Genomic DNA, 130,369 nt, shown 5'->3' with positions numbered 1-130,369 from the left:
AACCAAAAGCTGGTGTGCAGAATACAAAAGCAGAGCGATGTGAGTTGACCCATGGGGCGTTTTGTCTGCTGCTGAGAAAAACAGCAGTTTTTTCACCCTAAGAGGACTCCCCGATAGCCACAACTAGAGTGTAAATCCACAAGGATTTGAGCAGTGAAGAGCAGAGAAGGACCCACATGTGCTGCAGAGGGCAAAGGAGGTGAGCCGTCCTGCTGCCTGGGAGCAGGTGACCATGCTGGCAGCACCCAGGGCACACAAACCTTTGTGTGTTTTAAGCTCTGTGATCTCCTTCACCCAGCTGACAGCCTTTCCCCGCCAGCAGCGATGTGACACCCACCTCTCACCCTGTCCAGGTTCTGTCTTCCCTGTGGCTTGTGCACATTTTTGCTGCTGCAAAGCTGTCTCATCTCCATCGGTCCCCATCCCACACTGGCTGTCCCAGGGCACAAGGAGTTGACCAGGTGGGCTGTGCCATATATGCTTGGCATTGCTCTTTGCAGTGCCCTGGGGAAGCCAGTGATTTCTCAGCTTTCCAGCTTCTTGCGTTGCTCCCGCTTATTGCTCTGCAGTTAGGCAGCCGAGGGGAGGGAGGGACTGAACCCATTGCACCCAGTAATGTCCCCATCAGTGTGGGAGGAGCGCTCACCCACCAACGGGTGCTGGGGCTCCATCAGTCCAAGCCATGGGGTCTGTGCCATGTGCTGCAGGAGGCTGTTACTTGGGGCTGGCCACCTCCCTGCAAGCAGACATCAACCCATCCAGGCTTTGGAGAAGGGGAATGAATGAACCACCCAACTGCATCCTCATCAGAAAACGGACCTTCCTGATTTCAGGCACCCACCAGTCCCCAAAGCACCTGCACGGCATCCCGAAGCTGAGCGCCTGAAGGATAATTTGCCCATCTACAGCCTGATTTGTAAAGGCTGAGGGCTAAAGCCCCCCCAAACCAACCCCACGCCCTGTGTAGCAATGTATTTGCCGTTCCACGTCGGTGGGACTCGTGCTCTTGTGCTCTCGTGTCGCTAGAGGGAAGCGTTGGACTGCTGGATGGGGCCGGTGCCCGCAATGTCCCCGCTGTGTCCCCCCCACACACCCCGCAGAGCCGGGGCTGCCCCACGTGCGGGGCATGACCAGCCCCAAAGGTCCCGGCCACCAGGTACTTTCCCGGCTCAGACTGCAGTTTCATTTTAGGGATCAATCCTGGATCAGACCCTGTTCAACGTCTTTATTAACGATGTGGATGATGGGGCAGAGTGTACCCCCAGCAAATCTGCCGATGACGCCAAACGGGGAGCAGCGGCTGGTGTGCCAGAGGTCCTGCTACAGTCCAGAGGGACCTCAGCAAGCTGGAGAAATGGGCTAGTGGGAGCCTCATGCAGTTCAGCAAGAAGTGCAAAGTCCTGCACCTGGGGAGGAACAACTCCAGGCACCGGGATGTGCCGGGGGTCACCCAGGCAGAAAGCAGCTCTGCAGAAAAAGACCTAGGGTCCTGGTGGACACCGAGCTGAACATGAGGCAGCAATGTGCCCTCACTGCAAAGAAAGCGAATAGTATACTGGGCTGCATTAAAGTATTGCTGACAGATCAAGGGCGGTGAGTCTTCTCTTCTACTCAGCACTGGTGAGGCCACCCCTGGAGTGCTGGGTCCAGTTCTGGGCTCCTCCATACAAGAAAGACATGGGCTTACTGGAAAGAGTTCAACAAAGGACCTCAGAGATGATGAAAGGACTGGAGCATCTTTCCTATGAGGAAAGGCTGCGAGAACTGGGGCTGTTCAGCTTAGAGAAGAGAAGGCTCAGGGAAGATCTTATTAATGTATATAAAAACCTGCAGGGAGGGTGTGAAGAGGACAGAGCCAGGCTCTTTTCAGTAGTATCCAGTGACAGAACAAGAGGCAACGGGCACAAGCTGAAGTGCAGGAGTTTTCCTCTGAACACCAGGAAATGCTTTATTGCAGTGAGAGTAACCAAGCACTGGCACAGGTCACCCAGGGAGGATGTGGAGTCTCCATCCTTGGTGATATTCAAATGCCATGTGGACATATGGTCCTGGGCAACTGGCTCTAGGTGACCTGGCTTGAGCAGGGGGGGTGGACCAGATGGGCTCTGGGGGTCCCTCCCAGCCTCAGACAGGCTAGTGGCTTCCATCACCCCAGCATGGTTCAGCAGAGGGAACATCACACACATGCCCCAGCCTGCACCTCTGCTGCTCTTGCTACAGCTTTAGACCCACTCCCAGCACACGTCCCTGACCCCAGGTGGGTTTAAATCATTAACCCAGAGGCTGCTGCATCCCTGAGACCAAGCCCAATCTGGGAGACAGAAGACAGAAAAAAATAAAGACAGAAAATTACTGATACTAGATGATACCTTAAATAAATTCAGCTTCCCCTCTTATGCATTCAGGTCTTGTTTAAGTTTTCCTGTAGATTTGGAATGCAGAAGAAGCAATTTAAACTGAGGAAATTAATTAATTAGTGTCAAGCGCGCAGAGCCCATTCACCAAATGGGAACGCTTCAGAGAATTTAAGAGTTGTCTCGGGTTTCCTTTTTTCTTTTTTTAAAAATATGAATATTTCTTAGAGGTTTGTTATCAACCAACAATCTATGACAATAAAGCAAGAAACCAGGTCTTCTGAAACACAGATAGTGTCACCACTATTTCTTACAGAATTTTATATTATTCTGTTCAAACCCTGGGAGAGGTGATTAATTGTTAATCTTTGCTTTCCTTGTAAAGAAACCTTTTTTTTTTTGTTTTGTTTTGTTTTTGTTTAAACTTATGGCTGTTGAGCTAGTTGCAGAAAGGAGATGTAAGAACCATGACTAGTGAATAAATCTTCACGATTTTTAAGAAACTGAGCCAGGGCCTTGGGGTGTTCGATGTTGTCAGTGTTGCTAGCCCTGCAGAAGAGCACATGATGGCATTTCCAAGATGGTTTGGCCAGGAATTTGCACTGAAGGTGAACATAAATCAGTTCACAGCGCTTTTTTCTTAGACTGGAACAAAACCACTGCTGTATCCCGCAAGCCACCTTTCTCCTGTTAAGTAAGATAAAAACCCCAGTGTGAGTCATGACAATAACCAGCTAAGGGGGTAGGAACCAGGTATGGACCCCAGGAGCTCACTCAGAGCCATTCCCACCAGCAAGATATTAATCCCGGAGGAAAGGTTCTGGTGACATGGAGGGACGCTGTGGTACCCGATGGGGGCAACTCCCATCTTCCAGGCTCCCACCTCACCTGAAAAATATAATAGGGCTCAGCATGGATAAACAGAAGTGGCTGCTGTTTTCTAATGGAGCTTTACATGGGTGACAAAAGCCATTTTACACGGCCTGCCCTGCATTTCTCCACCTGGCAGCAAGCAAAGTCCCTGCCTGTATGGCCACAGCAAGTGCTCCCAGAGGCAGGGTATGTCCATCACCCTGACATGCCTCTCCCATAAATGCTTCTTGACATGTTTTCACAACTGTGCTGCCATGGCACGCTGTGTATTTTTAGCTTCTCCCTTGTAAACACCTCCCTGGGGGGGGACGGACACCTGGTGCAGCGTGCGCCGTAGTGGCTCTGTGCTTACTGCTGCCTCTCACCGAGTGCCTGCAACTCAGGCCACGACTGGGCTCACAAGCTGGTTTTCTGGCAGAGCCATCTGGAAACACTTTAACTCTTTTGGGGGATATAAATAATGGTGGCAGGGGAGATGTGGCAGGAATGGATGGTACATCTCCCAAGCACTCTTGCTCCTCCACCCGTTTTCAGCTCCCCTTGAGTCCAGGGGACAGTCCAGCGTTCACCACCTACTTCCATGAGAAGCTGCACCCTGCAGGAGCCACCTCTAAGTCTGAGCTGAGTTTTGCCCTTGTCAGCTTCATTTGATTCCTCCCTGGGAATATCCACCTTGCCTGGAGGACACAGCATCTTCCCCCTTGAGAGCAGAAAGGGGAACAGACCCAAAAGCCCAGTCCTTCAAAAGTACACACCTAAATTGCCCACAGAGGAGGAGCTGGGAGCCCAGGTTTGCTACCGTGAAGATGGGAGCTCCTGAGCCGCTTCCAGCTGCCACAACAGCAAGGAAAGGCAGCACTCTCCCAGGAAAGCTGGCTCCCTGGGGACTGTCTCCCAGACTTCAGGGATTTGGCTGCACAGGGGAAAGTACATTGAATTTTATTTAAATACCCAACACAGTCTGGCATGTGATGTGGTCTGGCATGGAGTGCTTCCCATGTGGGTCACTGGAATATGAGATGGTCAGGATGTGAGATCAGGGCTGGAAAGATGGTGTCACTCCATGTCATCCTCTCTGACGTGCTGCTTGCCAAGATGTTTGTTGTAGAGGAATTATAGAGGAATGAAGCTGGGTTAATTCACGTTGATAATACACAGCTGTGGGCTGGCTTCAGGGGCGGTGGGTTGGCTGATGTGGATAACGTGCAGCTGGGGCTGGTTCCTGCTAAGTCCTTAAATAGCTCTAAGGGGTACAGAAGAGGAGCTGTGGATGAAGAGACCTGGAAGAAGCAGATGGAGGAGAGGGAGTGCCCTGAATGTAGGTGAGACAGAGGGAGGTCCTGGGAGAAGCAGGGGGCCTGGATGAGGAGAAGGAAGACTCCAGATGCAGCAGGGCGCAAGAAGCAGGGTGGACTGGCCTGAAGAGGATGAAGAAACAGTACAGACAGTAAAGGAACTTTAGAAATCTTGTGGGGTGGCTGTGCTGGGGCAAGGTGTGGGAGCTACTTATTGAAGTTAACCTGGTATGGGATGGTAAAAGCCTTGTTGGAGCTTGAGAGCTTTGATAGTGTTGTGACAGTTTGTCAGTTGCTGCATGAAGATACTGCCAGCATCCCCTCCCTACCCTGCTGCACTCTAGGTCCTGCCTGTGGGTAGCCAGCTCTGTCACTGTTTGGCTTGGTGGAGTCGTGCTGCTACAGTATGAGATGTCCCCAGCACACCACAAGATGACCTTGAAGGCAGCATCTCGGACATGAGATGTTCGAGCTCCTTGTTGCAGGCAGCAAGGGTGATGGGGAAGAAGTACTGCATGCAGCCCCCGGAGTATTGTCCCATCACAGCCTCTCGAGGCATTTTCCTCCCCAGAAAGGGGCATACTAGCCATGCAAACTGATAGATGAAAGTCTGCTCCAGGAGGTTTTTGTCAAAAGAGATAAATGTCCCAGCTTATGTAGCAAGGAGAAATGGATTGACCTCCCTCATTAGCATCACTTAGACTAGAGGAAAGAAGCTCTAAAAAGTAGTCTGGTGATTTTTTTCTCCTTTAAAAATGTCCCTGTCATCACGCTCCATTATTTATGCCAGCAGCGCTGTTGGCACTGAGCCTAGTCTGGGAAGAAAAATAATACAGAATGTCCCCTCCTCGTTCTGCTGCTTTTGCTTTCCCAGCCTTTCCTCTGAAGGAGATGTGGGTCTGCATTAGGTTATGTAGTGAAAGCCCTGCCTGGGACCCTCCCAGGGCTGTCCCATCATTTGATGTGACACCCGTTAAATGAGTCGGTGGCCTTTGGGACTCACTGCCTGGAGGTATGGGACACATTACGGGGTGCAGGAGAAGGGCAGTTTGGGATGGCAGAGGAGTTATATGGGATTCTTGGGCTGGGGAAGGGTTGTCTGGGGCATAAAGCAACGGCAGCCTCAACCAGCTCAGGATTTGGGGCACTGTGTTTTCCCCTAACAGCTCCCTCTCCCTCAGGTGCACCCATCAGCCCCACCTCATCCACCACCCCAGGCTGGTGCTCAGAAAATCATGGGTTTGGAGGTGGTTGGTTTTAAGATTTGCTTTTCTGAATTTACCTCTTGCTTCTGCTCTGCTAGTGGAAGCTCAGGTAAGAGTATCAGTCAGTGCTGTTTAACCCTAAAATCTGGAAACCTGAGAAACCTGAACTTCACATTTTACAGGTTTGACTCTAGGGCTTAGAGCTTGAAGAAAAAAAAAATAATTCCTTTCTCCCACAAAATGTCACCCATCAACTATGTTCAAAGACTGGGCAAAACTGAGGACAGGTGTTTCAAGTTTTTGTGGAAAATGCTCATTTTTATACACCTCTTAAAACGAGAGGGATACACACCACCCTTTCCCTGACTCCCTTTCTCTTCCCATCCTGCTCTGATCATCTTCACTGTTAATTCACATTGATCTCAGCCCAACATTCAGGTCATTGGCATGTTCTGTCTGCTCATCCCGCATGCTAAACTCCAGCTCTGATTTTCTGTAGAGGTCACCAGAGACACCAGGACTAGTTAGTTTTTCCTCCTAAACTTTCTCAGCCCTCTGCAGCCAGTTGTGACTCAGCTGCTGCAATCAGGAAATAACAGGAACACCTGCAGGGAAATAGCCAAAGAATCGTATTTCACTTTATAAACGATATACTGTGACCTGCTCACCAGCACGAATGACTGCTGCCCAGCCATGTCCCAAACTGCACTCCTTTTTCAAAACATAAAAAAAAAATATCACCTCGTCATCTGTTATGGCTGGGCTTTGGAGGGCTGCGGAGGTTTTCAAAAGCTTGTTTTGCTTGTGTCTTTGGAAGGTCTTGGGGCATCTGTGCCAGGGAGGGATCACACCTCTGGTGTGACCCCAAAGGGGAGTTTGGAAGAGAGAGGAGCTGCCCACAGGGACGTTACTGCAGGTAAATGTTGCAGAAGGTGGGGTTCAGCCCCACAGTGACGTAAAAGCACCATGACACAACTTTGAGCATCTCTACATGCCTCTGGGCTCTCTGCAGAAAGGCAGCAAGCAAGGGGTCAATGGCAGTGCTTGTGTCCTCAGGGCTGATGCTGGCATTGATTGCCTCCAGCTGCACGGAGTAGGCTGTTACCAGACCAGCACACACAAAGTGGCCATGCCCTGGATATTTGGGAGCAGCAGATTCTGGGGAGTCCTTGGCTCTGTCTCCCCAAAAATTGACCACCAGCCTCTAGGCAAAACTGCAGAGGGATGCGTGACCATTAGACGAGGAAATATATTTGTGAAAGGAGGTGATACCTAGCAGCCCTCCTGCTGTTCACTGCAGACCGACCCTCATGGTGTGCCCCCCCTTGCCTGGATGCTCTGCCCGCTGTCAGGCACAGTGGGCTGCTCCACATGCAGGGAGCCGGGGGTCATCGAGGACCCCTGACCCTCCTGAAACACTGCTGCCACCATCTCACCCAGGACACCCCGGTATGGGCTGAGGAGGGAGCTGGAGCCCAGGGCACACATGAGGAGGTGGAGGGCAGCCCCTGTGCCCAAGGGGCAGCAGAACGGCACAGGGGAGCGATCCCCAGGAGAGAGGCCCTCAGCCCCCTGACCCTCCTCCTCCCACATCAGGGCATCTTTCAGGCTGCAGCCTCCCCAGCTCCCAGAACAGCCATATTTGGCCAACATGCCTTGCTATCACAGTGGCCTCCTCATGTCACAGGCCACCTCAACCTTCTGTTCTGGGCCCTATAAGGGACCCTGGCAGCTGGCCCACAATTTGCTGAGCGTCGTGTCCTCGCACGCTGACAACACCTGGCAGCAAGAGGTTGCATTGCAGCAAGGTGGGCACTTGCCCACGGCTCAGCAGGAGAGAAGAGACATGGCTACAGGAACCATGGGGCAGGGAGGCCATCAGAGAAGAGGCACCATCAGCCTCACAGTAGCGATGGCCATCACTTGTGCTGCTGGTGGTGCAGAGCCCACGGAGGTGGATCTATCCAAAGCCGGCCACGCTGCTTTTGGTGCAGCCCAGGGTTCGGCTGGCTTTCTGGGCTGTGAGTGCACCTTGCCCGCCCGTGATGAGCTTCTCATTCACCAACACCCTCGAGTCCTCCTCAGGACTGCTCTCAATCCATGTATCCCAGTGTATCCCACACTGCCTTCATACAGCGCTGTGAAAATAAACCAGCAAGTGTACTAGTGGAGCACACACAAAACACCGTGCATTTGCTTTAATGCAGCTCTCTTCAGGGAGAGTCTCTAAAGAAAAAAACGGAGTAAATAAACTATGGCATGACTGAAGTGAAAAATAGGATCCTCTTACTTCCTGACGATGCTTCCCCTGCTTCATAGCACCAGTCAATCCTTCTCAAGTGCCAGCTGTCACCTACCAAAAACCAAAAACATACCTATGGGAAACTAAATAGCCAACAACGCTGTTTTGAAAAAAAGCCAAACCATTACAAAACTCTTAGTAAGTGTTCCGGGGTTCTTTTCCTTGCTTTTTGTTTGGTTGGTGTTTAAACAGAACTCCGACAAATTGAACGAAGTATCACCTTCATGTCCTTCCCCAGACCCTAGAAACTTTGCTATTTGGCAATGGTCTTCTCTTGTTCGCATAAATGTCTCTTCTCCCCTGTAGCCATTTCTAGTGTAGATGAAAGGATAGAGGGATTGCAGGGTGGCCAAATGAAGGGAAAGCACGAGGAATTCAGCAGGATGCAGGGAAAACAGCCCATGAAATCCTGGCCAGGAGGAAATGGATGTTGTTGACTTCTCTGAGGGCCAGGATTTCACCAAGTACTTTAAACTCCGCCTCCACTGGCTGCAGGGTCTGATGTTCTCCAGCTTCAAATAGCTCATAAATAACTTCTTGTGGGTAGCTGCCATTTCCTCGCTAAAACTTGCAAAATTCAGCAAAAAAATACCAAAGATGACTAATATCTGGGATGGAGTCTCTCCCACCCCATGTGCATTAGCACAGCTTTGGACCGATTGCTTTGCCTGCTGGTGATTCCCATGCAATGCCCCTTGGCAATGCCCCCTCCCTGGGTGCTCCCCTTCCCAGAGAAGCCAGTCTGTCCTGCACCCCAGGGTGCTGTCAGGAAAAGACGAGGTCCATCTGTGAAAGGCTGTGAAAGCAAATGTGGGCCCATGCCTTGGCCAAGGAGCGCCTTGTCTTCTGGCCACTGCCGGGCCAGGGCATCTGACCTGCTTGCTGGGTGGGAGGCTCAGGCCACCAGAATCTGCAAGACTTAGCCGGGAGATGGCTCCAGAAAGCCGTAGGGGATCAAAAGAGTCTTGAAAAATGACTTTCCAGGCCAACAGTGAAAAAAAACCAACTGCGTGAATCCCTCTGCTTGGGTGTGTAGTGCTCACATGCTTAGGAGAGGTAGACATCAACACCAAAGCATTTATTCAATTCCTTAAGCATGCAAGAAAAGGAGCCCAGCCCTCCTCGTGAGTGCAAATCCCAAGGCAAGCTGAACACTGAAATTGCAATTTTGTGTGTTTGCAACTTTACAATTAAGGCTGAATAAAGCAAGGTCTGCAGCCAGGCATTTTTCCTCCCATCATCAAGGAAATCAAAACAAAATGTATGTGGCTCTGGGAAAGAGGAGGTGATGATTTAGGTTTTTTTGGGGGATAGCAGGCAGTATTAAAATAGATCATCATATTAAAAAAAAAAAAAAAAGAAAAATGAGATAAGGCAAATGTTTGCAATAACTTTTTTACAGACACAGTGGTTGAAACTGCAAAGCATCTTTTGGGGTGGAGAGAGTGCAACAGGTTTTTTGATTTAAGACATCTATTAGTCCGTGATGGTAATGAAAGTCCACAAGGAAAATACATGGTATCCTTCTTGTCTTATTGTCAGAAGGCATTATTTAAATCACAGATTCCCACTCACTGTTTTACCTTGTGATTTGAGTCAGTTATTTAAAACTATCAATTTTATTCTCATTTAATATCTGCCTGGGTTTGTTGGGGTTTTTTTCCGGATGTGTGAATCATTGGTTCCATGCTACAGTTTTGTCATTCTTATTACTAGCGAGGAGGAGAAGCCTTATCTATACCAATGTAATCACACATAATTTATCACAGATTCACGCTAACCTTTACTTTTTGCTATATTCAGCAGTTGAATGTTGGGCTGGAGCCACCATATATGCATATATAGAGATGTATGTAGGACATTTACATGTGAAGGTGTTGGTATAGTTGGGTTTCCCAGGCAAGTGCTGTTTCCCATCTCTGTCTCTCCCTGCTTGTTATTTTAACTGGTTGGGCTGACGGAAAGCTAAGGGGTTTCTGAAAATCCTTCATTTGCCAGAGGTTTTTAGAAGCTGGCAGCTGGGAAGAGATGCTCTGGGACAAGCTTCCAGCATCACCTCCGCAGAGCAGCTGTAGGCAGCTTTGCAAAGGAAAAGCACAGCATGACGAAATGAGCCATATTCCTCTTGGGTACCACACTCAGAGAGCCTGTACCCAAACTTCTCCCAGAGAGGCAAGTACAGCCCGCTTACAGCCATCACATTTCTCCCATGAGGATGAGACACGACACCTCCATTTGCTGCTCTCCATGTTAATTTAAAATCTTCCAAGCTGAAGAGGTTTTCCAGCTCTGGATACACGATCTTGCCATGTTATCATGCACCACCCTGCCCCACGGGATGCGTGAATGGGCAAGGCTTGTGCCCGAAGGGTGCTGTGACCTCCAGGGTCCTGCAGAAATCAGGGGGTTAGCAAGGCAAGGGCAAGCCCTTTTGGGAAGGAGTGCTCTTAGCTCTGCCTGGGGAGGGATGGGTGCGCTGTGAACATTGCCACCACCCTCCTGCCTCTGCCCCACTGCTTCTGTGCAGTACTGAGAAGCCACTTAAAGGCTCCCAGCACAAGGCTGTTGGAGGCAAGCTTTTGTGCCAGAGCAATTTAATATCTGAACACTTGACCGTGCAGCCTTGCAATGTTCTTTTTGCTGTTGGTTTTTTTGTTGTTTTTTTTTTTTTTTCCCCAGGAGTGAGATTCTGTAAGCCTGATAGTAACTGCACCTGCTGCCAGCAATTGGGCTGTAAAATAAATGGCTATATAAAGAGGGGGGAACAGTGATTTAGCTGCCTTTTTTCTTGTTTATTATTGAAACAGTATGCAGTGTTTCACAGAGATGAAATATACCCATCAGAGAACAAGCACATTCCAGCGGCACTTGCTGTTTGCTGCAAACACGGGAGATGCATTAAAGCTGAGCATGGTGTTTGGTGGGAAAAATATTAGCTGTGACCTGCCACAGCTCACTGGCAGCCTTATGTCCTCACCCCGCACACCAGATTGAATGTGCAGCGGGAAACAGTGGTCCAGCACTCCAGATTCGCCTCTCCCACCAGCTGTGATGTCTGTGACTCCTTGGTGTCTCTCTAAGGACCCTTCCCCAGAATGAGCCCTATCTCCTCACCTTCCCCAGGTGAGCAGACCTTCATCCCAAGTGCTGATCCTCCTTCCTCTCCTCAACACCTTTCCTCCTCCTGCTCTTTGTCCTTGGCCTTTTCCAGGCACTAGCATCCCTTCCTTCCTTGCTTTTATGGCACTCCTCCTAATCATAAGATATAAACCCGGGCTTCACCGACTTGAAAACCATGTCTCAGGGTGCTACCTGCTCCTCACACATAGGGCTGCACAGGAGAGCTGTCATCAGCAAGCATGGACCCTGGTGGAGGAGCTGCATGTGGTGGAGAAGGACAGATTGCACAGGGACAGCCACACTGGGCACGTCTCCACAACTGGAGGTTGAGCCCCATGTTTTTCTCCAAAGAAACGGTGCTTTTCATTGAACGTGGCCCAGGAAAATCCTGGTTTTGCCGTTCAGAAGTAACCTTCCCAAACCAGAAAAGGTTCCTCCCTTACTGCTTTCCCAGGAGGAGCAAGAGAGCTCCTTTCCATGGCTCAGCTCAACATTGTGGTTCTCCTCGGCTGAGGGCGTTTGTCTTTCACTCTGTTTGCAGCATTCTTCTCCAGTATCATTGTATCAAAGATGTAACATCTCAATTCATCCCTTCCCTGACACTTGTACTGCTTCATCTCCCGCCAGGAGATGGTCAGTCCTCACCACGGGACTTGCTCCTTACCTTTGGTGTCCCACCAGATTACTACCACTGTAGCACTCTTACGCCAGGGCTTTTCTGTGCAGGGTGTGAAGAGGTACCTGCAGCTCCCTTGTGTTGTACAAAGCTGTACCAGAAGCTGGTGGGAAAACTGTCTGTCCACGGGCTGCAGCAGTTCGCATGGAGGGTTATTGCTGGAGATCTCTGCAAAAACCTGAGCGCGAGGATGGCTTACAGCTAACCCCACCTGTTAGGATGGATATTACTCTTGCTTGCTTTGCACCTGAAATCATAGCTGCTTTATTTTGTGATGACTAGCTTCTAGGCAGCCAGGCTTTAATGCATACTAATGAACAAAACAAGTGTTTTCCCCTAGAAGTATCACGTTTTTCCCAGACTTCCCTGCAGCTCAGTCAGAGAGATAACATCAAAGTGGTACAATTTAATGAACCTGCTCCGTTACAGTGTACAGCATGATTTACCGGTTGCTCTGCAGAGAAAAACCACTGCTATTGAGACTTTTCAGTATATTCCCCTGATTTTATTAAGTTAAAACTTACTGTACACCATTTGGGGAAAGAATGTGAGAGACGGAACGATAAAACAGTGATTCATCCCACACTAGGAGGTTTATTTAAAAAATAATAATAAAAAAAGCATAACCCCCCCCGAGTTTTTGGCTACATCTGGGAAAAGGAAGAAAAAATCCATTCTGTTTTAAAAGATTCCTTATGTGCCAGAAAGTAAGGCTGCATGGGCTCAAACACAACTTGTTATGAGGGAGCACAGATACCTGCGCAAGACTATACATCATCCCCTCCGGCTGCAGAGCACATCCTAGCCCTCTTCACCTGATGTCCCTGACGATGCACAGGTCTCTTCATCACTTTTTAAAGCCCAGTTTTGAAGGTTAGGAGGGAGAGCCAGCTGCCTCTCACCTACGGCTATTTCCCAGACAACATAGGTAATTAACTCACAGCAGCTAATCGAAACCTGTGATGGGTGACCCTGTCGAACCTGTGCTGTGCACCAAGGCATCCATGCTGTGGCTCAGCTGAGCAGCAAAAGCAGAGGCACACAGCAGGAAGGTGGCTTGTGGATCATTTAGCTGGAGCAGAACTTTGCATGTCCCTTGTTTCCCAGCTTCTCTGCCAGAGGTGAACTCTGACCATCCTTGGTCTCCCCCCTCCTCCATGCCAGCCCATGGAGCAGCTAGTGTAGAGGGGCTGGAGAAAAGGGATTTACAGATCTTTTCCCCATCTGAGGGCTGAGCTTTCTGCACCAGCATCAATTTGGGACACCTTTGGCACTACGAGTGTTTCAGCATTTGGCAGGTGAGCACAGCATTTCACCACACGATGCCTTTATGGCAAAACAAAAAATCTCTGCTGGGTTTGGGCTGTGCTGTTGGCCTCAGAGCTGTTAAGTGCCTGCAGCACACAATTTACTGGCATCAGCACGGGTGTGGTGTGGGGTTATATGACCTTGCTCTGCTGGTCATGGTTGGGCTCTTAAATATTCATTGAACTCCAAACAGGTAGGGTTTTCTCCCAGCTTGGCACTGTGCCCTGGGAGGCCGCCAGCAGTTCCCCTTGCTGCTGCTCAGGAGGAGATGGACTAAAGGAGAGCGCAGGACAGTCATGGCTGCTGATCAGCAATGAATAAATGGTCCTGTTTGAAGACAGTGAACACCGAGCAACGCCATATATTTTCTGAGATGTGGTCATGTTGCTGAAACAGCCTGATTTCCAGAGGAAACTGACAGCTCGCTTTGTAGTGGCAACAATAACTGAAAAGCCCCAAATGATGCAGCCCATCTCCTACACAACCGAAGCATCTAAGAGTGGAGAGGGAGGCTTTAATTATGCAGTGGTTTCCATGACAACCTCCTATATCAAATGGCCATGCACAAGGGCTCTCTCCTCTTCTTCTTGGTCTCATTTGCCTCTGGAACAATTAGGCCAGGATAAGAGCCCAGCTGCATTTCAGCATGGCTTGCACAGCTTTGCACAGGCAGAGCAGACAGCCTGATGCCTCCTCCCCCCATGCTGAACCCCAGAGAGGGGCCCAAGGAGCCTGTTTTTTATTTCTATTGTAATTGCTCATCACCTGCCTTGATGACAAATCCTTCCAGGTGCTGTTGGCGCAGCCAGGAGAGGCACTTTTCTCTGCAAGAGTCTCCTGGAGCTCAGTGTTAGCAGGTGACACCACTGCGGTGACATCCCAGGAGTATCCCCCTGACATAAGGTTCACTGAAGGCTGAACCTTACCCTTCAGTAGAACCATCACCATGAGGGTCTGGGACCTCTGGCCAGGAGAGGACCTTGGTCCTGCCGATCACCGGTGATGAGCTGAAGTGCAGCAGGTCTGATAAAGCCAGGCTGGGTGAGCAGCACGCTGCCAGAGGAAGTACAGGGCAATCGAAGACCTCATCTCTGCCTCTCCCTGAGGTTGTCGTCAGTTTGTTGAGTCCCCTGGCATTTTGCTCACCCTTTCTGCCAGGTTTAAGAGGAGTTGGGTGCGTGTGTTTCTTTGTGTTTCCAAGCCCTGCTCGCATCCCCGCTGATGGGTGTTCATTGCTACAGCCAAGGCGAGAGGGGTGCTCACGCGCTTCTGATTTTTGCTTCACAAGGAGAAGCGTGACTTTGGGTGGGAGGGGTGGGAATACATTTATAATTAAGTCATCCTTCACTCTGGCATGGGAAAAGCAGGTAGCCAGGCCCACTGGGCAGCAGGCAGTCCTTAGCAATTGCTTGCTTCATCCAAAGAAATCATGGGTCCTAAGATGACATTTTAGAATAAGAGGGGAGGAGGAGGAAGACGTCAAGGGGGTGTCCAGCTGAAGGCATTGTTCTCTTTTCTCCAGGGCCATGTGAATGGCAAAACATTAATATTTGCTTTTCCATTTCCCTTTGGGCCCCATTGTTTCAGGGTTCAGTCCGGAGACAACTTTCCAGCTCACCTCTGTTTACTCTGAGCGCCAGCGTTGCTCAGCCTTTGGCTGAGCCTTTCCCTTCCTTATATTGGCTCGGTGGGAAGGAAAGGCTTGCTAATTCTTCCCAACATGAGAAGACTTATTGTCCCTCTTGACTGCCGTTCAAGAACAGCTGGTTTTGTTGTATTGTGGAGCTGTGTATTTTCTTTTTAACGGCTCAGCACTACTTAAAAGGCCGGTCTGGCCCGAGCACGTCTGCCAAATCAAATGGTTGGCTTGCTGTGAAACTCGGCCTAAGACTTTAAGTGGGAAGAGGTCCAACAACAGAGCAGGTCAAAAATCCCACTTGGCTCAGATGCCTGTTCCTCAGTTCAAGACTTCTGACAGCAAACCCACCATTTTTAGTAGTGACTGTGTGAACTTGTAGCGCATTGCCTGTTTGGAGAGCACTGCGTATTCTACTTGCATTGAAGTAAACTAATCTCAACTCAAAACAGATTATTTAAAAAAAAAAAAAAGACTTGTGGGTGGGGACTTTTTTTGATGCATTAAGGATGTCAGCAAGAGGGTTTTATTCCTCCTCTTTCTTTGAAGCTCTGCCAACTGTGGTCTTTGCAGGTGATGCTTGAAGAGTTGGTGGGGTTTTCACTAGGAAGACTTGCAGTGCTGCCTCTTACCTGTAGTTTCTGCCTCTTAAATCCCAGCAAGCTGGTGGCTTTCGCAGGTTTATTACTAATTGTTTCCATTCTATCTGACTCGATTTTTATTCCAGCCTGTAAGAGCAAGCATACACCAAGATGTGCCAAAACACAGCTGGAAAACACCTGCATCTCGCTGAGCCCCCCCACACCTCTGCTGCTCTATACCCCAAAACACAAGGGTTTCCCCTCCATCAGAGGCATGGAAAGCAGGCAATGGTGCTGTTAGAGGTGCCAAGGGTTTTGCAGGAGAGCTGGAAATCCAAGCCCAGCCTGCAAGCAGTGGTGGCCTGTGCCGTTTCCAATGCTGACCTGCCCATTCGCTTGCTGGTGGAGCACTGAATCGGCTGGGCAGGACAGCTTCTCATGCAGCACCGCAGCTCACAGTCTGCCGGGCAACCTGCAGCTTAGTAAACACCATGTCAGCTAGCAGATTAATTGCTGTATAAACACCAAGCATGCCTGAAGGAGGCATGAATCTCAGGGTCCTTGCTTGTGCTTGGGAGAGGCTGGGCAGATGTACAGATAGGGCTCTGCCCCAGCGACGTGCATCCTCTCCTCGGCTTTGCCCACCTCTGCAAGTCAGAAGCATCGTCCCTCAAGGGCCAAAAGTGCTGTCTGCTACAAAACAGAGGGGAAAAACCTTCGTCCTGCAACATGAAGCCAAATCTGCCATGTGTGTGGATTGTCATCTTTGCACCGCTGGCACCAAGAGAGTATCACCTGTCGTCCCAGTGCAGAAGTCCTGGTGTGTATCCCCATTAGATCAAGGGAGTGCTGGGAGAGTGCAGGGGCATCTCCTGCCCAAACTAAACACCACGTCTTTGTTTACTGTGTGCATTAACAACGACAATTACAAGTGCTAATGCAGTCAGATTGGTTTAACTCTGCTTCCAGAACAGGTCCTTGCTGGCATTTCTCACCAACTGGACGCGAGGAAAACCTCCCTCCTTCCTCTCACCCAGGCTATGGCACCCAGCAGTCTTTTTGAAGCAATTAAATGCCTCTCTGCTCCTTCAGGTTGGCTTTTTGCTCCATGTCAGTCCCCAACTGCGCAGCTTTCATGCCTGCTTAGACCAGCAATGGGTTTGCTAAGCAGAGTCCCAGTTTTCTTCATCAGCAACAGACCCAGCCCCACCATGGAGATGTTAAACCTGGCAATGGAAGAGGTGGTGTGAGCACAAGCGGGACAAGGAAGAGAAGAGCGGGGTTCGAGTGCAAAGTGGTGATGCTGTCTGCTTTATTAGCATCATGTGTGCGGTGTTCCCAGGCTGGTTCCAGGGTCCAGAAGCAGCCCAATCCCAGCAGCAAGAGCAGCAGCTCGAAGCCCTCCATCCTGGGGGTGAACGGCCCTGGAAGCTGAGTTTGGAGGCCTGGACCAAAAGGCAGGTAGGTTTTGGCATGGCACCCATGGCATCTTGATCTACTGCTTGCACAGTGCTGAAACTGGGAATTGTGCATGGAAAGACAGGTGGGATCACAGCAGAAAGGTGCGAGCACAGCACAAAGGTGAGAACACAGCAGAAGACGTTAACATGCAAGCAGGGAGAGACTGCTCCTTTTGCTTCACCTCAAATTCACAGTCTACCCCAAATGCAGACGTGCACGCTAGGTTCTGTGTTGGTGAAGTATTTGAGATGCAACCCTATTACTGAGGGTAAGGGAGGACCCAGCCCATTCATAGCACCTTTGTTAGTTAAAAATAGCTTTAAGCCTCCTCAAATAAGGTGCCTAGTAATCTGGTGAAGGAGCCAGGCAACTAGTTTCTTTTTAATGGGACTGTATATCCAGAGCTTACTGGGAACCAGTGTCGTCAGCGATACAGGGCAGATGTTCCCCCATCACAGAGCAAGCCACACTATGGGCTTGCTCTGAAGGCTTTCAAGACCTGAGGTGTCTGCTTGAAACTCACAGTGGAATGAGGTGGGTGAGGATTTTTTTGTATGCATGACGTGGACACAAATAGCCGGTCCTCACCTCCCCGACCTCCTGGAGTAGAAAGGCAGGTGACTGGCAGGCTTGTGTGCAAACATGCTGAGCTGGAACAAAAGGTTGCTGAAGTGAAGGAGAATCAAAGGCAGCCATCCTGAAGCCAATGGGGGAGCTTAACAGTAGGTCTCACAGCCCTGATTCACTGCAGGCATCGTGATACTTGCTATTTTTTGTTAAATCTACCCCCTGGAGCGAAGCAGGTATCACAGCTTTTGTTAAAGGAGGTTTTGGAGTCTCATACAGGAGGGAGAAAGCATAGAAACCTTAAACTTGGAACAGAAAGCAAATAAAACTGTGATACTTTGGCTTTGTAATAAATATAATTATATTTAAGCTTCTTGCATAATTCCGCAGTTGTCTGAGGGTGCTGAAAGCTCAGAGCTTGTGATAGCAAGTACTACTGACACGCTGCATGCAGAAATTGGCCTTTTGACTCTAAGAGGATATTGAAGATGTTCTGGTAAATATTTACGTTTTTTAATCTCCAGTGCTAATCAGAGCTGAGATTATTTAACTCGCAAGAGTTTATTAAAATAAACTCGGCACTGATTGCTTGCTTTCTGCATTTGCTATTTTTTTTCCTACTGTCCAGATGCCAGGGAAGCTGGGCTTTTATTAAGGTTAGATTTGCTGGAGTACTGCGGTTGCTGCTATTCGCTGTAGTAGTTTGAAAGGACTTGGCCCTCAGGGGCAGATATTATTCCAAAATGAGATGTCACCCACATCTTTCTTGATGCTGAAATTCGTTAACAATGGGACTCTTGGAATAGAATTTATTCTGTTGTTTTTTTCTTCTTTGAATCTGTTGTTCATTAGAAAAAGGTTTCTTTATTGTGAAGAGAGAGCAGGATGTGTGAGCTCACTTGGCATCATTTCAGCTAATCTTCAAGGTCACACATGACTCCGCAGGCTGCTTCTGCAGCCCCTGGAAGGGCTCCTTTGGCATGGTTCCTGCAGAACTGGCCCGTGGTTATCACCAGTCATGCATGGCGCAAAGGAGATGAAAAATCACAGAGCCCTGGGGCTGCCTGATCAACGCTCCCAAGGCCGAATTGCACACTCTGAGCGTGCAATGGCTTTTCAGGGGGAAGGGTTTGCATCCCTGAGCTGGTAAGAAGCAACGTTGCTGGGTCTGTGCCTTCCTCAGTTCTTGTAAACTTGCTTAGCAGTGAAGCAGGTATCCTGTGATGCTCTTACCAGCCCTGACTTGGTAATTCAGCTCTAACAGGAGCCTGGCTATGTCTGTGACAGATCTCCTACCTAGAGGAAAGGCTTCAGTGATTCTTTCTGCTTCCTTGCTTTGCAAGTTGAAAATTAAGCCCAGTCTGGGTCTGTGCAGCAGACTGTCTCAGAATGGTGCCTGCATTTTATGGGGTGGGTTGACCAACAAGGAGCCACAAAGGGTCAGGGAAAGAGACCACACTTTAAAAGCAAACAGACCTTTGTAAATGCCCCCTGAAGCCTTGGATTTCTGCACAGAGTCAGGGACTGTTGCAACAACTGTTCTGCTGCCAGGTCTCGCTTCACCCCTTGCACAGCAAAATCTGTGAGAGGGTACAGCGAAGGCTGCATGCCCTGAGCTGGGAAACCCAAGGACAAATAATCGCAGAGTCTAGCAGTGAGGGTAGAATAAATGAGCTATTTGAAAATCAAAGCAGGACTCAGCACTGCAGCTCCAACAGTCTGCCTGTGTCCCGGGGTCAAGGAGCTGTGGGATCTCTCATGCCTTGAGGTATCTTTGTCTTTGCTTTTTAATATCAGCCTTGCAAAGTTTGCAGCTTGTCTCAGCACATTCTTTCAGCGCTGCTGCATTTAGGCTCTGAGCAGAGGTGAGAAGCCCTCAGTTCATCCTTAAGGGAAGGAAAGCATCACACTTTGCTGTTTAAAATGACTTTTCACTAATGATGGGCCCATAAGAAATAAAGGCAGTGCCACCAAATGAGCTTGTCTCTGGTTACTGCTGCTGAACCCTCAAACAAGCTGGAGAGGGAAAACATCACCAGCATTGCCCTGACCTAGGAATACCCAGGAAAAAACTATCTTTTGGTCTCCTATGTGGAAAAAAAATAATAAATGCTATTATCATCTGTCCCCACCAGCATCAGGCCATCTTGTAGCAAATGCTTGCCCATCTTTTCAAGTCTGTCAGCCAGTTTTGACCTTGATAAAAACCATACTGGATTTGGGTTTGGCACCAGACAGGGTGAGAAAGGAGGTAGGGGAAGAGGTTCAGTTAAGCACAGTGGGGATGAAGGAGGTGTGAAAAACGGGGAGAAAACTGTATGGATGTGGAGTGAACAGATGGAGGGTGAAGTGGTGTCGCAAGACTCGTGGGTTCTGCTGCATTAATGATGTTAATAAGCAGTGAGGAACAATGAATGAATTATACTGAGCTGATTGGGGTCAGCTGGGGACACCAGAGGGCAATGCTGCCCCACGCTTCCCTGCAATGACTAGGGGGGACAGGTTGAGCTAGTAATTTGCATCTCCCTCCAGCAGCAGTTTGAACTGATGGAGGCATCAGTCTGGAGGGTTTTCTCTTTGCAGCAGTGTCTTTACTGTCTGCGACAGTCTAATGCTGATCTCACCAATTAATTTTCGGCAAAGCAGCTCGGGAACTGTTTTGCAGTTATGAATCGAGTTCTGGGGAAATGGGTCTGTTCCCACCACTAAACTGCATTTTGGATCAGGGAACTCTTTCTCAGACCCCAGATAAACCCCTCTTGCCTGGATGAAATGACTGTTAACCTGTCCTGCACAGTGTAAAACAGCACAATGAAAAAACATAGCAGCCTCGGAAGGGCTTGGCCCCAGGACCTCTGGAAACATGATGCTCTCCTGAGTTTTCTCAGGTGCAGGACACATGAGAGCAGGCTTTGAGCAATGTGCACAGGCATGAGGGGCTGAGCTTCCGAGGGGACGACTGTGTTTCCTGGCTGATGGGACATCCGTGCAGCCATGTGTCCCAAGCATGTGCTCCTCCACAGAAGATGGGGCACAGCCACCAGCCAGGCTGGGATGTGCTGCACTGGTGGCACGGGGGAGGAATGTGCATTGCTGGTGATCCCTTCCTCATGGAGTTTCTAACCCAGGCTGGGTGCACCGTGCTTTAAACACTCCTGTTTTCTCACCCTAATGGGTGCTGAGGGTCACGAGCTGGCATGAAGCGCAGGTACCCTTAACGAGTTCCCACTGCTTGGTGGCAAGGCTTTACTTGCCAGCCCCAGGTCCCTGCCAGCAACATGCCACTGTGTGGCTCCAGAGCTGCTCCTCCATTGGGAGTGCTGCAGATGACATGCAGGAGAGCCAAACTGAAACCACGACTGATGCCATCCTTCCCTTTGTCCAGCCCCTCTTTCTTAGCTTCACAGCAGAGGGTAAGTTTCCTTAATGAACCCAAACTGTCCTCATATTGCCTGATATGATACCAATCACTCCCCATCCCCACCGCCTAGCTGCTCTCCTCTGCTGAAGTCAGCTTTCTGCTCCAGCTGCCAGGCTGGGGACAGCTGCAATGTTTAGTCACCACTTAATTAATCTTTGCTGCAGCCTGGGGAGCCCCCTGAGATGCACAGGTAAGGCTGTGTGGCTCTCAGACTCATGCTGGGCTGTCAGGCTCTGCAAACAAGGCAGTACCTCTACGGATTATGTCATTTTTTCCAAAGAACCTCCCGTTGTGTGGACACATGAAAATGACTTAAAGGAAGCCATACGTTCCCAGAGAAAAATTGAAGAGTAAAAGCAGAAATAGAGCAGGTGAATTCATCCAGTCACAACTCAATGGAAAGGAACATGCAAGTATAATTCAAAGCATCATAAATGTCCTTAGTGATAATGCTGTCTGCTGGTGATGGGGGCGGGGGGGATGGGGCTGGTAGCAATGTATGGAGTCCTACCCATCTCAAGTGAGCCCACAAGAATTAAATCTGGCATCTGAGTGGCTCTTAGCACATCTAAGCTTATGCCCAGGAAAAAGAAGGGGTCAGAGGCCTCTAAGAGCAGGTTGGGGATGCTGGCACAGGAGCTTCAGGGCTGTGTGAGATGACTACCCGTGTGGTCATGGACGGCTAAAGTCCTGGTGAAGTGTTTAGGACATCAGACTGCCAGGGAATGGGGCCAGACTCAGCAGCTTGAGCAGGCGGCTCCGTGCCCAAGACCCAACCAGCAGTACAGCTGAACCTGTGTCCCACAGCTTTTCTTACTGGTCTTTCTGAAAGAATTGGTTTTGGAGACTCAGAGACTTGTCTAGGATGTAGAATACCCTGGTGGCACCAAGGGAGATTTGGTCCAGTGGGGACTGGAAGCTGGGGTGCTGCTTCTCTCTGCCTCCCATCAGTCCTCAGCTTCCACTGAGCATCTTTTCATTCTAGTAACAAGAAGCATCTTCCCCCAGCCCCTCAGGAGAAACTCAGCCCCAGAATAAGGCAGGTGCCTGCAGAATTGAAAGGGGGAGGATCAGGAGCACCATGCCAGGTGGGCTGCATGAATGCTGGCAAAAGCTATTGAAAAAGAAGTGGCTGATTTGCACTGTGCTGCTGTATCCGCTTGCACACACCTGCACTGGCACATAAAGGGAAAAGGCTGCTTATCTGCAAGTGTAAAGCAGGCATATTTCAGGCTGTGAACTAGCAATTACCTCCAACACATTGCCAGCCGAGTTATGTTCCTCATCTCAACTCCAAACACAGCTTGGCCTGTATCCAATGTCTTCCCTCCTCCCTGTCCACAAAGAGCTTGCTGCTCTTGTATTGCCAGGAGTCCGCGGGATGCAGAGGCCTGGGTTAAGCAGAGATGAGCTGAACTTAATTGCAGTGATAGTAAAAGCTGCAGCCCAGATTGCTGTGACCACCAGGAGCTTTAGACCAGCTGGAGGATGAGAAAGCCATGGAGTGAATGAACTGCATCTCCCAATGCTTTTGTGTAACCTTTGAAGCAATGCACATGGCTACACTTAACACCTTCATCTTATTCTGTCTGGGGCTGATCCCTCCGACCCCACAGTGTGTGGAAAGGGACCACGGAGGGGAGCAAGGCTTTCTTGTGTCCCCTGGGGTGACCTGTGCTGAGAATAGTGCTGGGGAGATGCTGAGCTGCAGTAACTGAGACCTTGGCTTACAGGTGTCTGTAGGGCTAGCATGAAGCATCTCCTCAATCAAAGGATGGTCAAGTTTTTAAGAGCTTGCCCAAAACCACAGGTGATCTGTATTCTCCAACAGTAATTAGCTTGAGCTTTATAATGAATGCATTGGCTCTTTTAGTGATGGGGACATGCCGGGGCAGAGAGAATGAGAGCAAACCAGCTACAAGTCTGCTAGCTTCAGCTGCACTCAGCCGTATGTCAGGAAGGATGGTACAGAGGTGAGCTTGCTGCTCTGGGACTTGGGAGACACAGATCCTGCTCCCTGTGCTGCCATTGACCATGGTGGGGCACTCAGCACTTGTCCTGCATCTCCTTTGGGATATGTGAATCAGGAAGCGTATTCAGGCCTCCTGCCATCCCTGTCCTATGTGTCTGCATCCACGTTACAGTTATGAGGAGCCCAGCTCAGACACTTCCCAGGCATCAGCTGTTGGATGCTGCTGAAAGTCCCTGTGGAATACACCATGGAGGACTTGCACAAGCAGGCTTGCCCCAAGACAAAAGAGTAGGTCTGTAGTTTTGTGCCTTGCCACGGGCTCAACCTAAAACCTTCACCCTGAGCCCAGGTGGACTTGAGGTGAAAGCTGGATTAGTCCTGCTCTCCTGCAGCGCTGTGGGCATCGTGTTGGTCTCTGAGGAGACGCAGCGTTTGCAGGATGGGAAGCTTGCTCTGCCACCTGGAACCAAGTCAGTGGAACAATCCCCTACTTACAAAGCTAACAAGGCAAATTCTTCCAGAAATGCTGTGAACAGAGCTTATAGGTTACCCATGGACAGTGATGTGACTCCTCATGGCATCTTCCAATTCCTCTAGCTGGGAGCACCTCCTTCCATCCCAGTTTCTGGCAGGTTTGTACCCAGGTGTTGCTGTATCCCACCTTGCAGCATGGCACTGGCTGCCACACGGATCCTAACATGCACCACGAGAAGCTACAAACACACTTCTTGATCAGCCAAGTCCATTTCTGCTCTCCATCTGGGACCAGCACCGAGTGCCACGGGTGGACATGCAGACTTCTGGGCAATGGGAAGAGGAAGCAGGGGCTGTTTGTCCTGAGGGTGGCTCATGTAACCAAGCAGGTCATGCATGGCATTCAGTGAAAGTGATGCCTTTTAATCTTCTGATCTCTGCCCTGCCTTGGAACAGCTTTGCCATCTGTTCAGACACAATGTCAGGTGATGACACATGTCCCAGCAAAGTCCTGTGGTTCTCCAAAGCTCCCCTTCTCCACCTAGATCTACCCAGCAGCTCAGGGCTGTGTGGCACTTGTGACACTGAGCTATTTATCAATTGTAAAATTATTTCCTGGACTCAGAGTTGACCCTCTTAGGTAATCACATGTGAAATACAACTTTCTTGTCTTGATTTTCCTAAAGAATGTTGTGCTTAAGTGGTTTTAACCTTCAGCGTTTGTCACCTAGTGTCTAGTTTTGCTGTCAGACTAAGGTGGAAGTCCTCTGGTTTTCTTTGGGTATTTCTCAGGCGGTTCCGTTTATTTGGAAGCATTACTGACTTGAGAGAAAGGGAACTGAACCTACGTTTCCACAGTAAGAGGAAGCTGCAACAGCCTCGAATACTTAAAAAGAAATAAAACCTTGACTACAGGACAAGCTGCTCTAGACAAGACTAATTGCAGAAGGTTCCTTGAACTTGGATCGTGACAACAGTGCTTGGCTCTGACGTTGCTTCTACCATCAGGAGGTCCCAAAGCACTTTGCAAAGGAAATCGTGTATTTTCCACTGATTAATGCAGGAGACAGTGACTGCTCAAAAAGCCAATGGAAAAGTGGAACTTGACCTCCCATCTGCCCTGTCCCCAGCCTCGTGTCCCTGTGAGGTAACAGCGTGGCGAGGATTTATCCTTCTCTCTTTCAGCTCTACACCTCCCTTGGCTCTGTACGTGTGCTCGTATCCGTGCACACTCAGCTGCCTGCTTGAGCCCAGAAAGGCAGGACACCTGCGTTTTGTCACTGGAAGTATTTGTGGAAATGTGCCCATCAGCAATGGAGGCAAGGGTGCGGTCTGGCTGAAATCTAACTGAAATGCAGCCTTTTTTGTCTCAGGAATGAACCTTTTGGGGTTCAATAGTTTAATCTGACATGCTATTAGTTTCAGACTCTCCTTGGTGAGGAGGAGTTGATGATAATTGTGCAAGGCCAGGTGATGTTTGAAATAGGATCTGTGCTGCCATTGTAACTGAATCTTGGCTGCTCGGGAAGCCTTGGCTGGCTGCTGAGTCTGTGCTGAATGGGGCTTGCAATACAAATATTTGCGTGTGGATAGATGCCTTATTATTAATTTAAAGCCTGACATAAATCGTGGGCTCAGAAATGCAGATTTAAGCTTCATGGACAAAAATAGATGTGGCCTCTTGTATGGGGAACCGCTCCGATTACGCTTCCATAATTGGATCATGCTGAAATGGATACCTTAAATTTAGTTACAAAAGGCTAACAAGAAAAAAATGCCAACAATTTATCACAGCCATGGTGCTATATTTAAAGCTGTCAGCGTTTCCAGGATATAAAGCGATTATAAATCCTAGTGATTTGTAACCGGCCATAGGAATCTGCCTTCATGCTGACATTTAACATTCAAGTTCTCCACGCTGGAAGCCCTTGATTCAGCAACGCAATTAAGCCTTCACCTCTTTTGCAGTTCAGGAATAGCCCTGCTGCCATTACACGCTTAAGTGTAGGCATGTACTTAAATGCACTGTTGAATCAAGGTCCAAACGCTACATTTATTTCCTTCGGTAATCAACACCTTGCTGTTGATTTGGAGTTAGAGGTACCAAAAATGTTGCTTTTGTGTTTTATTGAACTGAAATAAAGCACTGCCCAGTCCTGTTTTGAGTCTGAGCTTGTGGCAGCTCATTAGCTAACAGGTAAGTGCAGCAGTTGAAAAACTGTGTTAAAGGCAGTTCTCTATGAACCTTTCCTATGAACGGCTTGCACAGAAGCCTTTAGAAAAAGACACACGATAATCCATAGTTTAATATCTCTTAAATCTCCTGAGCCTGCTGGCACCATCAGCCCAGTGCCAAGCCCCCAAGAAAGCTATAAAAAACTTGGAAGTGAGCAGGCACGGAATGACTGTCCTGAGAAGGTTTCTTCCAGGTCTTCACTGGCTCATGCCCTGAAGCAAGGGAGTTTACCTTATTTTAAAAACTCATTTAGAGCTTAATCTTGCAACCTCTAGTAACACGGTGGTTCTCTTCTTGCCAATTTGGCTAAGGACTGTTCCACAGATAAAAGCAGTACAATAGCTGTTAATTTAAATTCAAATACACCTGCCCTCAATTCTGCTGCCTGTTAAGATTTCAAAACAGCCTTGATTTCCAGAAGTGTCCCCTTTTCTTGGATTACACCAAAGCCAGGTTTGTATATTAGAGCACCTCTGAGCTGCTGGAACCAAGAGCTGATGCCAGCTCTTCTCCACGCCTTCTTATCAAAGACAGAAATGGAGCACTGGTGTCTCCTAAGAAGTTCCATTATTTGTTATTAAATAATATTTTTACCTTTGCTTGCTGTGACCTCGAGTGAAGGCGATGCTTTAGCTGCTCAAGAGCCATACAATGGGAAGATTTTTGCTTGAATTACGATACAGGTAATCCTGAAAGAGATTGGTATTTGGAAAATTAAGCAAGAAATAAGGCAAGGAGCAATGTTTCTGCCTGTGGCTCTGCTTTCCTTTGTATTTTAATTTCCTACCTTCATTCTTTTTCCCTTAGGTGATGTCAAGCCTCTGGAATGTACTTATTTATTAGCAGAGTAAAGAACAATAAGCAGAAAAATGCAATAAAAAAAGAAATTGCTTCTAAAACTCCCTTGCCAAGTATGTGAATCCTTCAGGAAACTAATAGATGCCACAGCTCAGCAAATCATTGAAGAATGTGAGTTGTCCTACTGGAGTAAAGAGCACTCAGGAAGCCTGCTGAGATATGTGCTGGGGCAGCAGGGCCTCAATCCTGCACCTGTACAGACGGTGCTGCCATGGTCATCTGGTGGTCTACACCGCCCTGCACCACCTGTGCTGCCTCCATCAGCCTCACCGCATCGCTTGCTCTGCACAGCCCCCAGGCCAGCTCTCCGTTCACTTTGTGGCCTTGAACTCTGAGCTGATGGGAACGGGCTTCTGTGGCTGAGAAGCAGTTCAGCCCCCAGGTTCCAGCAGCCTCCAGTTAGCACACAACTGCCATGGTTGCAGGTGGTTTTCCATGTCTTGTGACACAAGGTGTGCCTACCCAATTTTTTAAATTTTTTTTTTTGCAACCCAAAAGCTCTTTGTTTCCTTGCTGCAAAGACAGGACAGCCAGGGCACCCATGAAGGCTGAATTTCTCCCTGGAGGTCCAGCCATGCTGCAGCCCGTGCCTAACAGTTGCTAGTAGAAGGAAGGGGCTTGCTGCAGTTATCTCAGCGCTATGGCATTGCACGAGGTCGTGCAGAAGACTGGGTGGTCCGTAGGAGCCCCAGGCCGGCTGTAGATGAGATCCAGCTGATTGCAGAATGGATGCAAAGACTCCCGTGGTGTTAAGAGACTGGCTGTACCAGCTCTAGCATCTTGGGAAACACCGTGTCACCCAGAAACTGAGCACGCTGGTGCTCGTATTTGTCCCCCAGTGGGACTGCAGCCAGACAAGTGTTTTATTCCAGCAACAGCAGTTCCAGCATCCAGAGCTCGAGAGGGTGGATAACAAAAAGCCCGGGAGAGAAAAAATGCAATTGTCTTAAATGACTTCCATCTGTCTCCTCCTGTCACCCACCGGAGGGATCAGATTTATGAAACCTCCGCATTAGCAGAGGCTCGTTGTAATGCCAGGTACCGGCTCTGCCACCAGCAAGCCATCAGGGACGACACGGAGTGAATGCCATCGCCCCCCTCCCCAGTTCTACTGGTGATGATGTTTTGGGTGCCTGCCCAGGATGCTCTCCATTACTTACAGTATTTCACCGCTCACTGCCAGGCTTTCTGTGCAATAATATTTACACCTCCCAAGAGAGGTTTTTCAGGAAAGGCTTCATGTCTGCATTCACGCCGAGGCAAAAATCCTCTTGCAGCAGTGATTGAGCAGCAGGAAAGAGAGCCGCCAAAAATAGCCCAGGCTCAGTCCTGCTCTGGCTGAAGCTGGAGAATCACCTTCCCCATCCCCTTGCCCAAGTTAGCTGGCACGTGCTGCCACCAGGCATCTCGGAGAGGTTTTGGAAGAGGGCCTTGCCTCCAGATAAACAGGGAGGAACCTGAGCTGACAGGATTTATGGATGAGAGGAGAGACAGCCCGTCTCCCCCAGCCGGTAACTGAGATAATTCACCCTTTCCAGACAATTCAGCTCTCGTGCACCCCACTCCCACGTCAAGAGCCATCTGATGCTGTGCTGCCCAAGTGGGCTTCCCACCCAGCGCTCAGCGCTGGAGCAGGGTTCAAGACAGCACCCTGGGCACACGGCTGCTGCCTGGGCGGGGGTGGGTGCTTTGTGCTTTGGGAGGGACCCAGAGACCTGCAAAAAGCACTGCGTGGTCTTTCACTTGACTTTGCTGGCAGCCCACCTTTGTGAAGCTAACCGTGCACATAAAGCGGCTTCGAGGGAATTAATTTTCCTAGGAATTAGTTTCCAAGGAAAAGGGTTCGGCAATTAGTATTTCCCAAAGCTGTAGCTGGGTAAACTGCTTGAGGGGAGGAAAATACATCTGCCAACGTGTGAGTTTACTTCTGCACTGGCAGAGGGTAATGCCAAAGGGACAGGGACGGTTTCAGAGGGAGCAAGAGGCACTTCGGTGCGTAAGCAGCAAAAACCAGGCAGGGGATGGGCAGAGGTGGTGGTCTGCTGGCCGACGGGCATCTCCCCGGTGCTGCATGTGCCCTGGCTTGTTCTTCTCTGCTGCCGGTTTGTAACAGCAGCCAGGAGTGGGGGAACCAGGCAGGGTTTAATTCCTCCCCTGCAGAAGCTGGTAGGCAACAATCATTTGCACAACAAGTTCTCACTTGGAAGCTTTATTTTAAATAGAAAACTGGGGTCTCAGCTAAACCAAGCTGAAACTGAAAGTGTCTGTGAGGTTTCTGTTTGTCTAGCAACCAGCAGAAGTATTAATGGAGGGGAAAGGGAGCCAAACCAGCAAATTGCCATGTGCCCTGAAGTAAAAAATGTTCTTGTTCTCCAGCCCAAACCTAAAACACATCAGCAGAAAGATGAATGATAGCATTTAACAGGAACTGTAGCCTCATTTTACTACTTTTCTTACAGGCCTAAAGCCCCCCCAGACCATGCCATGTCTCAACCATGACATTCAGCTTCTCCTCGCAGGCAGGAAGGTTGTCTGCAGCTGTTGTATGTGGTACAAGTATGTGCAATATTGGCATGCAAAGAAAGATGGTCTCTGGAGGAGAGCAGGACTGTGGCACGTTGCAGCAGGGTGGTATGAATTGAACTACCTCCCTTCTCCGGCTTTGGAACCCCGATGCAATGGAGAGGGAGGTGGACACACTTGCAGCAGCAGCTGGACTGCTGTACCTACCCCCAGATCCTGCCACCGGCACAGGGGGCTACCCTACGGACAACCGAAGAGTCAAGGGAACGTCGGAGAGCAAACCCAGCAAGTGACAAAGCAGACTTCGAAGGACAAAGTCTGGAGTAAGGCTGAAAGGATGACAGAAGGGCCTCCATGCCGCCCTTGGCTCAGAGCAGGGCTCTCGTGGCATCCTGCACCTCGCTGCTCCAGGGGCCATCGCTTCCCCAGCAGTGCCTGCTCCATGCAGTCCCCTCATCCTGAAACAGCCCCCTCCCTGCTCCCTTGCAATTTTCACCAAGATCAGCCCTTATAAGCCGAGCACTTGTTTCTTAGTAGGTGTTACACATCTACCCCAAATATCAACAATTTGCAGCTGACAGGCAGTCCACAGTGAAATTAATTTTCTTTGATGCCTCTCTTGCAAAAAAACCCAAAAGTAACAGCTTCCCCTCCCCGTCCACCCCTGACTTGCTGGCTCCATTTGAAGTCTCAGATTGCCAGCATGACTCCTGCAAGGTGCCAATGGCAAACAGAGGAAGGGATCGCTTTTGATGTTTCGGTCAAATTTATGTTCCTAATAATCATTCCTTGGACAGAGTAAAAAAGACTTAGTCAAGCAGACATCCCAACTGCAGGGTTAATAGCTGTGAGGAATGCTTTCCTCCCTCTGCTAAAACATCAAGTTAATGGCAGATGTTAATAAAGTCATTACGCAGAGATCGCAAGTACCACTCGCAGGCTTGAACCAGCAGGACGGGTTGTTACTTCTTATGGGAAACAGTTTAATGGCTATGATGCTCTGTTGTGTCACTGAGTGTGGCACTGCACACGTGCACACAGACACGAAACCCTGCCATGCGCTAGCCCTGGGCTCAGCCCCGGCAGGGGACCACACTCAGCCTGGGTAGCCACCATCCTTGGTCAGCAAGGCCAGCATGGTGGCTTCACACGTGCCACAGGGTGCTCATGCCCTGCGTGAAGTGAACTGTAAAATCCAAATATGTGCTATGATCTGATTTTTATCCCCCAAACCATCTAGATAATACAAAATCACATCACAGCCACCCAGAGTGAGGAGACTGGGCTGAACTTACAGCACAGAAGGAGCAAGCCAAGTGGCCTAGACCCTCTGGGGAGTATACAAAACCTTCTAGAAAGTCCTTTCCACCATAAAAATAGTATTCAGGAACCTCCTTCAAAGTGAGGTTGCTTGGCGCTGCTTTGGCTATCTCCACATGGCTCTGTGGGCTCCTGCCCATAGAGACTTCAGAGCTGAGCTTTGAAGTTGTCCACCCTCTTCCCATGTGCCTGCTCTCGCTTTGACCTTCCCTACACAAAAATAGCTCCTTTCAGTCACAGAAAATATCAAAGGTATCAGACAATGGCTGGGTCCTTGTTCTCACTGAAGTCAGTGGGAACTCTGCCATGGTCTGAAGGAGAACGTGATTAGAGACCAGCAGGGCCCTATGACAGACCTCTTGCCCTAGAAGCATTAGGACCACTGACAATAAGCTGTGGTGGCTCAGGAGATCAGTCAATAAGATGGTGGGGGACCCCTTTCCTCTTGGGGACACATGGGCAAATCCAGTCTCCATTTGGTGGCCTCTGGGAGTGGAGCTGTAAGTGATTCCTAGCACACAGATGTCACAGCAGGGCACAGGATCTCCAAAACAAGTGTTAATGAGCTGGCCAGAGCCAGAGCTGCAACACCAAGGCTGTTCCAACCTACAGGCTCTACACCACCCAACTGACAGGTCCTACACCTCCACAACCTACATGTCTTCCTCCATCCAACCCACAGGTCTTACACCATCCCAGCCTACAGGTCCTCCTCCACCCAACCCACAAGTGCCATACCCATCATTAGAGTCACAGGGTGTTGTCAGCTCACATGACTTTGCTGTGTCCCTAACCCTACTTGATGTTTACTGAAAGCCCCAGATTCTAGTGTCATGTGAATAGGAAACAATCTCCACTCTCATTTTTTAAAGTCTTAAATTCTTTTTGGGAAATCACCATCACAGGTTGGGAATGCTACCTCCTCATAGAGAGGCAGATACTGTGAAGGCTTAGCATGGCTAAAATTTTTACTAGTTTTTGGGGCTTGAGGTTTTTGCTGCGTTACAAAAGATATTAGCTCTTTCACAGACCTTACCTTACCCTTGACCTTGGACTATCATAGCCACAACAGCTCTGCCATTAGAAAAAAATCAGCTTTTGAGTCTGTGGCTGGAAATACCGCTCCCAATCGTAACTGCCAATTTCTCTGCTGGAGCTCAGGCTCCATCAGAAGAAACTTGCAGTGGTGTTTCAGTTCAGAACCTTCTCTACAAGCCACACAGTTCAACATTAGAGACGATGAGACAAAAATAAATGGAGGAAGCTAGACACGGGAACATAATCAAAGGCATTGAGCCTTTTAAGATAGCGTCTGTCCTAATATTTACAGAGTCCTTCCAAAGCCAAGAGACTTCTTCTGGACTTCAGAGACTTGGTGCTGCTCTGTTCTTGTTTATGGCCCCGGTGCCAAAGAAAATTGAGGGGCTGATAAACACCGTGCACCCTGCCATGCTCTGTCAATGGATATCTTCCTTGGAATTATGTGGCTGAACAACATAAAAGTATTTTCATTCTGCTTTATGTTCTCATCTGTCTGTTGAACAATTATTTTCAGATTTATACAGGAACACAAACTCAGTAGGACTTAGGTTATTTTCCTGCTTTTCCATCAAGCTGCGGTGCCAGCCCATGTGCAGTGTCTCACTCTGGCATGGCATTGTCCCTGTGTGTTCATCTTGTCATTGTCCCTCCTCGTCTGGGAATTCACTCATTCGAATTCAGAGCAAGCTCCAGGCGACCAAAGAATGGCTCCCCTCAGAAAAGTGGACTTATTTAGAGGGGGCTTTCACTGTAGCCACTTGATATTCAGTCTCATTGGGTGTCCAGACCCTAATTAGAGAAGGGAATTATGGACCAGGAGCAGGAATTTGGAAGAACTTGCAAAAAAAGGTTCACCCCAGGGTTACAATCTTCTGGGTTGCTGCCGCACCAGCACAGTGATTAGTGGCTCCAATCCCACTGCTTGGCTATAATGGAACAGAAGCCCTCTAATTGTGTGTTAATTAGAGCTAATTGCTCACCAGGAAGGAACTCAGGCCTTCCTAGCTGATGGTGGAAAGCAGCGACAGCAGAGCATTCCTGGCTGGCAGAGGAGCCCCCCATAGCCGGGTTCCTGTGGAGGGTGATGCTTGGCAGGAGGCACGGGCGGGCTGCCCAGCTCACCTTCCTCCTCTGGCACCTGGGCTGCGTCTAACCCAGCGCCCATTTGGCTTGCCCAAGCCTGTGCTCAGCTCCTAGGCTGTTCTTCGGCTCATCCCATCCCTTGTCAGCATCCCAGCAGCAAGTGGTTTCCAAAGGCTGTGTTGGAGAAGAGGCATTGCCAGAGGCAGGATCCATGGAGAGGGCCAAAGGCCAGGGCTGGGCGGCTGTGGACAGCAGATATGGCCTCTCTCCTGCTAGCACCTCTGCTCCTCAACGGAAGACACTCGGAGCCAGTGCTGCTCCGTGTCTGCAGGAGCCCTGCTGTTCAACTCAGCCTCGGTAGGAACGGAGGGCAGAGACCTCCTGCTTCAGACCTCTGCACGGCAGAAGCAATTCCCTCAGATCCTTTTTCTTTGTAAGATTTTCAGACCAGTATCGGCTTGAGGCTTTGCAAGTGACGTGGAGGGAAAGGGAGGCGGGGGTGAGGCCGTGGGATCTGGGATATACGGTGGGAAGGCAGGATGGGCATGCACCCAGCAGACGCCTGGCACCGAACTGCACAAACCAACTGCAGCAGGAGTGGAGCTGGGCTGCTGGGCTGTGACTTTGGAGGAGAAAGGGAACATGTCCAGCAGAACCAACAGCCTGAAAGCAAGCACCGGCTCAGGATAAATGTGTGGGGTCGAGGGTTTGGCTTTTGTGGGTTTGTTGTTGCAGGGAGGAATGTGAGCAATTTCTTGGCACTATTTCTCCCCAGGATATTAGCATTATAAAGGGAGTTGCTGAGAAGCAATAGTTCAGATAGCTGTTGTTGGCTCCGTTCACCATCTCCAGGGGTCTTGGGTCTTTTCTGTCCTTTTCCAGTCGGTATAGTCTAAAGATCATTTGATTGCTCTGCACTTTTCACATACAAAGCACCCCAAAACCAGCTGAGGAGGATGGCTGGCAGGATAACATCCCCATTCAGCATCACAAAACCTCCTGGTGGCCCTTCCTCTGCAGGAGGCAGCGTGCAACCTGAAGCCTGCAGGAAAGGGTCTCTTGGCAAGGACAAAACAACAGATAGCTGCTTTCTGTCCTTTCCCAATGTGTATGAAAGGATCCCAAATGGGTCTTTGTGGCTCTTCTGCCTCTAGTTCACATTAGGTATTCAAGCCTAATAAGCCTGTGATCTTGCCTAGGGATGGACAGAGAATCTAAACCCCAAGGTCAGGTAGTTTTAAGGCACAAATGTGGATAGAGCTCAGGGGATTATCTCCCCGTGTAGGAACTTTGGATCCTGACTATCGGATGGGGATTTTTTTGGGGAAAAAAAACCTCTGTGCGTCCTTTTACAGCAAATTGTAAAACTCTGCTGCTCGTCAAGCAGCCTTAGTATCTGTCCCTCCTGGGAAAAGGAGCTTTACTCTCATTGCAGCAGATTCACACAAGCACTTCAGGGCTCAAGTGATTCTGGGGACAAATTCGTGCCCTCAGACATTTTTAGCGGCACCTTGGAAAAGACTTCTCTCCCACTGCAGTCATACAAACAACAGCTACTCTGGGAAATCACGTTGCAATCAAAACGGCGTTGGAAGAACAGTTGTTCACGATTTCCCTCTCTTCAGGGGCGTCACTTCCAATCTAGATTAGATTAAATTGAACCAAAAAGCATCCAGATTGCAGTTGTAAAGTGGCCAAGAATTAATGAGTTTTCATGATCCTAGGTCCCCACTGCAATTTCTTTTGCATTCCTCTGGCCACCCACATGCGTTGGACAACGAATGCACCCCATTTCAGGGACCCTCAGAAGAGGAGCAAATGTTTATAAACTGAAAATTGCCCTTTGGGCTGTTGGAAAGGTTACTCACCAGGAAAGACACTGCTGTAGTAGAAATGGAAGCTGGCAGCTTCATGCTGTGCAGGATCCTGCAATGAAGGCAGAGATGGAGCAGCTACATCCCTCTCCAAGCATCAGCCAGTGGGAACAGCGGTTTTAAGCACTGAACTAATTACTTAAAAAATGACATGTTTTTTTTCATTCACTGTTAACTCAGGAGCGTGGAGAACTTCAGTCATAAAGAGCCAGACAGAGGTTGTTTTTCAACAGACACATAGGCTTTAAAGGTAAGACTTCGAAAACAAGGCACAAGCCAAACTTGTTGAGAGGTGGCATGGTGGCTCTGGGACCTGCTTGGGAATAGGGAAGGGCAAGGACGATGAATGACTGAGCAAACCCCACTCCTTGACTACTGAGCAACCCCACAGCCCTCGCTGGGTGCGCCGAGGTTGGAACAACAGGAAAATGAAATGGCCAGAAAGCATCGCAACATTGGTTTTGCTGGGCCACCAGTTCTGCCTCCTCCACCAGCACTGCAGATGGGAAGCAACCCTCCAGTTCTCTCCTCTGACTCTGACAACTTCTAAATTCTTCCAGGCATGAACAACTTCTTTGTTGGCAGCATACACCAGCCCTGGGGCTGGGACAAGAAGAACTCTTTGTCTAGTGGGTTTTTTGGATGATTTGTGGCAGGTCAGATGAGCAGGTTGGGTTTTCCTGCAGACAGATGGCAAAACTCATGCATGCTGATGCATGAGCACCAGAGGAAGGAGCATCACTGCAAATCATTTATAGGAGCAGTGTGTTCATCCATCCAGCACCGAGCAGAGCTGGACCTCAGTTTAGGCAAATCTCCAGCTCTGCGTCTGGCGCAGCCACCCCAGCTGATGACCATGAGCTTGGCCATCAGAAGCCACATTTGCTTGGGTCTCCGTAAGCCACGTCAGCCTGGAACAAGGCTGTGCAGAAGTGTTCTCTGCAGCCCCTGCACTGTGTGAGGCATGACTTGGGGGGCTGGCCAGCATCTCTGGCCCATATCCCCCTCTCTTCACAGCTCCTGCTCCAGTGAGACAAGTGTTATGTCGGGGTGTGCACCTTCAGGTGTAGCCACAGGGCAACCACAGCTTCTTCCCTTCAGGCCACAAAGTTTTGGAGCCACGTTGCCCTGGAGGGAAGGGAAGCACCCCTGATTTTCTTGTTAGCTTCTTTCTTGGATGTAGGTAGTGCTTCACCTGCCTTCCACCTAATCCAGTGGAGGAAGAGCGCCTAGCTTCATTCTTTTCACCAAGACATCTCTAATCCTGTGGAGCTGCCATTTCTGTTCCTTGTTTGCTTCATAAACTTGGCTGGAGCCCTGCTTCCTTTCAGCACACTCCCTGGCTTTGTTTCCAGCCCTGCATAGAGGAATGGAGCTGCAGAGCTATTGCATGGGTTGTCCAAGCCCCACGGCCCTGAAGGTACCATTGCAGCAGGTAAACAAGAGGCGCCACGTGAAGCTGTGAGAGCTGGGTGGTGTGCAGGACAGTGCTGCTGGGAGATGAGCTGGCATGTCCTTCTTAGCAGCAGGAGCAGCTTGGGAGCTGTGACTGTGAAAGAAGTGACTTTGAACTTCATGATGTTGGCACAGTCCGCACTGCAGCCATCCCTGCAGCACCTCCTGCAGCATCCTCAGCTGCCTTCTGCAGATCCACAGCTGTGCGTCTACTCCCCACGGATGGAACAGGAGGCTCAAATGGCCAGGAATAAAATGAAACTGGTGCAAATGATAGCAGGCTGTGGCCACCAGCAGGGTTAGACTCTGGGGGGATGCTGGAAGCCCTTGGGGTGATGCAGCCTGGGAATGAGCAGAGGATGCAGCCTCAGTAAATAGGTGTTGAAGAAGATGCACAAGACATCGGGTCTTTCCCTGTGGTGTCCTACAATAAATGCGTTGTCCTTCTTGCAGGATCCCCTTGTTTCCTAGAGGCAGGAGAAAGCAGTGGCTGCAGGACAGCTGCCCCTGCAAGGTCACTGCTCTTTGCATGCTCAGATGTCCCAGCCCTCTGTCCAGAAGCAGGAGAAGGGGCACAGCAGCACCCAAGGATGCTGCAAGGCGCCTGGCAGGGTCTGGATGGTGTGTCTTGGAGGAGTGGGGCTTATTCTGGAGCAGGAATAAGCCACGTGGCGTCATCCAAGTTAGAATAAATGGATGCCTCCACTGGTAAATACCATGCACTGGAGGAAGAGGGTGTGAATGGGATTTGCTCCTCTAAGAGGCTTAGAGCAGCTTTGGAAAAGCCTGTCCAGTGTGTGAGCCCTTGCTCCATCACAGAGTACTGTGCTCTCCTTCAGGGATGTACACAGGGGGTCCTTCTCCCAGCAAGGCTCCTGCCTAAGGGATCAGTTTGGGGTGGCTGAAGGGACAGGGCAGGACCATGCCATCTTTCTGACTTAAAAAGCTTCATTTTCAAAGAGATTAGGCAAACAGGTTTTGTGCAGAGTAGCCCTCTGACATCACTTATGTCAATTGGCAAATTAGGACCACCTCATGACATCTTTCCCCATATTTTGTTAAATAGTTCGAGTTTCTTGGCCCCAGTGTCTTCTGAAAGACCAAGAGTGTACAGGCAACATGCTAGAGCTTTGCAGCAGATGCAGAATCAGGCATGGAGAGGGCAGTCTCAGCCACAGAGTGCAGCAGCTTGGTCCAGCCACCTCGACAGAGACTTGCACTGTGCTACCTTTGCTGTCAGCATCCTCTTGCATGAAAAGGCTGACTACAGCTTTGCTGGTGGTTCAAAGCATTGCTGATTTCTCAAAGTAGCTCAAAACACGGCCAGTTTCAGTTTCCCCAGTCCACACTTCCAAAAAAATGGGTAGAAATCTGTAGAGTTGTATGCACTCAGTAAATGATATACCAGGCTTGTCTAACAAAGAGCAAGTAGTTTTATGGATAGTGACGTGAATGTTAATGGTAAATCAGTTAGGAAGTCCAGTGAAGCATGACACTAATCAGGAAAGGTGATCGCATCTATGCTTTAAAGTATGTGATTGCCCCTGAATCACCCGAATGGGCTGCTCAGCAATTGCTGGTGCAGCAGACCCTGCCGCGGGAGGAGGGCTGCTCATTGCCAAGGGGATTGGTGAGTTTGACAGCTCTAATGACTGTCTCTTGAGACCGATTTGCAAAACCCTGGGACTAATGAAAATGCCACTCGAGCAAGATGTAGTGTGTAGAGATGGAAAATACGCAGCTGAATTGCTTTTTCAGGACTAAGCAACAGTGAAGAGTCCGAAAGTGAGTGGTCCACAGGTGGTGTGGGCACCTCAAAGCCTATTGTGACTTTTGCCAGGTCTGGAAGGGACAACTCATTTTCTTCTGTCCAAGGAGGGTCACAGCTCCTTTCTGGGGCTGGGCAAATTCCCCAGGAGGCATGGATCTGTTATCCTGATGGTCCAACCTGTCCCAGAGTTGTTGGACTCAATGGTTGCAACCTGGAGAGCAACCAGTGACCCTGAGGACCAAAAGTCCTGTTCTCTGTCGGTGGGTTTGGTGGGGCAGAGGGAAGGGTTAACGTGCTTTAAAGTAAGTGCGTGTATAGATATACATACTTGTTTTAAAAAATATATAATATATATAAACATATCAAATACGTTAAAATATAAAATATACATATCACCATTCTGTCATTCTGTGATATAAAAAATATGTTTGTTTAACAGATAACATGTTTTAATGAGCATATTCTAAAAGCCCACAAGCTCTCAATGCACTGACTACAAAATAAACCAGGGCTAAACTTTCCTTTCCTATTATCCATGCTCCTCCTACTGATTTTGAGTAAGTCAGACTTGACTATCTTTGTGGAGTCTGAAAAAAAACAAAGAAAATAACAGTGAAGTGAAACATGCCATTAATCTGTAGGCAAAACTGGCAAGCTTCCAACTCTGCAAATGATTTACTGGAATCTTTAATAAAGTCTGCATGGGTGAATTATGGACAGCAAAACTGGGAACAGCATTCGGCGTTGGAAAGGAGAGGAAGATTTGAGCATTTTTGTAACCGCAGGCTGAGGGGAGGCCTTCTTGCTCTCTACAACTACTTGAAAGGAGGTTGTAGCAAGGTGGGAGTCAGTCCTTTCTCCCAGGGAACGAGCGACAGGACAAGAGCGAATGGCCTCAAGTTGTGCCAGGGGAGGTTTAGGTTGGGTCTGAAGGAACATTTCTCCACCGAAAGGGCGGTGAAACTCTCAGGCTGCCCAGGGAGGTGGTGGGGTCACCATCCCTGGAGGGGTTTACAAGATGTGTAGCTGTGGTGCCTGGGGCCATGGTTCAGTGGTGGGCTTGGCAGTGCTGGGTTAACAGCTGGACTCAATGATCTTAACGGCCTTTTCCAATCTAAACAATAACTCCATGATTCTATGCTTTTCTGAAGTTTTATGACACTTGGACGTAACTCCTGATATACTTTTAAAATGGTGTTTTCATTTTTCATCTCAAATTAAGACTGCATTGTAAAAATATCTGTAACAACCCTATCTCACCACAGCTGCTACAATATCCACATTAGTTTTGCCACGACCACAGCGCTAAGTTATCCATTTGGTGTGGGCTGGGAGGGATACAGGCTTTTCACACCACTGGTGCTGTCCTACCTGAAGTTTTTCACTTTCTGAAAGCCGAGATATGCGAAAGGAGCCACCTGCTTCTGCTCAGGCACGAGAGCTGCCTGCGGGGAACCAAACGATTTAGCTTACATTTTTAATTCTTTTAAGTAAATAATGAACGTACACAACAACTCCTTCCTGCCCAGCTGTGGCTTTCACAAGCCATGAAGATGAAGCCATCAAGCAAAACCAAACAGTTGGTTGTATAAATGTTTATCTGCCACCTCCTGCCCATTCCCTACTCCCTGAGGAGGAAAAAAAAGGGATTTAGACCCAAATCAAAAGGGCTGGTGGAGTTGGGTCCAAATGGGCCCAGTGCCTTGACCCGGCTGTGGCTCCAAGGGAAGGTTGTGGAGCTTGGGGTGATGTTGTGTCTCTGGAGGCCATCAGGGGAGATGGAGAAACACAGCTGGACCTGCACAGGGAGAACATCCTGGGCTCCAGCGATGCCTGCCTGTTGGTGATACGTTCAAGCTGTGTGTTAGGTTTCTCATGGCTACCCCCAAAAAGCGTTAGCCTCCATCAGTGGTACTGCAGCCCAGTTTGGGAGCATCCTTGCCAGTTCCTTCCATCAGGACAGCCAGCAGGCAGGCTCCCTCCAGACTGGCTGCATGGCTGCTGTCAGCATCTGTCCTCGCTGGAAAGAGCTCTGCACTTTGCTGAGAAGCCATCAGCCTCGGCCTGTGAGTCCCCCTGCCCTTTCATGGGGTCAGAAATCACAACAAACAGCCTCGAGGTTTTAGGAGCCCTGGCATCCCAGGAGGAGGCTGCTCCCTGCTTCTCCAGCATCCAGCTCACGCCATCCAAGCGTAAGATCCAGCCTTGTAGTGTTAAAGGCTGCGATCAAAGCCAGCCCGTGCTTTCCTGTTTGTCCCAGCTCCTGACAAGTACAAGAGCTGCTGTGACTAGATAGGAGCAGTGAACGTGCTCTTGGGGAGGTGAAAGCCTTTTGAACTGAGGACAGCATGGCATGAAAAGCACTTCTGTGTTTCCCCAGCCCTCCCACCTCCTGCAAATCCTTTGGGGTGGGAAAACCTCCCTTGACCCAAAAGTTTTGCCATAAGAAAGGAGTCGAGGAGTAACACTTTGATCTTCAGAGCTCTGTGTCAGCATAACCTTGGTTCTTCTTAAAGCCCAGGAAGAAATAACTCCTAGAAAAGCAGTAGCACTGGTTCTGTGGGGTTCAGCTCGGTTTGCTTGGGGTACACCTGCCTCGGGTTGGCTTATGATTTTTAAGGCTGTGTTTCTGTGCCAGCCAGAGCCCTGGAGGAGATAACACCAGCATTGCACAGCCTGATGCAGCTACAGCCAGCCCCTCTGTCCTTCCGTCTCCCCCTGCGTTGCCCTCTCAGCTCCTGAAGGTGTTGTGGGCTAATCCATCCCTTGCTACCTGGAAGAACACTTTTGGATCCAGGTTACTCTGTTTCCAGCCTTTTCATTACTGGTTTGCATTTGCCCAGCCAGCCAGAGCCAAATCTAGCCCCACTGACCCCGGGGAGTTTCAACCAGGGGTGAGTTTGGCCCAAGATGTTTCTATCACAGAGCTGTCAAAACCGATTTCCTCTGATAGGAGTGAATTGAAATCCCAGGGGAGGCAATTCATCTACTGCTGGATGCAGGATATAAGAGCAAATATGTATCAAAGGCAGGAAAGCCTGGCTGGAGATGAGAAATCTTGTCCTGTGATGAGAGGTTATGAACCTTTCTTATCTTATCTGTTTGGGTTTCATAAAGACAAGAAGCCTGACGTGGCAGCGGCGGCTCACACCAAGCCACCTGTCCCCGAGCGGGGTGCTGGGGTGCCCTGGCGTGGCAGGTGGACCGATGGCCCGGGATGCTGCAAGGGGACAGCAAACCTGGCCCTGCCCCAGGTTTGCAGTGCAGGCTGGGGCTGGGGCAGCCCTACAGCAGGGCTGTGTGGCACAATTTGCGTCTCTTCTAGGATTAGAGACGTGATTTTTGCAACCCCAGGGCTGACTGCTGGCATGACAATGTGTGTTTGCTCATGCCCTGGATAAGGGGATTGAAGGACGAGGTGGGAAGGGAACATGCCAGTATTAAAGCCATGGTGGATTTAACAGCAGATACTTTATCTGCTGCCATCGTGCAAGCAAACGTGTGTGGGAACGCGTCAGCCCTGGCCAAGGTCCTTCCTACAGAGCTCTTGCCCATATGCCCATGCTGACTGCTGCTTTGAGGTGCAGCGGTGTGATACAGCAGCGTGGCAGCCAGCAGCAGAGCAGCTTTGTTCCCTTCACCTCTGGCCCATGTTGCCCTTAATGGTGGTATCTCCACTTGTCAGAGCCCCAGGACCCCTCTGACAGCCACCTGTGACCACCGCTCGGGGCATATGGTTCATCTCATGCCATGGAAGACCCCACCACCTCCAATCCATCGCAACTCTCTGGAAACAGGCTGATGTTTTTTCCTATTTGCCTACAATAGCTGCTACACATCTGCTGAGTGAACTAACTCATGGGGATGAACCCACTCCACCAAGCTCCCATGGGGGATCAGCGGCAGAACCAGGACTGGCCACCCCATCCCCTGACTCCCAGCTCTGTGCCACCTCACTGGCAGCCGGCTTTGCAGCAGCGAGGAGGAAATGCTGGGGCTTAAGTGATTTAGCTTGGGGAAGAAGTGGAATCTACTTATATGGCCTAATTGATAGCAAATGATTCCTTAATTAGAAATTATAGAATTGCCCCCTGACTTACGAGGAGGAACAGGACCGATGTGTTGAGGAGCTGAGGGGTATTTTTTGTGGCTGCTATTGATTTTCCTTCAGAGATGCTCTTGCCAATTAACTTTTCATGACATAAATTTGTTTGCCTTAAAATATCCAGTTAGAAGCATTTTCAGATACATTATTTAAGGCCTGAAAATAAATATTGGATGCTCAGGCTGTGCTTTGTGAAAGCTCAGAGCGGTTTGCCTTCTCACTCAATTATTGATCGTGCTTTCCGCTGCATTGGAGACATTCCTGCATGCACAGGGGAAAATCCGTCTTGTTTACTTGCTCGTTCTATTTCTCAAAGTCTCTAAAACCTCATGCAGCAATGGATTTGGGATGTTTGTCACAGCAGAGAATTTATTTCCAGTGCTAAGGCCCCATCACAGAGCTGCCAGCCCCAGCTACTTCTCACTGCAAGCATGGGATGATGTATTTTTATTAAAAGGGGAAACACCAGTGATGGCACAACGCATTTCCATCACCACCGGGAAAGGTAAGCGTTGCACACTTGCTAGCTGGATGAGCACGGAAGAGCTACCAAAGCCTGGCTTGTTCCACAGCCAAGACTGACTGCATGGTCTGACGGATGCTTTTCTCACATTAGGGACTTTCATGTCTCTCTTGATGTGGGCTTTCTGATGATTAGTAAGGTATGAGCACCTTGTGCAATTTTTTCCTTGCTGAGACACTTACAGGTTCTTTCATCTCAATGCAGATGTTATTCAATACGAAATTTTGCCAGGACATATTTATCCTTTTAATTGCCATGCTTGTGTCAGATTTGATTGCAATTAGCCCCAGAGGCTCCTCAGGGAGGAAAGCAACCTGCCAGCCAGCGTGGTGGCTTGGCCCTCATCTTCTGCAAGCATCAGGACAGAGAAGTGGTGAAAGCTCATAGTGATCAAGTAGCCACGAGGTGTGAGAGCCAGGGAAGTGAGGTTTGTAAAGGGGGAGGAATTGCATAAACTCTATCTTTTGAAAATTGCAAATAGGTTTAGGGGGATATTTGGTGGATGCAGTCCCTGGCCTAGCAGGCTCTCAGCCCCTGCAAGATGCCAGCACCCAAGAACTGCTCACCCTTGGCTTTGTGTCAGGGGATCTGCCAAAAATTTGCCAGTAGAAAACCGGTTAGCCCGGCTGTTTTGCTTTGCAGCTGGAGCCTTGGCAGAAATGGCATGTGCACAGGGAAGGTTTCCACAACCCATGAAACACTGCCACACAGAAAGCTGCTCTGACCGATGCTTTTTGAGCAATGGGAGCCCCGGCATCACCCAAGATGGGTCTGAGCATCGTCAGAAGCAAAAATAATGTGGGACCTGTTTCAAAAGTGTTGCACAGGGGAGTTCACTTTGCATCCCTGCTACTTCCCGCATGGCAAATTAGAGCCACAGAGCTTGAAAACCCTGCGGACTCACAGCCCTAATTAATATTGCAAACAAGCTGGTAATGGGACGCCACCAGACAGGCTCCGGCTATGGGCCTGACTGTCAGCAGGTCTGCAAAGTCCTCATCGAGCTATGGTTGGTGGTCAAAGGCAGCGCGAATTTCACCATTGACTTCAAAGAAACCAACATTTTGCCCCAAAGCCCTGCTTCTCCCATCTGCTGCCCGCCTGTAACGCCAGCCCTACCATGGGCCATGGCACACATGGACCACACGAATCCCAAGTCCTTTCCACCGGGTGCCCACCAGGACATAACCAGCCTGATCGACGCTGCCTCCATCTGCTTTAACAGCCTCCAGTACCAATTTTTTGGCTTTTAAAATGGGAATAATACCATTCATGCTGGTGACGATTCCTCTGATGGATGCTAAGGGCGAAGCTCAGCATTTGGGCTGGTGTTGCCTTTTTGCTGCCGTTATTGCGGTGAAGGGTTCGGTTTCTTAACATCCATGCAAATAATCCCATGGCACTGGGAACTAAATGAGAGCCCAGCGCTTGCCAGCCAGAAAAGAACTGGGCATTTCTTCACCGTAGAAAAGGAGTGTGAATAATGAACTTATAAAAGAGGGAGTGCCAAAAAAAAAAAAAAAATGTAGACCCAAGTGCTTTCCGTTCTCCTTTACATACTTATAAGAAAGCAATTCAGGCTCGGCGCATGCATTTATTAAACAAAAAAAAAAATTGTGACTTCGTTTCTTTCCAGGGCAGTCAAGCAAACTGCTTGATACGCCGTGACCTTGAAATATAATGAAGCATTGAAAAGCAAATCCGGCGGTACAGAAAGGAAGTGTGTTTTACCATGCAAGGGGAGGTATTGAGGTCCAAGCAAGAAACAGCCAAGCGGTTATCTCTGACGGCTTAAATCTCATCCAGGCAGTGCTTTTTACAAGACTCCCTTTGTTAAGAAATCTACAAATGGTGCAATGTGCAGAGGGCTCCACAGAAGAGTACCTGGCTTCGTGGTGTGCATCTGACATTCAACATCATTTTATAACGCTATAACTGACTCGTGTTGCTCTGCCCTTTTCCGAGTGTAACAACCCCCAGGACAGGCACCCATGCACCCGCTAGCAGTGACCATTGCAAAACGCTGTCTGTCCCAGCCACCGCAGCACTGTCCTTGGGGGCTGCTCCAGGGAAGGGGACAGAGGATGCCTTGTACAAGTAGGAGAGGGTTTGCACATGGTTATGGACTTGAAACCCAGCCAGGATGCTGGGGACTAACACAGGAGCTCTGAGCTGGCCCGTGGCACACCAGCATTGCTCCACTGCCCTCCCTTTCCCGGCAACAGATGTCCCCGGTTTTATCTGAGAGGCAGTTTCGGGTGGTTGGGGTGAGAGACCTGTAAAGGCAGCAAAGAAGCCGGCAGGGGGAAGGTGGGGGAAAGGGTTGGTGGGGCTGCACAGGAGCTCCTGGGGAGAACATGCTTGGGTGAGGGTGTCAGCAGGGACACTCTTCAAATACAGAGTAGACAGAGTTAAGAAAAAGAGAAAACATTGCAAGTCTGCAGGTACCTGGTATTGAGGAGTGCTGGGTGCCCTCTGGGTCCTGGCTGTGCTCAGCATCTCCAGGATGGGATCCTACAGAGCCACACCTAGGTCACACACAGGGCTTTTGTGTGTCAGAGGAGGAGCAAAATCAAGACCTTGCTCCTGCCTGATGGTTAAATATCCCTTGACACTCCAAAGAGGAAAAGAAGGGTGAGAAGCCCCATGTTCCACGTGAAACAATCCTAATTTTAGTGAACTTTAGCAAGGGAAATCTTTGCAGTTCTTTGGCCCTGACATCAGCACCTGGGTGTCAGGGTGAGTGCAGAGGCACCCCTTTGCTGAGGAAGCTTGGGAGGTTCATTGCCTTGGCCAGAAACCTAAAACCAACACAGGAGGCGGGCAGAGGGCACGATACCCAGAGCAGAAATGCAGATCTTCAGGTGACGTAGACTACGAGCTCTCTCTGACTCGGGTTATAACACACTTAGGACAGATGCCATTTTCCTCCTAGAGGGATTTTTCAGCTCCAGGCCTTTGGGATGAGAGGAAAAGCTTCCAGCCTCCCTTGGAAGTCAGCTGAAGAAGTGTAGCCTCATCTGGCCCAGCGCTCTGGAGGAAAGCCAAGGGGGTGGCATGAGTTGCATGAGGGCTGGTGAACACTGTTGGGAAGGGATTTTGCATTGCTGGCTTGAACAGGATGCTGAGGGGAGTTTGTGGAAGACAGCATCTCTTGATGGGGCAGCTGCATTCACATTAATTACTAATTAATTACTAATCATCAGAGTCAGCGTCTGCACAACCCTTACATCCAGGAGGCACTACTTAGATGACCATCATCTCAAGCAGGGTGAGCAATCACTGAGAATACCCTGAATTACAGGCATGCTGGCAAATTTTAGCCCTGTGCCCTGGCTGCACTAAACAGGCAAAATGGAAAAGATGCATCCCCATCTGACACAGAAGCTGTGGAAATTTGGTCACGCAGGCTTCAGCCTGAGCAAAACTGCCCAGGACAAAATGCTAATTGCCAGGGTTGCAATGGTTTTTTTTGCAAATAAGACCCATGGACTGCAAGAAGGGAAAGGAGGATGAGAAGAAGGGATGTCCCTTCTGCATATGGGAGCAGCAAGGAAAAAACCAGTGTCCATGGACCGTATGAAAAGGGGGAAAAACACAATGCTTGTTGTGCCACCTGCTGCTCAGCACCCAGTGTTTGCTTTGGGGAGATAACGTCACCATAAATCATCGTCGCACGTCCTCTGCCTGCCTCTGTGAGGCTGCTGATGGGGCACGTGCTCCGGCAGGCCCTGCTCTAGCACTCGTTACCCCATGATTGATGGCACTCAGCTCTGCCGGGTTTCTGAGCTAATACCTCACTCCCATTTTCCTCTTCTTCTAACAGCCTGGGAATTATTATTTTTCCCCTTATCTTTTGAGTCCTGAGCCCTTTTGCAAGGTGGACAGCAGATAGCTAGAAGTTGCTGACACTTTTAGCCTCTCTTTCTATCCCAGGACACGTGCACTCAGCATCCCTAGGATAAATTTGCAGAAAAAGCTGCTTCTTTTGGGTTTGCCCTGTGTTTGTTTCAGGTGCAGTCAGCCCTTGTGTTCAAATCTGATTGAACTTCTGGTATGCACTAGAAATGAGACTGATGGCCACAGCATCTTCCAAATGCCTGTCCCTGTCCCCAAACCACTGCTGACATATGGAGGGGAGACCTAGGATATCCCACTGTGCATATCAAGGTAGAGATGACAGGCAGCTCTTCTGACAGGTCATCACGTTAAGTGGGGCTAATGATGTGAAACAGCTGCCTTGAACACAAGCCAGTGCAACCATCAATTCCATTAACCACATTGATTAATGCAAGAGCTCAACAAACATCATCAACCAGGCTGCTTGTCACTAAACACGGGAAATTACTGTGTCTTACGCTATTTAAATGAGGAAACTGTCCTCTGTTTTATCATGGTGCTGCCTGGAAGGTGGAAGGGGTCTGGCAGTAATTTGATGGAAGGAAATAAATGACAGGTGTGCCACTTGGCAGCACTATTAAATGGCTCTTGCTCCCTGTGTCTTTGTTTCAGAGGAGATATTTAGATGTATAGGGAGAAATTTGGGAGTCGGCAACCAAAACTGGTAGAGAAAAGGCAGCTTTGAGCTTCTGAGGGACACAGAAAGGCAGCCTGGGAGGACATTGTGCTAAAGACCGAAGTCCTCCTTGGCTGTAGAACAGGGTTTTCTGCTCCTCTAACTCCCCCCTGCAAGCTCTGGGCCTGATCCAGACCCACAGAAATCTGCTGGAGCCTCTTCACTGACTGCAGCAGTCCTTGCAAATCCCATAATCCAGCCAAATTTGTCAGTTTGCTGGGGGCAGAGGGTGTAGGTTGGAGCCCGTCTCTTGTCTGTCAACCTTGTTTCAAGGTTCACAGTGATGCATCGATAATTGTGCCCTTTTGCAACACCTCCTCTGCTGGGAAGGGATATTTGTCTATCTCCAAAGCCATCACAAGCGGTAGCGGTTCCCCCTTCCCATTAGCTTGGTGCTTTCTTCCCTAACGATGATAAAACAGACTCATCTTGGTGGTTAGCTTTAGATAGAGCTGTCATTGAGCCCTAGCATTTTTTGCAGCTTCCGTCATTTCTGTTGCCAGCAGAATCTCCACCGTGAACAAAAGCTGTTTTATCTTGTGCAATCGGACTCTGGGACGAAAAGAAACTCTCTATGGGAAACTGCAGCATTAACTGGTGGATCGCGAGTCTTCATCACTGCAACCAGCCAGCCAGGGTGCAAGGTACAGACCAGGGGATTGCTTGGCTTCTCGTGAAAGGGTGACGGGGGAAAATGAAGAGTCCTATTTACTGGAAATGGCTGGTTAAAATAAAGGATTTTGGATAACATAAAGGATTTTGCCATACGAAGCAGTTTTCCTGGAGGAGGGAGGCTGAGAATGCATGCATGGTGCAAAGCTGCCCAAAGCAAACTCCACTGCTTGTCACCCCCCGTGGGGCAGGGGGAGCAGCAGGCAGGGGTTTGCATCTTTTGATGCATGATGTCAAGGCTACGGGATGTGGCAGGGGCAGGAACGGTGTGCAAGGCTGCTGCAAAACTGAGGGCAGCGGCGGTGGGATAGAAGGATGCTGTAGATTTTACCTTGAGGACTGGAGAAGGTGCAAGGCCTGTCCCCGGGCTTCTCTTATCTCTCACCTCCGCCTCTTGGCTTTCCTTTGTTCGCTCATTCAATGTCAGGCAGCCAAAGAAATTAAAAGCCGCTCCGGAAGCCCTGTTCATTTCCTTTGTGCTTTTCCTTAAAAAAACCTAATCCCTGTTATTAGTAGGAAGTGATTATTACCTGGCTGGGTCTTTGCTGTCACCTTACAGACACCATACACGAGGGCTGAGCGGTTTGCACAGCAGTCACTGGGAACTTGCAGCCCCCCCACCCCACAACTTTCCTTCCCCTTTGGCATCAACACGGCTCCAAATTTATGAAGGGAGGGTCTACTCCTCTGCCACAGCGCAATGGTTACCCCAGCGAACGTGTCTGGGGGATGCTGTGCTGGGAGACTTGAGGAGAAGCAAAAGCAGAGGCCAGGCTTGCAAATACAGTGTAGGAATACACGGCTTTCACCTTCGGCTATTGCAATGGATGGAGACCTTGCGTGTAATGTTCATAGTGTGTGGCCAAGGAAGGAATGGGAAAAAATCCTCCAGACTCCAGCTACAAAAGCAAGTCAGGTAAATGCACGTTCGAAGCAGAGACGAGTGTCAGAGGAGTAAATCTGCCCTGCTTTCATTACAGCCCAGCGTAATCTAATTCAGAAAATGAAGCAGAAAAAATCCATTTGGGGAGTCTGGCGGAAGAAAGCTGATGCTTTGTTTGCCAGTTGCAAATGCACCAAGACTTATTTATTAGAAACTTTTGTGGTTAATTGGTTTTGAAGTGAGAAAGCTATACATACAAAATAAATCTTGTCTGAATCATTCATTTACTTTATCCTAGTCATAAAACCCAAGTACCCCGACCAAGCAGAGTTCAAACACCTGTAAGAGCCGCCTGCATCAGTGATGCTCCAGAGCCTGCCTTGCTCCCTGCCAAGGGATGCAAATAAATAAAGAGCCGCTGCTTCCTGGGGAGGCAGCAACAGCTCTGCCGCCTGCTTCCATTGGAAATCTGTCTCAGTAAGGCACGAAACCCGCCAGCTATCCCTATATCCCTATCTCTTGTCATTAACCAACACGGCTGTAATTATTTCACAGCAAGGGGAAGATTGGCCTGGGAAGAGCTCACCCCAGGGAGTTTGCCGGGCTCACTGTACTAATGAAGCGTTCCTAAACGTACCTTGGCAGCCAAGCAATCTCTTCCCCAGCTCTGGAAAGCAATCTATAGCATGATACAGGCAAAGGGATTTGCTGGACTCCCACCAAAACTGGAGGATCATGGAAAAAGCGCTCCCTCCAGCGCATAGCAACAGGCTGCAACAAACCCGGGCTGCAGTGGGAGCCCGGACACTCCCACTGAGGGCCAGGATTTCATTAGATTCCACTTGGGAAGAAAATTTTATTAGGCTTAGGTTTGGGAATACTCCCATCTGTAAGGTTTCAGGAGCTCAGTGTCCATGGTTGAACCCCCATTACACCTGCGGGAGCATCCTAATGCGCCTGCAGCCCCAGCGAGGCGTTTGCTGCTGCTGGGGTCGGTGCTTGTTGGCCCCGGGCACGTGTGCAGGGCAGCCCGATTCCGCGTTTTCCTCCAAGACAAGCAGATGTCCAGCTTCCATCTGCAGTTTTGAAGGCAGCATCAGAGCAAAGATGAGCTCTCCTCTTTCCAAAAGAGCCAGATACACTCACATATCTGAGTCACGGGTATGTCATCCCAGACAAGCCCTTCTCCAAAGCGCTATTTAGGCAAACAGAGACAATTACCATTCAGTTTTGTATAAGTGCTTGAGAAACACCATAGGCAAAAGGACAGAGAAAGTCTTGAAATGAACTTTAACATGGAATTCCTGCAAGATTAATTCCCAGTGCTGTATAAAAGCTTGAGCTCATTAGGGCATCCTGTCCGGGTCTAATTGCTCACCGGTATCGCTTCCTGGCAGGGGAAACAGGAGTGGCACACGTCCAGAGGTGGGTCCGTGCTGGCATGCCTGCCTCTCTCCCGGCAATCTGTGGCCACAGAGGGAGTGGAGGGGACAGGCAGGAGAGGGGCTGGAGCAGGGCAGGGAGGCAGGAGCCAGTGGGCAGCCCACACCAGTGCCTGCTGGAAGGATGCTGGGGGAGCATCTTCTTCCACACCCACAGATCTTGGTCCGTGCCACGTACAGCACCCACCCTGTGACCAAACGCTCCACGGTCCCTTATTGCTCTGAGCTTCTTCTGGGTATTGCAAAACACTTGCAAAATAGGGGGGTGAGACATGGCAGGGATGCTCATCCCTCCACCTGAGGCTCGGCTGGCCCTTCCCGGGCAGCAACGCGCATCATCAGTGTGGGGAAAGCAGCTCCCAGGACTGGCAGTGGTTGTCGTGCATGAATTGCTGATTTTCAATTAAGCCAACAGTTTGGAGTTCCAGTTCAGTTTTACCGCCTGGAGATGTGGGTTTACCACAGAGGCATCACAAGGCTGCTGAGCTGAAACTCTACGTGCACGTATGCATCCTCCAGCCCAGCAGCCAGCTCATCGGAAGGGACACTTATGTCCCCAAAGCCACTCAAGGCGCCAGCCTAGGATGATCTAGAGATCTCCACCATCCCTTCTCAAGGCCTCAGCTATGCAGAAAATTAAAATAAGTAAGAATAAACTGGGGTTTGAAAGGCAGAGAAAAAAAGTTGGGTCAAACTTAGCTGAGGACAGGAGAGGACAGTGTGATTTACCCCTCACATAAGACTAATTCATTCCAGAGCAAAGCAGGACAATACATTTTGTGAAACATCAGCCGGCTGGCACGGAAAGCTGTTTTGATAGCGAGATCTGCTACTTTAGTGTTTCTAACATAGAAACTTCTACTGTGACAAGTCATTTTGGACTTTACAGCATCAGAAAGATAGGAAAGCAGACTCGGGATGGAAGAGAGAAATCAATCAGCAGCTCAGACAGTGCTGGTAATGGCAGCTCTGCACAGCACGTGCAGAAGCAGAGGGACAGGAGCACCCTGGTCTGGGCGCCCAGGCTTGGTGCAGACAGGAGCAGCACCCCAGGACCTGCACAGCACCCGCCACCCACACAGGAGCAGCACCCAGCGCAGCTGCCCCCCGGTGTTGCCAGCAGCTGGGCATTTGTGGGTGCCACCTGGACCGTTTGCACCAGCAAAGTGCGATGAAAATGCCCCGTTGCAATTAGCAAACCGGGCGATCTGGCTGTGGGGAGCTTCCCTTTGATAAACTCCCAAACCTCCCAAAACAGCAACAGCTCCTGAGAGCACTTTGAAGTGGTTGTACGGCTCGTTTCGCCTGTGCTCACAAAACGAAACCGGGGAAGGGGCTGGATGAGGCCGGGGAGCCTGGCTGACACCGCGGAGGGGGTTCGGCTGCACCAGGACACGCAGCCCTGCTTGCACCTCACCCTGGCGAAAACCCCGGCCCCTTCTGTGGAGCTGGAAGTTTGGGTGCAGGAGGAGCCAGCACCAGGAAGAGGAAATTTAATCATGGGATCCTGATTAAACCCAGGAAAAAACAAAGGGGGGGGGGGGGGGGGGGGGAAGAGTGGTGGCTCGCGCAGCCTGGACCGTCCTGCGCACAGGACCCGCTTGCCCCGATATTTCTGGCTCAGCTGCCTCTCTCAGGGGTGTTCCAACACGAGCTGGCCACCGTGATGGGACATGTGGCCACCACCTCTGGCTGCACGTTGCATCCAGTCCCGACCTGCTAGGTTTGTTGCTCCTGGTACCACATTTCCTACCCCAGCCCGGGGTGGGATGCACAATTAGTCGGGGGGGGTGGGGGTGGGGGTGGTTAACGAGCACAAAGCCTCGGGTTTGCTTTGGTTGCCAGGGGTTCGGAGTTGCTGCAAGCTTCGAAGCCAGCTTCTCCAACCGTGGCTGACTCGAGAAATTGTGGTGCAACACTTGTTGCTTTCTCAGGAGGAAAGTTTGATTTTCTTTTAAGGTTTTCCTCCTTTTCTGGTTCTTCTCGCAGGAATTTCCATCCCAGGAGAGGTGTACGGGGTGGGGGAGTTGCTCCAGCCCCAGAGGTGGCACAGGGGTGCGGCACAGCACAGCGAGCTTCGCAGCAAGCACGCACGCGGCCCCAAAATGCAAAAATAAAATATAAAAAAATACATAAAATACGGGAGTTGCCGCGCCTGCAGGGATCGGGGCTCCAGCGCCCCGCTGTCCCTCCTGCCTGGAAGCGGTGACGGACGCGGGGGAGTTCCTCGGTGTCCGCCCCGAGGCCCGAACGCACACGCGTGTTGCACGAGGCCCGCGCCGCCCCCGCACGAGGACGCCCCCCTCCCCATTGCGCAGGGCTGCCCTCGCCCCTCGCCCCCCCCCCCCCCCCCGCACACGTGCTTTGCAGATCGATTTCCTCTCCCCCCCGCCGCCCTCCACGCGCCCGGAGCGGCACGCGCCCAACCTCGCACGCGCCCGCCCGCCCCTTCCCACGCGGCCCCTCAACTCCCCCCCCCCCGCCCCAAACACCCCCTGCCCGGGCGGCCCCGCCCCCTGACGTCAGCGCGGGCGCGGGGCCGGCGGCGCGCGCGGCCCGTGGCGCGAGCCGGCAGCGGAGCGGGGTCCCGGTGCCGGTGCCGGTGCCAGGTAAGCGCCGCGCTGCCGGCAGGGGCGGGGAGCGGGGGCGGGCACCCATAGCGGGAGCGGCCCCCCCGCCGCCCGCGGCCTCCGCCCGGCGGCCCCCGGTGCCGCCCCGCCGCCGGGGAAAAGTTTGTGGCGGTGGCGCCGGGCGGGCGAGCGAGCGAGCGGAGCGGCGGGAGGTGCCGCCCGGGACCGAGCGGCTGCCGGCTCCCGGTGAGCGGCCCGGGCTGCGCGGGGCGGGCGGGCCGTGCCAGCCCTGCGGGGGGCCGGTGCGCGGCGCTGGCCGCGCTCCCTGTGCGGGCGCGCAGTGGGCGCCTGCGGGCGGTGCGTGCGGGAGCCGTGCGGGAGCCGTGCGCGGCGCCCGGCCGGCGTGTGCCGGGGCAGCGAGCGCGCAGCCGCCCGGTGTGCAGCCCCGCGGGCGGAGGCAGGGAAGCCCGGCGGGCGCAGCGGGGGAGCCGCCCGAGCCCCGCTCCCGCTGCCCCGGGGAGCGCCGCTGCGCGGAACTTTGCCGTGCCCCGCAGGGCGCCGGCCGCTGTCGGGGGGCTCCCCCCAGCACCGCGTGTGTGCACCCCGGCCCCGCCAGCCTCTGCCGGCAGCGCCGGGAGGGGACGGGGGTGCACATCCCAGGGTCGGCACCCCAGCGCCCGGTGGGGAGCCCCGAGCTGGCGGCGGGGGCTGGCACCGGGGTGCGCTGCGCGGATGGTGCGCGGGCGTCTCCCGCTGTGTCTGGCCCGTAAACCCGTGGGGGTGGCTTGGAGCTGGGGCTGGCCGAGGCCGGGCTGCCTTGCCTGCCTTTCCTTTCTTATCTCATCAGCCCCGGGTGGGACGTTCCCTGGAAGTTTGGGGAGGTTTTTAACAGCATTGCACCGGCTGTGCCTGACACTTATTTTCCAGGAGGGTTTGGCCGGCTGGGGATTGCCGGTGTCGCGGGGTCGCTGACCTTTTTGCTCCTTGCTGGCTGCCTGGCCGCGGGGTGTTTTGCAAGCAAGGGACGCTATTCAAGGCTTGGTTTGCAGCCGTGGCTGCAGCGGGGTTGCTCGCGGGACGGTGGGAGAGGTGGCCTCGGGCAGGAGGTGTGTTGCGGGGAGGCACAAAGCGGTGGTGACACATTGCAGCTTCGGGCTCTGGTACTGGGATACCCATTTGGGGTTTTTTTGGGGTCCCTGGCTATAAAGCTGTTCAGGTGTAAACACCTCAGCCACAAGGGTGCCTCTGTGGTACTTTTACTCGGAGCAACTTTGGTACATAGGGGGACAGTGGTGACCGTGACGCAGTTTTGTGCCTCTGTCCCTGTTGTGGACCCAGGGGTGTAAAGCGGGGTGGGGATGCAAGAGGACATGCAAATGCCCAGCACAGCATCTGTGCTCTGGCAGTGGGGATGCTGAGGAAACCCATCACCACCCTGGTTAGCCCTTCCTGGCTAACACCACCTGAGATTTGCAATAATTAATTTATGGCTGCTAATGCAGCTTGGGCAGAAGTTGGAGAGGGGTGCGTGTTGTGTTGACAACTGTGCCTAGGTAGCAAAACATCCCCCTCCACTCTGGAAGAACTCATCCTTTATTTCCTAGTGCCTGACTGCAGCAACGGGATGCTTAGATTTACCTAAACCCAAAACGGACCCTGATATTGAGAAACATGTCCTCCCGGGACGTCCTGTAGCTCTGAATATTTGCGTCGCGTCCCGGCTCTAGCTCCCATGTTACAGTGTTGGTACCAGACCCTGCATGGGTGCCCTCGTTCGACATCTCCAGTAGTGCTTTTTCTCTCCTTTTTCTCTCATTTCTCCTTCTCCCTCACCCTTTCCAGCAGTTAGATGCTCGCCCAGGGTGGCTGTGCTCTTCCTATGGCAAGCTTCAACCGTTGACCCTGGCCGCGAGCAGCAAGGATGCAGTTGCCCGTGATGCTTGCTGGTGCCCCGTGCCATGGACTTGCAGCCTCCACTGAACGCATGTCCTCCTGGGTGGGGATTTTTTGCTGGCAAAGATGCCAGCTTTCCGTATATGTATTTCCAAAATAACTCCAGTCGGGCTGTGGAAGAGAGTGTGCTTTTCAAAAATAGCAGTGTTGTTACTTTTAATCAAATAAAGTCTGAGCGGCGTGGTGCTGTGTGGAGTGATTGCAGCCATTGCTTGCCTCTGTGCTTGACATCCTAATTATGTTTTCATTTTTATGAGAGGAAAACTATTTGTGAAGCAAAATATTTATTTTAGCCTGGTGGGGTTGTTCAGAAGAGCTTGTATCTATGTTAAGGAGGTGGTTTAGACACTGCATTTTTTTTAAATGAGAAAAACATTTAAATATGGCAAGAAGCTTTTCATCACAGAAGCTTGTCTGCGCAAAGGGAGCTAGCAGCTGTAGAGGTCAGGACATGAAGGGGAATTTGCATCCTCCTTAGTCGTCTTATTTTCAAGAGGTCTGAAAGTTGCATTGCCTTCTGGTTTGGTGGGTGGATTTCTGATGGCAGCTTGAACAGAAATGAATGCAAATAACCTCACTTCAGAGTCTCTCAACCTTTGGTTTGGCACCTGCCTTTTTTCTCCTTTCCAAAATTCATTTTGAAAAAACCTGAGCTTTGCAGACTGCCCTGGAAGCTCCTCAGGAGATGGTAAGGAGGTGCAATGGGTTTCCAGCAGGTCAGAGGTTTGTTGTCCCTGCAGAGATTGTACTTTGGGTTGGCAGGGTTGGCTGTGATGCTGCTCAACCAAGGGTGGGCCTGGCTGGGTGTCTGGGCATGCAGCAGCATCACGCAGCGGGGCCCGTGGTGGTGGAGGGCTTCCCTGAGCAGGGGGGATGGCAGCTCTTGGAGGAGTTTTGTAGCCAGAAGTTGACTTCCCCAGTGATGAGCCAGGTTTGAAGGAGGGGGATCAACCCGCTGGAAGATGTATTTGTGCTTATTAATGTATATACCTTGCAATACATATAGCAAAATGTTCTTCAGCGTTTGACCCTTGCAGAGTTTTTGGTCTGGTTTGCTCTTAAAAGTTGCTTGGTTGGGACCTCTTGGAGGTGATGGGAGAGGGGCACACATCAGTTTTCATAGGTGGCTTCGGTAGCATCATGCACATGTCACTGTGGATGCTAAACAGCGTGCTCCTCGTGTTGTGGTAACACCCCAGGCCCGGTGCCAGGCTGGTGGGTTTGTTGCAGGGGTTTTTACGTGGGCTTGCAAGGGACAGCCTGGGGTGGGGGGTGAAGGCTGCAGCGAGGTGTTTATCAAGAGCGGTGTGCGGCTGCAAAGCTGGGTGCTGTCTGGGGTGCCCGGCCCTCGCTGTGGCATGGCAGGCACCTCCGCTGTCAGCGCTGGCTGATGGACCCATCCAGGCTGCTCCCTGAAATTTGCAGAATGAGATTTCAGCTTAAAACCCACAAAACGAGTCCCCCATCAATTCACACAGCGCCTGAGCTCCAGCATCAGGGCGCGCTCCTGGTCCCCGCGCGAGCAGAGGATGCTTTGCTTTTGCTCACTTCTTGCAAGCACAGCGCGAACAATCCCGCATTAACCCTGCCGAGGGGCCAGCGTTTGGGCACAGGGCTGTGATTGTTAGAGGATGTCAAAAGCGCTGTGCCAGCCTTGGCTGGGGCAGGGAGCGTGTGGACCTCTCGGGGCTGGCACGGGGTAAAACCTGCCGCCCACCACAGGCATGACTTGGGAGCGAACCCTGGAGGGGCAGCCGAAACTCTGGCTCCGATTTCTCTCCCTAAAGGACCCGAATGAGAGGTGTGGGGATGCAGGGACGGCCTTTCTTCTTAATTATGAAGCTGCAGGGTTTATTAACTTCAAAAGTGAGAATTGCAGCCTGAGCTCACTTTGTGGCCATAAATAATGTTTGTTTTTTAAAAATAAAAAAGGAGAAAGCACTTGCAGGACCTGTAACTGTGGCTGATGGGGAGCAGGTCCTCCAGTGGGCACATGCATGTCCTGACAAGCCCCTTTCTTTCCAGCGCAGAGCCTTGGCTTTCTAAACGAGGCGGAGAGACTTGCTCCCAGCAGGTCAGATGGTCGCATCTGGGTTTCATTTAATGCTCGAATGATGTCCTAGTTCCAGTAACACTGCAACCATCCGCAGAGCCACGCTGAGGGATAATTTTGGAGGATACCTGTGGCATCTGTGCCCTCCCGTGGTCCTTAATTTCTCTCAGCGGTCCTTGGAGTCGAGTGAGTTCAGTGTATTTCTGCTTCCGTGGGCTCACAACGAAAAGCGTGGGAGTATGGAGAGGGACGTGTACCCATGGTTCGCAGCAACAGGAGGATGCAGGAGCACATCAAAACGGTTTGCTGCTCGGGGCAGTTTGCAGGTCCAGCAGGCAGCCACGCTCCCCTGTGCGTCTTGACGGTGTTTCCAGGGTAAAGTTAGTTTTTAATGAGTCAGAGAGCCAATTGTAAATCTTCCCACTCTTTCATCCTTATCCTTGGATTCACGGTTTTTCCCTCTGCTAGGAAGATGGACAGTTTGGGTGGATTGCATGTTTTTTGAAGAAATCACTGGTGTCCCACAAGCAACACCTACTGTCTTTAATCCTGTTTTTTGGTGGAAACCTAGCACTGTCTATGGGCTGGCCAGTCTGCTGCTCCTCCATTATGAACCCCTTGGCCAGTGCCCCCCACCCAAGATATTTCTATTTTTAACCTGCTGATTTCATTTGGGTTTGTGCAAGGGTTTATTTCTGGTGACAAGAGGTAGTCATTCCCAGCTGGTGTATCAGCGGGCTGCTGGGGAGCGTAACGCTTTCATTACCGATAGAAGAAAACGAATTGCAAGTCCTAGGGCTAAACGTTCCTGCGTGCTCCTACGCGAATAGGTGCTCCTGCTCTGCCGGGGCGAGGTGTTGCTTCAGACCCATCAGCAGGAAGGCGGTGCACGTTGCATCCCATCTCCTCTTTGCCGGCGACACCTTGGCTGACGCACGCTGTCTGCATGTGCGGATGATGGATGTGAAAGCAACTTCATAGCCTCAAACCTGTATATATTAAAAGGCAAAGGCAGAAGGTGGCTCAGTGATTTTTATTTTTTTTTTTCTCTTGTCTGTGTTTCTTCACGGTTCTGATGCTTTTGCACAGATTGGAGGCACAGTAATGCCTGTCTGGTTTGCAGTCCTGTTCAATAACAGGAGGAAAGTTGCAATAGTAGTAATAATAATGATAATAAAACTAAAAAAGATGATGATGATGTGAAAGCCTTTCCGCCTTTCCTTTTCACAGCTCTCTGCAGGCTCTGAAATTGCTTCCTCTGCCCCCTCTCCTGCCTCACGGGAGGGTTGGCCTGGGGAGCATCCCATCATTTTCAAGAAGGGAGATCGCTGCCACGAAGCAAAACCAGATGTTTTCTAGCTGACTCCAGAAAACACCCTTTCGACACGGCAAGGAAACAAGGCTGTGGTATGTAGTTGTTAGGCTGGGTTGCTCGTCTCACACTGCAAATGAGCCCCATGCAAAGTTACCGCTTCCCTCTCCCCAGCTCTCTCTCCAGGGACAAATCCAGCAGCCGCCCTTCTCCCTTCATGCCTGGCCAGCCTGACTGTGCCCACATTAAGTGCTTTAGGTCATCTTTCTAGGGGGAAGGCATTTGCTTGGTGTGTGGCCTCGTTTGAACGACGCTGGCTGTTTCCTTAGGAACAGAAAAGGCTTTTTTGGAGTTGAACAATGGTGCGTCCCCGGCTCGGTCAGTGGAGAAAAGCGAGGCAGGAGATGTTTTACAGTCGCTGCTGCCGTTAGCTTGCCAGCGAGCTCAGCGAGGGTGCTGCTGGCTTCATTGCCAGTTGTAGTGGTTCTCTGTGATGGTGACCCACGGCATGTCCTGCTCAGGGCTGCCAGCCTGGTGGTGTTGCACCCGAGAAATGTTGGGGCTGGCCGGGGCAGTACGAGCTGTGTGACGGTGAGTTAGGAGGGTTGAATTTGGAGGAAGGCCAGGGGTGGGTTCGGTTGGACCTCTTGGCTGCGGGTTGGTGTCGGTGCAGATGTGGCTTCAGCAAGCACTGGGGCTGGCTGGAGCATCCATCGGTGCGCTCAGCGCGCTGGGAGAAGATGCTGGAGTTGTCTGTCTAGAAGACACCTACGCCAGGTAAAGGGTGGAGGAAGGGAGCGAAAAAGAGCAGAAATTTGAATAAATAACGTGGTGGTTGCACAGGGAGTTGAGATCAAAGTCTCCCAGGTCTCTCAGGCCTCCGGGAGTAAAAATAGTCTGTTTGAGCTCGGGTTGTGTCTTTGTGGGAGACGTTAAAGCTTTCACTCCTGTGTTATTCCCTGCTGCTGAGCCGTTGTCTTCATTCGCATCCGTTCCCAGAGCAGCCGGGGGAGATGCTGGGTCCCTCGGCACAAGGGCTACCGCAGCTATAATTAAACAAAGAGAAACTTTTTATTTTTTTGTGACTGATCCAGCTTCCGGAAAATGGCAGCTAGCTGAAGGGAGGGAAACAAAACAAGCCTTCGGCCGGCCAGAAAATGCGTCCTCACCTCTGTGGCATTTCCTTGCTTTCTTTCCCCCCTCGCCAGCCTCCCTCCCTAGCCCCTCGCATCCTGGCTGCCGCATTGAAAACCTGCCATCAGATTAGCTGTGCCGGGGTGGGGTTGCTCTCCGCCAGCATGAGCATGAGAAGCGTTTCCCAGCCGGCAGCGTGCATGCAAACCGAGCCTTGGAAATTGCTCTTCTCTCTCCCCGTGAGAAAGCACAGTGAATAGTTCCCAGTGCATGTGGCCTGGGAGCAACCAGTCCTTGCAATTCATAAGCTTTGGAATTGTGTGTGGGGGGGGGAGGGGGGTGTCCAAAAAAAAAAAAAAAAAAAAAAAGATGCACAAGTGCATCCTGCAAAAAAAGGAGAAGGAGGCAGGGGGGCATCCTGCAAAAGGAGGAGGAGATGTGAGGGGCTGCACTCAGCAAAAGAAGATAAGATGGGGGGGCACATCCTGCAAAAGAGGAGGAGATAGTGGGGGTGCATCCCGCAGCTTGTCTTCCAGGGCACTGGCTCCTCCTTGGCTATGGATGCTGTTGGCTGCAAATTTATTGGAGCAGCCTCTGGATGAGTGGTGGTACTCTGTAGGCACTAACCCCACATCTGCTCGGATAGAGGAGGACAAGTAGGTTTTTTGGGGAATGGAGATGAAAGCAGGGTCCCTGGCAACATGGTGGATTGTTTCTTTGGGTGTTTTTTTTTTAATTCTGGTGGTGTGTGGTTCGTTTTTTTGTAATACCAGCTTCCTGGGACGTGTCGTCTTTCCAGTGCTTTGCGGCAGCTGTCCTGCTTGTCGGGGAGCAAAACAGCAGCGGCCACAAAGCCAGCCTTTCTTTTGGTCTTCACGAGCATTTTGCTTGGTTATCTCTGGGCAGGGCTGCGGACAAAGTATTTACTGTCCCTGGGAGATGGCGACTACCTCGTCAGCAAAAAGGATAGCTCATGCTGCCGGCTCTGGCCTTGACCAGGTTATCATCCTAAGAGTTACGGGCAGTGTTGCTGGTTTCCCGGAGTTTATTGTGCCTGCTTTGTGCCGGGCTGGGGGAAAGATGCTCTGGGACTGGGACATCGGGGTGGTGGGTCCCCTCCCAGGCATCCATCTGATGCAGCCTTGCCTGAGACAGACTCTCCACACTGAGTCTGTCCTGAAGGTTTGGGGGTTTTCTGGGGGGTTTGGGTTTTGTTGGTTGGGGTTTTCCGTAAGCTGCTCAGAGTCAGCAAACGCTGCTGAGAAACACCTCGGTGCCACCAGTGAGTGCTTCCAAGTAATCTTTTCCATCTCTCCTGCTGCTCCCGAGGTGTGGCCTGTGCTCCCTGGAGAGAGCTGGAGCTGCTCTGGAGCGGTGTGCCTGAAAGTTAATTGCTGCCGAAAAACGCTTTAATTAACTCAATTAGCCAGACAGTCCATCTGGACTCTTGCAGCGCCTGGTAAGGTTCTGTGGAACGAGGTCGCAGCTCCACTCCGGTGACAGGGACAGGTACACCGACTCGCTCGGGTCCCAGGGGAACACGCTGTGCTCTCCAGCGCATCCCAGCTCTCGGACCTGCAGGGAATGGGAGGTGTTTTTCCAGGGCATGCGTAAAAATTGACACGGAGGATAGATCCCAAATGTTTTCAAGGGGTGTGCATGCCGTTCCACGCTGGCCCGGGGTGTGGGCGCGGCTGGCACTGCACATGGCATTGCACTAGTTGCAGCGCAGCTGCCTTGCGGTGCCGGCTGATTTGGGGACCGTATGAGAGCATCCTTTTGTCAGCGCCTGAAATTATCTAGCAGAGAAAAATCCTGTTGCAAGGCTGTGCCTGAAATCCCTTGAACCGAGGAGTTTGAAGGCTACTGAGCTTCTCAATCTCTGCTTCAGCTGCTGGGTGAGCGGGCTTGGCTCCTCTGCCTGAGTTTTAGCACCTTGCCCTGCAGCGGGACAGCCCTGCGGCTCCTCGGAGGTGCGACTGGCCAGAGCAGCTGGTGCTGCTCCTGCTCTGCCTATTAATAGGAGCTATTAAAACGTTCACCAAATCCAGGATGCAGGACATGACCAGGCATGGAAACAGTGAGCAAAAAAAGCCTTAGCCTAGCACGCTGTTTGAGCAGAGGAATGCAGGGCCCTGCAGCAGGGATTTGGGGAGGGCGAGTGTTTAACCCCGTCTCTGCAATTGCCCTGCAGCGGGGCTGACCTTTCCGTCCCGGCTTTACCTCTGTGTGTTGACCTCTGTTTTAAACCCGTGCCTTACAGGCATCCCTGGGGAAAGCTGCTTGCTGTCCTGCTGCCAGTTTTCCTGCTACCTGGCTATGATGGGAGACCCCAGCGCAGGCAGGCAGAGATGCATCCTTTAGGTAATGGAGAGGGATGCATGTCCTAAAGGGTTTAGGTACCAGCAGATAACGCTGGGGGAAACTGAGGCACGGAACATCAGTGCTGCCTGGGCTCATGCAGAGGTACAGTCTGAGGGTTGAGCCGTGGTCTCCGCAGTCATGGTGCCCGTGCCTCCAAAAATGGGCTCTGAAATCACTTCAAACGTGCGTGGGAGGGGGCAAGGGGAGGAGGAGATCACTCTGCCCAGATTGCCCTGCAGTCAGGCAGGATAAAAGGAATAAAAATATTTGCAGTTTGGCCTAATTTTTAAGGGATTGTGACCAGAAAGCGGTGATGCTGGCACTGCATCAGATGGTCCTCTGGCTTGGAGGGGGAAGGGGAGATTGCTTTGGGAAAGGGCAGGTGGTTCCTGGCTTAGAGCTGCTTTAAGGCAATTCGGCTTGTGAAAGCAGGGCAGAGGGGCAGAGGGTAATTCTCTGTGGGGAGGCTGGCAGGCGGAGGTGATGCTGCCGGTCACGGCAGGGATGTTTCTGTGCAGAGCATCATCCTTTGGGCTGAGCATCCATTGCCTGGCGCTGTGAGTCCTGCCTGGGTGGCCAGGGCAGGTCCCAGCTCATCCCTGGGTCCCAGGCAGTGCAAAGGCAGAGGAGTCCAAGCATCAGCCTCATTTCTTTCTCCTCTGGATGGGATATGTGAGAACCATTCAGACCTTGGGGTCTGAGCCTAACCATTATAATTCCTACGTAGTGCTGCAAACGCTTCTGCCTCCCTTTTGCCATAAAGTTGTCATCCCTCTTCCTGCACAGAAAAATGTGAGTAATGTTAGAGAAATTTGGGATGAGGCCCAGCAAACAATCGGATATCCAGCTAAGCACATCTCTGACTTCTGAACTAAAAGCTCCCGAATGAGTAACACAGCAGAAGAAGCAGCAGATTTTGAGGGATTATATTTTCTGTTGATGCTCTGCTTTCTCTCTTGAAACTTCAGTCTGCAAAACTTGGAAATGGCTTTTTTTAGATCGCCTTTGTATATTTGTGTTATGCTGAAGTACTAACACATTGTTAATTGTCCTGTTGAAAACAAAACTGACAGTAGTAAGCACTAAATTTAAAAAAAAATAAATAATGCCAGCTGTCTTGTGAATGCACATGATGTGCTTTGGTCTTTACATGGGCTGTAAATGTTGTTTACTGGGATTGTGCATTGGGGAAAAAAAGGCTGAATTCAGCATAAAAGTGGAGAGTTGGGAGGCTAAAATGCCAGTGGATGTTGCCCTTGGTAGTAATGGGTGGCAGTGGCTGCCCTTCTTTTGATTTTCTTTTCTTCTTCTGGACAGGGCCAAAAAAGTTTCCATCTCTTTCCTGTTGATCGAGTACTTAGGTCATTCTTCTAAATATAAATCTGTCCTAGTGCGTCAGCTGTGCCTGGGATTTCACTTCTTTTATGTGTCACTTCAAGCAAGTTTTAATTAAACAAACAAACAAGAAAAAGACACCCATCTGCATTGGGTTGATATTTAGGCTCTCTTTTTCCCATCAAGAGCGTGTCTGATTCTGGCTGGACCCTGGCCCTTTGACAGCAAAGATCTGTAGGCTGTGTGTGGGCAACAGCTGGTTATGCTGGAGAGCATCCCTCAGCTCCTGGAAAGCTCTTGCTGCCTCCTCTGCTTCTGCGTGCAGAGCTGCCCCATCACTGGCACTGAGATCTGCCACACTTCTGGATGCGAGTGGTGTTGAGATATGGAAGAACTTGATCCTACAGAGAAGAAAATCTGGGGTGTTGCTGTGAAAGATGCTGAGAAAAGGAGACGTTGTCTAGGTGAGGCGGTGAAGGTGACCATGGATGGTGCCCTGGTGTGTTTGTTGTACCTGGAATTGTCTTCTCTAGCCAAGAGTCTGCTGCTTGTAGATCCCAACCTGTGCTTTAAATACAGAGCCAAAATTAAAATACACAGATTGCCATGGCTATCAAAGCAGCCTTGAAGCAGAGCTAGCGGTGGAATTGAAGTTGCTTTCCATAGACGTCAATAAACGGAGCAGTTTCTGTGCTGCACATGGCCAAAGTTCAGCTGACACAAGGCTTCTGTCCTTGAATACGTGGGGCTTTTTAACCCGGATCTAGTCCTTCCTTTCTAGAATGAGGCATTCTGCTAGTACCAGTGGACAAGCTTCCAGCTTTTCTGTACGTCCCTGCAATGGCTTTGGTTTTGCCCCTCTAACACGGGTGTTTCTGTGATGGCCCAAGACAACCCCGTACCACAGCTGGTAATGCTTCACCCCCAGTTCAAGCTGCAGTAATCTGAGACTTGGTGTTCTGGTCTCTTACCGTAGAAATCTCAGCAGGAATGAACGGAGCTCCCAGCTCGTGGGCTCGAGTGGGGCGGCTCAGAGATCCCTCGGGGCCTCGTGTCTTGGGCTTGGGAAGCGAGGGCAGGTCCATCTCCTTACAGCCTCACCTGGGGCTGGCTTCTTGGAGACTTGGCACAGAGGGAATAACTTGCCCTTTGGAAATACTCCCTCTGCGGTGGTGCGGAGTTGCCCATTTTGTAGGGGATGCTCTTGTGAAGATGCATCACCGCCGTTAGGTGCATGCGTGGGAGGGTGTTTTGTGGTTGCAAGAAGTGCAGTGCAGAAAGTTGCAGAAACTGACTCCGCTCAACCACAAAAGTTCTACTTTAAGCAGGGAAAAGCCTACCATTACTTTAAGATGACTTTCAGGTGTCATTTTAATTTTGCGTGCTGACTAACGCTGCAAAGACTGTGTCTGAGATTTAACCCTGCTTTATCCGGCAAGGAGAGCAATTTGGAGCAAAGGCGAGATTTTGCCAAGTTCACGTAGATGAGTATTTCTGTGCCCAAGCATCTTGGTAGAAAAGGGCATCTTCCCCCAAAATGGCTCACCCATTTTGTTAAGGGTTATGTCCCAGCACAGAGAAGCAGCATGTCTTTGACACTGCACATGGTGGAGGCTGCACGGAATGGGCTCGGGCTCTCATTTTGTGCCATGCTAATTTTGAGAGTGCACAGACAAGGGTCTCATGCATTTCTGACTGACGTAAAACTAAACGGTTCAAAGTGCATAACTTTGTTTGCCGATAAACCCTTCCAATAAACGCTCAGGTCTTAAAATGATGAAATCGGTTTCTTATCAGCCATCTGACCTGTGATGATGGGATCGAGCGGCTTTTAACCTGGCGAGATCGAAACAACAGACTCTGAAGTACAGACGGACGGGGTGGGTGGTGTTATTTTGGGTTTTTCCCTTCATGGCACTGTTGATGTTATGGAAAGTGCTTGGAGCCACTGCTTGGATTGTATCTGGCATCCCTCACCCCCAGGTTGCGTTCCCTTCTAGTTAATTTGCAGGTTGCATGAAGCCTCCGTGCGCTTTGACGGGCTTTAATTTCAAGGGTAACTAAGCAAGCAGGCGTGGTTTGTGTTTGCTCTTGTGTTGCATAAACACTGGCCTGTTTTGTTTTATCTGAAACACCGTCCTGGCTGGCAGAGGTGGGTGCCTGCACCTGGAAAGCGAATTCCCACCTATGGACAGGCTCTAATATAAATTAAGGCAACGACCTGGCTGCTGAAAACCACCTGAAATGAGCCACGTCGTCTTTTGTGCTGCTGTAATGTGCCTGGTGTTGAAAGCATTCTCTGAATTGAAGCAGGAACACTTTCTCGGATGAGTCTGCAACTTGCTGGACTTGTAGGTAAGATCAGATCAAAAAAACGGGGCTTTTTGCAGGAAGTCCTCATCCACGCTCTGGGATGGAGCAGATGCCTGTCCTCACATCCGCTTGCTACCTGTCTCCCGAATGGCATCATCACCTGGGGGTTTGCTCTCCAGGTATCGTACTGCTCCCAGTGAGCTTCCCTCTTCCCAGCATGGCTTCGTGCACCAAGGATTGGGCCAAATGTGGAGTGAGGAACCCATAGACCAGTTTGATCCCGCGTGTTGCTTTCCTATGAGAAGACAGTCAGCTCCAGCAAACGGTTAGGGCTGCTTAAACCCAGGTGTCGTGGGCAACCTGGCTTGGAAATCTTTACCAAGGACAAGTGCTTAAAAAAAATGTTGGTTTTGAGGAAATTCATTGCAATGTGCTGATTATGTTTGCTTCTGCCTGACTCAGGCTGGTGATGTTTTTTGGCTCCTGTCGGTATTTTCAGCATAGCTGAAGGTGTGGTGTAATCCACCAACAGATCAGTACCTGGACTAATCAGCAAGGTGTGTAAGAACATTAAAACAAGGGTAAGCTTTTGCACAAGCTCACCACTTGAGTGACTTCTTCGGTTTGATAATCCAAAGAGGTTTTACTCATTAGCGAAAGAATCTGGCTGCTAGGTGGTGGCTACTTGGTGTCGGTGGGTGTGCTTGGGCAGTGAGCTGGCAACAAAACCCCTTTTTTTTCCTAAAATGTACCTCCTGAGTGAGGCCAGCTGATATGGAGACTTGTTCTGGCTACCTGCTTATAAAGTCACCTTTTGGATGACCCGTGGGTGGCTGCTGCATGCCCACCCTGCCTGTGGCATCTGCCCCTTGAACACAGCCCCCTCTTCTTAAATGATGGGCAGGTAAGTCCAGAGGACCAAGCAGGACACCGTTGTTTCAGGCTTTGACGTCCTCTCGTGTGAGGAAGGGGTCAGAGTGGAGAAGGTGTGTCTTGGTGGGTACTTGCGCAGGGAGGGCTGCTTGGATTTGGCTGTGGGCTGGTCTGCGAGCAGGTTGGAGCTAGCTCATCTTGGGTGGGCTACCTTGTCTCGGGTGGGCTACCTCATCTCTGGAGCTTTATGTTGTCCTCCCAGCCACCACATCAGTTGCATTGCTGGCTGGGGAGGCTGGCATCGTGAGTGACTTTCCTGTGCCTGCCCTTCTCTGGTCCTGCTGGTGGGACTGGTTTCCCAGCACTGTGGCCGGGAACAAGGAGAGCGCCGTGGCTCTGTGCATTGCACCAGCAGTTCGGCTGAGCACAGCTACTTCTTTCCATCAGACAAAGACGATATTAGCGAAGGGTGACGGCGACAGGGCTCTGAAGTTGATGCAGTCAAAGCTCTGTCATTATCTCCACTTTTGGGGGAAGCACAGCTTTTCACAGATTCGGTTGATTCAGCTTTTGACAGCTCTTAAAGTCCAAATTAGCATCCAGTATCTCAGGAAGGAGGCACTGCCAGGACTGTGGCCCCGAGGGTAGCCCTGTAGTGAGTTGCTCCAGGATTTTCTCAATGAAAGCCTTTTACCGTGTCCTTCAAGTTTTCATTGTCCTGGTTAATTTGGCTCTTGAGACAGGGAGTAGGGGTTTAGGTGGCCCCCCTCAAGTGCAGCAGATTTTAACAAGATGGTTCTTGCAGCACTTATGGAGGCAGGAGACCACCTCCCCACCTTTTGTTTTCCGTGGTTGCCCCTAGTCTGCTCTTAATGGATGTTGAGCCAAGATCTCATGGGTGACTGTGGCATCTCTTCCACTGCAGCATCACAGTAGCCTGTACGCTTTTTCCTGGTGATGATCCTAGGTGGGCCCACGGAACAGTGTTCGTACTGTTCCTCCATCAAGCGAGAGTGTGCTACCAGCAGGCAGAGCAGGTGCTGGCAACAGCTCAAGAGCTTTGTCCAGCATCCCTGCTCTGGACCAGCTTGTGCAGATGTCTGTGCCCGGGTGCAGACGTGCCCTTCAAGGTTAAACTGCCGATTAGTCTGCAGTGCTTAAAAAGGAGAGATTTTCCTCCTTTTCCAGGGTAGAGGATGATGATTATGAGCCACGGGTGGGATGCCTCTTGTCAGACAAGCCCGTTTCTTCTTTAAAAGTGGGTCTCTGCAACAAGCAGCTGGATTGTGGCTCTGGAAGTCTGGGTTTCATTTCTCCTCTGTCACCAGTTGCCTGCATGAGCTTCTGCTGTTGTGTGGAACGGAGAAGTCTGTTCTTAGGCTGTGCCAGGAGGTACCCCGCTCTCTGCCGGGGTTTCAGTGGCATCGGCTGCAGCAAGGTCTGTGTCCCTGGAGACATCATCCCTCTGCCTTGTTTCGTTGGGGATGTGTGAGCAGGTGACTGGTCTTGCAGCCTGTGGTAGCCTTGAAACCATGGAAGCAAGTACAACTTCGTTTAATTCCCTGCTATATTGTCAGGACTCACGTGCGTGCGATGGTTTTATTGCTGCAGAGCGTTGCTGTCGTGTAGTAGGACATCGGCTGTGAGCCCAGGAGCACCCTTTTTATGGCCCTGTGAACTTCACAAGGGTTTCCTGCTGCGTACAGCACTGCCAGCACCTTCTACACTTGCAAGCTTCTTAAACCTTTGGCACAGTGGCACCATTTCCAGCAGTTTTGCTGTGGGGTGTGGGGTGGGTGGGTGGGCAGGCAGGGGCTGGAGTTTGAAGTTGCTGTGGGTGCTTGAGGGTGGTACCTGCATCTCTGGGACCCTCTCTGTGCCTTGGCAGGCAGCACATCAATGCTGCTGATGGATGCCAAGACATCCAGCTTTCCTTACCATGAGCTCTTAGGCCGTACCCAGCCCAGTCCTACTGGCTTCTGCAGTGCTTTCTCCTGATCCGGTGGCTGATTGCATGGGGCACGGGTGGCCAGAGTCAGTGGCTGGGTGCTGTGCTGGAGCCTGCGCTTGGCAGCAGCAGGAGGTCCTGCATGGAAAACTCTTTCCCCCCACCCCCAAAAGACTAATCTTTATTTGAGTCGCTTGAAAGTCAGGGCTGGAGATGGATATCCAACTCATGCTCCAAAGTCATTGCTACAAAAGGAAACTTTCCTGTTCTTCTGCTTGGCTCGCAAGGGGTGACATCCCCATCAGGGAGGCTGTAAGGGACACCAGGTGCCAGCAGACACCGGCAACACATGCTCAGCCGTAATTGCTTTTTCTTTTTTCTTCCCTTCTACCTCTCCTCCATCAAGCTGGCCGTGTTTGTCTTGCCCTCACCTGGCAGCGGGCGCAGCTGGCAGGAGCTGAGCCACGCTTAAGCTTGTGGGCATGATTTTTCCATAGGACTTGGCAGGGACTGGAGGGGACGGCGCAGACAGGGCTGTGCTCTCCAGCTGGTGCTGCTGCGATGCCCAGGCAGGGATGCTGGGTGCGAGCATCCCCGCCGCTTGCTGTGCATGGTGGGGACCGGGTCCAGAGCAAACCCCCGGGACATGAGAGCCCTGCGGGATGGATGGGAGCCCTGATATAGCCACAAGTCCCTTGTCTGTTAGAAAAGGGACTAAAATAACATCTTCTGTTCTGGCGCATCGGCAGCTCCAAGACTCATTCTGGGATGTACGTGAGTTCACACTGACATGTTCTTTCTGGTACAAAGACCTTGTGTTTTCGGTTGTCTTAAGGGGTGGTTTACCTTCGGTTGCATTTGGGGTTTTGGGGGTTTTTGGAAGATGAAAGCATTGGCTTTGCAAACACAAGTAGTGAAGTAATAGTAGGAGATAAGCAAAAGGCGATAAGGTCAGGCACCACTAGGGTGTGTGGCATTGCTGCCATCAGACGTGCAAAATGTACGGTCCAGGCTTCTAAAGGAAGAACCCAAAAGCAGCCAACTTTTCCCCACTTGTCTTCACCAGCAAGGCTCGAAATGCCTTACAGAAGAGGTCAGGATCACAAGGACTGAGATGCTTTATCTCCAGAGCAAAGGAGAGGGAGAAGGAATTGTCCCATTCTACCTCCTAACCAAAACCTATTGTTCCCTGCCAGCACTTGCTACCACCAGATGTTTGGAGACCCTTGGAGGCATCCCGTGGCCAAAAGACCTCTCCCTGTGCTTCAGGGCATCTCCATGGTGTCCTGCAGTGGTTCAGCTGGGCAGACTGGTGGATGGGGCAGATGCCAGGCAGGAGGTCACTTGGTGGGGGCAAGTGATGGGGTTGCACAAGTCAAGGTGGTCTTTGCTAGTGGTGCATGTGCCCTGAGAGGACCTTGGGCCATGCCACCCTTGCGATTGCTTGCAGCAAGTGATGGCTACGCTATGTGGCCACAAGCCTGTCTGTCTGGGACTGACCTTAGAGATGAGCTGTAAGAACATCAGTCTGTCAGCCTTGGCATCCTGGGTGGCAAGAGGCCACTAGCAGTTTCAAAAGCTGTCCCAGTCTGGTAGGAGGCTGCAGAGGGTCTGGCTGGGTCTGTGCTGATGTCACCCATTTAGAGGATGTTGCGTTTTTCACGCATGCTGGAAGATCTGTTAATACAAGCATGGAAAAAGCAGGCAAATCTCTAGATGGTCAGATTGTTTTCTGCTGGGTGGAAGTGTGTTGAGCAACTTAAGCCTGATGGCCACGTTGTGTTGTAGCAATAGTTATGAGGAAGCTCTTGAAGGTGAAGAATCTGCAAGGCAAAACCAAGTTTCTAAATTAGACTGTTTACTAAGACTTGGCAATTTTAGCCAAAAAAAAACAAACAAAAAACAACCAAACCAAAAAAAAAAAACCAAGCCAAGAATGGCCTCTTTTGGAGGCCATTGCACATTGAAATGACAGAATCTGGTTGGTGCTCCCAGGCGGATCTTCTGGTACTCCCAGAGCAAGCAGTCACCAGCTCCTTCAGGGCTGTGCGTGTTCCCTGGGTTTCTAGGAGGAGTCCCTTCTGCAACCGCTTCCATGGTCTTGAGTTACTTAAGTTTTTGTGATGGTGATAAAAGCAACGTTTTCAGTAAATTCATTGTGTGGGATGAACGTGCTCTGCGGGTAGCGCTGTGGTTCTGGGAAATGAATTTCTAGCTCCAGAAAGTTGAATTCACTTGTATTTAAGCAAAGCTGACTGTTTTTAAAAGAAACCTCCAAAAACACGTCTGTGTTTGTAGGAGAGCCGAGGAGCTTGACTTTGGAGAAGGAAAAGGCAAGTTAAAAGCCATTAGCAACAAGTGCCTGGAGTTGGTCTTGGCTTTGGTGTAGGAAGAGGATGATGAGTGAGTGTTTAGAAGCTTTTTCTTCTCTTCCTGACTTTAAGTTTGTGGCCAAGGGTAGGTGGAAGATTTCCCCTGAACCACGGACTTAGGGCTTGAGGGGCTTTTTATGTGTTACCCAGGGAGAACAGGCACGTAGGTACATCAGTGATTGTAAGGCTGACCCATCTTATGTCATGGTGGCTCCTGTTGCTGATGCTTTCCATGGACATGTGTGTGCCAGGGTGGGATGGACACTGCAGCTCCCTGACTTGGCCTGAGCTCCAGGGAGGGCTGGGGGGTGTGGGACAGGCAGGGATGTGCATGGGTCCTCCCCACCTTCCTTTGCTGGTGGTAGGTACCATGTACTGCCCTAGCTTTGGCTGCATGTGGAAGGACCTGGCTCCATCTCCAGCCCCAGTGGTGCTTGGTACTGCCCAGCCCTCGCGGGTCTTATCAGCCCAAATTCTTGGCAGTCAGGGTTTTTCCCTCACGGATGCTTTTGTAGGGATCCTCTCCCACCTACGCTGGGCTGCAGGCAGTGCTTGTTGGAGAAGACCTGGCTTTGGCCAGCAGCAGGATCCTGCTTTCCGCCCTCGGGGTTTGCACTTTTAGGTGTTCCTGTGGTTTTATTGCATTTCTTTGCTCACAGACACAGGGCTTGATGCTGCCAGTAGTGAGTTTTTTGCCTGGGATTGCTTTTCTCTGCTCGCCCGGTTCTAACCCAGTTCAGCCTGGCCGGATGCCAGTGCTTTGTCTGATTTATAGCTCAGTATCCGGGCAGAGGTGGGTCTGTACTGTAATCCCGTCAGGACCAGTTTGGTGTGATGGCTGGAGCTGGGAGCATTGGGGAGGAAGGGGCTTTGCTGCTGGCCCCGCTGTGCCAGCATCAGCCTGTCCCGGGGGGCACCCCTGGCTCTGCAGGGCTGGGAGGGGAAAGCCTGCGGTCGGGGTTCCAGGCTGAGCCATACCAGACAGTTTGCAGAAGTTAAGTTTAACCTTTTCTGTGCCACTATACACCAGGAAACGCTGCTGTTAGAAAGCTGAATGCTGCGCAGTCAAATGTTGCGGGAAAAAGACCTTTGAGTTTGGAGGGTTTTTTTTTCTAATAGGTTTTAGTAAGTTTTTTTTTAATAGGTACTACACCATTACCAGCCCTTAGACTCTCCCCAGACCTGCTGCCACGCTGTGCCTGGTGGAGAGGAGATCCAGGAGCAGGTAGAGCACTGATTCAGGACCCTGGAGATCCTTGCTTTTCCCAGTTTACTCACGACAGCATTTCTACACCTTGAGAAGTAGCCAGCTTCTCTACAGAGAGGAGCACGACTAGGTCTGCATGTCCCATCTGTCCCTCTCCAAAAACCTTATTCACAGCCCCAGATAATGCGAAGTCAAATCCACACTCCGCAAGTCCCTGTTGAAGACGGTCCTGCTGTTTCCCTGATGGGTGACTGGCAGGACAGGCATCCCATGATGTCCCCGGGGAGCAGAAGCCTGGCAGATGGAGAAGGGAGGTGACACAGCCTCTCTGTCACCCCGTGTGATGCCGGTGTAGGAGTAAGGAGGTGTCTGGAGGGAAGCCCCGCACCTTGCGGTCTGAGGGCAGCACCTTCCCTGCTGCTTCCGTGCCCCAGGAAGCTGGTGAGGATTATGGGGTGCCAGCCAGCAGCCATAGGAACCCGCTCGTCAAAGCTTTGCCCAACCATCAGCAAAGCCTGTTTAGGATTTTGGGAAGCACGGCAACACGGCTGGTACCGTGGGGCGGGACCACTGTGGAGCCCCAGCCTGGGCAGCTGCTGCCTGCCTTGCTGCCCCTTGGGTTTGTTGGGGTGTGGGAGCACGCAGCAGTTCCTCCTGGCTTGCACGGTTGGATTTTACCCTGCAGTGTTGCCTTTCCCTCGTGGGAGGAAAAAAGTGGAGTGAGAAGTGAGTGCAGGTGCCTTTGAGCTGGTTGCATGACGAGATACTGTCGCCTTCCTTGCTTGTGCAGGGTGAGCTCTGGTCGCTCACCGGTTTCCTTCCCCCCGCCCCCCCCCCCCCCCCCCTTCATTTCAAATTCTGTTTATGGCTTTGGGTAAACAGATGGGGCTGGGGTTTTCCTAGTCTATATTTAATTCTAGTCTATATTTAAAGTGCTTTCAGAGGAGTTTGCTGACCATTGTCTCAGCCGTGGCTGCAGAAGTGATTTCTAAACAAATCTTGCCCCATCCACCCTTGTTTGCCCCCACCCTGCTCCCGGCCATCCCCTTTTATTCTCACGTAGCCCGAGTTTGCAGGCTGGCAGGTTATCTGTCCCGCCTCTGCATTCAGAAACCTCTCTGGTCCATCCCCAGGGACCGTCACCTCCAAAACACGGCTCTCACCCCAGGTCCAGCTGCGGGGGGGGCATGCACCCCCATCCTTTCGTGTGTGTGTAAGCACTGCTCCATCCAGAACGGACCCAGATGCAGCTGAGACGCTGCTTTCGGGAGAGGAAATACCTTTTTGTAATTGCTCATTTTGACTCACATTCTGGTTGCCTTTTGAGGCTGCAGGGTGCATGTAGGGGGGGATTTTTCCAGCTATTTCTCCACACAACCACATGTCAGAGACCTTTAGTGTAAAGCTTCCCATATAGTTATATAAATAGGGGGAAGGGGGAGCATCCCTGCAAATGCCAGGCACCGTGAGGCTTGTGGATATGTCGATAAGAGCTGTCAGTATGCAGCTGTAGCTGCAATGATTGATACAAAAATTATTGGATGCTGGACTACCAGGCAGGTGTTTAAAATATATCTGTGGCTTGTACCTTGATTCATGGGAGAAATCACATACTGTCCCTGGTTTCTTTCTTGCTTGGTGCTGTGCTTACCGAGCAGGGAGTGACCTTTGGGCTGTCAAAGTGTTTTTGTTTTTTAGCAGGGTTGTGTGCAAGCGTTGCTAAAATTGGTGAAAAGTTTGCCACTTGCGCTGTTTCTGTGATGACGATGCTGTGCACCTTGTGCTGAATTTTTTCCTTCTGTAACTGTGAGGCTTTGAACCTTCCAGCTAGAGAGAAAAAACACTACAAGAACCTAGCGGGTGCCTGCAAGGTCTTTTTAGAGGGAGGCAGTCAGTGTTTAGGGTCTTTTCGTGCCAGCTGGAAAACATGAAATCCCCAACGGTGCCTCACATTAATGAAAAACAGCACCCTGCCTGCTGTGGTGGTGCTTTGCAGAGGAGGGGCAAGCTGGATGGATGGACAGGGAACCACGCTAGCTAACGAGAGCATCTTTCCTCCCTTTCTCACTTCCCGCCGACTGCTTACTGCTTTTTCCTGCCTCTGACGGCCGCTCCAAGCCCCCTTTCTTACCTGGCCTGGCTCTGATAAGCACAGCCTTGACTCAAAGCCTGGTTCCTCTGTATTTAAGCCTGCCAAGCCCTCTCCCCTTGGAGTACTCCCAGCAGGACCCGAAACAATGCTCTTCTCAAAGAGAAAAGTGTTTGCTCACAAGTTCTCCCTTCCCTTTTCTGGCTGGAGCCTGGTGCATCCCTTCCAACTAACTGCATTCCCGGCATACCAGCCCGGTGGACGGCTTGGGAAGCATTTCAAGCAGGCTGGAGTATCTCCTGCTCAGGCTCTCCCCTGCAAATTTCCTTTTACTGCATTCCAGAAAAGGGCACCGAATCCTTCAGGGCTTGCTGCTCCTCGTCGCTGTGCCGGTGGAGAGAGATGCGGTGGTTTAATAACAGCTGGCTGCAGCCAGAGCAGTCGTCGCTTGTCTTCACGTTTCTGTCAGCTCTGTATTCCCACCTAAGGAATTTGAGTTTGGGGGTTATTTTGTGCTTGATCTGATTTTCAAGCAGAGGGAGGAAAAAAAATCTAATGTGAGGTGGAGAAAGGAAAAACCGTGTTAGGAGTGGATGAAAAGCCCTTTGGGCGCTAGACTAAAGCGAGGGATTTGGATATAACTTCTAACTGCCCAGGGCTTTATTTTTAAGAGCTGTTGGTGCTTTGCAGCCAGGCTGGAGTTTTGTGGCAGGTTTGTAGAGAGCAGGATGTAGGGATGCCTGTAGGGATGCTGGATGGCAGCATTTACCGGGATGATGCCAGGTCCACTGGACTGCATACCTGCTCCCTGGTGCAAACCTGGAGGAGCAAAGTGTGGCTTAAGCTCTGTGCTCCAGCCTTGCCTTCAGCTCGCAGGAAGGCACCAGGCTTGCCTGCTTGGCCACTTGCTTCTGGCCTTTCTGGCCCCTCTCCAGCTCCAGAAGACACAGATGACCCCAGAGGAGGTCTTACCGGCGCTTGCATCAGCCACGACGTTGGCAGTCGAAGTGCCGGCGTGTTCTGCAGGCAGCAGGAAACAGGTTAATTTTCCTCTCGGCTCGGGCGTGCTGATGCAGCTGCTCTTCCACAGGGTTCCTGGAAGTGTTTCTGCAAGCGTTTCTGGAGAAAAAGGAGAAACAAAACCCTTTATTTTTATTTTTCAAGTGAAGCAGGGCAGTCGGTACAAGAAAGGATGGATGTTTCTCTGCCTGATCCGTGCCCAGTTGGCCAGGCGAGGGGAGGGATGCAAGGAGCAAGCAGGGAGAGTCCCCATCCCGGAGATGCCAGTGCTGCGGTGGGAGGGAGCGATGACCTGGCTGAAAGTGCAAAAAGCCTGGTCCCACGGGCCCTCCGTGCTCGCTAACCACTGCCCTGGGCTCCCACAGCATCCGAGTGCTTGATGGCTTTATAAATATGGATGACAGCAATGTGCAAATGCCCTGAAAGCGCCTATGAAATGGGGAGAAGGAGCAATTTATGAACCTGGGGGAAGTGTATCCCCAAAATAACTCTTCAAGGCAAGAGGGCTGCTTTGTCCGGGGCTGTGGCCAGCGGTAGCATCGTGCACGACCAGGCTGTCCTCGCTGCCCAAAGCTCTTGGTGATTTGTAGGCAGTGCTGTGCTTACTGGGAGCACCCAGGTTATCTTCCGTGATGCTTTGAGGAGAACGTGAGGATGTTCTCCTGCATCAGCGCCGTGGGGTCAGCGTGCGCCCGGGGGTAGCACTGTTGGCGCGTGGGTGGCACGGTGGGGCCTGGAGCCTTGGCTAACGTGCTGGGGTGTTTGTTTCTCTCCCCCAGGCTGGTTCCACCCACAAGGTGACACTGGGGTCCCCGTCGGTGGCTTTGCTCACGGAGAGGTCATGGCCGCCTAGTGCCCCCCAGGACCGGCGGGGTCGCTGGGCCGGAGATGGCGGCGCAGAGGATCCGGGCCGCCAACTCGGGCGGCCTGCCGCGGTGCAAGTCGGAGGGGACGCTCATCGACCTCGGCGAGGGCTTTGCCGAAACCAGCCTCTGCGACGTCAAAGGTGCGGAGGGACGGGTGGGGACCCCCGCGGGATGGGTGGGGACGATGCCCCCTCCTCAGTTAGGGTGCATCCTCTCACCTTGGGGTCCAGGAGGGGCATTGGTTAATAATTAGCAGACAGCAGCTGATGGGGAAGAGCAGCAAGTGTTGATGAGTGCATCCACGGGTGCAAGGATGGGTGTGGACCTGCCACCAGTAAATCCAGCAGCCAAGAGGGGTGACAGGAACAAGGCAGTTGCAAGGGTTTGTTTTCCCCTTCCCTAGAGCTTGCAGGTTGCTTAAATAATCCTTTTTCTTCCTTTTATTGCTTTTTCTTCAGCTGTATTTACTTTACCCAGCTTAAAAGCCGTGTTCGGGTGAGAGGGGAATTACTGTTTCCCCCAAGAAATATCTCCAGGTGGAAGTTAGCGTGCACTGAGGGCCTTTAAAAATAAACATGCACAAAAGCAATTGCTTTTGCAGGCGTAGCAAGAAGAGTCCCGAACATCAAACGCTCTTGCTGCAAATGAGATTGTTTTAAATGGGAAAATGGGAATTACTCATATACTCCAAGGGGTTTGCTGCTTTCAGCACATCCTTGTTAACCCTGCTGCCGTGCCAACTGGGTGCACAGCTGGGGGGGGACACGGGGACAGCCACTTGTCCGTCCGTCTGAAGGGACGGGGAGACCAAAAACACCATGGCCTGCAGACAGCTCCAGCTGCAGCACTGAGTTAATGGTGGCTTCCTACCAGGGTGGCAAAATACTTTTCAGTACAGAGTTTCTATATAGTTTTATGCTGAATAAATATCCTCACGACTTTGCCTACCTGCTGGCGGAGGAAGTGAGTTCATGATGAGTTGTCTAGGAAGTGTACAAACTTAATATTTGATCCCTAGAGTGTATAAAAAGACTCTGCTTTTCTGTATCTTCCCTTGCCTTGTAGGTTCTCTGCCCAAGAAGTGCTGCCAGCCTGCAGCTAGTGACCGCAGGGATGCGCAGTCTCATCTGCCATCCCTTTGTCTCCAGGAATTCAGGGCCTTCCTGTGTTCCCTACATCCCTTTTTTCCCTCCAAAGAGCTCCTGAGCCTGTTGAAGCAGGTGCTGTCCCAGTTCTCTTGCAGCTCCGTATTGGGGGAAATCCAGCTCTCCTTCTTTTCTTGGGTCTGTCTAGCGAGATAACACACGTTTGAATGTTGCTGCAACAACATCTGCAGCTTGTTTCTAGTACTTTTTACAGAAATAGGTTCTGAAAGAGAGAGCAAATCCAATAAATACGGTGTCAGTATGAGCATCTGTAGGCTTGACCCAGCTGTTTTGCTTGTAATTGGGATCCCCTGGCAAAACGACTTCCAGCTGGCACCACTGAAAGGAGATAGGACCACAACAGCCCTGCAGGAGGGTGATGCTGTGCTTCTTTCTGAGGGTTACGGCTAGATGACCTTCTTTAGAAACTGAGTTCATTTTTGTTGAGGAGCTTTGAAATATAGGTGCTATGTAGAAGGAGCGAGATGCTGGATTTTTTGGCTGGTGTGATGTGAAAAAGTAGGAGTATGCCATGCTCTGGGTTTCTGCCACTGAAACATCTTTCACACATGCTGGAGAGGGGTTACGGCAGAGTGAGAGCGCTTTCAGCCTGTGCTGAAAGTTATCTTGGGTTTATATTACCTTGGGTTATCACGTAATCTCTTTGAAAAGGAGGCATTCGCCAGCAGCAGCACAGGTAACTATTTGCATGGAGAGTGCAGTCGCAGTGCTAAAGAGCCGGTGGCCAAAGCCCTTGAGATACCGCTAAGCAAATTGGTAGGATAATGGCTCTTCCCATGCAGCAATCACTGAGACCTCCCCTAATTAGCTTCTGCTATGTAAAATGCGAATGTGTAAGGGGATGGCTGCCATTCTGGCGTGAGCCCGTAGGAGCTTAGATCCCAGCGCGCCGGGTGAAAAGGAGAGCTGGTAAGAAGCGACTCCCGCTCCCTCGGCACTCCCTCCAGCACATCCTCTCGTGCATCGTTCATCAGGGAGTGTAGGGAGGCTGTGGGGTGCTGGGACAGGAGCAGCTGTCCGGGGCCCTACGCTGAGGGGGGGGCTTGCTGCTAAGGCACTGGATGGCATCGGGAGGTAACAAGTTGCCACTGCGTCTGTCTCGGTTCCTCAGCCATGTCGATGCCCATCCCTTTAGATCATGAACCCTTGGGGCAAGAGGAACGTGAATGTATCGGAGGTGGTGGAGGGGAAAGTTTTGTTTAAAAATTTTAGGGGAGCAGGGGGGAAACACCTGCAGGTGTGAGTTTTACAACTACCTTACTTCACCACTTAAAATAGCACAGATCACTTGGCCTGAAATAAACAAATGCAAGTAAGTTCTGAGTCTTGTGGGTATCTTACAGTGCTGTTTTCTTCTTGACTTTGCAGTGCCTTCTCCTAGTGCCTTGCTGGTTGACAATCCCACGTCCTTTGGAAATGCGAAGGAAGTAATAGCAATCAAAGATTACTGTCCAACTAATTTCACTACTTTGAAGTTCTCCAAGGGGGACCACCTGTACGTCTTAGACACGTCGGGAGGGGAGTGGTGGTACGCTCACAACACCACGGAAATGGGTTACATCCCTTCCTCCTACGTCCAGCCTGTAAACTACCGCAACTCTTCCTTAACGGACAGCGGGATGATAGACAATCTGCTGGAGAGCCCTGACGAGGGAGTCAAGGAGTTAGACCTGCTTGGAGAATGGACTGACGTGAAAAGAAACTCTGTGAAAACCTACCATAACAACCCGTTCTTGAACGGAGTCCAGACGAACCCGTTTCTGAATGGGAATTTGCAAACAGTGCCCGGCTCGGACAAAGAGTCCAACTCCAATGTCACTGTCGACTTGCTGCTCTTTGACACGGGGGCTCCTACTTCAGCTGTGTCCAGTTCAGCTGCTAATAGCAGCCTGGGTAACATTTTTGATGAGTTTCCATCCACGAACAGGCTGGATCTGGAACAACCTGTGAAAAGGGACAATCCCTTCTTCAGAAGTAAGCGCTCCTACAGTTTGTCTGAACTGTCTGTTCTTCAAGCCAAGTCGGATGCTCCGGCATCGTCGGGTTTCTTCAGCGGTTTGAAGTCTCCCACCCCTGAGCAGTTCCAGAGTCGGGAAGATTTTAGGACAGCGTGGCTGAACCACAGGAAGCTGGCTCGGTCCTGCCATGATTTGGATTTGCTTGGTCAAAATCCTGGCTGGGGTCAGACGCAACCGGTAGAGACCAACATTGTCTGCAAGCTGGATAGCTCTGGTGGAGCTGTTCAGCTTCCAGACACCAACATCAGCATCCACGTGCCAGAGGGCCACGTGTGCCCTGGGGAAACGCAGCAGATCTCCATGAAAGCGATGCTGGATCCGCCGTTGGAGCTGAACAGTGACAAGTGCAGCACCATCAGCCCGGTCCTGCAGATCAAACTCAGCAATATGGAGGTGAAAACCTTCATCATTCTGGAAATGAAAGTGTCGGCAGAGGTCAAGAATGACATCATGAGCAAGAGTTTGGTAGGACTGCAGTGCCTGCGGAGTGACATGAAAGAGGGGCCGTACACACCGATGCAGCTGAGCTATTCGTATGGGGACACAATCCAGGTGCAGCTGGAGAACCTGGAGCCTTGCATGTATATCGCAGCCGTAGCCCAGGGGCAGAACATCCTCTACCCTTACACCGTTTGGGATTACATCAGCAAGAAGATCACAGTTGGCGTCTACGGCCCGAAACACATTCACCCTTCCTTTAAAACTGTCGTGGCCATGTTCGGGCATGAATGTGCACCCAAGACCCTCCTGGTGAACGAGGTCACAAGGCAGTCCCACAGCCCGGCTCCTGTTGCCCTCCAGCTCTGGGGTAAGCATCAGTTTGCTCTGTCCCGGCCTCAAGACCTCAAGCTCTGCATGTTCTCCAACATGACCAACTACGAGGTGAAAGCTAGTGAGCAAGCCAAAATTGTGCGGGGCTTCCAGATGAAGCTGGGCAAGGTCAGCCGCCTTATCTTCCCCATTGCGTCCCATGACCCCAACGAGCTCTCAGACTTCACGCTAAGGATTCAGGTCAAGGATGACAAGGATGCCATTTTGACCCAATTCTGCGTCCAGACGCCGCAGCCACCTCCAAAAAGTGCCATCAAACCGACGGGGCAGAGGCGGTTCCTCAAGAAGAACGAGGTCGGAAAGATCATCCTTTCACCTCTGGCTGCCACTGCCAAGTATCCGGTTTTTCAGGACCGGCCAGTGTTGAACTTGAAGTATGGCAAGCTGCTGAAGACGGTGGTGAGGCAGAGCAAGAACCACTATTTGCTGGAGTACAAGAAAGGAGATGTGATAGCCCTCCTCAGTGAGGAGAAGATCAGGTTAAAAGGACAGCTGTGGACCAAGGAGTGGTATATTGGCTACTACCAGGGAAAAATAGGCCTTGTGCACACCAAAAACGTGCTGGTGGTCGGGAAGATCAAGCCCAGCTACTTCTCTGGGCCAGATCTCACCACCAGCCTGTTGCTGGAGCAGATCCTGAGGCCCTGCAAGTTCCTGACCTACATCTACGCTTCCGTGAGGACACTGCTCATGGAGAACCTCAGCAGCTGGCGGTCCTTCGCCGATGCGCTGGGGTACTTGAACTTGCCGCTCACGTTTTTCTGCCGAGCAGAGTTGGACAGCGAGCCAGAGCGAGTGGCCTCTGTCTTGGAGAAGCTGAAGGAGGACTGCAACAACACCGAGAACAAGGAGAGAAAATCCTTCCAGAAGGAGCTGATGACGGTCAGTCTGAGGTCTGATGAGGGGGTCTTAATTTCCTGCGGTGCACAGTGACTAGGGTGAATGGCAGGTGGTGGTTTCCTAATTCAGCCTGTAGAAAATGAAGTCCATCTTTAAGGTCTTCTTCAGGCTGCTTGGCACAGCGAGGTAGAAGTTCAGCCCAGTGGCTGTGTGCGTTGGTGGGCTCCTGGTTTAATGGGATCATGTCCATAAATGCAGGATACAGTGGGTGAAGAACCATAGGTGCACGTTGTGTCAGAGTAGTCAGCAGGGTTGCTTTGGAAGCTAGGTAGCTCATTTGAAGCCCCTCAAGATCAGGGTGACTTTGGTCTGGTGTTTTCATAGCGCTCTCCTGGTCCCTGCTGCTGGGTATTTGTGGTTCAGCCTTTGATGATGCACGTTTTGAGGAGCTGCGAGAGAGCTGCCGGTCTCCTCAACCGTAGTATCAAAGTGTGCATTGATGGGAAACTGGAAAAAGGGCAAAAAACACCAAAGCTTTTCCTACATGGAGTGGGGTAGGCGAATCACCTCTCAGTTCACGTTCTTTTGCGTCGCTAGGTGCGTCAAAGCATGCTGGAGAGGGGTTCTACAGCTGCTGTGAAGAATGATGCTTACACCTTTGCCTTCATGAAAACAACCTCAGATTCCTAAGTAGTAATGTCAGGTTGCATCTGCCCCATCTCTCTTTGAGTGGCAGCTGAGCTGCGATGCTTCACATCCAACTGTGGATCGTGTTTGCAGATTGAAATGCACGGCTGGCTTCTGTCCTGAAAGGCATTTGGGGAAGCGGTGCCTGCAAGTGTTTCTAGGATGCTGTTAGGCAGTCTTTTACGAGAAATCATCTTTATGATCATTTCTAGCATTTCATAGGAAGTGAGCCAAAGAAAATACAGGACGAAACGTCTGGAAGAGATTTGCAGCTCTCACCTCTTAACAGGCTCTCCTGCAGAAGCAGGATAACTGAGTTAAAGGCAAATCATGCGGTTTGAAATGCCAACTGAATTAAGGAATAGCGACAGCTTTGCCTGGTGATGATGGGCGCAGGCACCAGCACGCAAAATGAAATTACAAGTAGGCAGCTGAGTAAAGAGGAGTGGAGCCGAATGAAGCATTTCATCTCCCAAACTCCCTTTAATAAGAAGGGGGAAAACTGAGGATAGAATATGAGGTGCAGGGTGTTACAAAAAGTACAGAACCCTTCGTTACTCATGGAAATATTGTCCAGCGACTTCCCAGTGTCTGGGTACTACTCTGTGGCCCGTGGGACAGTGTTTTAGCTTTGACTCTGAGGTTAGGTCATGCCACCAAAACTGCTTCTGTTGATGGGTTCTTCTGGCCATCCAGGATGGTTGTGTCTCTTCTTCCTGGGGCCATCCAGGAAGGGAGGATACCTGTCGTGGTAGCCAAGGCTGGTGCCTGACCCTGTGGTTCCCCCAGGGGCGAGTTTGCTCCTTTAATCATTAGCTTCGGTGACAATGGGATGAAATCGGTGGTCTCCTTGCTGGATGCTTCCAAGGGCTTTGTGCTATTTACCTTACCGCTTTGCAAACCTGTAAGTGTTTCTTTTATCTATGCCCTTTGTCTCCAGGGGTCCCAGACAGTCTGTAGGTCATGGAAAATCTATGCCAGACCTCAGTGGGGAGGCAAAGGGAAAGATAAGGTGCTTTGGATACTCAGGGAGCAGCTAACTCAAGGGAAAGACCATAAACTGCAGGAAAACATCCTGCTCCCCAAGGGATGCCTGGAGTGCAGAGCCCCAGAGCAGGTTTCATCTTCCTTGTTTGAATAGAGGCCAGTCCCAAATGTTGGCTCTATTTACTGTTCTTTGTGAGTCTGAGCCTGTTGATAAAGGAAGAGCTCCCTACTGGGTAGAAGATGATGCTTCTTCTAAACTCCTTGCTGCTGTCAAATCCTCTTTAGCTTGTGGAGAAATGAGATTTATTTTTTTTAAATATAATTAAAAAAACAGTAACAGATGTTTCAGGGGATGACAGTGGAGCACTAATTTATTTTGTTGTCTGATTTTCTGATTTTATTTGTAACAAATGGACTTGCTTTCTGGTGTCTTCTGGCAAGAAGAACCGGTTGGGTTAAGCTCTGATCTGGCCATTTGATCTGAACGTCAGTTGTTTCCTCTCAAAGGGACTGTGAAGGGAGAAGTAGTAAGCAGGCTTGTCTGACTTCAGTGTTGACTACACAAAATTGCAGTGACGGAGCCGTGCACCAGCAGCCAAGCATGGAAAAGCCTGGTCATGATGGCTAGTTAATAAGTAATCTGCGTTTAATTATTATTTTTCTAATCTAGCACTAGCAGTGGTGTGTGAGGGTGACTGGGGGAATGTTGCTCAGAAGTTAGTCATCACATCAGAAGGAGAAACCAGCCTCTCCCCTGCCTCCTCTCTGCCCATGGAAAGCAGGCAGCACGCAGGCGGTCTTGCTAAAAAAGCCTGGGCACAGATGCAGAAGTGCTTGTTGCAGCTGGGCCACCGGTACCTGGCCATGCAGTGACTGCACTGCCTGGTCCCTGGGAGCTGGGGTTAGACCTGTCATGAGACGGAGCATTTCTCTCCTTCTCTGGATTTTCGATAGGGTGTTTTTATAGAGCCTCGCATTTATCATCCTTTCCAGCAGACACTGCTGTTGGGAAAAACATGGGTCTTCTGGGAGTGCCGCTGGGCACGTCAGGAGAGAGCTGCGGAAACTATGAGCTTTTTCTTCTCCAGGCTGCTTCTAAAGATCATACAGGAGATGATGTTGGGATTTTTTTTCCCCCATTTCTTTCTATCATTTGTTCTGACTGAAGGTATCTGCCTGCTGCCTTTCTTCTACTAAAAGATACTGCTTCTCCCTGGTGTGTGCAGACCCCACAGAGCTGCTGGTGGGCTTAAGCAGTCCTTAATGTCCTGCAGAGCAGGGTGTCCGTTGTTCGGGCTTGCACTGGTGCACCTGGAGCATGCCAGCCCAAGGTTTGAGCCCTTTTTGCTCCTCCATCCCAAAGCAACCTGTTGGCTAATGGTAGTCCCTGTGCTGAATTTGAGCCCAGAAGGAAAGCCCGATTCCTGCCCTTCTGCTGCCTTCATGGGAGCAAATCCACACCACAGCTACAGATCCTGGACGTCGTTCCCCTAAGGAACCACGCTGCGCCATGCTGAAGTTGGTGGGGGTGTTTTCTGTAGGGGATGGTTTGTCCTTGTGTAGCCAGGTTGCTTGCAGCACAGAAGGACGAGGAGTTGCTTGCAGGCTTCCGTGCCTGGAGGTCTTTTCCATGCACAACACTTGCAAGCATTGCCCTGCACCCCTGTCAGTTAACAGAAAGCTGCAGAAATGCCACCAGCACCTTTCAGCTGTCAGGCTCCTTGCTCTGGGGACAGTGTAAGACAACTCGCTTTTCCTGCCAGCCCCAGAAAATAAATCTTTAATGCCTTCCCATCCCCACTGCAGCAGTTGCACGTTACTTGTTCCCATGCAATTTTGCTCTTGGAAGAAACCAAAAAAGCTGCCTGTGGTTGCATCGATGGTACCTTCTGCAGTCCACATCTGGGCGTGTGGCTGGTGGCACTTGGTGTCATTTCAGAAGTGGTGCTTTAGGCACACTGAGAGACAGTTGGGCACCGGGTTCGGGGGGACTGCCCCAAAGAGCAGGGCCTATGCCTGACTGTTAGGTTAGAAAAAAAAAAAAAATTAAGATCATGTGTAGCACAGTATTTTAAGTGTGTGTGACTGGTGCTGACAGCCAAAAGAAGTGAGTGGAAGAGATGTTTAATGCCTAAAGCAAGTGTTATTTTGCTTGTGCAGAGCCAACTTGCTGAGGCTACAAACCTGCATCCCAAGGAGGGCGATGGAGACAGGAGCCTGTGCGTGAGCATCCTCTCGCCCTGTGGGTCTCACTGGCTCCTTGGGGACACAGGGCCCTTCTTCCCATGTTTGAGGAGGTCCTGGGCAGGAGCTGTGGCACAGTGCCACCCCAGGCACATTGCCTGGCGCCCTGCCTGCCACGCTCAGGTCGCATCCCTGCCCTGGCACACATCCCTGCAGAGGTCAGTGGGACAGTAAAAATTACTGCTTACAGTAACCTCACCTCCGCTTTCCTCACTGACGTTTCAGGGGTGACTAATGTGTCATAAGACTTGGACCCCCTGGGGTGATTTCCAATTTAAATGCTATTTCAAATAAAACACCCACATTAATTTAAAAAGTCCATTTCCATAATGGCTTCCTGGGGCTCTTGCACACGCTTGGTGGGCACATGTGAACTTGGTGATGCTTTCTGCTCCTGGGGCAAGAGAAAGGGTTTTACCCCTTTAGTTTGGCCTAAGAGGAGGAAGTAGTAAAACACCCCCCCCCAGCTCAGGCCATCTCCTCTGGAGCATGTAGGGGTCAGGGCTGGACAGTGTGGTGCTGTGTATTTGTGCGTGGGAGAGCAAGCAGGGCTGGAGGCTCACGGAACTGGGAGTGGACCATGCAGATTGCAGTGATGGGCACAGGCAGGGGTGGCTGTGCATCTGCAGGCGGTCTTCAGGTTTGCCTCTTCCTTCTAGCTTGGCTTGCTTTCTTCCAGGTGCTGGTTTCCATCATTAGGGGATGGGAAATGGGATTCTGCACTTCAGAGCCAGGATGCAAATTCAGCCTCTCCTGGATGCCTTTTAAGTAGAGGTGCTTCTGCGTGGCTTTGAACTGGGATTTGAATATCAAACCACCTTCTTTGCTCGCTTGTCTGGTGGAGCCAGCTGGGAGCTGCTCCAAGGTTAATAAACGCTTTGGAGGGGGCTGGCGAGGTGCAGTTCAGGTCACGCCTCGGCAGGGAGCATGGCTGGGTACCAAGGGATGGAGACATGGTGAGGGTACCCAGCTCTCTGGGGAGGCTTGTCCAGGGCGAGGGAGAAGGATGGAAAGAAATTGTAGCGTAATCCCAAAAGCTTCTGCTGGAGGATTAAGTCTGTTGTGAGCCCTGCTAATCCCGGCCAGGCAGCCAGGCCTTCCAGGAGAGCCCTGCGTCCGCCTGCATTTCATGTATTTCTGTGACAGGGGGAGCGAGTTGTGCCCAGGCCAAAAAAAGTGTCACTGTCGCCACGAATACTCCCCCTTTAGCCACCACCTTAGTGGCTGTGTGTCCTTCTTGCCCCCCATCCCCATGTGCCTTTGGTGCTGTCGCTGTATCACATCACCTCCGCCTGCTCTCTTGCATTTTCCCCAGCCCGTAATTTGTGTGTTAAGCCTCCCCACCTCAAACCACCAGGTGCGGAGCACAGGAAGTAGGTGGTTCCGTGGCCATCAGTAGGTTTCAGAGTTAACGTGCTGCGCTGCAGGAAGCAATCCATCTTTTCCAAAGCTGTTGCTTTGAGTGATTATACAGTTCTCGATTACGTGGCCTCCCAGCTGCTGTACTTGATACCATTTTCTTGTTTACTTCAAGCAGCAGAAGGAACAGGAGAATCTGTCTCCTGCAGCTCTATCCTACTTAACCCCTGCGGCGCACTTTGCTCCCGGTGGCCGCCTCCACTGCCTCTGACCTGCTCGGCCTCCGGCAAGAGATGAGAGTGGCTCATTTAGCCTGCTTTGCCTAAACACCAGATCGATTCAGGGTTTGCACGCAGGTGATGGAGACAGCTGGAAAGGCAGGTTTAAGGATGCTAAATCTGCCCTTCCTTAGGACCATCCGCATCCTCCTCGTGCAGAGGAGAGGGTGATGAACGTGTGGGCTGGGTGCTGAGGCAGCGTTGCTGGAGAGGTGGTGGTTATGGCACAGGTGTGAGGTCTAAATGCTTCTTAATGCCCTTTATTTTTTTTTTAAAAAGGCACTTTTAAATGTGTGGCTCACTTAACAAGAGGGTTTATTACTTCTCTTGCTCATACAGGAAACCAGGGTAAGCACTTTGGAGGAGCAAACAAACCCTGGGCTGCAGCTGTAATTAGAATCAAGCCCAGCTCTAAGCTGGAAACAGATAAGGGAGAAATCAACAAGCATTTGCTTTGCAAATTGCTGGAGTGGTTTCAGATGTTCCCCTCTTCCCCCAGCTGTCCCTGTGAAGCTGCCTATGGGATGATTTAACCCTTCATCAGCCCCCGAGCCAAACCAGCTGGGGTTTGCCCAGACCCTGTGCCAGGAGAGGATGTCAGGACCCAGGGTGGCAGAAAGCAGGTGGATTCAGGCCATGTGGGAACCACCACATCCACGGTTTCTGTAATAACTGGTGTTGTGAAGGTGTGGGTGATGTTCCTGGTGGGGGACGTGTGTGCCAGTGCAGTTTCTGGTGTTCAGCATCCCTCAGGGGGCTGTCCCCTGCATCCCTGAGCTGTGGTTTGCCTTTATTGAAGTGAGCCCTCTTTGAAACACGGACTTGTCGGTGTTCACCCATCCTGGAGCCACCATCCTGGTGCCACAGCTCTGGATCGGGCCCTAGGAAAACAAGAGGGTACTCGGCAAACTATCACCCAAGGCATAGTCTGGGGACTGTTTGCTTGATTTTCATGTTCTAGAAAGGGGATGCCCATTTTGTAATAGAAAAGACCTTTCTGTAGCCACCTGAGGTTCAAGGTGGGATTTGTCCAGGGACCGGGGTTGCCGCTGGGGCTGTTGCAAGGGCTCTGGCAGAGGATGGGGGTGCCCTGGTGAGTGGGATGTTGATTCTGTCAGTCAGATCCTGTCCTCTGATAATTGCCACTTAAACCCTTCCTTTCCTGGGCCGAATTGTGGGGTTTCCCCTATTGCAACTGGCTTTCCACTCCAAGCAGGTGTTGATGTGATTTGGTACCTAAAGACAGGTGCTGACTCCGCTCTGACATTTTTTTCCTGGTTAAGTTATTGCTACCTAGAAAACTCTGACTGCTGCAGTCCCTCTTCCCTGGTTCCTCAAAACCACTTGCAGAAAATCTCAGCGTTTAGGTCAGTCAATGACGCAGAAGGAGGAGGCTTCTGACCTGGCCTGGGAAGGCAGAGGGTGGTGAGACGAGCAAGAACATCCCAAGCTGAGCGATGGTCCTGTAGTACTGTCGACTGGCCCTTCGCCTGGGTCTCACCCTCCTCCCAAGGTTGATGTCCCGGTCCTGTCCCATAACGTTCTGGCTGGCCTGTACCCACCTGTCTGCTCTGAAGGATGCTGCTCCTCCAGGCTGGGGGACGCAAGGTGCACAGACCGTGCTGGATTAGTCACCTTGATTAAAGGCATCTGTTCTTTTCAGGCCCTGGGATGCTTTAAACTGCTTATGGTGACACCTGAACATCTTGAGGCGTTGCCTGGAAAATAAGGCTGCATCGGCCAGCCCAGGCTGCAAGCCTCCTGGAACAGGGGTAGGGTGCTTTGGTCAATTAACGGGATTACTCTTCCCTTGAGCCTAGTGGCCTAATTTCACCAGCTGTCGCTAGAAAGGGGGTGGGGGGATTTTTGGGGTGGCTCCTCAAGGGACTTCTCTGCACGGTCCTCTGGGTCACCTGCCATTGACGGCCTGCCTTGACTCTCTTTGGGTTTCACCGCTGTCCTTCAGGCCCTGCTGAAGATGGACTGCCAGGGGTTGGTTGTCCGGCTCATCCAGGACTTCGTGCTGCTGACCACAGCCGTGGAGGTGGCCCAGCGCTGGAGGGAGCTCGCCGAGAAGCTCGCCAAAGTCTCTAAGCAGCAGATGGATGCCTACGAGGCCCCGCACCGGGATAAGACGGGAACGGTGGACAGCGAGGTGAGAGCGGATGGATCTCCATGGGTCCCCTAGGGTTGCAGATACCTCCAGAGCATGTTCTTCTGGAGCACCTTTGGGGGATAAAAGGGGTTTGGGAATGCTGGGGAAGTTTGGGGGTGGTTTTTCCCAGGAGTGTGCTGCTTCTGGGACTGGGGGTGTGTTGGGAATGGCATCGCTTGCTCACCAGCTGTCCAGCCTGGCTCAGCTCTGATCTCCTCTCCCCTCTGCCCCATCGCCACAGGCCATGTGGAAGCCAGCGTACGACTTCCTTCTCACCTGGAGCAGCCAGATGGGCGACAGCTACCGTGATGTGATCCAGGAGCTGCACACTGGGCTGGACAAGATGAAGAACCCCATCACCAAACGCTGGAAGCATCTCACCGGCACCCTGATACTTGTCAACTCCTTGGACATGCTGCGGGCAGCTGCCTTCAGCCCGCAAGACCACGAGGATTTTGCCATCTAGCTCCTGCACCGACGTTTTTGTCCACATCTCATTTGCTGGGTTTTTTTCCTGTGCTTTTTCCCCCCCTTTTTTTAAGCAGTTGACTTGAAAAAGAAGCGGAGGTTGCTGTCCCCCAGGTTTGAAGAGGCCAAAGTTTGCAAGTTCACTGGGACTGGAAATAAGCAGGAGAAATCCCTTCTTGGTGGGAAGGCATCCAGAGGGGGATGGCTTTTCATATGGCATCGATACCAGTTAAACTATTTCTTACTAAAAAACTTTAAAGGGGGCAAGGAGGTGGGGAGGGATCACAAAAGAGATCACATTTTTTTAGGCATTTACAAATGAAAGTCTAATTTTTGTAATGAGCAGTAAAGGTTGTAACCACTTCGGGGGGGAAGCTGTGGCTGGTTTTTACATTGTAGAAACTGCTTTTAAATTATCGTTTTTGAGACAAACGTGAGTCATGTAAATACGTATTTTAAAAGGAAGCACAGTAAATGCCCTCCCCCACCCACAGTCAGGCTTTGGCAGACTACCAGGCATGACTGTAAAGCATTGTTTGAAGTCGGGATGTCCTCAGCCTAATAAGCATCTTACACCAAAAAAGGAGGTGTGTTGTTTTTGGTTTTTTTTCTTTTTTATTTGTGGGCCCTGTGAGCCATTTGGTTGCTTTTTGTTTTGTTTTCATGTCTGTACAGACATGCGTTGTCTCATTTGCAGACAGGGAGATGCTCATTGCCTGTGTTCAGACGCACGGGTGCCATTTTTAACCAGGAGAAGTGGTCGCTGCCCCTTGTACTTCATCCCGCCCGGGTGCTGCAGGACATCTCTGGAAGAAGCTGGAGGTTTGGGGTTCAGCAGAGACCTTGAGAGATGGACCTGGAGGATGGTGAGAGTGACTCACCCTGCCATGGCAGCAAACTCTCCAGATGCTCCTGCTCTGGGGAAGAAGCCAGAAAAGGGGGGAGGGAATTGTTGCCACCCATATATCCCTTTACACACACACAAAAAAAGAAGGAAAAGAGAAAATGTTTCCCCTAATTTGAAGCCCAAGCTCACTCGAGATGTTCCAGATGTGCTACACGATTTAACGCTCATTGCCATTGATTTCAGAGGGCTTCGAGTGGGGCTCTTCAAGGTTCCTAAAGTCCAGTTTAACTTCTAAGTAGTCTTTGCTATAAACCTGGTGCCAACGAGCTAAATATTTGTGGCACCAAGTGCCCATATTTTGTCCCTGTTCATTTTATAGCCCACTCTTTTGAATGACCTCCCCTCCTCCTCCTGCTCCCCGGCTTTCAAATATTTTACGTGGGAGGGAAATAATTTTGCACAGAAAGGTTATTTTAAGTCCAAAGGTCCTTGTAATGAAATGCTGCTACCACAGAAAGGTTAGTTGTTAAAGGATGATTATATTTCAGGTTAATAAAAAAAAAAAAAAAAACAAAAAAAACAAAGCAAAGAATGGGAAAGCATGTGGTGGATCGTGCCAGCCCAGCAGCCTTGGGAGGGAATGGTCTTCTATCCTCTTCCCAAAATCATGTCCCCAGAAACGATTACTCTCGACGGACCCCACAAGAAGTCAATAGCACCTTAAATTTCTCCTCAGGGGCTTTAAGGAGTTTCCTATGCAACTTAACGTAGCACAGAGAGAGGGTCCGTCAGCACCCGAGCCCGCGTACGCATCCCCTTTCTCTTTCTCTAAGGCACCCTAAGAGCACATGTTTCCGTGCATGAGCAAAAAATCTCCACTGCAGTAAGGAATAACTCCTGCAGGAGCGTGCGTGCAAGCAGAGGGATGGCTTTCTCCTGGGGTTTTACCCAAACCTTGGCTTTTGCTGCTCTCTTGGCAAGGTCCGGAGCTCTGCAGGACGGCGGTGCTGGGCACCCCCAAGGGTGTCAGCAGGAGGCAAGGGCAGGAATTTGTGTTTCAGGGATATCCCTGAATAATTTCAACATTGTTTTATTTTTTTTTAACCCCCCCCCCCCCCCCTTGGTTTTTCTATCTACCTCAGGTACTCCGTATACCCAGCTTAACATTTCAGCAGCAGCCTGAAACATGCCGTGCTCAGCTCGTCAGCGTGTGCCCTCCCCGAGACCTGCAGGAGCGCAGCTGACATGTTTCGGGGCCCTTGGGGTGACTGCTGCATTGATTTATCCCTGTCCTTGATCTGAAATCCAGTCCTTCCTCACATGCTGGGACTGGACTGGGTGTATGTCCTTCAGATGCCTTCTGCCCGCTGAACATCAAGCCCTTCTCCAAAACCTGTTTTTGGGCTTTGCATTACCACCCTTTGTGCAGTAACTGGTTATTGTACTTAACATTTAATGTTCCTTTTTTTTTTTTTTTCTTTTTTAAAGAAAAAATTTTTGGAAAAAAAAATACTATGATTAAAGTTGTTACTATTCCAGTGCTCCCGAACGTCATCTACTGTTGTCTCTTCATCTCAAAGCAGCTTGGATGCGTGGGAGTAATTTATTGGGTTTTCCACTATGCCGACAGCGTGTTTCTCGCAGCATGTTTCCAAACCTAGAGCCAGCCATGCTCTGGGGCTGATCTCAATCCAATCCTCCTTCCCCACGCCTTTCCATCCTGCCCTCTCCGAGGGAAAGTCTCTGGAAACAGTCTGGCCTCCCAAGCTGCTGCTTATGTTCAAGCACTAGGTAAGGAACTTTCTGAGGTGGGAAAAGATTTGGTTGCGGGATGTGTTTTGGTACGGAGGTGTTTTTCTTAATGGAGAAAACATCCTTGTATTTAGCCAAAGCAGTTGTGATGCTCCTGATAGGAATGGAGTTCAGATGTGAGGCCATGGAAGCAAAATGTTTAGGTATCTGTCAGTGGCTTCAGTTTGCCGAGGGTGAAGAAGTGACACGGTGGTTTGATTTCATCCTTGGCAAATGCATCTTGTGGTCCAGCATGGCAAGGCGCATCTGTGCCGCTGAGCCAGCACCACCACCTCTCACAGGTCGTCAGGAGGATGTGTGGCACACAAGGATGTGCTTGGACCTTGGATTCCCTTGCTCCATCCGTGCCTGGGTGGGTGTGATGCATCCTCTCCTGAAAGGCCTGGTCTTTTCTTGCAAGGAGGTGAGGTTGCAGGAGGATGCACGCTGGTGGCTAATGAGTGCCTGGAGCTGTGTACCAGTGCCTGCTGATAACAGGCCATCTGGCTCATGGAAAGAGGCTGGAAATTTCCTGCTCACCACAACGTGACTTGATTTCCAGAGCAAAACCAAGGTTTAGCCTAGGAGAAGTTGAAGAGAACAGGGGGAAAAAGTAAAGTAACCTTTTTGTGGAACTCGTGAGCTAAGGAAGGTACTGAACAACCCTTTGCAGTGTTGAAGGGAGTGAGTAAACAAGTTCTTCCCAGACCTTTCCAGGGATGATGCACCAGCAACCAGCTGTTGGCTCTCCTTTTGTCTCCTGATCTCAGCTGTCCCTTGTTTCCTAAGCAGATACCTTCCTATTGGTCTAACCCATGAGTGTGTTGGCCTCCAAAGCAGGGTGATGGGCATACTGCCGGCGTGTTTCTCCCTGCCAGGCTCACTCAGCCCTTGCTGCACCATCCCCCACTTGGTTCAGTACCCAGAACCATGGCCATCACAGGATTTGGGCTGCAGTTCAGAGTTTGGACACTGCCCAGGCTCTTGGGGCTTCGGTCAAGTCATGACCCCGGTTGAGGCTCCCTGGAGAGAGCAGGGTGGGCCCTACTGCAGCCCAAAGGCTTGGCCGTGGCTGTTGGAGAGCTGCTGTGTCATGGCCAGCATTTGGTCTTTAAAATTGTGCATTTGGGGCAAAGTTGTAATTGGGAGGATGATGCCGCAGAGCCGCTCTTTTACTCACTGCTCAGCCCTCTGTTCCTTATTGGTGCTCTCCTAGAACAGCTCATTGCTTACTTTGTGCAGATACACGTGCTTTGAGATGTGTGTGAACTGAGAAGCAAAACAGGAATAAGGATCCCACATGTCTACACATGTAGACCTGCGGGTCCAATAGCGATGCCATGGCTTGCTTCCTTAAAAGCCACGGGTGGCTGTGGATCCCATTTCTGCCTGCCTTTCTTCTCCCTCATTTCCGATTGCTAGCAAGTTTCCACCAGGAGGAAGGTCTCTAACTCTGTTGTCTGTCCTTGTTTCTTTTCCTCTGTGAAATTGGTCAGTGCTGGTAACCCGTGACTGGGGTGTGGTTGATATTGGGAGCTTCACAATGCAGCGTGGCACAAAACCCCATCCTCCAGCATGGGTATGCCTGGTGAGAAAGCAAAAAGGGAGCATGTGTGAGATGATTCCCGGTGAGAGTCTGCTGTGGTGTTTTCTGAATTACTTCTGAATTCTTTGCATAAAGGGCTGGTTTCTGCTGGGGTTATCAGTCCCTGCCTGACTTGCCCCAGTGCCACCAGGATGGGTGCAGATGATGCCCGCCATGGATGCCCTGGTGTGCACCTCCTTGCTCCTACCTGGTCTGGGCAAGAGGGGCACCAGCTGTTTGATTCAGGCAGTTCCCATTAGCTGCTTCTCTGCTGACTGACTCCTAATATTTCAACTTCAAGGAAAAGTTTTGGCTTTTTTTCCTTAGGTCAATCAAGGGAACAAACAGCTTCAGCACAGGTCACCTTGCAAATGCATTCGCACCATTTTCTCCTCTACTTCAGCCACCACAATTGAATGCTCATCCTGCATCAGCTCAGCTTGGCACTAAATGGCTGAAGAAGATAAGTCAGAATGGGAGGGAAAGAAAAGTCACCTCTAGGTTATCAGTGTCTGTACAGAAAAGCTGCTGTATCTATGATTTTTGCTTTGTTCTTGCCAGCTCTTGGTGTCTGGATGCCCAGCACAGTTTGCAATGAGAAGTAGAATCTATGATTAAAGACCCTGGAGGTCTCAGGGCATCTGTTTTTATCCCTGGAAACCCCTGCTGAAAATCAATTGCTTTGTTTCCTTCCCAGCTCTTAACTAAATGCTCATTGTGGATTATCTGCCCTCAGGACGCCCCTGTTTTGCAATATGAAGAGCTGGTGTCGAGTGCTTGGAGGAGAGGAGTTGGTTAAAGGGTAGCTCCTAGGTCTTCCTCTTGTTGGCAGGTTTCTTTTGCCACCAAAACCCTATCCTTCCCAGGGCTGTCCCTTGCATCTGCCCTCCTCTGATGGCCATATTGCCCATGCCAGCTGGAGGCACGATGGTTTGCTTTGTGAAAACCATGGTAGAAAGTACCTTCAGTGAGAATGACGTTGCATCACTTGGACCTCTGCCCTGGGTGCTGGGCTTCACCAGGATCCCAGGCACATCTGGCTCAGCAGTCTCGTTCTAGGTTTGGGTTTTCTTGTCTGCTGGACCCTTACAACCTTTTCACCTGAATAACCCAAACCAAATTAATTAGGCCTGGTTACTCATAAGACATGGTCTTGGATGCCTGTGCATTAACAGCGATGGCGACCGTCCCCGGAAATGTGACTCCCCTCGCGTGTCCCCAGCGTGACTCACTCAAGCCTTCTGTTGAAAGCCCTTTTGTTTCGCTAACAGGCGTTCCCAAAGCATCCCGTGGGGCTCACCTCTTCACAACTCGGCAGGCTTAATGCCTTGGTGAAATTCAGGGACTTCCAAGCAACAAATGACACATTTGGCCTTTTTGTGTTATTGGGGGGGGGGAAGCAGCATACAAAGGCTGTGTGCAGAGGAGCCTTGCTGGAAGACGGGCAAGCTTTGCTCTTTGAGCCGTCGGTTCTGCGAGGGGTGACTGCTTGATTTGGGGTGGAATGGCCCTGGTGTCCTACATGAAAAGGAAGGAGCCTCTGGCTGGGGAGATGAACGTGTTATTTTAGTTACTGTTTAACAGACTGGCTCAACACCAGGAATGCCATTGGTTGTGGTTTCCCCTTCCTTCCCCTGCCCGTCGCTGAATCCATCCCAAGCCTCCCTCGTGGTATGCTGAAATCATCTCGGACCCACCCCTCCAAGGAGTTCAGACCAACCATTCGTGGCCAGAACTCAAAGGACAGCCCTACTGTCTCTTCAGCAGCCTCCAGAAGATAACAAACCTTGGGTTCCTGCCCTGCTTTGATTACCCCCCACCGACTGTTAATTAAAGCTTCCAGCAGACACTTTGCAAAGTCTTGTCCAGCATGAAGCGAGTCACTGGGATGCATTTTGGTCCCTTGCTGGGAGAGATGAGCTCGAGAGGGGTGCTTGGTAACAGATGCAGCCTGCTTGGATCTGCCCCAGTGAAGGGGGGGACCGTGTCGTGTCCCTCCGAGGTAATCCAGGCTGGTAGCGTTTCAGGGAAGAAATCTGCTCCATTTGTTCAGGCTGGCTTTTGAAGATAGGTCACGCGGTTAGATAAGCCAGCCAGTATCTGGCTGGGGGGGATTTAGGATTTGCTGATGCCTGAACAGCCTGTGCTGATGACTTGCTTTTATCATCCTAAGCAATCAGATCTGGTGCATGAAACCTTTCACCCATCCTTAATAGAAAGGGAATTGATGCTGGGAGCACTTGCTAGTACCTGTCAAAGCAGGATCATGCAAGAGCAGCTTTGAGCATGAGCTGTGGCACAGGGCAGGAGTTCACTCTGGGAAAGGTGAGCTCAGAGGCAGCATCGCCTCTCCCAGAAATACCAGCATCCTCAGATAGTGAGGATATGTTTGTGGATGGAGATTTCATCTGCTCTTTCCTCTGTAAGCCTGATTCAGGCCCGGCAGCCTGCGGCACCACCAGCAGCAGGGTCATGGACCAAACTATGCAACGAGCCCAGCTGCCACATGGGCTTAACCGGGCTCGCTGAGCTTAAATCCCAAAGCCGGAGCAGTTTGCTTCCTCACTGGGTTCAGCAGGGCACATGCCTCCCCGAGGAGAGGCTGTCCTGCATTTTGTACCTGGTTCGCTTTGGCTGTTGCTTTTCCCCAGGTTTCGTCACGCTTACCTATAAATAACTCCTAAAAACACCTCTGTAGGTGATAATTAATAGGAGAGCTGCATGGCTGCTCCAGCTAAAAGTACACGGCTTGACAGTGTTGGCTCCCTGGCATCCTCCAGGCAGTGCTGGGGACTGAAGACGGCCAACGTGGCATGTCATGGGATGGGATATCTCCAGTGCCAAACACTAGGCTTGCCCACTGGGATGCTGCAGGGATAGCTCCAGAGAATGATGCAGAGGCCAAGGTATGTGGTGGGGCAGCCTTGCCAGCTTCCCATGGGGTTCGTGTGGTGCTGCCCCCCCGGCATTATCCCTGCACTGCTCCCCCGGCTCTCGGGGAGGAGGGCAGGGCTCTGGACCATCACAGTCATCACACCTGCAATCCTGCAGCAACCTAGGTTGTGGGTGCGTGTGGTTTTGGGGTGGCTTTTTTCTTTTTTTTTTTTTTTTTTTTTTTTTAAATGGGGCTGGTGCTGCTCCTGGCAGGTTGGCATCCCTCGTCTGCAGTCCTCAGGGATGTGGGCATGCACACCGTGTTTGCTCACCTAAAGCTTTCACTGCTTTTCCACAGTAGGAAACAAGGCTAAAAGGGGGGTTGGGTGCTCCCGTGAAACCCCCCAAACTGGAGTTATGACTGGCTGCTGGCAGCAGTATTTACTTTTTACAAAGCCGTCCAAAAGGTTATAAAAATTCAGTTAAGTAATTTTAGGTCTGAGTGTGAGCATCCAAGTGAGAGCGCGCAGGGCAAGGCAGCACCAGGGACCCATCTGTGGGCATCTGGCCCTGGGAGCCCTGTGCAGAGGAGGAGGAGGAGGAGCAGGGAGTGCTCCTTTGCAGGTCGCTGCTGTTTCTTGCTCTGCCCTTGACTAACAAGCATGTTTAACTTCTCGGTGTGTCTTGCAAAGGGACAAGTCCGCCTCCAAGTGCTGTGTCCCTATGGGCCAAGGGCCTTCTTGGACTCACACACCGGGGAGGTGGAGGAGCCTGAGAGCCATCCGGAGCTCCCATGGCAATGGAAAAACCTCGTTGTTGCCCTTAGGGACCAGAGGGCTGGGGTGAGGCTGCAGAAACCCTGTGGCTGCAGAAATATGTCAGCAATTCCTGTCATTTCCCTCGGTCCAGCTGCTGGGAAGCAGGAAGAGATGCTGACTGCATTCTCCCACCGGAGCCAGGGCTTCTGTGTCCCCCAGGATGTCCCCATCCGGAAGCCAAAGAGGTTCTTGCCCATGTCTTGCAGCCAGGGAGTCCAAGGGTCACCAGGAGAGCCTGGAGCAGCACTGTCTCACATTGCCTTTTTTTTTCCCAGCCTTACTTTTGCAAGCCTGGATGTTAAAATCCAGGCGAAAATAAAACAAACACTAAAAATGTCCCCGTGTGGGAGCAGAAAGCAACAGCTCTCCTCTCCTTCCACAGCTCCGAAGGGGCGCTACGTGAGCGCTCGGTGATGCTGAGAGGCTGCCGCAGGCGGGAGGTGTTTGTACCTCCTTTCTCCAAGGGTAGAGAAGGGATTTTGGCTGCTGTCTCCTGGCAGTTGTTTAAAAACAGAGGTTTGAAGGGTTTGTTGAAAAAGCTCAGACTGCAGTGCTTGGAACCCTGGGGTGATGTGGAGCCTGTGCGGCTCAGGGAGAGGAGTGGTGCTGGCCCTGCCTCAGTTTCCCCTTTTGGGAAGTGACCTTATTTCAGCTCTGTTGCTTAAAAAAATGTGTTGTGGCTGATGACTTTTGTTCTCCCAGGAAGGGAAGCAGGGCTGTGGGGCTCTGCCCTGCTGAAGAGGCATCATGGCTCATGGCACCCAATTAAGGGGCGATAGGAGGAGACGTGTCTCCAGTTTAACTCTTCCCTGAGAAGGTCTGGGAGGGCCGTGTCGTGGTGATGCTGCAGCCCTTCTGCCTCCCTCCTCTGCACCAAAGCTGCTTGTCCCATGCACTTTGGCTCCTGATTCGCTCTGAAACTCGCCTCTGTGCAGCAGGGTCCGTGTTCCTGGAGCACAGGCAGACAGACGCGTCGCTATCGATTTCCACCGACACACCTGGGCTGGCCTGGGGGGAAGGACGATGGCCTTTCTCCTCGCTCCCTCCTGTGAGTGATATCGTAGTGTCCTCTGCTGGGCACGGCTGAAACTGGACACAACATGGCAGTTGTCCAGCCCTGGCACTGCACATCCCCCAAGGCCCCTCTCTCCTCATTTCTCTGCTGAGCCAGGGGAAAATAGCTGGACAAACTAGCTGAGGCTAAGGAGAGTGAGGGGAAAAGGAGAGGAAGGGGATACCTGGGCTCTGCTGCTATTTTGTTTTGGCTGTGTTAAAGATCTTTCCGAAATGAAATGAAAGCCATGGGATGGACATTTTGATTCTTCCTCCTTTTCTCTCAGCTCCTCTTCTTTCACTTCTTTGAATCTTTCAACTTCAGTCAAAAAAAACCCAACCACCCAAACAGCTGCAGTCAGGATATTTTAAACTCTGTTCACCTGACCTGAAGCCAAGGGGTTTTTCTCTTGTCCCTGCAGTGAAAGTCACTGGATCGATCCAGAGCCTGTTTGCAGCAGAGTACTCGGAGAACTTCACTGTAAGGACATTTTAAAGTATATTTTACATCAGAGAGCTGCTGGAAGCAAGCCCCATGCTCAGAGAGGACTGAAACCACCATGGTTGGTAGTGTGGCGGCTGCTGAGAGGTCTCTCTGGATTTCATTTGTAGAAGCGCTGTGTACCTTTGCACAGATGTGCTGGTGTCACCTGGCTCCAGCCAGGACCACAGGGACAGCCAGAGATGTCACTTCAGAAACATGTGGAACTGCAAAAGTTGCATTTTGAAAGCAGGTCAGCTTTCACGCACTGTGGGGACTTTCTGCATGTCCCAAAGAAGCGTTTCATTCTATTTACTGCGGGCAGGAAGAGGGGAAGAAAAGACAGAGGGCGAAAAACAACAGTTCTCGGTCCTGGACAGGTTGCAGGTAGCATGGATGCCCACGAGAATTGGGCACTGCAGTGGGGACAGGCTGAGGAGAAAAGGGACTGAACTTACCACTGATTTTTCAAACAGCAATAGAAAATAACAGCACCAGGTACTTAGCAGAACACCTGTGCTGCCACGGGATGTCCCAGCCTGATTTGAACCCTGAATATTAACATGTTTGTGGGCTTTTCTGACTTTTCCTGTACGTAGCAGTAAGAACTGTGGCAGCCTCAGGATGTAACCTCTCAGCAAGGATCACATCACCAAACACAGTAATGCTGAGAACTGGCTTTTGTGCATCGAGGTGGCTTTCACACTGCGGAGCATTGAATCTTTCCCTTCTCCAGCTCTCTCTCCATGACTGAGCAAGCATCCAGCCCCATACCTCTCAAGTCAGAAAACACAAGAGCCACTATTGTTAGTATTGGGCATTTATTTATAGGGCTGGTGTTTGGGTCCTTACCTGAACATCACTTACAAAGAGCACATCAGTTGGGTTTTATAAACAACGATTACAAAGATCTCATCGCCTAACAGGTAATCTCCAGGTACAGTGCTCTGCCTGATTGCTCTGCCTGATGGAGAACTTCGGTGAAACACCCATGGCTTTCAACAACTTCCTTGCCAAAACCTTAATTTTGTTCAGGGTATTATAAACACACAAAATCCATTTAAGATATGTATCTAGCTAGGCTTATGTGACACATTGTCAGAGTATAACGTTTGCCTCTTCTATAACAACAGCTATACAGAGATTTCAAAGTGCTTGATAAACCTGACAGTATTACACTTCAGTAAATGGTTCTTCTAAAGCCCTTGAAGCAAAGTCTTATGAAATCCCTATAAATCCCATTGCATAGAGAGGTAAGGAAAAAAAGTCACCATGAGCCTGCTGTACATCAAGATGTGGAAGCCAGGAGCCTCAGACTTCGCACTAATACCTTCCCAAGTGACTGAAGCGCTCCTATACAAAGTAATTTTAATAACCGATTCTTAATTAAAGGCAAAAATTATATCAGTGAAACAACCCCTCCCATGGTGCTAGTTTAAAGGAACATTATTTCTTGACTGAAAGTCAGAAATAATTTTCTTGAGATTTGTGATGTTCTCTGATCCTTCTGGTCTGAGCAGACCTTATCTCCTACCACTAGTTTCATCTGCTAGTGAGACTTTGATTTGGTTGGCTTTCTTGTTCTTCCCTTCTTAAAGCAGCACCTGCGGCAGCAGAACAGGCAGCACTTCACAGAAATGAAGAGGGAGAGGAGCACCACGGCGAGGAGGAAGGCGATGACGTCCAGGGAGTGGTACTGGATCCAGCTCAGGTCGTGAGCAGCGGGTCGCAGGTGTGGAGCCCCTTTGTGTCTCATTACAAACTCCACCCAGTGCACAGCCAGGTCCAGGGGGTGGATGGGTCTGTCAAGGTGAAGGTCTGAGAGACGTTTGATGTTCTCTTTGTACCTGTCAAGAAAAGATGTGGGATGTTTTCAATGACTTGTGCTTCCAAGTCCTCAGAAAAAAAGAGATGCAGTGTTAGTTGTCTGGTTGGCCCACTGGGGCTTCTCTGACGGTGTTTCCCCACCTCCACCACCCCATGACAAGGATAATGGCAAAGTTATGGGCCCAGAAATGTGCTGTTTTTGATGACAAAAAAAAAAAAAAAAAAAAGAAGGAAAGATAATAGAAAAGAAGAAAAAGAAAAAGCTCAGTTTGAGCTGTCATCAAAATCTCCAAGGTGAAGGTATCTGGCTGAAATGTGAGACTGGATGTAGAAAAGCCATACAGCTTTTCAAAGATCAAGATGCATTATTATTATTATTATTGCTACTATTATTATTGTTATTGCTATAAGAAAAGTGGTTAGAGAGCAATGGCAATAAGGTGCCATTTCTCAAAAACATGATGGGGAAGAGGATGCCAAGGACTGAGAAGCCCTAATGACAACAGAGAATGGGAGCAGGGAAGAGGAGGGTATGTTTTAAAGCTCCCCTTTGTGATACCTCAAAACACCTGGGGCATGCTGGCTGCAATACTGTGACGTGTAGGATGGTTCCCTGTACCACCTCAGCATACCCTTGCATGTTCCTCCTGCTCTGTGCTGGAATTGTCCAGCCTTGCTGAGCCAGGCAGCAGCTGACTGTGCTCATACAGCTCCTTATGAGCACTGGGGTGTGTGTGTGTGTGTGTGTAAATGGCTGAGAAAAACTAGTCTGTAAAATAAATGAGTGATAATAGCTATGTTTAGTAAACGCTGCCATCTGGAAAGCAATGATTCCTGATGCAGTACAGCCTCTGGACTACACCAAGACGCTGCCACTTGCTGGCTTCCTCCTGCTGCTCTGCAGACAGCATCTCCAGACAAGCCTCATGCAAAGAAAACCAGCCAGGCAGCTGAGCCTTTCAACCTTTTCGGGCTCCCCACTGACTCACGTCACCACTGATTTGGGAAACAAAAGCACTTTGCCACATCTCCCTTCACCGATTGCATTCTCTGCCAAGCTGTGTCAAAGCCCTCTGCATCACTGCCTGGTAAATTTGGCTTTAAGCAGGTGACACATCTTCTGTCAACTTTATTTCTTCCATTGCATCTACCCCACCTTCTCTGCTACCTGCACCCTCTCACATCAGCCAGTTCTTGTCACCTAGTGATTATACTCCCAAGCAGTGAGAAGGACAGTGCTGTTACAGGGACAGGATGAGGTTAACCCAGGGCAAGCATCAGCTTCTCAATGATGTGACTTTGATATAAGAAGGCATATAAGAACAGATTAACATTCTGTTAAGCTGCAAGCTAGCATGCTGGTGTTACACAACAGTAGAAGGAGAAAGGCTGTGTTCCTATTACTGACTTTTTATCGTTGATTACTGCTTTCAGGGCAGCGGATATGTCCTTCGAAGTCATTTCAAGTATATTCAGTGTCACTCCTGCTCCCCGTGACTCTACTCGCTTGGCATTGTCCATCTGGTCTCCAAATAAAGGCATTAGTACCATTGGCACCGCATTGCATATGCCCTCGTAAACACCGTGTGAGCCTCCATGGGTAATAAATGCACGAGTCTTAGGGTGAGCTGTGGAGGAAAGGAAAACTTGCTTAGTTATTTGATTTATTAAGTCACAGTAACACATCCCTGGGGAAAAACATGTACAAAAATGGCACTGGGAGGTATATATCAAGAATTTTGGGCTGTCATGTGCATCGTTACTTGTGGACAGACTTGGGGCTGCAGAGAGCAGGACATTATGGGGGACTGAATGAACACTGGGTTGTAGGATAATCCTCCAAAGTTTCTCAGATTTTAGGATGAAATCAGAGCCAAGGGAGGTTAAAGAAGATGTTACCATCGCTTACTTTTTTATCATGTCTTCCATTTGCTGGGTTTGCAAATCTCCCACAGCCAAGCCCTGTTGTCTAACCAACAAATGCACTCCTGGTAATAGCACATACAATTTTACCCCTTGAAAAGCCCAACAACCTGTCTAGAAATGTTCACTTTGGGACCTCAAATTTTCTTTTCAGTCCAGTAGACAAAATCATAACAAAAACGCGTGGCTGGGTGTTGAGACTGGCTAGTCAAAGATAAAGACCCCCATTTTTGACAGTGAAGGTAGTTAAGTGTTGGAACACCTTTCCAGACAGAGTGGTTTCATAATTCAGCAATTCTGAAGTTGCAATCTGGTAAGTTTCTGAAAGACAAGCTCTGGTTCAAACAGCAAAGCCTGTAAGGAAGTCCTGTGACCCACAGCGATACAGAGAGTCAGCACAGATGGTGCTAATGGGGCCTTACAACAGCAGTATCAGGATTAAAAGAAACACTCTGATATTTCTCAAGGTATGTCAGACCTACCTAGAAGATCATTCTGTGGCAGCCATTTGACGAGCTTTACGTTCTTTGGCAGGTTGGGAGGCGCCTCTCCCGTGTATCGCCACAAAACCTTTCAAGAGAAGTAAACACAATGTCAGCTCTCAGCAACCAGTCTCTTGCTGTTGCTCAGTGGGTTACAAAGCCACAGCTGAAAACGTCTGTGGTGAACAAAACCTGTTTTATCAAGCAGATCAGGTGGGGTGATCGTTTTTTCTGGCATCAGGGAGCAGGAGAAAGAAGGGAGGACCAGGCACACTGAAAGCTGAAGGTAGGCATGTACTGTATTTGAAAACATTGTTGAATTGCTGTGCTGGAAGGAGAAAAGGGAAACTACCGTTTGAGGGACTGATCCCAAGGCTTCTGCGATTTCTTTGGCTTTCTTCATAGGAATCTCAGAGACCATGGAGCCCAGCGAGAAGACAATAATGCCATGTTCCCCAGAGGCATTCACAATAGCTTCAAATTCCTGCCAACACAAAGCACATCTTAGTTGAAGTCCTTTCCACATCATATGCTGTAATTCCTGTCACGTTCCCACAAAACTATCTGGAAAGGCAATAAAATAAGCAGTCAACACAAGAAAATTATGATCAGGAAAATCAGTTATCTGTATGAAAATGAGTCCCAGGGAAGAAAAATAGGCACAGGTGGATGAAGGTGCATGAGTGTTTGCAGGATTGAAGCCTGAACCAAGATTCAGTACATACATGAGAAAAAATTTACTTTAAACCAGTCGTATAGCAAAGCCTGCCTGCTCAAAGACATGGGTTTCTGTGCAGTAAAAAAGGTGTTGTACCAATTAAGGAGATCAATTCATTGTCATACTTTCCCTGGCAACCGATCCCCAGGTGAATATATTGTGGTTTATTTTCACATTTATTGCAAGTCAGATGCTCTGGATTTAGAATTGATGCTCTTCTTTTCAGACCATGCAGCTGCAAGAGAGAATTAAGATTTTTGAAGAGTGTTCTGACAGCAGATATCTCTAACTTCTAATGTCTGGATTTATTGGGTCTGCTCTGAGTATGATAATATTGAACCGCTGCCAGTTTTTTATCTGTTTTTTTGTTTGATTTAAATCACAGAAGGGCTACGAGATCTGTCACTAGACTCCAAGAACAAAAGGGTTCCTATAAAGCATAAAAACAGCTGAAGGCTGGAACAAAAATCCTGTGCCATAGAAAAATATTTGGTAAAGCCAGGGAAGGAAAGACAAAACTGGAGGGAACTGTTGCAGGCAGAGTTAAATGGCTAGAATAAAATGAACTAAATGTTTCTGTAAGTCTGGAAGTGCGATCTCTAGGGTCTGAGGGTATAACCAAGACTAAATCTCTTCGTTGGTGCTCTGTTATGTATTTTTGTGGCTGATCAGAGTGCCGTGGCCTTTCGCTTGAAGCTGGATCCCAAATAGACGGAGCCATTAAAGCTTTGGTGATAGCAGCACCCTGAACAGCAGACCTAATGGTCTCCCTGGGGGCAAACAAGGCGAAATGTAACTCTAATTTCAGGGCTTCGTTCTGTCTTACCAGTTTTCTCTGAAAACACGCTCTCCATTCGGGTGTCATAGATGTCTGGTTGGAAACTCAGGTCTCAGTTCTACAGAAACTCACAGACACCCGGGAACTGCAAAATCCTCCCCAAATTACAAATGTGCTTCTGATACAAATTTCTTTGGCCAATGGTTGACACGCTTCCTGCAGTTCCTGATGCAGTGGAACGCTTACAGCTATTTCAAGGTGTATTTAGCCTTATTAATTTTCTGTGGGACCAGTCACATCAGTTTTACTCTGTTCTTTAAATGTTTTTGTGTGCCAAGGTCTGACTTCCTGCTCAGAAGTGCCACTATTCTTAAGAAACTTTTTGCAGCCCTGCTTTGGGAATACGAAGGTTATTTCAGTAGTTGTTTTAACTAGCATCTGCTCATCTCGGTGGTGCATAGCACCACCTCTATGAAATACCTGCAGTGGACACTCACTGAAAAATAAGTGAAAACACTAAGAATTCAGAGGATTTCTTAGTGGAAAGTGGCAGGTAATCCCATATTTAGGAAGTCTGGCATAGTTCAAGCAAAATACACTTGCAGTCCAGACCTGGGACAGAGTATTTTATACAAAAGAAGCAGACATCTCTTGCTGCTTCACTGGGTGGTGGGGTTGTCATTTAGGTCTGCCACTGTCTGAAATTCCTGCAGAAATGGTAATTTTTTGCCATAAGCAGTGAACTGCTTAGGCGAACCATGAGATTGCCCACACGCTGGAGGAACATCATGCAGTCCGTGTAGCGAGTGAAGAACCTAGGAATGTAGGAAGGAGGATTTGGACAGAGAGTAGCATGGAAGTCTAAGCTGCACGGCAGTCCCCATACAAGGTACACAGAAGGTAGGGAGAGATGTTCGGCCACTATCTGTCCACATGGAAAAAAAAAAATGCCCTTGAGCAGAGGACTAGCATGGTTTGGCCTGCTGCATTACTCCAGGTAGCACCAAGTCTTGTTAACAGGTATACAAAACAAAATTATTGAAAATAGGCAGCCGGAATATGCTGGGACGAAATAAATAAATAAATAGATAAATAGATAAATAAATAAATAGATAGATAAATAAATAGATAGATAAATAGATAGATAAATAGATAAATAAATAGATAAATAAATAAATAGATAAATAAATAAATAAATAAATGGTAAGCCCCAGCCTTTTTGTGCATGCTTGTCTGGGAATCCAGAGGGTTTGCTTTCCACCTTGCTTTTCTGCCTGTTTTGATGTGTTACTGGCGGGAGCTCCATCTCATGGTGAGCGCAAACATTGCAGTCATAGGGAAACTAGGGGGGAAAAAAGATAACTGACCTGCGATAACGCTCTTTCCCGAGCGCAGCTTACGCCTCCGATCAAGACCATGTTAGGCATTAGGGGCCTGGGGTACTCAAACACAAAGTCGTATTTCATGAGCCAAACGGATGCGTGGCTGAGCAGCTCAAGCACTGTTGCCTCTTGGTGGAGGAATTCTTTGATCAAATGGTCATATGGCGAATAAAGAAAACTGCAAGCCAGGGAACTGCTCAGGCTAACTATGAGATTGCCCACACGCTGGAGGAACGCCATGCGGTCCGTGTAGCGAGTGAAGAACCTAGGAATGTAAGAAGGAGGGTTTGGACAGAGAGTAGCATGGAAGTCTAGGCTGCACGGCAGTCCCCGTACAAGGTACACAGAAGGTAGGGAGAGGTGTTCAGCCACTATCTGACCACATGGAAAAAAAGGATCCATAAAGACAGCATCAAATTTGCTTTCTTCAAGGTATTTAATCAGTTCTTTGTTAGACAGAAGACGTTTGCAGGAATCGAAGAACATGGCTGTAATATTTGCCATTTTTGAGAATTTTTCCAAGAAGGGTTGAGGTGTGAAACTCCTATAGCCCATCTTTTTAAATTCTGCCTCCACATACTCCTTAGTGTAAGACACAGAGTATGTTTTCATGGTATAATGCACCGACGAACCTATCCGTAAATTTATCTCTGGTACAACCATCACGATTTCATGTCCCCTCTGCCTGAGCCGCTCCACAACCGGGCGCATGCTGAGCCAGTGGCTGCCATCGATAGGTACAACCAAAAGCTTTCCACCTTCAGAAAAGGTCCACAGGAGCAGGAAAAACGCAACCCAGGAGGCAAGAGAATTAATTCCTGGACTTGAAGAGGCCATTTCCTTTGTGCCGTCAGCAAAGGTTTAAACCGCGGCAAAACTGTTGCAGGGGACAAGGAATGAAACATGGGGTACTTTGCACTTTAATCTTAACCAAGGGAAGTGTTTAATTTTTAACACACTACATTTGCGGGGAGAAACAAGGGTAATTTTTCACAGTGAGTAAAGGTTGTGTTTATCTGTGCACAGTGAAGGCTTTAACTGAGCCCTGCAAAGTAAAGTTGAATGCTCGAATTAACATTAGAGGATTCAAATGCTCAATGGAGAAGTGTCCAGCAATTGGCAGCGTGTTGCACTGAAAGGCTGAACAAGAGTCATGAATGGGAGATAACACCTGACCCAGCAATCACTGTCTTGTTAACATCCAGTTAATGATCAACTCCCTGCCTTGGGACTGCTCAGGTGATTGGACACAGCGCTTCAGAGCAGAAGCTGACCTTTGGATTACCTTGCGCTCTCGCAGCCTAAGCAATGATTGACAGAGGTTTGGTATATAGTGGGTTGTTAAGGTTTATCTTCAGATTTGTTTCTATATCGTAGCAGTTATCAAAGTGAAAGCCCTGAGTCTACAGTAGTAAATGCGATGCAAACTTAGCAACAACCTCTGCTGTTGCAACACCATCGTGGTCTGAAAAACAGAACAAACGACTGACATCTGTGCTACCTGCACAGCCCTCTAGGGAGGTTTAAACAAGCTAGGGAGGGAGGGTATCTAGTTACAATCCTGAAGGCTTCTTTTTCCAATCATCCTCTTACATGCTACCTTACACTGCTTCTTACACAAATTCAGAGGCAAAAGAACTCCCTCTACCAAGTGCCTGGGTATGTCCACAGAGTTAATTCCACATTTCCATTTTTTGCCCAGCCAAGTCCCCTGCAATTAATCAGTATTCTGCAACTGTTTGGGATTATTAAATCATATGACCTAGAATTACTTTGTCATTTAGCTAGATATAGTGTACAGGCCATGAGTGTCTAATGTTATGGTGATATGCTTACAACAAGCTAAGCTGTGCCTAGGCAGCTACGCAGCTTAGACAACTTTGCCTAAGCTCTCCCAGAAAGAAACCCTTCAGCTGCTTGGAGTGATCCCATGATCGTCTGTCCGAGCCTGAGATTCCCACTCCCAAATCATGCCGTCCTGCTATTTGATCACATATTGGCTCAAGAACAAAAAAGAAGCACTTAAAGCAATTCTTAAATGATAGATAATAAATGCTATAATACCCTTAGTGTAAACAATGTCAAACCTTTGATAATGGCTCCTTCTGCTCACAGTTGATGCCTCCAATATAGATCATATTTGGCATTATTGGGCGTGGATACTCAAAAATAAAGTCGTATCTCATCAGCCAAACTGATGCTTTGCTGAATAGCTCCAGTAGTGTTACTTCTCTGTGAAGAAACTCGGAAGCTAAGTTCTCATATTTTAAATAAAACAGATAGCAGAACAAATGCTCTGAAACCCCAATCAGGAGGTTCTTCACACGCTCCATAAATGTCATGTGATCTGAACTGGATGTGAAAGTCTTTGGCACGTAAGAAAAAGGACTGGGACACTGGGCAGCTTTATAGTCTAAGGTACATGGAAACCCACGCATGAAGTACACTGAAGGGAGAGAAAGATATTCAGCAACAATTGGTCCACAGGGCAACACAGGATCCATCATAATGGCATCAAATTTGCTGTCCTGGAGATACTTCATTAGTTCTTCATCGTATAAGAGATGCTGACAAGTAGTAGAGAACATGGTGGTCAGCTCTGATAGATTGCTGAATAAAATTGTGAATTTTTCCAGAAGGGAAGGGTTATCAAATATTTTTTCACCAATGGAATGGTAGAATCTATCCACATACTCCTGTGTGTAAGGCGCAGAGTATGTTTTAATGATGAAAGACTGTGAGCTTCTCATGAGCAAACTAGCATCAGGAATCACCGCAATGATTTCATGCCCCCTCTCCCAGAGTTTCTCCAGGACCACACGCATGCTCAGCCAGTGACTTCCATCCTGAGGCACAACCAAGAGCTTCCCACCTTCTGCCAAACTCCAGAAAGAAAGAAAAAGAACAATCCCAGCATGTATCTGGTACCTCCACATAACTGTCGGCAGGAGAAGAAATGAACTGTTCCTTCTCACTTCTTACAAGCACCATATGAAAACAAAAAACAGTTGTACCTCATTTATAACTTGATGGTCTTTGATCTTTACCTCTACAAAATGTTTACCAAGACAGGTTATTGCAGTTCAAAGATCATGTTTTAAACAATGATAAAAGCATTGGTAAGTGTGCTATCAAGGGATGTAAAGTAAGAAGCATTTCCATGCATATAAGTTATCGTAAATGAAACAATTAGCAGGGCCTTTGATTAGCAGAGGTAGCAGATTTTTGTAGAGGGATTTTTCTGGGTCAGGATTTTTTCAAGTGAGTCACTGTGCACTTGACTGTCCTGTGCCAGATTCAAGTCAGGAATCAACTTTTATGGCCACTGAGCTTCTCCAAAGAGTTGTTGCTCTGTGTGTGTTGCACTATCGACACGAGAGACATAAACCTCCAATTTTCTCTTTTACACCTTTGCTCAGAAAGGTGCCTGGAGTTTACACAGGATGTTCTACAGGGTAAGCAGGAGCTGACACACCAAGAAGTTGTGTCACCAAAGTTTGGGTAACATATTAACCAAACACTTTTTTATATAAACAATGATGCAGCAGAACACACAGTTCCTGCTCAATAGGGGCCATAAGAGTTTGTAGTTGAGTGGCTCGAGGCCGAATGTCTTTCTGAAAGCAATGATACAGCAGAATATGTGGTCCTTGCTCAAGAGAGGTAATAAGGGTTCATAGGTGAGAGGCCACAGGCCAAACTTTTTTGCAAGTTCTTAAATTAATTACTTTCAAAAGAAGTTAATAAGCCTAAGCTGTGGTATGAGCCAAGGGAAGTCCACACTTTTTTCCTGTGCTTACCAGAAGAAGGGGAGAACAAGGGTTTCTGAGCTGCTTCTGCATATGCCATGATAAGCTTTTTAAGGCAAAACCCCCCCAAACCATATTGGGAGTCCTGTTCTCTATAACATTTGACTGCAGCCTACAGCTACTCAATGGCAAGTAACAACGACAATGGACCCAAACTTCTGGGCAGCAATAAATAGTATAATTGGGGCCACAAACAGGAGTTTGAGAGATTCAGACTGAACATTTGGAAAAAGCTTTTTACCTCTGAGGTTTTGAAGGTCTGTCTGTATAACTGATGTGATCTGATATAGAAGACAGTCCCGCTTCAAGGATTTGTTTAGATAGCCAAATCAGGTTGATTTGAATGGGATTTAAGTGCCTAATTATTCTCAAGAACCTGGGTTGAAGTTGCAGCAAATGATGCAATGGAAACTCAGTGGGGAGATGAGTGAACGAAATAGGCACCATTAATAAAGCAATGGCCTTAGACAGGGACGATATGCAAAGGCATATGAAAATTTTCAAGATAAACCCAGAAAAGCAGATACCTGCAGTTTGTGCTTTAAGGAAGTGCCTGACTAAGTAGATCTCATCTGCCATTAAGGCATATTTCATGGAAAGGGAAAAGGTGGATCCCAAAAATTTACAAGTTTACAAAACAAAACAAGATATAGGAATGGTAGTGGAACAAGAGTCATTGCTGGCTGGAGAAGAAAGACTGTTTTAGACCCCCCAACCAAGCACACCTGATCAGAGAGAGCTCTGAACAGTTTCTTCTGCTGTGCAGCAGCCTAGAAGAGTTGTCTTGGAGCAGGTAGGAGTGATGGGAAAGCTGGTTTGTGAAATAGCTAGCTTTGCTAAAGGTACCTGGGTGTGATAAGCACGTTCCAAGGCTAATACTAATTGTGTCCTAAAAAGTTTGTTTTGATAGGAGCTTCTCCATGTGGCCTGTCAAAAAAAGTGATGCTTGTAAGCCAGCAAGAACTGTGACATCTAAGGAAACTGCATTAAAGAGGAAACAGTTTCAGACACCAATACAGTCCCATTCTGCAGCCTGTTTTGGGGAAACTTTCTTCTCTAGCTGAGATTGAGGTGATATTAAAAGACCAAAAACTAAAGGAGGTGGACAGAAGACATTCTCACGTGCCAGGGAGATAGCTGCAGTACCTGTGTGTGTGTGTTTTCAGGTTCTAGTGGCAAAAAGATCTTGCACAACAAGGCGACGCAGCATTACATATACCTTAAGGTGGCAGCATACACTCAGGTAGTTAACCCGGAGTTGCAGATGTACTCTTACCCTATGCTAACATATAAAGGGCCTTCAAATCTCATATTTGATATATAGGCACTTCCATGTTAGTCTTGGCTGAAACATTAGCAGAACTTTAAATGTGTATTATCTGAATAACACTAATATAAACTGCTATAAAATGACATTAAAGAGGTAAAAACCCCACAAACCAAACCCTTATGGCTAACAACAAGTTCCTAAGAGTTTAGAAGGTGTGTCACTGGATTTTGAGCAACACACAAACACCCTTTCACGTGTATATGAGTCCAGAGACTAAAGTCCATGAGTTCAGCCCATTCCAAAGGCCAGGATGAAAAAAGATATCCATCAGGAGAAAGTAAAGCTAAAGTACAGAGTTGAGTGCCAAGGTTGTACACTGGGAACAGGACAGCGAATATCCTGTTAAGGGAATGCATGATTACTTTAAGTCTACAAATCCTGGCAGTCAAAATGTACCTCTTACTAACCATCCAAATCCTTTTTAAATTCATAGGTTTTGTCTACAAAAAATATCTGCTAGTGTTGACAAGCAGATTTTTTTTACCTACAAAAAAAATCTGCTGGTGTTGAGAAGCAGCTTTTTAAATTTTTTGTGTGCACAGTGTGGAAAAGTACTCCCTTTTGTTTGCTTGAAGCTTGCTGTTGCTACATTTCAGTGTTGGTCATAGGTCAGGTACTGGGAGAAACTGCCTATCAGTTCCCCTTTCACCTTGACTACACCTTTCAGGATTTTATAGACCTCTGTCATTGTTCTTTTCATAGGTTTAGCTGTACGGTTTATTCCCCCTCTGCTTGTCTAGACTGAGTGCCAAGTTTGAATCCTCTTAAAAATGCTTCATTTTTACTGTGTGAGGTTCAGCTTTTTCTGAAAAATAAGCCCCATTTTGTTGTTTTGCAAAGTCAATATCTGAAAAACTTACCTAACAGGAATAGTTATTTCTAAAAATAGAAGCTATGATGTTACTCTGCAAATGACCTACTATATTTGAATACACATTGAAAAAAATCTGAAATAAACTCAACATTCATTTTTTAAGAATAAAGTAACCCAACTTATACTTTATTTTTATGATGTCAGCTGATACTTTCGGTAAGTAGCATCACTGGCCTGGGGTATGCAAAAAGAATGCCACGAGCTGGAAAAATGGGCCAACAGCGGCATTGTGAAGGTCAGCAAAGGCAAAAGCAAAGTTCTGCCACTGAAATGGGATAACCCCATGCCACAGGACAGGCTGTACTCCAGCTGGACAGCTCTGCAGCAAATGACCCGGGGTCCTCTTGGACAAAAGGTGACTATGAGTCAGTAGTGTGCCATTGCAGCCACAGAAGCCATAGCATCCTGGACTATAGGAGTACGAGTGCAGCCAGCAGACAGGGAGATGACACTTATCTGTTCAGCATTTGGGAGACATCTGAAGACACGTACCCAGTTTTGGGCTCTCCAGTACAAGAAATACATCAATGTGCTGGAGCAAGTCCAGCAAAAGCCAACAAGATGGTTAGTAACTGGGGACACAGGATCAATGGGGAGTTTCCCAGAGCTAATTCCATATACAACACCTTCTCCAGCTTTATACTGGGCTATTCAGGTGCCTTCACTGAAACCAGTGCTGCCTCCACTTTGCAAAGCAAAAGCAGTTTGAAATCCTTCTGCTATCACCCACAGAAACAAAACTAATAAAACCTGTGTTGCAACATTTCAGAGTATGTAAAAACCTGCAAGAATGACACAAACAAAAACAGAGCATGACCCACCTGAGGCAGCTTCTTGTGAGCACAGTTTACTCCACTAACCATAATCATGTTGGGCATCAATGGTTTTGGATAGTGTAAAACAAAGTCTAGCTTCATGAGCCAAATGGAAGCCTGGCGTAAGAGATCTGGCACAGTCACATCCCGCCCAAGGAACTCAGAAGCCAGTTTTGCATATGGTTGAAAGACAAAATCACAGAGAAAATAATTTGGAATTTCAAAGATTAGGTTCTTCACCCGCTCGAGAAAGTTCATGCGGTCTGTAAGATCTGTAAATGCCCTAGGGACATAAGAAGGGGGATTGGGACATTGAGTGGCTACAGATTCTAAACCACAAGGTATCAGCTGCAAGAGAAACACGGAAGGGACTGAAAGATGTTCAGCCACTATCTGCCCACATGGTAGTAGAGGGTTTGTAAAGACGGCATCAAACTTGCTTTCCTCGAGATATCTGACAAGCTCTTTGTTGTACAGTAATTGTCTACAGGTAGACAGGAACATGGCAGAGGTTTTTTTTGAATGCTGGTACATTCTAATAACTCTTTCAAGAAAAGATCCTTCTTCAAATACATCCCGTGAAAATGCTTTGAAATTTTCATCCATCTCTTCCTGTGTGAAAGGGACTGGGTACATTTTCATGACAAAGTTCTTTGTTGGCTTTATGTGCAAACTGATTTCAGGTGCGACAATGACTATTTCATGTCCCTTCTGCTTGAGAGCATCCAGCACTTCCCGCATGCTGAGCCAATGACTCCCGTCCACTGGCACCACCAGCAGCTTCCCACCAGCAGCCAAACTGAGCACAGACAGGAGCAGAAGCAGCGCCGCCGTCACTTGTGGATAAGCATTAAGCACCAGGGCCATTTCTGCAGGAATCTGGTGAGAGTGATCCAGAAAGCAAACCACTGGTGGCACTGAAGCCACAGCACCAGCTCCGTGCTTTTAAGCAATCTCTGCTAACAGGCTGTCTTTTGATCCTTAAGGTATTTGCTGTGTGGTAAATGTATAATCATTGATTTGATAAAAGGATGCAAAATAAGCACTAGAGTGCAACAATCTGTGCAGGCGATTGGTAAATGTGCTGAATGCACCACATTAAGCCCCATCTGTTTCTATTAGAAAAGCTTTGGCAGCTCTATTGCCTTTGAGCAGGACCTGCCAAGCCACCATAGCCCCTTCAGCCTCATTGTAATTGATTTTTTTATCAGATGTGTCACTTAGCCACCACCAAGGTGAAATCTTCTGAGGCCTGCCTGTAAACAGACAGTGCTTCTTAGCCTGAGAGTCCGCAGCCTGCAACATTCCTCCTGGTTCCAATTTTGGAAATACCCATGTGAAGATGCAGACAAATTCATTGACAAAAAAAAAGAAGTGGTAAGGCAGCAAGGGTGCACTGGGGCAGAAGCCTCACATGCATTCCTCAGTAAATAACAGATCCTACTAGAACAATATGCAAAGTTGTATGAATTATACTGAACTGCAAGGCTTTGACAGTCTTCAGACTTGCCTGCTGATCTTCCATCACTTGCTAAGGGGGAAAGAGAGTACTAAGTTACACGACATTGCACAGAATGGCTTAAAATAAACGTAGTTAAAAAGGCATCAACTGAGCACACTTTATAAGTGAAAAGGTATAGCTGCCCACATAGAAAATGGAAAGTGAGGAAGAAAGTGAGAGAAAACTGATTTCTTTCATGAGTATTTGCCTAACACATCCTAAATGGGAACGTAACTCCTATCTGCAACACAAAATTCCACCTTGTGAACACAGAAGTCTATCAGAGCATGAATTAAAAACAGAGCATGACCCACCTGAGGCAGCTTCTTGTGAGCACAGTGTACTCCTCCAATTGCAATAATGTTGGGCATCAAAGGTCTTGGGTAATCAAACACAAAATCTAACCTCAGCAGCCAAATGGAAGCCTGGCGTAAGAGATCCGGCACAGTCACATCCCGCCCAAGGAACTCAGAAGCCAGTTTTGCATATGGTTGAAAGGCAAAATCACAGAGAAAATAATTTGGGATTTCAAAGATCAGGTTCTTCACCCGCTGGAGAAAGTTCATGTGGTCTGTATGCTCTGTAAATGCCCTAGGGACATAAGAAGGGGGATTGGGACACTGAGTGGCTTCAAAATCTAAACCACAAGGTATTCCTCGTAAAAAATACACAGAAGGGACTGAAAGATGTTCAGCCAGTATCGGCCCACAGGGTAGTACAGGGTCTGTAAGAACAGCATCAAACTTGCTCTCCTCAAGATATCTGACAAGCTCTTTGTTGTGCAGTAAGTGTGCACAGCTGGAAACTGCCAAATCAGAGACTCTTTTCATACCTTCATATACTTTAAGAAATCTTTCAATAAAAGATCCTTCTTGAAGTACATCTCGTAAAAATCGCTGGAAATTTTCATCCGCCTCTTCCTGTGTGGAAGGGACTGGGTACATTTTCATGACAAAGTTCTTTGTTGGCTTTATGAACATAGTGATTTCAGGTGCGACAATGACTATTTCATGTCCCTTCTGCTTGAGAGCATCTAGCACTTCCCGCATGCTGAGCCAATGACTCCCGTCCACTGGCACCACCAGCAGCTTCCCACCAGCAGCCAAACTGAGCACAGACAGGAGCAGAAGCAGCGCCGCCGTCACTTGTGGATAAGCATTAAGCACCAGGGCCATTTCTGCAGGAATCTGGTGAGAGTGATCCAGAAAGCAAACCACTGGTGGCACTGAAGCCACAGCACCAGCTCCACGTATTTAAGCAATCTCTGCTAACAGGCTGTCTTTTGATCCTTAAGGTATTTGCTGTGTGGTAAATGTATAATCATTGATTTGATAAAAGGCTGCATAATAAGCATTTAATTCCAGCCAAGTCCACAGGCTAGTGGTGTGTGGTGGATGCACCAGATAAGCTCCATCTTCTTCTGTTAGTGGAACAGTAAAGAGTGTCCCAGGAAGGAGACAGGGGTGATTCTGGATGGCACTGCAGGTCTGATAGCTTCCCTCTGGCTGAACGTTTTGCAAGTGCAGATGTCTCACACCCGCATCACCATTCAGCCTAGCAAAGCCTGCTCCCTTCTCCCAGGATAAGACCTGTCCCCTCTCCCTCTCTCTTTGAAGACTCATCTCTAGGAGGTCTATGGCCCTGTAGCAGATGTGGAAGAGCTTTTTAAGATGGTTTCTAGACTAAGAAGACTGATGAAGATGGAAACATGATGCCAGGTTTGCCTGCAGAGCGCATCACAAACACTAAGCTGTACTTCCAGTGTCTGAGACCTTCCTCAGGGGATGGAGGGGTTGGCTTTGTATGCTCAGAGGGCAGAGCAGAGATGTACGAATACTCTTTGAGGGGACATTCCACGAAACAATTCAGGGCCTAATTCTGGCTTCTTTTTCATCACTGGCTAATCTTGCATGGTGTCCAGAGTTGCATGAATGCTCAGGTGGCAAATTACTCTGTAAGATGCCACAGCCACCTCCACCACTTGGAAATGGATGGAATTGCCACACAGGCTTCATGACCTCATGCCATGGCACACAAGGCCTAAAGAATATGACTGAAGAGAAAGCCAAGGCACCAAAAAAAGTAGCACAACTCTCCAAGCTCTCCCACAGAGCAGCAGAGGAGGCTCTCCATTAAAAGCTGTGTGCATTGCTGTCTTCTACATCCGACCCATAGAACATGTCACATCTGAGACATTAGCATCATCACCAAGGCTGCATCCACCCCCTCAGTGCTAGTCATACTGTGCTGGATGTGTCAAATCAGACGTACTCCATTCATTAGAACTGGGTTTTGAGCCTGGAAAGACCTTTTAAGGTTTTCTGGGCCATCCCACGTGAGCTGATCGTAAGACAAATCCAACACTTTGTCCTACTGTCCAAAAAATCTGACAGTCTTTTTGCTGGTAGATACAATGTTCCATCACAGACATTCACTAGAAGAACCCAGAGTTTCTCTTCAACTGAGCACACTTTATAAGTGAAAAGGTATAGCTGCCCACACAGAAAATGGAAAGTGAGGAAGAAAGTGAGAGAAAACTGATTTCTTTCATGAGTATTTGCCTAACACATCCTAAATGGGAACGTAACTCCTATCTACAACACAAAATTCCACCTTGTGAACACAGAAGTCTATCAGAGCATGAATTAAAAACAGAGCATGACCCCCACCTGAGGCAGCTTCTTGTGAGCACAGTGTACTCCTCCAATTGCAATAATGTTGGGCATCAAAGGTCTTGGGTAATCAAACACAAAATCTAACCTCAGCAGCCAAATGGAAGCCTGGCGTAAGAGATCCGGCACAGTCACATCCCGCCCAAGGAACTCAGAAGCCAGTTTTGCATATGGTTGAAAGGCAAAATCACAGAGAAAATAATTTGGGATTTCAAAGATCAGGTTCTTCACCCGCTGGAGAAAGTTCATGTGGTCTGTATGCTCTGTAAATGCCCTAGGGACATAAGAAGGGGGATTGGGACACTGAGTGGCTTCAAAATCTAAACCACAAGGTATTCCTCGTAAAAAATACACAGAAGGGACTGAAAGATGTTCAGCCAGTATCGGCCCACAGGGTAGTACAGGGTCTGTAAGAACAGCATCAAACTTGCTCTCCTCAAGATATCTGACAAGCTCTTTGTTGTGCAGTAAGTGTGCACAGCTGGAAACTGCCAAATCAGAGACTCTTTTCATACCTTCATATACTTTAAGAAATCTTTCAATAAAAGATCCTTCTTGAAGTACATCTCGTAAAAATCGCTGGAAATTTTCATCCGCCTCTTCCTGTGTGGAAGGGACTGGGTACATTTTCATGACAAAGTTCTTTGTTGGCTTTATGAACATAGTGATTTCAGGTGCGACGATGACTATTTCATGTCCCTTCTGCTTGAGAGCATCCAGCACTTCCCGCATGCTGAGCCAATGACTCCCGTCCACTGGCACCACCAGCAGCTTCCCACCAGCAGCCAAACTGAGCACAGACAGGAGCAGAAGCAGCGCCGCCGTCACTTGTGGATAAGCATTAAGCACCAGGGCCATTTCTGCAGAAATCTGGTGAGTGCGATCCAGAAAGAATATCCCTAGCTAGGTTTCGAGCAATCTGTGATGTGCTTTCTCCAGATGATCTTTAGACTTATTTGCAGTGTGGTAAATGTACAAACATGGGTATGGCAAAGATGGAATACAAGGTGTTAAAGTTCAGCCAATTTGGCAGGCAATATTCAGAGTATCAGCTAGACTGTGAAACACCCACCTCTTTGTATTGGAGAAACACTGGGATTTAAGGAAATGAGGGATCCTTCAACAACTGGTCTGTTCAAAAGAGCTAATTAACATATCATTCCTTTTCCAAACATGAATTTTCAGTGTATGAAAATTTATTCACTCTTGCCAGTCCAAATCATTTTCATTTGAAAAGCTTATAAAAATATTAATGCTTCACATGTGAAATGGCCTGGGTTTTTTATCAGTTTTATACTTGACACTGTAATGAAAATGGAAAATTGGCTATCAAAGTTCATTTCCCTGAAAGGCCTCTTTTTTGGAAGGATGAAGTAGGGGCTGGAAGAAGGAAGGGCAACAGCATATTTTGTGCCAGCTATATTTAAAACTGAATTAGCAATTCAGAAACACTGGTCCAGATCAGCCTGGGAAGAGTATGCCTCAGGGGCATGAAAGCAAACAACATATGTCTAATGCATAGACAGGATTTGCAGACAATCAGCCCTAATTATGAAAATTACTGCACAGAAGTCAATTTTGACAATACAATGGTTTAGTATGGAGGTTTATAGTAGACAACAGAATTTTTTTAGGGACATTTGCTGAACTACTGCAGCTCTAGGGACACCCTTTTTAGGGAAACTTTTCAGAAGGCAGCGTAAGCTGTTGCAGAAGCTCAGTGCTTGCTAGCAGCTACGAAAACCTCCAAGAGTTGTTTAGAAGATTTTGTAAGGAATCCATGCAATGAAAGAATAAGCCTAGATTGACAGAGCAACCAGAACACTTCCTTCCAACTGATGCATTACAACATTTTATTTCTAAATTAGGAAAGGATGGTTCTATGAACTGAAAAGATTAATCGTTTTTAACAATCACTTGTAACAGTAAAACAAATAGCTTGAGTTAACAATACTGATTTGGCAAACACCAGCAGCAGACCTGCCCGGTAAGACAGGGATCTCCCTCACTCGTGGGTGTTTGCCTCGGGTGTTTGCCTCGTTAGGGAGAGTGTAGTGGTGAACTACTTCAACCTAGGCCAAACAAAACAATTGTGTAAGCACAAATGCTTGGATCCTGCTAATCCTATGGAAGAGTACCTGCAATTAAAACCAACCCAGTTTTTCACCTATTTCCTTTGTCTTGACAGTATACCTTACTGCCTATATAAATCCCACAAAATCACCTATGCAGTAATATACACACAGCATTTACAAACAGCATTCCCCCTTCAAACATTAGTATATTTTATCAAGGAAATCACTGACCTGAGATAATGGCTTTTTATTTCCACAGTTTATTCCTCCAATAAAAACTATGTTGGGCATCACTGGCATGGGATACTCAAAAACAAAATCCATTCTTTTAAGCCAAATTGATCCATGGCTTAAGAGCTCCTTCATTGTTACTGGTCTGTGAAGAACATCTGAGGCCAGAAGTTCAAATGGCAAATAGGCAAAATTGCAAAGAAAGGATTCTGATGACTTGAGAAATAAGTTTTCCACACGCTGGATAAATGTCATGTGGTCTGAGTTGTCTGTAAATGTTCTTGGGACGTAAGAAGGAGGGTCTGGACACTGAGTAGCCTGCAAATCAAAACTGCAAGGGAGTCCTCGCAAAAAGAAAACAGATGGGATAGACAGATGCAGAGCCAGTATTTGTCCACATGGCACAACAGGATCCGTGAGAACAGCATCAAATTTACTCTCTTCAAGATACTGCATCAGATCCTTGTTATGCAGTAAACTGCTACAAGAGGAGACATAGAGATCAGAGATGACTTGAACTTTTTCATAAAGCGCAGCAATTCTTTGAAGAAAAGGTCTTCTCTCAAAAAGATCATTTGCAAATGAATTCATGCGTGCTTCTAGTTCTTCCCTGGTTAAAGGCACTGGATATGTTTTGAGGGTGTAATATTCAGATGTCTTCACATTCAAGTTTACTTCTGGTGCCACAGCGACAATTTTGTGCTCTTTCTGGCTGAGGGCCATGAGTAGTGAGCGCATGCTGAGCCAGTGACTCCCATCCATTGGCACCACCAACAGCTTTCCACCACTGGCCAAGCAAAACAGAGACAGGAAAACCAAAACCCCTGCAGAAACTAAGTAACTGTATTTACTTACATGAGCCATGTTCCTAGAAATTCAGACTCTGCTCTCTGCCCTGGCCTAACAGATTTTAAGTAGACCCACAGCACCCTGCCAGGTTCTCACATTACCCCTTAACAACCCAACTTTTCCAGTAAAACCAGTCACCAGTAACCATTCAAGGCATTGATGAGTCATTTAAGGAACTTGATAAATCAACTTGGGTTGGGCAGGACTGGGCTTGGTATCTGAGGCTCCCTTGGGATGGGTCCTTTCTGATTGATTCCCTGTGCTGATTGAATTGTTAGATTGAAAAGAAAATCAGGCTTTGCAAAAAAAATCCCAAGTCTTTGAATAGGCCTGGCACTTGGAAGCAACTGGACTTGCTGAAAGAAGGTATTAAAATGCTTTCTTGCTTTCCTTTCTTTTTGATAAGCATTTTACAGCTGTTCTGAAATGCTTGTCAAGTTTATGTCTAAAATTAGAAAATTATGCCACTATACAGCATGATATTTGTGCAAATCCTGAGGAGGAGGCTCTGTGATTTACATAAAGCTCAGCACTGGGGCCAGGTACAACACCAGGTACAAATTTATTAAAATAAGTAACACTGCAGCAGAGGTTTGTATCAGTGAAGGAAAAACACTGAATCCATGCTGTCATGCATGTAACTTCTTCGTTCCCATCCTGGCCTATCTCTCTGTGCCTCTTTTGACCATATTCTTCTTCCAGGAGCAACAGGAAGAAAAAGCCACTCAGTTCCCCTTGTACCTAATTAAATACACCAAAGCTTGGACAGAAGTAGCCAGTAATAGTCCTCTTGGTTCAGACCAGCATTGATTTTCAATGGTAAGCACTGGCAGTACTTCAGATGAAAAACTAAAAGTAAAATACCATGTCTGAGCAGCTAGCGAGTACTTCTGACAAACTTGTCAAACTACAGGATTTTATTTTGCTGTTAGATGTACCTGTGTAATTCAGAAGCATAGCTGGAAGACACCAAGAAACCAGGACTGAACAATCAGTACTTCTGCAATACGTATTGCTGCTGGAGTGTGAGAGTGAGTTTGTCTTCAGAGGATAGTCTGATTTCAAGCTGAGGCTCCTACATATCCTTGCCTGCAGGCAGGATTTGTCTTGCAGCTTTCCCAGAGGATCTGCCTGGATTTGTCCCTGAGGAGCCATTAAGCAGCTCTCATGACAGAAGAGATAGGAAAAAACTCTACCGCGATGAAAGTGGCCATGTGGGGGGTTGATGGCAATTTGAAAGACACTTTTGTGAAAAAGCAAGATATGAACACTATCAGCTCAACAGAAATTAACAGGCAGCAAGAGGTGAAGTACCAGGTGAAGCCTGAGGGCATTTAGGGTTGGCTCTGGGGAAGATGGCCAGGCTTGTAAAATGCAAATCTGTTTTCTGTGAAGCTTGACTCATTCATGTTCACAAAGGCCTATGGATTTGGGAGAAGAGTAAGAGTGGTGAGAGGCAGGAGGAATCAATGCCCTAAGACTCAGGGAAGGCTAGCAAGTGAAAATAAATCAAGGGAAGAATAGAGGAGAGTCTTTATTTTTAAGTAACATTCACAAAGGATAAAACTTTGTTCTTTCTAGGAAATTATGTGATTTATTCCTGAAAATGATGACACTAACTACAGATTCCTCAGCTGCTGAGGAGAGCTGTCTCCTCCTATATCTCCTTTTCCACTCGATCTCTGGCTTCACATGAGGATGTTCCACTTAAAGCACAAGCAAGCAAGAATATACACCACATGCAGCTACAAGCTAACATATATCGTGAGAACCAACAAGCTAATATACATCACATCCATGCCTTTATCAAGTACTTTTTAGACTATGAATGCCCAAGCAACCACCCATCAACATTTCCCTATCCAAACTGGACATCTCCTAAAAATGCAGTTGCAAATTCAACTGTCTGATTTTTGTGATGGAAGCTGTTGTTACACCAAAACCTTCACCACAAAATACTAGCCTTCAACTCAAACACAAGACTGCTGTTACAGAAAGGAGCACATGATGCTATTGCACATAACTCAGTAGTGAGTTATTTTTCTGACTGGATAAGGAGCTAATGCTCTTGAAGAAATATTCTACTACCTCATATGTGAGGCAAAGGATTTTTTGAAGAGCCGTTATAATTCACCTGTCCTTTTTGCATTGATCCCTGGGTGAGATGGTATTTGTGTACCTGACTTCAGCTAGAATTTAACACAGCATAGCACATGACCCCCTCACCAAAAAAATTCCCTGTGTTGGGCTGCCTGAAGGAAAGGACATGGAATCACATCTGATTCTCCTGGTCTGTTTTTCCTGTGGATCAGCTGTACAGAAAGCATTAATCTAAATTATGTCTTTAGGTAAACATCCATATCAAACACATTATTAAAGCTCACTCAGATCATGCAGGTGTATGACTGCCAAAACTTTTCCCTTGTTATGCCTTTCCCAGCCAGTCACTGACCTGAGATAATGGTTTCTTCTGCCCACAGTTTATGCCTCCAATGAAAATCATATTGGGCATTACAGGCAGGGGATATTCAAAAACAAAGTCAAGTCTCTTCAGCCAAATGGATCCATGACTTAGAAGCTGAGTAATTGTCATTGGCTTTTTGAGAAAGTCCGAGGCCAAGCTTTCAAATGGTGAAAAGATCATACTGCAGGTGAAAGACTCTGAAATGCTAATCAGGAAGTTCTGCACTCTCTGAGAGAACGTCATATGGTCTGTATTGAGTGAGAACATTCGTGGGACATAGGATGGTGGGTCCGGACTCTGAGCAGCGTGAATGTCTATAGCACATGGGATGCCCCGCAAGAAGAAAACAGTAGGGATAGAAAAGTACAAAGCAATTATCTGTCCACAGAGTGATAAAGGATCTGTAAAGATGGCATCGAATTTACCTTCTTCAATGTATTTCATCATCTCTTTGTTGTACAGTAAGGAACTGCAGGAAGCTTGAAACATGGCAGAGCTCCTTCGGAAATGATCCCAAGTATTCAAAAATCTGATCAGAAAAGGCTCTTCACTGAAACAGCTTGCACTAAATGAGCGCATAAGTTCTTCCATCTCTTCCTTTTTGAAAGGTACAGGATACGTTTTCAATTCATATATTACCGAGGAATCTATCAGTATTTTGCTGTCTGGTGCAATAACAACTATTTCATGCCCTCTCTTGCTCAGCTCGACCAGCACTTCCTTCATACTGAGCCAGTGGCTGCCCTCCATTGGGACCACCAGCAGTTTCCCAGCTGCAGCAGGGCCCAAGCAGCAGCAGAAGAGGAGCAGCATTGCCACCAGCATTTTGCAACTTCGACGGACAGGAGCCCACTCATGGAAGAGGCCAGGGCTGGTTCACAAGCTTTTATAGGCATGCTCCACCCATGCAAACACACTGCTGGGCAATGCTTTCTAACAATACCTCTGCCCTTTTGACTCACAGCATATTTCATGTGTTCACAAGTTTGCATGCAATGAAGTCACAGTAGGTGAGTAAGGTTTATGAAAGGTCGGGATGAGGTTTGTACATCAAAAGTGGATTTGCATGAGCACGAGAAAGGTATGTCTCTTATCACACACTTCGCTCACCCAAGCCGAGACTACAGCTTAATGTCTCAGCCTTCTCTTCTTCTTCCCCTAGTAGGTCCGCAGCCTCATGACACTTCTTACCATCGGCAACCCAGTAAATTTTGCTGACGTACTGACAACATGCTCTACAGAACGTGTGAATCCATGAAAAGGATGCATACACAGAGTGCGTGGACAGAAGCACTGCTGACCCCACATGGTAGCACTGGGTCTGTAGAGCACTTTTCCATCTGTGTTGAAGATCTCTGTGCCACTGCGGGCTGACAGAGCTGTCACAGTGTTATCCCAAATCCGGGTGCTTCACCTGGTGTGCAACAGCTGACCCACACACAGAGTTGAGATATTTGTGCTTTGCATGCATGTGCAGAAGTGGGTGCTAGGTGGTAATCCACAAAGCTAGCATACCTCTTAACACAGCAAAAATTCTCATACGCTTTGAACAATTGTTTACAGTTACCTTTAGTCACACATAATTCCATTGGTTCCTTCAAGCCTTGTCTCCATTTAAGGTTACAGTGTTCTTTTTTTCACCGCACATGTTCTATGGGAGGGGGCTTTGTTAGTAGTGGGTTCTCTTTGCTCGAGGGTGGAACTTTTAGTATGCTAATTAGGATAGTTCATGCATAGTTCCAGTAATTTTCTGTTTAGTCTCATTAGCCATTTGGTTCCCCTTGAGCTTATCTTGTTGTTCCCCAGCTTGACATATTTATGGTGTCTGTTCCTTCTCCCAAGGCCAGGTTAACTGCTTGTAAGGGTTTAACTAACATTTTCTGTTTTTCAAATTCTTTTTTGACTTTCACTATAGATATTTACTTTTCCCCTCCCTCTCTTTTTCTTTTTTAAAGTAAATAATTCTTATATCAGCAGAATGTAGTAATTTGGTATTTTTTTATAAGTACTTTCTTTTGTAATGAAGCTGAGGCAAGTTGTACAGTGAAACATAACTTAAGGTAAAGATAAAGACGATAAGTCAATGTTAAAGTACCTGCGGTTTGGTTTTTGCTTTTTATATAATAAAATGTATTTATATTTGTATTTTTAATAACCAAAACCAGTTAGTACAATTGAGAAAAACTAATTATTTTTTTCATTGATGCAAACATGCTTTTTTTTTTTTTTTTTAAGATAAGTAGCCAACAGAAAATCTTTCCTCATTTCTACATATAACTTTCTTATCCTATTGGTTATAAAACTAAGTTGCAAAACCGCAGTTCACCGTTGTACCTCAGATAACATAAACCAACAACACATTTCTAATTCATAAACTTACAAGTTCATGGCCAATGTCAGTTGAGTTCACGATTGAAAGTTCATCAACTCTGGGTCCAGATCCTTCTCAGTTGTAAACTGCTGGGTTTTTACATGTTGGTGATAACCTCTCACCATAGAATTTTGTAAGTGGGTGGCTGGGCAGGTGCCTTTGGGATACAATTTGCTCCTCCAGGGCATTCAGGGCTTTACATCACTGGTGGAGCTTTCTTTTACATGCAGTTTCTGCATGCTTACTTTCAAGGCTGATGGGAAAGCAATGACTTTATTGAGAACCTGCCCTCCCCCCCAAAAGCAGCCAGCTCCATCACCCATGCTTTCCCCATATCAGTAGTTTACCACACAGAACTAACTTAATGGGAATTTGCAAACAGCTCTGGAGAAGGTGATGCACAGAAACAGACCTGTTGCTTATAACCTCTGAAAAGGCTGTCAGATAAGCATTAGGAGAACATGCATTCAAGCTAGATTTACAGATGAAAAGAGACAGTCATGCATGTCTCATGTGGGGCTTTACAAACATCTGCTTGAGCCTTTAATACCAAGTCACCAATCTTGCCCACTCTTGACTCCACGTCCTTTTCAAAGACCCCTTGTGAGCAACTGCTATTTCTTTTCCTTCATTCGAATACACATAACCAGTTAGAGTGAATTAAGTGGTGTTAGAGACTGTCCTTCTAACACAAGCACTAAACATACTTATCTGGGCAAAAGGGGAGGATATTAGGGCTTTCTTGAACACTACTCTGTTTCAGGGGTACTCACAATTTGCGATACTTGAATATCCCTTTCCTGGTTTTGATCTGCTATAGAATATGCTGTACTTGATTCAGAGACCTAGGGCGTACCCAAAAACCTGAATGGGAATTTACAGAAGACATGCATGCCCAGAAAAGTTTAAAAACGACTTAAGTAACCTATAAAAGAAGGGGAGGATACAATTTAAAAAGGCTTTCTTTGGGGGGTTAGATATTGACACCTAGACATAACAGCAGACATGTAAATGAATCAATCCATCAGATAGAGGTGACAGAAAAAGAACTGATGAGTAACTAAAATCTTAACTCCTGTAACCTTCAATGTGGATGAAAGGAGAATAGATATATGAAAGTATGGAAGGAGTATCCATGAGACAGCTGGGAAGGGACGACAGGATGGGGCAGAGAGCAGACTGCTTATGGGTGTTTCTCAGGCTACTCCTTAAGAAGCCAAGTCCTCCAAGCTTGGCTTTTGTTGCAGGGACAGCTCTTGTGGAGATGGACACAGCATATGAAATGGAAGCTAACAAGTCTGGCTCCTGTGGGGTAGGAAAATTTGCAACTCACCACAATTTAGGTGAGCTTCACTTCAACAAAGGAGCTTATAATTTGTGTAAGTTACGTGTCACTTAAATTCTCATATGATATGATAAGACTTTAGGTTTGCCACAATATGATACAATCAAAATGATGGATATTAGGAAATGGCATTTCTGCATCATGCAGGACTCCTCATTAGCTTTCAATCTTTAAACATCTAGGTGTTGCCAGTTAGGTTTTGATGTAAGGATGCTTAAACATTTATGTTCTTGCCTTTTCAATAAAAACAAAATAAAATTTTATACCTGAGACAGTTTTTTCTTCTGATCACAGTTTATCCCTCCAATAAAAACCATGTTTGGCATCACTGGTCTTGGGAAATCAAACACAAAATCATATCTCATTAGCCAAACAGATCCATGGCTTAGAATCTCTGTAGCTGTCACTTTCTTTTGCATAATTTCATATGCAAGTTCTTCAAATGGAGCAAATAGAGGCTTACAGTAAATAAACTCCAGCATGTGGACCAGCATGTTCTTCACGCGTTGAGCAAATGTCATGCTATCTGAATTATTTAGGAAGAGCCTGGGGACATAGGAAGGAGGGTTTGGACACTGTGTAGCTTCAAAATCCATACCGCAAGGCATTCCCCGCAAAAAGTAGATGGAAGGAATTGAAAGATACTTAGCAATTATCGGTCCACACATCAGAACTGGATCCGTGAAAACCACATCAAATTTGCTCTCTCTCAGATACTGCATCATGTCTTTGTTGTGCAAAAGGCTCTTACAGTTGGTAAAAAATAACCTGGAAATTTCTAAGATGCTTTGATACATTGTAATAATAATATTCAAAACAGACTGTTCAACAAAATGAGCATTAATGAATGAGTTGAGCACAACACCGAAATGCTCCTCTGCGTAAGGTATTGGATATACTTTCACTGTATAATTCTGAGGCTCCTTTGGCTTCATATGCAAACTTGTTGATGGTACAACTACAACAACTTCGTGTCCATTTTGCTGGAGTTTCTCCACTACCGGGCGCATGCTAAGCCAGTGACTTCCATCCTGAGGTATCACCAGGATCTTTCCACCTTCAACAAAGATTAAAGACGATGTCAGAAGAAGAAATAGCCCAGTATGTTGGTAAAAAAACTGAAACAGAAGAGCCATTTTGATGGAAGAAAGCTGGAGAGTCCTGGTCTGGAAGCATCTGACACAGTCCTTTATGTGAAGATCCACGCAAGCTTTAACTTTTCTGCAGGGAACTTATTGACCACAGAAGTAAATAATTAACTTCCCAATATCGTTGTGGTTATCCTTCAGTATTGCAATTGCTCATATAACAGGGAAGGGCAGCACACTGTTCTTGAAAAAGATGCCCCCCTTTGTACTTTCTGTTAATTTTTAAGCCTGGAAGTACGTCAACATGTTCTTTCCTCAATGAAACTGAGACCAGGGATGTCATCCTGTAATAATAATTGTGGCTGATGCCACTGTCTTGGTAAGTACCCAATGAGAAAATGTGTTTTACTTTCAAAAGGCAATCTTTAAAATACACAAAGCAGAATGAATGGAAATTGAACACCATTTCTTTTATGGACCAGCCTAACTAAGAACACCTAAACAATATGTAGAAGGCTGTTATTAAATTCTCTCCTCCTGGCAGCAGTAAAACCTGCATGTCTAATGAATATATCACAGCTATCAGGATGTACCATGCAATCCCCAATTTGAGATGGAGAAGAACAATCCTGTTTGGCTTTTCTCCCCATGGTATAGACACAAAAAAAGAACTAAATGATGGATTCAATGCAAGTGAAGGGTTAAGAGGCCAGCATAGACCTTTTGAGACACGAAGAAGGAGCATTGGTCTTTGGTCACTGTCCTGAAAACCCTTTCTATATATTGTGAGCAAGACAAAATTTAGGAAGACACATGATATCTTTTACTAGTCCCACTGATTACACACAGGTAGAAAACCCCAACAAGCAAACTAGGCTTCTGAGCTTTCCTCTTTTCACAGGTACAGCCAGTAATGTAAACCACATTTAGGTGTCTCCTGAACCTCTTCAGCTATGAGCCCTGACAAAGCTGCAAACTCACCTTTTCTCTTCCCTGGTGTTCCCTTTTGAGCAGCAGCCCAACTTTGATGAGAAGAGAGATCCGATCCATTGTCTCTTGATTAAATTAGCCAGGAACTTGTCAATTGGACCCGTGGGTTTGAATCCACTCACAGGGAGGTGGAAGCTGTCCCTAGAGTTCATGCTTCCTGAGGGAGGAACTGATTGCTGGGCTGATATAAAAAAAAACTGGGTGGTAATACATCAGCTTGGGTTTCCAAAGAAAGCTCTACTAGGGTGGTGTGACCCCTTGTTTTCTGGCATTCGCTGCTATCCTCTGGAAAAATGCCCGTGAACTGAGGCCCTCAGGGCTTTGCTGGTGGAATATTTTGGTTTATGCCAGTAAAAGTAATGGCAGACCAAAGTCTTTTGGGTGGTGCTAGGGAAGGGGTCCTTGTGAAGACAAAAGCTGATGCAAAACTATCATCAGCATAGTTTTTCCTGTTCCTTCCTTTTATAAGTGGTGGTGGGATTCCCAGCATCTTCACTATGGAGAAACAAAACCTTACAGCCTTAGGCAATGGGGTTTGTCTCACTAGACACCCAAAGGGTGCTAGCACTGTTCTGTGCAGCTCCACGCTGTCATGCTGACATGGAGGAACCACCTTTAGGCTTGGAAAACCGGTTTCCAGAAAGGCCCAAATATCTGGGAGTGAGAGGCAGGAGACTGTTCTGTAAGGCACAGACTGAAAGTGTGAGACTGAACAGATTGATGATTAATTCTCATTAAATGCTGGAGATTTGGCGATGAAGAGTTTATTGCAGCTGCTGTGACAGGAACTGACCAAATCAATTTGGAACTTGCTACTTGGTGTTTTCTTTACTCTGCATTTGGATAAGATTTCCAACAGCAAAATTAGATGGCTGAAAACAGCCAATAAGAAGTTAATCTTCCAGTGTCTATAAGGGAACAAGTATCTTCCTAGTATGGCTACACTTTTGTATGGACTCAACAGACTCCCTACTTTTGCATCAGACAATTGGAGGAAAAACTGTGGAAAAGGTGAGGCAGCAACAGAAAAAACAGAATTAAAAAAAAAAAAATAAAAGGAAGACAAATCAGAGATAAACAGAGAACACACAGACAAAGAAAGGATGAAGTTCTTAGGTTAGCACAGAATCAGCTGAGGTCAGATTTAAGCTGGATAATTATTACTCAGAAAATTATCACACTGGTTTATTTTTCCAAATAACACGTTAGACTTACACGTGTTTGTTGTTCATTACACAGCAGCAAAGGGCACCTGGAACCCTTGCAGGTTTGAAGGATGTGGTGCTCATTACTTGCAGAGGAGCACCAGAGAGTAGTTTGATGAACAGAGGTCTCAAAAGAGTGAGAGCCACGTGACAGCTTGGGGGAAAGGCTTTCCCACTGGATACTGGAGGACATAAATTTTAGGTTAAACAAGGCTGAAGCTTGGGTTACCCAAGACTGCAGATTTGTTTTTGCCTCAGAAGTATATCTTGTGATAAGGCTTGTGTGGGTTACTCCAGGGTGTCTCTTTGAGCTGGCAAGCAGCGTTGCAGCAATGGAGCAGCACTGCACTGGTGTGCAAGCAGCTCTGTGGAGTTGAAACTGCTTGGACCGTAAGCCATGAAGGATTTGGGTGCAGGGGTGCTTTCCCCTCACCCTATGATTGTTTCACCTGGAACAGGTACTAAAACTCTCTCAAACTGCTTATCTCTTGAGTTGGACTGGTTGTGATTTGCAGATTTATTTTAACCTGAACAGCAGACACTGAGTGGCACCAAGGGAAGAGGATAGCAAATAGACACTTCATCAGCTACTTGTTATGTAAGCAGCACTAAATCTAGAACTTAAAAAAAAATGTTTGTTGAGGCAGTCTGGAAGCGTTGGTTTCATCTGCTGGATTTGTTTTCCTGTTGTTAGATGAGATTGCTTATGCTCAGTGTCTTGCAAGCAGGACAAGGTTGCTCAAATGCTAGAGTAGGTGGATGATGTAATTTGGTTTCCCACATTTCTGGATAATGGATCAGGCTTTGTAACTGAACCTAGTCCTTTTTTTGATGCTAAATAGTGTCAGGCAAATGCAGGTTGGTAGCTACTGTTGTGAACCTGACTGATTCCCTCCTTTACATTTTACATAGCTATGGAGATACACTGCCGCTTGCCTGCACAGGACAAGATGGTATGTAGTTTGGCTATCATGACTTCAGAGGAAAAACAAAACCACCATAAAAGTGATTATATGTTTACTGCAAGTTGGAAAGTAATCTTACTCAAAGTCTTTGCAAGAGCAAGACGCAGCAGGTAGCTAAGCAAATCACAGAACACTGATCATTTCCAGGGCAGCCCTTTCCTAAGCTATAAGTAGAAATCATATGAAAAAGATAATAGGTGATCCTGAAATTAATAACTGTATCCTAACAGAAAGGTGACATTTAAGGCTGCCCAGGTAACTGTAATTGGAACACTTCCTAACCTATGGAGGGCAATGTGTTTGATATTTGTAAATATAATACTCTTATAGCCTTTCTAGATCTTTATGCATAGACCTCAGTCAAATATTGTACCTTTAGACTCATATTAGAGAAGGTATCCTAATTTAACCAGAGATAAACTTCCCATGGGAAGGGAAACTAAGGCAGTAGTTCCATTTGGTATGAAGGACTTTCTGTCGAAAGAAAATTGGTTTACAGCTTCGTTCAGTATCTCCTCTTCAAAATATGGGAGGCACAGGAATGTGGACACGGGCAAACTAAAGAGAACAGTGAGATGAACTGTTTGGTTAGAGCAGCCATTTCAGGTTGATACATACTGTGCATTGAAAATGTACAATGCGTGACGGTTAAACCTTCAAAAGTAGTGCTGCTTTTACTTGTCCAATGTTGTGTATTTTGCCACTGTGATATAAGATATGAGAAGTATTGTCAGTTTTAAAGGTGCTTAACATCCCTTAGAAAAGCATAATAAACAGAGGCTGATGTGATATTGGGCTGCTCTGGACTGCCACTAGGCTCATCAACACCCTGAATATCGCATAAGAAAACCAACCCTAGTTTTTGGTTCATGGACAGTGATGACTACTGCTTCAGGGCTGAAAACAAAGAGTTCCCCTATAACTGTAGTAATCTTAGCTACCCATGTTAGCAAACAAACAGTATCCACAGACATGACAGGATCCCTTTTGATGTCACACGAAGTGATGTTTAGGTTGTGCAGTCTGTTGAAAAATGTGTACCAGGTATGTGTGCGTGCTTTAGTGCTGCTTACTGTATTCTTTGGCTTCTTGCCAGTCTTTGAATTCCACTTTAATTGCATATTTCAAAGGACCAGTTAGAAATGTCTCCTTATCAGAGCTTCCCAGATGCTGCTGG

At 48.8% G+C, this 130,369-nt stretch overlaps 7 protein-coding genes across 11 annotated transcripts; 1 reads left to right on the top strand and 6 right to left on the bottom strand.

Moving 5' to 3' along the window:
- The first annotated feature begins 52,117 nt into the window (after nucleotides 1–52,117).
- Nucleotides 52,118–89,488, top strand: SH3BP4 (SH3 domain binding protein 4). 5 transcript variants are annotated; one of them, XM_080400688.1, is made up of 6 exons: nucleotides 52,118–52,216; nucleotides 57,414–57,590; nucleotides 74,930–75,156; nucleotides 77,551–79,913; nucleotides 87,393–87,581; nucleotides 87,823–89,488. In XM_080400688.1, the coding sequence occupies exons 3-6, from the start codon at nucleotides 75,039–75,041 to the stop codon at nucleotides 88,045–88,047; spliced, it is 2,895 nt and encodes a 964-aa protein (XP_080256814.1). In that variant the 5' UTR covers nucleotides 52,118–52,216; nucleotides 57,414–57,590; nucleotides 74,930–75,038; the 3' UTR covers nucleotides 88,048–89,488. The 5 variants fall into 5 exon arrangements, with proteins under 5 accessions (XP_080256814.1, XP_080256815.1, XP_080256817.1 ...); XM_080400689.1 differs by lacking the exon at nucleotides 57,414–57,590; XM_080400691.1 differs by lacking the exons at nucleotides 52,118–52,216; nucleotides 57,414–57,590 and adding an exon at nucleotides 52,248–52,423.
- A 1,102-nt stretch (nucleotides 89,489–90,590) lies between these two features.
- On the bottom strand, nucleotides 90,591–107,544 carry LOC308069026 (UDP-glucuronosyltransferase 1A1-like; the record flags this gene model as incomplete). Its single annotated transcript, XM_080400705.1, has 5 exons — nucleotides 90,591–99,345; nucleotides 100,734–100,953; nucleotides 101,731–101,818; nucleotides 102,083–102,214; nucleotides 106,696–107,544. 5 exons carry the CDS (start codon nucleotides 107,542–107,544, stop codon nucleotides 99,048–99,050), a joined length of 1,587 nt encoding a protein of 528 aa, XP_080256831.1. The 3' UTR covers nucleotides 90,591–99,047.
- Nucleotides 102,255–106,675, bottom strand: LOC308069021 (UDP-glucuronosyltransferase 1A1-like). The gene has a single exon (XM_080400699.1). The coding sequence runs from the start codon at nucleotides 105,443–105,445 to the stop codon at nucleotides 104,558–104,560; it is 888 nt and encodes a 295-aa protein (XP_080256825.1). The 5' UTR covers nucleotides 105,446–106,675; the 3' UTR covers nucleotides 102,255–104,557.
- A 3,810-nt stretch (nucleotides 107,545–111,354) lies between the features above and the next one.
- LOC308069019 (UDP-glucuronosyltransferase 1A1-like) lies at nucleotides 111,355–112,313 on the bottom strand. Its single transcript, XM_080400697.1, has one exon. It carries the CDS (start codon nucleotides 112,301–112,303, stop codon nucleotides 111,362–111,364), a length of 942 nt encoding a protein of 313 aa, XP_080256823.1. The 5' UTR covers nucleotides 112,304–112,313; the 3' UTR covers nucleotides 111,355–111,361.
- An 834-nt stretch (nucleotides 112,314–113,147) lies between these two features.
- On the bottom strand, nucleotides 113,148–114,112 carry LOC308069017 (UDP-glucuronosyltransferase 1A1-like; the record flags this gene model as incomplete). The annotated part of the gene is made up of 1 exon (XM_080400695.1): nucleotides 113,148–114,112. The coding sequence occupies one exon, from the start codon at nucleotides 114,110–114,112 to the stop codon at nucleotides 113,156–113,158; it is 957 nt and encodes a 318-aa protein (XP_080256821.1). The 3' UTR covers nucleotides 113,148–113,155.
- A 1,470-nt stretch (nucleotides 114,113–115,582) lies between these two features.
- On the bottom strand, nucleotides 115,583–118,779 carry LOC308068479 (UDP-glucuronosyltransferase 1A1-like; the record flags this gene model as incomplete). The annotated part of the gene is made up of 2 exons (XM_080399186.1): nucleotides 115,583–116,512; nucleotides 118,771–118,779. The coding sequence occupies 2 exons, from the start codon at nucleotides 118,777–118,779 to the stop codon at nucleotides 115,583–115,585; spliced, it is 939 nt and encodes a 312-aa protein (XP_080255312.1).
- Nucleotides 118,780–121,380: 2,601 nt separating this feature from the next.
- LOC308069023 (UDP-glucuronosyltransferase 1A5-like) lies at nucleotides 121,381–129,927 on the bottom strand. The gene has a single exon (XM_080400702.1). It carries the CDS (start codon nucleotides 126,078–126,080, stop codon nucleotides 125,205–125,207), a length of 876 nt encoding a protein of 291 aa, XP_080256828.1. The 5' UTR covers nucleotides 126,081–129,927; the 3' UTR covers nucleotides 121,381–125,204.
- Nucleotides 129,928–130,369: the final 442 nt, after the last annotated feature.

This window comes from Falco punctatus (assembly GCF_963210335.1).
Source record: "Falco punctatus genome assembly, chromosome: 8".
Classification (NCBI taxonomy): Eukaryota; Metazoa; Chordata; class Aves; order Falconiformes; family Falconidae; genus Falco; species Falco punctatus.
This window is presented reverse-complemented; position numbering and strand designations above follow the sequence as displayed.

Bases quoted from the DNA above. Each gene is read 5' to 3' on its own strand.
- SH3BP4 (XM_080400689.1), top strand. From the start codon at position 75,039: ATGGCGGCGCAGAGGATCCGGGCCGCCAACTCGGGCGGCCTGCCGCGG. The intron at 79,914-87,392 runs GTCAGTCTGAGG...GCTGTCCTTCAG, and splicing joins TCCAGAAGGAGCTGATGACG to GCCCTGCTGAAGATGGACTG. The intron at 87,582-87,822 runs GTGAGAGCGGAT...CCATCGCCACAG, and splicing joins CGGGAACGGTGGACAGCGAG to GCCATGTGGAAGCCAGCGTA.
- LOC308069021 (XM_080400699.1), bottom strand. From the start codon at position 105,445: ATGGCCTCTTCAAGTCCAGGAATTAATTCTCTTGCCTCCTGGGTTGCG.
- LOC308069019 (XM_080400697.1), bottom strand. From the start codon at position 112,303: ATGGCCCTGGTGCTTAATGCTTATCCACAAGTGACGGCGGCGCTGCTT.
- LOC308069023 (XM_080400702.1), bottom strand. From the start codon at position 126,080: ATGGCTCTTCTGTTTCAGTTTTTTTACCAACATACTGGGCTATTTCTT.